Source organism: Zalophus californianus, chromosome 14, assembly GCF_009762305.2.
Source record: "Zalophus californianus isolate mZalCal1 chromosome 14, mZalCal1.pri.v2, whole genome shotgun sequence".
NCBI classification, from domain to species: domain Eukaryota; kingdom Metazoa; phylum Chordata; class Mammalia; order Carnivora; family Otariidae; genus Zalophus; species Zalophus californianus.
In genome coordinates, this window is record NC_045608.1 from 17,427,502 (window position 1) to 17,538,274 (window position 110,773).

The window sequence follows — 110,773 nt, forward strand, 5'->3', positions numbered from 1 at the left end:
CATTTTGCAGATGAGACAACTGAGGCACACAGAGCAGCAGGCACTCAGCGGCCAAGGTCACCCAGTAGGGTGCTGAGCACAGGAGCTCCACAGCCACCGTGCCCCGGACCGGACTCAGGTCTTGGCACCCACTGTTCTTCAGCATTGCTTGGGCACATACCTTGACCTCCCTGAGCCTCTGGTTCGTCCTCTTTAAAAGTGGGGCCCATCAGGCCATCCCAGCGGACCTCCAGCGTGGTGTGAGGTCAACAGGTGGTGTGAAAGCCCCGTGGTAGACAACACAACTGCCCACCGGCAGCACTGCACGCGGAATGTTTAGAGGACGGCTTGAGCGTCTGTTCCTGTAGCTGCAAAGGCCCAGGGTGGGTTCCTCATTCCTGGTAACCCTCAGACCCAAGGGCCACAGGCCGCTCAGGAAGGGAGGGCAGACACCCAGGATTCTAGGCAACCCTGATCCTATTACAGATACATTATGAACCTTAGGGGATCGCACGAAGCACCACCCTCCCCACGGAGCTTTTCCAACCCCGTTGCTGGCCCATCCCCAGCTTCCCAGAAGTCTGGTGAACAACTCGACATCAGCGAGGAGAAACAGGGCGTGCAACTGGGCACAGGAGCTGCTCACAGCCGTGCCGACGCCCCGCCGGGCTGCCACGGCACAGCCTTCGAGGTGCAAAGAGAAGCCCTCTGAAGTCAAAGGTGGCTTCCACGCCCGTCTCCACCGCAGGTCCCAGCCGGGTCACCCTAGGCGGGTGACTCACCTCCTCCCCATCTGCAAAGCATGGAATCCTCATCAGTAACCACTGAAGGGTTGTTAATCCTCATCGTAATAGTATCATTCTGACTTTCTCATTCCAATTTCTAAGCCCCAAAGCCTGTTGGGAACAGCAGAAGGTGTCGAGGAGTAATGGTAATGGGTGGCTTTTCTGGAAATTACGAAGAAGCTGTTCTTGTTAGTGTTCTTGATGAGCCCGTGTGCAGGGAAGGAGGTCAGGCTCTGTTACAGAAGAGGGAGGGTGGGGGGAAGGAGGATGCTCTGCGCTGGGGGGCTATGAGGGGTTGGGCCGCAAGGCTATGGACTCAAGTCAGGCCACTGTCTTGAGGGAGGATTTTCCAATTTCCTTTATTCTCCTTCTCCGACACACAAAAGCCGTGCCTAGAAGCCCAGCTCCCGGATTCTGCCCGGGCAAGCAGCAGACCCCCTTCCCTGTACAACTCTGAGGCTGACCACTGGATGATGGGAACACAGAGCGCAGGCAGAGGAGAAGAAAAGCTGCTTCTTTCCCAGAACCAGGATTTGTAGAAGGGGAGAGGGATTCTGGAGAGAGGATTGGCCAGGCATTTGCTTGGTACACGAAGGATGTACCTGGTACACGAAGGATGCTCATCCCCATCCCAGCTGGGAGGACGGCAGAGCCCTGGGGCATCAGGGCTGGGGCGTTTGCATGGGGTGGGGGGGTGGAGGGGAGCAAAGGGGAAACTAGTCAGCCACGCCCAGGGCCAGATCCTCTTTCCATGAGTTTCCACCTGCACGTGCAGGACACCTCTCTGCACCAGAAGGCAGAGGACCCTGGGGACCTCCATGCTCTGCCAGGCTCCAGAGACATCAGAGCAAACCCTGCCCGCCACGTGCCGCAACAAGCCCAGGAGAAAGGCAGGGGAGGGCAGCGCCTGGGAGAGAATGAGTATGTTTATCCAAGGGAGACTTAGCTCAGGAACCTCAGGAACCTGTAAAGAACCTCAAGAAGCTCAGGAACCTGTAAAATTAACATTTGAACGAAAATGCTAGAACTGGCTATTTCAGTTTGCTAGGGCTGCTATCACAAAGCACCACAGAGCGGAGGGCTTAAACAACAGGAACGTAAGGTCTCACAGTTCTGGAGGCTGGGAGTCCAAGGTCAAGGTGCTGGCAGTGTTGGCTCCTTCTGAGGCTCCTCTCCTTGGCTTGTCGATGGCCTTCTTCTGCCAGTATCTCTTCATATCACCTCCCTGTACGTGTCTGCACTCAAATATCCCCCTTTTCTAAGGACACCCGTCATACAGGACCCACTCTAATGATCCGATTTTAACTCGATGACGTCCGTAAAGGGTCTCTCCAAAGCAGGTCACATTCTGAGGTGCTGGGAGTGAGGACGTCAACACATGAATTTCAGGGGGGCCCAATTTGACCCATAACATGGGTGAAGCCTAATTTTTTGTTTTCTGGTTTTTGTTTTGTTTTCTGCCAATGTGGGGTCGGGGGTGGGAGGGGTTGGGAGAGACGTCATAAGTCAGACCACGAGGGCTACAAAGAAATTACATTTTTTTTCACACAGCCAAATAGTAGCAAGCATTCAATGTGCAACCCCAATATATAATTTAGGCAGATTTGCACAGTCTCCTGAATCACTGGCCTGGATTAGGCCTGGCCCCCAGAGATAACAAAACAAATGCAGTCTTGTAGCCCTGGTAAGAGGGAAAACTGGAATCGAACATTACAAAAGCAAGCTCTAGCAACTTTTTAAGCACCTAATGTTTTTCAGGTGCCGTGATAAGCTCTTTACATGGATTATTTTATTGAATCCTCCTGCAGCCCTACAAGGCTTTTTCTATTACACTCCCGATCTCACAGATGGGTAAACTGGGACTCAGAAAGCGACAGTTATTTGCCCCGATCAACCTGGCCCGAGTCCAGAGCCTGTATGTGAGGTCACGGCCCACCCCGCCGACCCCTCTTTCCTGAGCCGGCTGACATCTTAAAGCCTCAAGAACTCTTCCCTCCACTCTGAGGGGAGATGAGAGTGCAGGGACCCCAGAGGCTGGGCTGGTGGGCAGAAAGCTCAGCGATAAAGAAAAACAGACTAGACTGTAGATGCTAGTAATGATGATAACTGGGTGATCTCTGGGATCGTAAGTGATTTTCCTTTGATTTTTCTTTTCTTTTTGCTCGTTCATATATTTTAAGTTTTTTTGCCAAAGATTATGTTTTACTTAATATAAAGAACAGGAAGGAATCATTAGTCTCAAGGGATAAAGCATGCTGTTTCCTAAGAAATAAGTTCTTAATTTCTAAGGGCTGGCCCCCCCGACCCCCACGCCCCTCTGTAGTTTTAAAACGCTCCCATCTGAGAATTTCTGTTTCCCCAGGACAAGAAGGCAAATCTGCAGGCTGAGCAATTTAGAACTCCTGCCTCCTCTGTAGCAGACACCGCTGGACGCCTGTCCCTAAACCCCTCCCCTTCTTCGGGGTAGAGCCCTGATTGTGTTCCAATGTCCACTCCCCTCGCCTGTGGTTCCTGGGTGGATCCTGATTGGTCTAAGCCATCTCCTTTGCCTGCCAGTGATTGGTTCAGGAGTAGCATGTGACCCAATTCTGGCCAATGAGATGAGGGGGGAGCTTGCTGGGGGCTCTTGCAACATTCTGAAACCATCTCTCCCTTCTGCTTGATGTCACATACGTGGAAACTGTCTTATGACCCCGGGGGCATGCCATCCCGGGGACAAACCCTAACCTCTGAAGATCACAGAGCAGAGAGAAGAGAACACTCTGGGCCCTTGACATCATCACCCAGCTGCTGAATTCCCAACCTACAGGCATTCTTATCGGGTGAAAGAATGTGCTTTCCTTGTTGCGTCAGACGCTTTGAGTTGCAGTTTCTGTTACTTGCAGCCAAATGCATCCTGATTGCTGTAATCTTATGTCTTTCAGGCTTCACCTGGTTTATTTCACATGGTGAGTCCAAAGATGAATGCCAACCGGCACGGATTATTAGGACTCTTACTTGTGTTATTTATATTGCCGGCCTTGGAAGATACACTGATTGTCTGTTTCTCTGCTTCTCAAGTTTACACGGATTGATGTGTCCGAACCAGAATGTGACAAAAGACCGAGCCGTTGAAGGGCGCCAATGATCACATGCAAGAGCTGGGAACAAGATCACTGGGCATGGGGACCTCTGGATTCCTGTCCTGGCTCACCTCTGATGGATTGTGGGACTAACCTTCCTCCCCTGGACAGGGCTTTGACTGGACTGACCATAAGGACCTGGTCATCTGACATTAAGATTGAACAAGCCATTTCCATCGATCTATCCGCATCCTTGACGATGCTGCGGCCAGGAGATCAGGACGAGGCTTCCAATCCGGGATCTAGAAAAGGTGACATTTCAGATGAAAACCCTATTGATCCTATAGTGAGCCTGGGAGGGGACCGTGGAAGCCATTCCATTCCCAATTTCATGTTCTGTCAGTCTGCCCCAGTTCCTGCAAGTCCAGCTGGAGCATGCCATTCTCTTGGGTTAAGTGGTGCTCTCTCCCTGCTGGTCTTTCAAAGGAGGGAAAGAGCTGGGGGATCAATCACTGTCCTATTTTGAGGAGTCAGGGAGGGAAGAGCAGTTGCTGACAGTGGCTTCCTGGTTCCCAGAATCGATCTCAGTTCCCAGCCAAGATGTGAGTTTTCTCTCTCTAACTCCCGAGAGGTTTCAGGCGTTGCAACAGAAAGCTTTTCTCTCCACTCCGTACTGATTCCTCTGTACCTAGGTTCTGCAACTCAAGAAACAGCATGCCTAGTGGAGGAGTAGAAGAAGCCACAAAGCTACCCAGACGTGGGTTCAAATCCCAGCTTTTGTACATACTAACATGTCGTGAGATTCATGAACGTTAGGGCAGTGCCTGCTCAGGTGTCCCCAGAGCCCAGCACAGTCTGGGGCACATAATAGGTGCTCAACAAAAAATCAATGGGTGGCTATCGGTGTGGTTCTGGGAAACGTCCTTGACCCCTTTGAACTTCAGCGTCTTCACCTCTGAAGGGAAGGTGGTTTTTTGCCAGCAGGTTTTTAATGAGGATGAGACGAGATGATGGATGTGGCATTGCCTCTGGTTGCTTGTCATGGTGCCTGAAATGCCATCAAGAGTCAGCTCTTCCCAGTCAAGCACTAGGGTCTCAGCCGTGGCCTGGGCATCATATTAGCTGCCTTCCATCAACCAGGGGCTCACCAGCTATTACCACCCACCAGCCACAGTGGAGAGCCCCCTTTTCCACCTCCCCGTGTGTGTGTGTGTGTGTGTGTGTGTGTGTGTGTGTGTGTGTGTGTGTGTGTGTCTGTCCTTCCTCCACAGCTCCAACGTCTGGGCGCCAACCAGAAACTCATTCAATCATCCCGATATTTGCTGCACGGGCGCCAAACAGCTGCATGGTGGAAACCAGGGAAAAGAAGATCCTGGGGTCCACCTCTGGGCTCCAAGGGTCCTTGAGCATCAGGTGTCTAGCTGGACTTTCTGCCGTAGCTTCGCCCAGTGCCCACCACAGACCTGGCACCCAGCTGATTGCTTCATCCATGATTTCTAAAGGGAAGGATAAACACAGGAAGTTTGTGGTCACGGTTGTACCAGCCAAATCCTTAACAGAGTCCTGGTCCGGAAAAGAACTACAAAACAATGCAAGGGGTGGGGGGTGTGGTGGGTGGGAGGGGAGGCATCTGGTTCCTTTATTTTCAGGCTGCAATTAATCAGACAAAGGGGAAAGGAAAAGGCCAGGGGAGATAAAAGCACTGAATGGAAACCTCCTTGGTTTGGGAGCACTCCTGATGGTACCGGGGCAAGACCTCCATGCTGGCTTCTCCACTTCTGAACCAAGCGACCCCGGGTTGGGGCAGGGAGGGCTCAGTATCCACGTCTGTGAAATGGGCGATAGTCCCCTCCCGCAACTTTCCTTGGGATAGGAAAAGAAAAAAGTGAAAACACTTTGGAAATAGCGTATTGTAATTGTGATCATCTTGAAACTCGATGATGGTGATGATTTGATCAAAGGAACGTCCGCTTATGGTTATTTCCCCACTTATACAGCAAAGGATCGTGAGCACGTTTCCTGGGCTGAGCTCCGCTCTGGGTGCCGAGGCTACAGAGGCGCATCAGACAGACAAGGGCTCCTCCGCCCAGCAGAGGGACAGACTGAAGGCAGCTAAACACAAATATATAAACTTCCAGATGGCAGGAAGTAGCGTCAGGGATGGAAAACAGAGGATCTGATAGTGAATAGGGATGGGGCTGCTTTACCCGCGGGGAGGGGTCAGAGGGGTCAGGAAGGGCCTCGCTCAGGAGAGGCTGGGGCAGGAAGGAGGAGGGGGGCCCAGTCATGCCATCAGTGGTCTGGGAACAGCAAATACAAAGGCAGGGAGGGACGCCTGGATGGGGAGCAGCACGAGCTGAAGATGGAGGAGGTAGCGTCAATCCTCTAGGACTTCGCAAGCCCCTGTAAGGGGTTTGGATTGCTGGGCTCCATGATGGAAGCTCACTCCCACTGCTTCATGGAGGGTGGATTGTGGGGGGCAAGGCCGGGAGCACGGAGACCAGGGAGGAGGCTGACGTGCTTCCAGATGAAAGTGGGTGGCGTATGCAAGCCCGGCACCTGCTAAGTGCTTCTGTGTGACATCTTGAATCCTCACGGCAACCCCGTGAGCTGCAGATTCTTCTTGTACCCATTTTACAGATGAGAAAACTGAAGCTTTGGAGATGTTGAGCTGCTTGTCCAAGTCATAGAGCCTTAACCGAAGCCCTAACCCTAGCCGATGTCAATGGTGGAACTGGGATTCAAGCCTGAGCATTCTGACACCTGAGCCCACATGACCCTGTTGTAGCCCTCAAAGGCTATGGGGACAGGGCTGGGGTGACCCCTGGGAAGGCTCAGTCCTTCCTGAGATGCTGCCTCCCTGGATGGACCCTGCTGAGACTACATAGTCTCCCCCTGACTTGCTCTCTTGAATCTGATTCTGTTCAGAGTGCCAAAGGGAGTGGGGAGTCCCTCCTGAAGGCACCATGAATTAGTTCATAAATTTTACATTTTAAAATTTACTTTTCAAAATACTTTTATTGAGGCCTAACTTACTACAGTAAAGTGCAATAATCATATATGTATAGACAAATGACGGATGGTTTGATGAAGATAGCCACGTACCTACCACCTAGATCCAGATAGAGCGCATCGTCACCCCTATGCAGGACACCTGTGAGGGATAACAAACATGGCCTGTCTCTGCCCTGTACCAGGGTTTCCCAAGGTCCCCTGCTTTCCCTTTATAGGATTCCGCTGGAAATGCCCCAATGACGCCCCCCCCCCCCGCCCAGATCCCGAGCAGGGGTCCTTCGGGGCAGCTCAGCACCAAAAGCCCTGACTGACAAACTGGCAGCTCGGTGAACGCCCAGGTCTGTTCTAGAACAGCGGTGCTCAGAAAAGTGGCTCACGTGGGCATTTTCCCACGCAGCTCATGTCCCAACAGTCAGGGAGGTGGGAGGTCCCATTCTGATCTGCAAAGAACCTCAGTTTCACTGTCTGTAAAAGGAGGGGGGGATGGGAAGGGATGTGGTTTTTAAGATTCCTAGGGCTGTGAGGAAATGACAAGCCCATCCAGACACCATTTCCTTCCTCCGAGAGGAAAAAGCAATCCGTCAGATCCCCCCCACCCCTGGTTTCCACCTCCTTAAAATCTGACACTGGACAGAGAGCGTATGCTTGCCTACCTCTCTCCAGGGAGGAGTCTTGTTAGAGGACAGTCTGTGTTTCCAAGTTGCTTTCGAGTCAAACACACTTGGGTTGGAATCCTAGCTCTGTCACTTATTAGCTGTGTGACGCTGGGCAAGACACTGCACCTCTCTGAACCTTCATTTCCTCACAGCGAATGGGGCTAGGAATGGCTGCTACCACAAAGTTTGTCGTAAGGATTCAATGAGATAATGAGACCAAAGCACTTGGAGGATACCCAAACCCCGGGCATGCTCAATTAATATGACCTACTATTATTATTAGGGGTCGTGCTTTCTTGAAGCTTTGGGCACAAGATAAGCGTCCAATGCACCTGTGCTTCCTGCACCCTTGACTACCTGTCTCCTTGCCTGCACCTGCCCATTGACCAGGCCTTTGGGCAGTTAACTGGCTGCCCCCCCGGGGGGAGAGACTTCCGGAAGCTCCCCGGGACAGAGCTCGGGTGACCTCCAAAGTCAAACCCTAGTGCAAGCACTTAGCGTCTTGTCTGCCTAAATTCACCCCAGCCGCCGCCCACAAGTGCACATTAATATGCCTCTGTTCCTCTTAGGTTAATATATGTATTATTTATAGGGCTTTATTATGTGCTCAGAGGGCTCCCCTGAGAAATGTAATTGTGCACTGGGAGGTAAATTTGAATAATATTTACAATTAATTTCCATCAATAAAGCAATGCTCCGAGGTCTCTGTGCAGCTGAAATGGGCCCTGGGTTGGCTTCCCGCTAACGGCTCCCCTGAGAAAGCTTGGGTAGCTTTTAGGTATCTCTTGAATAGTCCACTTCTCTGGAGCTCTACCTCTGCTCCCATCCTCCCGGCTTCCCCTTCGGCCCTTCCCATCCTGCCCTGCCCAGAGCAGCCCCGGGCATTGGGCATCATGGCAAGATGCAGATCGGAGCGTGGCCTGCCCTGCCCACGGGCTCCCCTGCTCTCTTCTCCATCCTATCTGCTCTGGGCTCATTCTACTCCCTCGGCGGCAGCCCCCATCCCCTTCAGTCCCTCGCCATCACTCTCTCCTCCCGTGCTGTTCCGGCCACCTGGAGCACCCTCTCCCACGTCCCCCCCCTCCTCCTGCCACCGAATCAGCACCTACCCATCCTACACGTCTCAACTCAAGCGTCTCTTCCCCGAGGAGGTTTCCCTGGTCTTTGGACAGGCTCAGATCTCTCTCTAATAGGTGTGTAGCGCTTAGCGTGGCAGTTTTCTATTAAGGGTGCGGTTTTTAAAAAACTATTGGCTGTCTCTCCCACTAACCAATGGAGGAGCTCCTGAGGACAGAGGCTGTGTATGCCCTGCTCACCCTTGCATTCCCGGTGCCTACCACAGCAGTGGCAAAGAGAAGGTAGTAAATAGATTTTTAGGGCATGGATGAATGGGTGGGTATAGAAATGGTTATGTAAATGGCTGGCTGGGTGGGTAGGTAGATGGATGTTGCGGTGGATGGGTGGGGGCTATCTGGAGTCAGTTACTAACAACCTACTGTCCTTGGCTGCTAAGAAATTGAAATAAGTGGAGGGAATGCTTTTCAAAATGCAGATTCTTTGAAGTCCTAAATTTGGGGACTGGTAGGGAGGTTCAGGCTTCCTCCTGCTGCTGCCTCCCAGCACTGCTATGTGACTTTGGACCGCACGCTGCACTTCTCTGAGCCTGGCCTGCTGTTCTGACGTGAAGGAGGAAGGCAAAGGGGCTTGGGGGGCAGGAACGTCCAGCTCAGCGCCCCACTCTCACCTCAGTCTCTTTATTCAAAAGCAACTTTGTCCTTAACAAGGACAAGATGCAGGAGGATGTCATGGTTGCATTTCAGGATTTAATGAGAAACTCCTGGTGGGGCAGCCAGGCAGAGGCCTGACCCTAAGGAGGAAACAGCTGGTTTGAATTTTACTCCTGTTCATCAGCTTTTCCAAGGACAAAATGATTTCCTGGCTCCCTGGCCCGGCCCGGCCAGCATGCAGCCCAGGAGGACCGAGGGCCCCAGCCCGAGCAAGCAGCAGCTGGGGTTCAGAGCCTGGGTGGTTGAGGACCGTCTCTGGGGCCTGACGTCCCATGCAGTCTCGTGCCTTAGCCACTTCACCTGTGCCGCTGCGGTGGGAGGTGACCAGAAGCACTGGGCAATCTTTCAAGCTCCGTTTTTTGCTCTCCGATGGCCCAAGTTTAGATTTCTTGAAGCCACTGGACGCCCAGACTTGGGGTCAACTCCGAGCTGCCTCATCATAAGCACAATGACCCACGGAGGGAAGGAACAGTCTGTCTCTTAATGAGGTGTGATTTCCAAACAGCCCATGGCCTCGGGAACCTGCCCAGCGCTGTGCAGACATTACATCTGTTCATTGCATCTTGTCAGGGAACTGGCTTCACAATGACAACACGTGGAAGACAAGAGAATGTGGACACTGGCAGGCCAGAGACTGCCTCGGGCCCAGCTTTTGTACCCCCACCGCCTTCCCTGCAGGTCTCGGGGGTGCAGCAGATGGGAAACATGGTGGGCACGAGCGGACGGGCATCGGGGACTGGAGGCCGAGCGTACTTTCTTTGCCATGTTGGGTCACTGTGGAAAACTATTTGCAAGGCTGGCTTAGGGGTTATTAAGAGGTTTATATTAATCTGCCGAGGAATCAATATTTATGGTCAAAACCCCAAGTCTCTCTCCAAACCCTGATTCTGCAGCTTTCTTTGAGCCAGGCCGACCTAGTTTCAAATCCAGGTTCTGGCAGAGACCTGCTGGATGCCCTCAGGGAAGTTACTTAACCTCTCTGAGCTTCAGCTATCCCTCATATGTAGAAGGGCAGTACTAACGTGTACCGAACTCAGGCCTGCCAGGGGGAATACACGAGATAATACACGGACAGTGTTTAGGGTAAAGGGTGCTAATAAATGCAGGCTATCATGAGAGTCTAGAATATTCTCAATGGATACAATGGTCATTAAAAAAAAACCAGAGGATCTGGAGCCAGACAGAGCTGGGTTCACATCTTAACTCTGCTTCTGGCTAGCTGCGCGTCGCTGGGTGAGTTACTCCCCGCCCCACCCCCACGGAGCCTCGGCTTTGTCATCTCTAAGTGGGACGATGACACTGTAGCACAGGAAGGTGTCAGTCCTCGTTGAGAAAAGGCAACAGGGCTGCATGTGGAGGGGTTCCACGCCTGTGGCGTCCCCATGGCCTGCATCTCAGAGGCACACGACAAGGGCCCAGGCTGCAGGCTCTGCTGAGTTCAGTGACTGAGCCCTTGGACCTTCTCTTCAACCTGCAGGATGCTCCCAGGTTGCTTCCTGAAGCTGATTTTGGCAAGGCTTTGAGGAAGCTGAGGAGGACAGGCCCTCCTTCCCTGGCCCCCTGACCTGGTGTGCTTAATTCTGAGCACCGGCAGTCAGAGCCAGTGGACCAGGGAAGGAAGGGACAGTCCCCGGGGACGGGGTGGAAGCTGTGGGTGGCGCTGCCCGCCATGGCCCGGACCTCCGGCAACAAAGGCGAGGGGCTGGCACCACCCTCATCCCCCAAATAGCTCTGGCCCCCAAAGCACCATCACCCTGGGAAGTTCGAGGGTGAGCACCTTCAGGCTGCCTCCTTTGAGGGCCTTAGCTCTTCTCCCTCCCCCGCTTCCCCCAGGCCCCAGGTCCTCACAGAGAGAGTCCAAGGTTGAGAGGACACGGCATGCCCTGTCCACCGGGCCACTCAAAGAAAGGAGTTCCAGGCCCTGGACTCCCAGCTCAAAACACAGGTCAGCACCGTGCAGACTACAGCGGGCATCAGTGAGTCCTGAAGAGGTTTCTGCCATGGTCTTGAGAAGGCAGAGCTCGGGGCCTCCAAGGCCGGAGTGTCTGTCCATCGGGCCTTCCCAGATGAGCCTCAAAGCATGCTGGTCTCCCTCTCGTTCATCGACGACATCTTGGTAAAGCTCCTGTGGCTGGGGTAGGAGGAGTGGCCCGTGTCCTCACTCAGAGCGTTGACCAGGCGGGAAAAGAGGGCCACCTTGAACTTTCTGAAGTCCTGGCCCATGAAGACGTACAGAATGGGGTTCATGCAGCTGTTGGCGATGGCGATGGCCGTGGCCAGGGGCAGACCCAGGCTGAAGACGGAGCCGGGCACGGCGGCGTGGTGGAGCTCCAGCAGGTAGAGCGTGTGGTAGGGACACCAACAGAGGAAGAAAGTGATGATGATGGTCACGATGATCTTGAAGGGCTTCTTGGTCTTGGCCAGGCGGTTGCGCCGCAGCTTGCAGACGATGGTGAAGTAGCAGGCCGTGATGATGAGCACGGGGACCAGGAATCCACAGAGGAAGCGGGTGACGGTCACCACCATGTGCCGGCCGAAGCCCACGGGGTCCAGGCGGGTGTGAGTGGGCCACGGGGCAGAGCCGGCCGCGGACAGGCTGAAGTTGTTAAAGCAGGATATTTTCCCATGCACGTGGGCCGTGTCCCGGAAGACCAGGGACGGAGAGCTCAGGAAGAAAGCCAGCACCCAGATGACCATGCAGGCCACGTAGGCCAGCCGCACGCTGCGGTGGTTCTGCGACCAGACGGGGAAGAGCACAGAGATGCAGCGGTCGAAGCTGATGACGGTCAGCAGGAAGACGCTGGTGTACATGTTGTGGATGAGCAGGAAGTTGCTGATCTTGCACATGGCCGTCCCGAAGACCCAGTGGTAGTCCATGGCGGCGTAGGCGATGTGGATCGGGAGGAAGATGTTGAACAGGAAGTCCGCCACGGCCAGGTTGAGGAACCAGACGGTGTTCACCGTCTTCTTCAACTTGAAGGTGGCGATGATGATCACCAGCCCGTTGCCCAGGATCCCGAGGAAGCAGACGATGCTGTAGACCACCACCAGGAAGATCCTGGCCACCTTGCCTTCCAGGGGAGAAGACTCCTCCAAGACCATAATGGGGTCAAAATCATCCGAGTAGTCATCATAGGCGAGGGAGGTGTTGTAATCCTCGTCACCCATTCTCTGCGAAGGGAGACAGGGGTCAGTAGGGGACGCGTGAGGGGACTGGCTCTAAGAGCTTGGCCAACTCCAGCAAGGCCGACAGGGTTCTGCCTGACTCTGAGCCAGGCCAGTTTGGTATCTTGACGGCTCAAGTACTTACTTAACTACAACCCCCATTTTACAGACAGGGAAGCTGAGGTGGAGATAGCCTGAGTCACTTGCCCGAGGTTATACAACGGAGAAGAGGCGGAGCCGGGAGCCACAGCCCTCCTTCAGAGTCTGTTCTCGCGACAACCCTGTTTTGCTGCCTCTCTGGGACCCTCCCCTTCCCCTTACAGTCTAGTGAAGGAAACGAACATTCATCAGATTCCTCAATTCATGGTAAAATCGCAATGATGGTGCAATGAAGGAGGGGTGCGGTAGTGCTGGGACCTTGGCTCCAGCCACGTTTCCCAAACCCCGTGCTGGCATTCTCCAAGTGCTTCCGCCTTGTCACGGGTCCCCCACCAGTGCCCTTTGGAGACATTTGTTCAGACCACAGAAGACCCTCACCGTTCACTGTTGGGGTGTCCAAGGCTCTCTGACGGGGGTCCTTGGCCAGTCAGTCCCTGGGCACAGCCAGAAACACCTGCAGGAAAAGGACAGAGAGGTAGCGGTTCGATCCAGGGATAGAGCCAGAGATCGGATCTGTTGTCACCGCTCCCAGTTTACAGAGGAGGAAGCAGAGGCTCAGAAAGGCTAAGTGATACTGGGTATTTACCCCAAAGATACAAATGTAGGGACCCGAAGGGGTACGTGCACCCCAATGTTTATAGTAGCAATGTCCACAATAGCCAAACTGTGGAAAGAGCCAAGATGCCCATCGACAGATGAATGGATAAAGAAGATGGGGTATATATACACAATGGAATATTATGCAGCCATCAAAAGGAATGAGATCTTGCCATTTGCAACGACGTGGATGGAACTGGAGGGTGTTATGCTGAGTGAAATAAGTCAATCAGAGAAAGACATGTATCATATGATCTCACTGATATGAGGAATTCTTAATCTCAGGAACAAACTGAGGGTTGCTGGAGTGGTGGGGGCTGGGAGGGATGGGGTGGCTGGGTGATAGACATTGGGGAGGGTGTGTGCTACGGTGAGCGCTGTGAATTGTGCAAGACTGTTGAATCACAGATCTGTACTTCTGAAACAAATAACGCAACATATTTTAAGAAAAAAGAAAAAGAAGAAGATAGCAGGAGAGGAAGAATGAAGGGGAGTAAGTCAGAGGGGGAGACGAACCATGAGAGACGATGGACTCTGAGAAACAAACTGAGGGTTCTAGAGGGGAGGGGGGTGGGGGGATGGGTTAGCCTGGTGATGGGTATTAAAGAGGGCACGTTCTGCGTGGAGCACTGGGTGTTATGCACAAACAATGAATCATGGAACACTGCATCAAAAACTAATGATGTAATGTATGGTGATTAACATAACAATAAAAAATTAAAAAAAAAAAGAAAGGCTAAGTGATGCCCAAGGGCGGAGGCTGGGGAGTGGTGGAGCCCCTCAAACCCAGATGAACTGCCGGCGCCTTCACCCCAACCGCTGCCCCACCCAAGCACATCCACAGAGGAGGGCCTGCACCAGGGGCAGGGGTAGGGGAAGGCGCGGGGGGAAGGGGGTGTGGGGCGGGGCGGGAGCATGCGGAGAGCTCCAGGCAAGTCTGCTGCCAGGACAGCCCCAGAAAGCACCATTCCAGTCACTGGGAAGACAGAAGAGGAATGGCCCTGAACACCCACTACTCCCCTCGTCTTGTCTTCCCAGGGCCTCTTTGAGGCAGGTGTGGTGACTCCCGTTTCGGATCTGGGGAACCGAGGCCCAGAGAGAGAAGCCTCCTTCCCCCTGGGTGTTGCCCGGGCCCTGTGGGGGCTGTGGATCACATGCAGACCCGCCGACGCGACAGCCTGGGGAGGAGACGGACACGAATACATTCACCGAGCACCTACCATGTGCCAGGCAACTTAAGTGGTACTTGGGCCAATTCCCAGAGCAACCTTGTTGGGGATTTTCCCAATCTAAGGAGGGATGCACTGAGATTGCGGGGAGTTGGCAAGCTTGGGAGGTCTTGGAGGCGCGCCTGCGGGCATGGTTCAAACCCAACCTCAACCACCTGCCAGCTATGTGGCTTTGGATCCATGACTCCTCTCTGAGCCTTTGCTTCCTCATCAGTAAAATGGGGATACTCACTCCTTTGCAGAATGGATGTAAAAATCGCAGGCCCCGGGAATATGGCGCATCAGTTCGGTGCTGGCGCACAATAAACCCTCAAAAAATATTAGTGATTCCGTTAGGGCCCGGGTTGGGGAGGGGGGCGGAAACCACTGAATTCCAAGATGGGATTTGAACACGGGGCTCTGACAGCCCCACGCCCAGGCACCTCCCACCACCCAAGCTCTTCCCATCCTGACACATGGCCTCCAAACCAGATGTTCAGCTCCCGAGACTGCTGATCGATGCTTCATTATAAATAACTCAACTTCCACTGTGGAAATGCCCTGCTGGTCCTTAATGGCCTTGAGGTTGTATTTTATGGCAGAAAAGTCATCTTTTGCTTTTATTAAATAAAAGCCACTTGGACAAGCCCCTTGAGCATCATTCTGGGCTCAAGGGACTCAGAATTCAAGTGTCACCCCACTTGGGTATCATCCTACTTCTGCAGGCTGGGAAGATAGTCCAGATGTGCCCAGTGAAGGGTCCCCCGGGGCTTCCTGTGACCCCTGGAATGCAGAGAGCAGATGGGAACAAGAATGCCTCCCTCGTGTTGTTGGGAAGGGTCAGGTAAAGCGACAACGAACCCTTGGCCGACTGTAAATTAAAAAGAAGTATAAAGTTCTAGTTATTTGTGTTCCTTAAACAAGGAAACAGGAAGCTCCTGAAGAAAGTATAACGGTAGATCCATTCTACGTGTATATACACATAGCCAACATTTATTTGAGTGCTCAGTATATGCCCGGCACTGCTCCGCCAGGCTCCATGCAATGCTCCCGACAGCCCTGAAGGGGTAACTTTAACTTGCAGGTGCAAAAAATGGAGGTTCAGAGAGGTGAAGCAACTTGCCCAAGGCCAAACAGGTGGGAAGTTTGGACCTCCAAGGACCCCAGGTGAGCAGTGTCTTGGGGTCCCCCTGCTTCCCTGAGGGATTAAGCGGTCCCCAGTCCCGCCACTCACCCCTTGGAGCTCTTTAAGCCTTAGCTTTGAAGCCGGAGAGCTCAGACCTTCGTCACATTCTTGATCCTCCTACAGAGCTGCCTTCCCTGAGCCATCCTGCCAGGTTCCCCTTCATCTTTCCTTCAAGATGCCTAGACTCGGCTCCACGTGAAAATCATACCTGCGATGCCGTGTGTATCCCGGCCCATGAGCCACGGCCCACCCACTGCCTCTCTCCGGTGCCCTTTGTGAAGCCCCCTGCTCAGTGAGAAACGCCCAGGAGAATTCAGGGTAAAGAACAACATTGCTTCCCCTGAGGCACTGGGCTGTTTCCTCATTCTTAATAATTCAAGTTCAACAACTGATCACATTTCCCTTTTTGACGTGGCCACAAGGAAGCTCAGAGTCACATTTGCAGGTCAAAGGCAGCAATGGAGTCCACCCTGCTGCCCTCCCCCCCACCCCGCCAGCCTTCTGCACTGGTTCCGGCTGCTTCTTAGGTCTGCAGCGAGTTATACTTTCCAATGGTTTTAATTCCGGGTGATAAATAATAATTGATTGGGTGCACACAAGAGCCCAAACGCTATATAAATACTTTCACTGCATTAGCTCACACGTTCCCAGGAAGCCCCAGGAGTGGTGCTGCTGTGACCCCTCCCCCCCATGTGAAGGCGAGGGAGTGAGGCTATCGTCGAGGCTGGTGACCAATTCACACCCAGGATCATCAGACCTTGAGCCCTGCTCTTAACCACTGTGCTTTCCAGAAGGCAGAGCACCTGTTGCTACATCTGTTCTCAGGCCTCCTCATGCACTAGGGCGTCCAGCTCCATCTTCCCGGGCACCTACTCATTGCTCTCCTTTTCCTAGCCCCTCAAGGAGTCCACCTTCCCCGGTTCTCAGGACCAGTGAACCCTGAACTTACACCCATTTGGAACGGGGCCTTGAGCTGGGCTGCTCTGAGGCCGCTAGGACAGACTGCCCAGGCCACGGAGACAGCACCCTGCCTCGGCGCCCCCTCCTCCCTGGCATCCCCTCCCGGAGACCTACAGGAAGCGCATGAAGGAAAGGATGGCTTTCTATTCCTTTATGGCCTCAGCTCACCCTCCCAGCTGCCCTGAGCGGCAGGCAGGACAAGTGTTCTTATCATCCCCATTTGGCAGGTCCCGAAACGGAGGCCCAGAGAGGAGAAGCAACTTGTTCAGGTGGGGTCTTGGACCTCGCAGCCTCCAGAACTGTGAGAATGAAGGTTTGTTGCTTCAGCCCCACAGTCTCGGGCATCCTGCTACAGCAGCCTGGACGGGGGCTGAGCCCTCTCGGGGGCTCCACTGCGATCCCAGCGCAGCGGGGCGGATCCCGAGGACTAACCCCCAGGCTGCTGCAAGGCTCGAGTAGGTGGGGTGTGTTTTGGGGCACTTGGGCGCTGCCTGGGGCACGAAAGCTCAGCACTGTAACTAACAGAGCACCTCCCGCGTGCTGGACAGTGGGCCACACGCTTCACACCCCCCCTTACGACAGCCCTCCGGGGCCGGGACATGAGCGTACCCATTTACAGATGGGGATACGGAGGCACAGGGAGGCAAAGTAAGGTCTGTGAAGCACTGTACACACACCCTGTAGAGCCTAAGGCCGCTGTTGTCTTTGTCACTGTTGCTGGTGTTTGTGGGGTGGGAGTGGGGGCGGCCAGAATCAGCATCCTCTAGAGTTTTCTACTGGTACCCATTTCTGACCCCACCGGTCCCTTCATCTCCACTCTGGCCAGCGCCCAGTCCTCTCCTTGCGATGCTGCCCACGTCCTACCCACTGCCCCCCAGCACCCCGAAAAGGCCCGCCGGACGGCAGACGCTCATTCTTCACCAGTCCCCAGCTCCGTGCCTGGCACAGCGCAAGTGCTTAAGAGGTACGTGTGGTATTCATTACCGGCTTCGTCATTTACCGGACACTTCTGTGTGGCAGGGGCCAAGCCCATTAGAATTGCTGTCCCGGGCAACAGTCCTGCAAGGAGGCAGGTGCCCTTCCCCCCGAGGCTTTGGGAACGTGGCGCGTCATGCCTACTGTAGCAGTCGGCTCGGGCTGCTGTAACGAAGGACCCCAGGCTGGACGGTTCAAACAACAGCTGTTCATCTCCTTACAGTTCTGGGGGCTCTCAGTCCAGGATCGAGGTGTTGGCAGGATTGGTTTCCCCAAGGGTCCCTCTCCCTGGCTCATACACAGCTACCTCCTCCCTGCGTCCTATATGGTCTTTGCTCTGTATGGGTCTGCATCCCGATCTCTTCTTATAAGGAGCCCAGTCAGGAGGGATTGGGGTCCACCCTAATGACCTCATTTTACCCTACAACCACCTCTTTAGAGGCCCTGTCTCCAAATACAGTCACATGCTGAGATATTGGAGGTTAGGACGTCAAGATAGGAATTTGGTGGGGGGGGATACAATTCAATCTATAACACCTACATGTTGGCATTATCATTATAACCTAGCATTGCTATTTGTGGTTCCTCCAGATGGCTCACACTGAGTGTGGGGGATCTTATCCCCAGCTCTCTGCCTCATGGCCTCACCCATGCTGGGGCCCAAGTCCCATCCTTACAATGGGTTATACACACACATACACACACACACACACACACACACACACACACAGGCCCTGCCTCCAGGGCTGCCTGCCTCCCTGGTATTTATAATTTCCAAACCCATCAAGGGATTGTCATCTACAATGTATAAGAAACTCCTTCCTTCAAATCCAAAAAGAGAGCAATCCCAACAGAACAAAGGTCAAATGATATGAACAGGTAATTTACCAGAGGGAAACTTCCAAATGTCAGCATATGACAAATTCATGCCTGAAGACATGCAAATGAGAACCACAGCCAGATAACACTTTGTGCCCACTGGACTATGGCACGAATACAAAGCTGGCATGTCTACCCCTCAGGCTGGCAGGGTGGGGGCGCACAGGCTCTCATGCCACACGGTGGGTACCCGTGAACCCCTGTGCACCTTCCAGCCCCGGGAGGCACCCACCACCAGGACCCTCATGTGCAGTGTTGCGGGGGTCGGGGGGGGGTGCGGCACATGACTTAGCTTCGGCTCTCCAGAAGCAAACCTCAAGTGAGGATCCCTGCAAAAGTGATTTATCAAGGAAATGTTCCAGGAAAAATCAGTAAGGGAGTGGAGAAATAAGATCTGGAAGGGGAGGAGGCTGGGCAAGGGTGCAGAAGGTGCCCTTGGCTTTTGCTTGTGCTCAGGGAACAATGGGGGTCATGGTCCAGGAGGCTGAGGATTTGTATCCCTCTGCCCTGCCCATGTGCATTCCCAGGCACTCCCAGCCCCTGAGGTCAATCCTCCAACAAAGAGCGAAGGTCTGGCTGTCAGGGGCAAGAGACCACGGGGAGACCATGTGCACAAAAACAATCAAGATTCCGGGGGGGGGGGCTGGGAGGGGGCAAGCACACAGAGGCGTCCACTGATGGCTGGAAGCTGGAGGCCCCTGCATGTCCATTGTGGGAGAGGGGACCAGTGAATGCTGTGCAGCTGGTAAAAGCAACAGATCATCCAGTGTATACACAGCAGCGGTATTCGGGGCATCTTAAAACCACCTAACCGTAACAGCACTTAAGTGCACTGAAAACACACACGCAAAAGCAGCGATGCACACAAAACAGTAACAAACATTTTGCAAGAACACCGCCAAATAACAAGAGGCACACTGAACAGATTATGATGGCCCCGTGGGAGCAGCGGTGGGAGGGAGATGGATAGAAAATGGGGCTAGGAGGAAATGAACGCCGTGAAGAAAGAGAGGTCAAGTGCGGGGGCTTCCGGAGGCCGGCGATGTGAATGAGGATGGATGCAGGGGTGTCATTGTGTCAGCCCTCTCTCGTCTCCTGAGGTCCAGGAAAACCCAGAGCAAACAAACAGACACCCTAAATCCTTGGCTGGCGTTCATGTTCGGGCAGTGCCCAGCCCACGCCTGCATCCCTGAATCCCCGATGAAGCCACGCTTGGCCAGCTGAGGACTAAGTGAGCAGCCTTGGCCCTGCCCAGGGCCCTTCGGTGCCCTACCCTGAAGCCTCCTCTCAGACTGGGAATGAACTCGGATGCGCCACGGGATGCCCTGGCCCAGTGTAAGCCGGCTCTGTGGCACCCAAGGCCTCGTACCTCCTTGGCAAGCCCAGCTCCTGCCCAGGACGGATGCGGGCTCGAGTTCACATCTGATTCCTTCTGCCACAGAGAGCAAAAACCTCAGGTGGATGTTACTGGCTTCGTTTTTATTAAGCAAACATGTATTTAGCCCTCACTACATTCTAGGCACCGTCCTAGGCACTATGACGAAGAGGAAACTGAGGCCCAGAGAGGGTGAGTAATGTATCCAAGGTCACACAGATCGCTCAGGTAAGCAAGGTAGGTCAAATGAGGCATTGTGGATGGAGGAGGAAGCTTCAGGCAGGTAGGTGTCGTGTTGGGCTTCAAACTCAGCCTGCCGAACTGCCAAACCCACTCTCTTTCCTTGTCTACCACCTCGCCTGCCCAGAACATTCTGGAATTCTCTGGTCTTTGCTCCAGTGGAACCGCCTAAGAGCCCCCACAAGGGTCAGTTTGGCAGGGTTCATGGTGTGCATTTTATAGATGGCGCAAAACGAGGTTCCAGGTTCCCCGCGAGTTTTCTGCTGGGCCCCTCTGCCTCTAGTGAATGGTCTGAACGGGAATGTGTCATGATCCCAGGTGCTGCAGGAAAAGTCTTTTGGAGATGTGGGTGCATTCGTGCATCCATCCTGCAGGTATGTGTGGAGGCTGCTGCCCCTGGCCCGGGCTTGGAGGCTGGGATGCCCCACTGAGGCCTTTCCCCACCTGGACCTCCCCCTAACACTGCAAGGGTGGCTGTCACCAATCCTGCTTTCTCAAGGGGACGGCTGAGGCCAGAGGGGGTGGGGGTGGGGTTGCCTGCCTGAAGTCACACATCTGGCGAGCGGCAGCGCAGGGATTTGAATCTGGTCCGTCTGAGTCCAAGGCCCCACCTTCTCCAGCTACTGCCTGCTGGCCTGTGTCCCCACGGGCTCAGGGGACAGCAGAGCCGGGAGGCATCTGGGCAGCAGCCGTGTGCCTTCAGCTTCCCCTCTGTGTCTTTGTTCATGCCCCTCGGCTAAACGGGCGCCCTAAGCCTGCAAAGGACTCAGCTCCCTTTCCGTCTGTGTCCGTCGGTCGGGGTCTCCCCCTGCTTGCTCGTCCTTCAGCCCTTCTCTCTCTTTCTCCTCAGCTGTGCGTGTGTGTCTCCGTGTCTCTCTCTCCTCCGTGTAGTCTCCCTGTCTTCTGTCTACCCCCGCCGGCCCCCGTCCCTCCCCCGTGAGAGGCTCAGCCGGCCCCCACTCACCTCTGCGCCGACCCGGCCCCCCACTAACCAGCGGCCCCTCGCTCTCCCACCCCACTGCCTCTCCAGCCACAGCCGGCCTGCCACTAACCTCCTGGCCACGGGCCCAAGGCAGGAAGCGCTTCCCTTGGAGGGGAAGGTCTGGCCTGGCTGACGTCCTCCTCTGCCACCTCCCCCACGGCCCACCCTGACGGGCCAGACGGGCAGCCCTGGAGGCCTCTCCTCCAGCTCCCTGCAACCTTGGGAAGGGGGATGCCTCTCCCTCAGCGGGCACCCCGTTTCGTGGCTGGAGAAACTGGGGTCCAGACCGAGCAAGTGACCCTCCCTAAGCCACAGGGAAGAAGAGGGGCTCAGTCTGTCCTGTGTGTAGCGTGTCCCCGGAGCCCAGAACTCTGCCTGGCCCATCACAAGCCCCTCATGCCTCACCCCTCTGGAGCCTCCCTGCAGAGATCTGCAAACGGAGGCTCACTCAGAGAGGTGAAGTGGCCGAGCCGGGCTCCCGTGGCCTTTAAGCCTCAGCCTAGGATTTGAACCAAGGATGCTCTGACCCCCAAATCTTTGCTATTTCTCCTTGCCCAAGATCACAGCCTTGGCCCGCAGCTGAAGTGTAATGAGGCCTTCCACGCACCACTCCTTCACAAAAGGCCCTCCTCAGCTGCATCCTCGCCTCCCATCGGCTCCGACAGCCTCTGTAGGTTCTGACGTCTGTCTGCTGCAGAGTTCCCTGGCTGCACCCGCCCCGCCCGCCGCCAGTTGCCCACCTCCCAACAGATCGGTCTCCAAGAGACACCTTAGGGGTTACAGCTCAGAGGGACTCAGGAACCTCGAAACCACACCGCACTGCAGATATTCCCACCGCAGGCTGGCCCGCCAGCCCCGGGACAGAATTAGCTCTGTGTCGGGAGAGAATTTCCTCCCTGGTCCCACGCCCACACTTAGGAGCTCACGCTGAGTCACTGCAGTGAAGCTAGAAAGTGCTGGCTGCCTAACAGCCTGTCCCATTTTCTTTTGGTTTGGATGGGGCCCTGTTTGAGCTTAGGACCCTGTAGGGGCGGGCCACAGCGTGGAGCTTACAGCCCTGGACCTGGATGAGCCCCTTGCTCAGAGACCAGAGGCCCCAGGAAACCTCCAACAGTGATGAGGGCCCAGAAGCAGGAGACCCCCAAAATATCCACCCCACTGCCTGGTATCCCCCCCATTGGAGTGCCCCCTTTCTTCCCCAGTGTGCTCTGTCTGTCCCCAGATCCACTCCCCCCACCCCCCCGCTCTGTGTCCTAGGGTCCCCCATGACATCACAAGGCTCTTTGCCCTCGGACCTCTAGTTGAGTTTGAGCCACAAGAGACCCAGTTGAGGGAAGAGGGAAGAGGGGGTCAGCCTCCCTCCCTGCAGTGTCTCCTGAGTCAGCCACAGTTATACAACCTGGATGGAAGTACAGATCCCTCCTCTGACCCCCGGCCTGGGGCAACGAGGTCCCCTGGCAGGGCTGCACCTTGGTCTGCTGCATGTCCCTTATACTGTCCCCCCACGCACCCCCCGCGCCCTCCCTGCCCAGGCTGTCCTCAGTCTTCCCTGTTTGAGCTGGTCATCCGTTTCCTGCTACGACCCTAACCAGACTCTCCCGGCCTGCCTCCCACGTCTGTCAGATCCTACCCATTTTGCTCCCGAACAGCTCCCGAATCTGCCCATGACTTCTGCCCACCAGACGCTGCCCTGGCCGGATGATGAAGCGTGGCCACTGCCTAACCAGCCTCTTGTTTCAACTGTGATTTCGTTTTCTACCTGGTGGCCAGGGAGAGCTCTTCAAAACTCAAACCATGTCGCAACACTCTGCTTAAAAGCCCGCCTTAAAAGCAGCACCAAGTACTTCCCGGAAGTCCCCCAGGCCCCTGCCTACCCTAGGACTGAGCCTGGGCTGGATCCCCAGCCCCAGATGAGAGCCTGACTTGGTTATCAGGTTCTGGGGCCCAGGGAGAGCACGGACACTTCCTTGCAAACCCGGTCTCCACTCTTGGATGGCAGACCCAGCAGCGGTGCCTGGCCGCAGAAGGCCCCTAGTGACAGTGTTTGGATGGACGTCCCTCCTTCCAAGCTCAGAAGCCACTCTGGCCCCATTAGTGGGTTCGATGCACAAACACTGCATGTCCTCCCAAGCACTCAGCTCGTGTCCAAAGCCCCCAGGCAGATAGCCTGCGCCTCTTCCCATAAATACTGCTCCAGCCCCTGGAGGTGGCCTGTAAACAAATTCCCCCCTGCCTAGGTCCCCCGAGACTACGAGGCCCAGCACCCGACCCACCTAATCCCTGACTTTAGAGTCAGGCTTGAGTCCGCTCACGCAAGCAATCCCCGAGCTATGTACATAGCTTATCCGGAAGGCCTCAGGCTCTGGGGGCGTTGACAGGAGCTGCTCAGGATGTGGTCTGAGAGGGCTGCCAACGGTGGTAGCCATCTCCCCAGGCCAGGCGCCGGCCGGTGACATATGCTCAGGGTCGTCCTGCTCACAGCGTGGGCTTGGAGCCTAGACTCCCAGGGGCTCTTGGGTGCTCCTCAAGAAGTCATCATCTCAGCCCCTGCCCCTCACCCCCTGCCCCTCGTCCAGGCCAGCACAGCTCAGCTTCAGCCCCGAGAGCCAGACTGCATCAGCCCCAAGCGTAGCTTCTCCCCCGCCTCCTTGAGACCCCTGGGAGCTGGCAGCCAAAGGAACTTTCTCCATCAGCAGGGCCCCAACCTGCTGTGGGAGAGAAGAAAAAGCAAGATGAGCCCCAGGCTCCTGCCTCTGGAGCCCTTGTTTTCAACCCCCAGGCTCTGGTCCCTCCTTCCTTCTTTAGAGCTCCATTGGATGCATGAGAACTGGACCTTACCAGGCCCCTGAAACTCACACCAGGGCCCCAGGCTGGGTATCTGAGACCAAGCAGACCATCCCGGTAAGGAGCTCTGGAGCCCAGAACATCAGGGCTATTATTAAATAGTATTAATAATCATCAAAATAACAATATTTTATTGAGCACCTACTATGTGTGCCAGGATGCTGAGAGGCACTTACGTACATCCCCTCACACAAACCCCATGGGATGGCAGGCATTATTATGGCCATTTTAAAGTTGAAGAAGCAGAGGCCCAGCGAGGCTGAGTCTTACCCAAGGTCACAGGGCTACTGAGAGGCAGAGGTCTTTATACTTTCACAGGCTCTGCGTGGCACATGTCCTTGGATAAATCCCGGACACTTTGGGGGCCTTAGTTTCCCCATCTGTAAAACAAGGAGGCTGGAGTTGATGGGGTCAAAGCCTCCCTTCCAACTTTAAAAAAAAAAATGCCATAGTTGAATGGGCCATGTGTCTGTCTATTGCCAATCCTGTACCGGCAAAAAGACAGTGTGGCTCAGCTCCATGCTGTGTGACCCTGAGCAAATCGCTTTACCTCTCTGAGGAGCCGTGCTTGAGGTGCCTATGAAATGGCAATACTAAAACCTTCCCTTCAGGGGTGCCTGAGTGGTGCAGTCGGTTAAGTGTCTGACTTCGCTTCGGTTCAGGTCCTGATCTCAGGGTTGTGGGACTGAGCCCCGTGTCTGGCTCTGCGCTCAGCATGGAGTCTGCTTAAGACTCTCTCTCTCTCTCCCTCTGCCCCTCCCCACCACATTGTCTCGCTCAAATAAATAAATCTTAAAAACAAAAATAAAATAAAACCTACCCTTCAGAAAATCAGGGCGTCTGGATAAAGTGATCTCTTGGGACCCCTTGCAGTTCTCAGATTTCTGGCCCAGGGATTGAAGGCCTCTCACCCCACAACCCGTGAGCAAGTCTGGGGTCCTTCTTCACTGTGACAAGGTGGTCTCCCGAGCTACCCAGTGGCTAAGCCACCAGGTTCAAAGGCCCTTCCTAGTTAAGCAACCAGGAACAAATTCTCTCTTTTCCAAGGCTCAGTGTTCCCATCTGTAAAATGGGGCTGATATTACGACCTCCCTCCTACGGTTCTCATGAGCGAGTCACGAAGCAATGACGTGGGCGGGCACAGTGCCCCCCGCACAGTAGGTGCTCAGCAAACGTTGATGGTGACTTATCTGGGAGAACCAGCAGCATCCCTGTCCCCGGGTGAGGAGAAAGCTGGGGGGCATCCAGCTAGCAGATTCTGAACCAAAGCAAAGAAACCAACGGAACTCGAAGACGAGCCTGGAATGTGTCTGGGGGCAGAGGAGGGATGGAAGCCAGGCCGCAGCCAGGGGTTCCTCTGAGCCTCCTCCCCCCAGACCAGACGCTGCCCTGGCCACGGCCATCCCCGCCCTCAGCTTGGCCCCACCTCCCTTCCCGCATCCCCACGTCCTCTGCAGGAGCCTTTGCAAAGCAGTTTTCCACTTAGTGAAATCCCTCAGCTGAACTCAGGCTGTGGCCCCGCCTCCATCCACACAGAGCCGCACGGTGTCACCAGGAGGTGGCCCCGGCTGTCAGGGCTTGGACCCACTCCCCACATCTCTGGCCCTCCATTTTTGCTTCTGGGATGTGGGGATCGCCCAGCGGGCTATGAAGATCAAGAAGGACCGACTGGATGCGCCTAGCAAAACGGCCAGCCTCTCAAAGGGTCTCACGCGATGCCAATTCCCCCTTATTCCCACTTGACAGATGGGGAAACTGAAATTCAAACCAGTTTCATGATCTTTCCCCAGGTTACCCCCACCAGTGAGCCAAGGATAGAATTCGCCTTCTCTTCTGATTTTTCCCGGAACGCGGTTCCCTACCACTTAGAGCTAGGATTGAATCCCAGCTTTGCAGGCTGCGGGACCTGGTACGGGTTACTTCACCTCTCTGAGCCTCAGGCTCCTCATCCCTAGCATCTGCCTCCCCGGGCTGTGAGCGTTCAGTGCAACACGGTTGACGCAGCCCTGGGCAGAGTGCCTGTCACAACCACGAGGACTTACGGATATTACCGTCAAGGGGGAGAACCTGGGAAATGCATTCCCACTGCTCCTTCGGCAGAGCTACTATTTGAGGGTCCACGGAGTTGGCAGGGCGCGGGCCTTCTCTGGAACCCCTCAGTACAGGGTCAGATGACGGGGAGTGTGGCCACATTGGAGACACCGGCAGGCCACAGCGTCAGAAGCCGGGCCCCTCTCCGGCCTTCTCCTCATGTCCTGTCTGCTTGTCCCCCTGAGCCGCGCTGAGGCTCTCAGCACATCTGGCTGAGGACAACCCTGCCCGGCCCCTCCCTGGCCGCCCAACAGCCCCGTTCTCTCCAGGCCACCTTGTTTCCGAGACTTCCTGCCTCCGGCCTGGAACGTTCTCCCCCGTGGTCTCGTCACAGGAGGAAGTGTGCTCAGCATGGGCCTGGGGTTCCAGGAGTACGGTTTGGCACCTTTGCCTGGGAGAGGTCAGAAAACAGAGGCCCTATTGGAGGGTGAGGGAGGGCGAGGGAGGGTGAGAGAGGCTGGGCCGGGGCCTCTCCCAGACAGGCTGACTCAAACCCTCAGGGAGGCTGAGAAACTTCCGGCAAGATGGCCTTGACATTGGGCTAACGGAAAGCTCTGAAGGCCAGGGATTCCCTCCAGTTCTCTGATCCTCCCGTCTCCTTTGCTCTACCCTTCCAAGAAATATTTATTAAACATCTATTAGGCCCCAGGTCTGGATCTGGGAACTGAGGGGGCTGGCATTCTCCAGGGGTGGGGGAAGATAGGAACAAACAGATAAAGAAAGGCGTAAAGAAAGGCGAGAGGAATAAGGCCATCACCCCTGGAGCCAGACAGCCTGGGTTTGAGTCCCTGCGCTGCCACTCACCAGACGTGTGACCTCAGGCAAGTCACCACACCTCTTTGTGCTTCAGCTTCCTCATCTGAAAAATAGCAGGGACAGTAGCTCCTCCCTCACAGGGCGGTTTGAAGGATCAAATGAGTTCACATTGCTGATGTTTTAGAAGCATGCCTGGTTCATTGGAAGCACTATGTAAATGCTGGGAAAATAAAATGATTACAGTGGCAGGTGGTGGGATGTGCCACAGGTAAAATATAAAGAGGAACGGGGCATAGAGATGGGGGAGGGGGTCTTATTTTAGGTTGAGTGCCCAGAGAAGGCCTCTCTGAGAAGGTGACCTTTCAGCAGGCAAGAGGGAGACACGTGACTATCTGACTGAAGGCAGTACGGAGAGCAAGTGCAAAGGCCCTGTGGCAGGAGCACGTTTGACAGGTTCAGGGAACAGCACAGACCTGTGCCTTCAAACATCTATTCAGAATGCCACTAGCAAACACCTTCTAAGTGCCACACTCCCTGCTAGAAGCTGTGGGTGTGAGATGGCCCAGGCTCTGCCCTTATGTAGGGGAGGCGGGTGCTGGGGCATGGTCGATGCTCCTCAGAGCACCTGAAGTCCAGACTTCCAGCGAACCAGCCATATGGGCCTGCCTTACAAACAGGATGGGGTTATCTGCCGTCTCCACCTCTCCCTAATAGTCCCCGGACTGTGCGGCCATGAGTCAGGGGCAGTTCACCACAGAGCGTGCCCTGGGTCCTGCTGGTGTAGAAATCAGAGCGATCTGGTGAGAAAGATGGGCCAAGTCATTCTCACTTTTAGCTGTAACGAGAGAGTGCAGATCTCTTTGCAGAAGTGACGACACAGTCCCTACATTACTCACTGTGTCCCCTTCCTGGCCACTGGCAGCCGAGTTTGTGACCCTGGCTCTGTACAAAGCAAAGAGAAGCTGGTTGGAGAAATCAGGGGCATCTTCTTGGTGGAGGTGACATTTGGGCTGAGCCTTGGAGGGTGCAAAGCCTTTGCTAAGTGGAGCCATGGAAGGAGGAGGCATCCATGCAGAGAGAACTGTGTGCCAAGGCACAGAGGCTTGATCAAGTGTGGTGAAAGTGTGTGTGGAATGGGATGGCAGGAGACAGGGCTGTAAGAAGAAGACTCCCGCAAGGCACTGACTTTCCTCTGGGGGCAATAGGGAGCCATGGGTGGGTTTTGAGCAGAGGGGTGTCCATCTTTCTGAAATGACCCCAGTTCTAACTCATACGGCTGATATGGGGGCTGTGTTGGAGGAGAGACTGAAGGCAGGAGACGGGCAAGGGGCCGTGTGAGCTGGGTGAGGATCCATCTGCCGGTTCCAGGTCCATTCAGAAGCAGCAGTCTTTGGAGGCTCCAGGAATTGGGGCCCCCTCAGCAAGCTGGGGAATCTGGCAATCTCCCCATTTTCTTGAGGAATTTTTCCGCAGCCCAAGTGGGCCATTTTGCCTCAAGAGCTGTTTCTATGGCAACTGCCAATGCTCTAAGAGAGGTCTCAGATGGGCAGACAAGTGGGGACCAGAGATACCCAGATGAGGCTTCATGGGAGAAGCCAGGTCACGGAGAGGGGCCATACTGGCCAGTGCCAGGGACTGAGACTCATCTACTGCTCCCAGAGCCCCTGAAGCCACAGATGAAGTCTGGTTGCCATGACAATGCTGATTCCTCATCTCTGGGTCTCACTGACCTGGGGCCTTTCAGCATGGCGGGCAGGGGGGGGGAGAGAGAGAGAGAGAGAGAGAGAGAGAGAGGCAAGGCCAAGGGGCAACCAGAACCAGCAACTTATAGAATATGCACATCCTAGGACAGGTGTGCAAGGCAGGTAAGTCTGAAGACCCCCAGGAGATGAGCAGGGATGCAGCTAAAGGAGCCGCCTCTGGGTCTGATTTTTGGATTCCAGAAAGGCATCCTCTAACCTCCCCAAACTGATGCCTGGTAAACCCTGCTGCTATGCCTTGAATTCCACCGTAAGAGTTCTACTTTCTATCCCCTTCCCCCAATTAATTGCCGTAAAAGTAGTAATGATAACGAGTGGCGTGAACTGTGTCCCCCCCTCAAATTCCTATGTTGGAGCCTCATTCCTGATGTGAATGTATGAGAAAGCGGGGCCTTCGGGAAGTGATTAGGTCTTGAGGGTGGAGCCCCAGGAATGGGATGAGTGCTTTCATAAGAGACCCCACAGAGAGATCCCCAGCTCCACCGTCTGCAGACACATGACGAGAAGACAGCCATCGATGAACCAGGCAGCAGGCCCTCACCAGCCACCACATCTGCCAGCACCCTGATCTTGGACTTCCCAGCCTCCAGAACTGCGAGAAGTCAACTTCTGTTGTTTACAAGCCACCAGTTTATATTTTTGTTATAGCCACCAAGACAGACTGAAACAATGACTACCATTCACTGGAAGTTTACAATGCACCAGATGTTGTTCTAAATACTTCAACCCGTTAGCTCATATAATCTAGACCGTAACAGCGCAGTGGGTATTACTGCTCCCATTTTAAGATGAAGAAGCTGAGGCACAGAGAGGTCAAGCAAGCTGCCTGAGGCCACGTAGTTAGGAAGGGGCGGAACGGGATTGGGATGTGGGCATCCACTCTCTTCCTCCTTGCTTACCTCTCGGAATTTCCTTCCAAAACCCATGCTTGCTTCCGGCGTCATGAAGCACACAGAGCTTAGCCCAGCGTGTGGCACAGAATAGGGGCCCAGCAACGTCTGTTCCCTTCTTCCTTCCTGGTGTATGATCCCAGAAAGGAATCCAAATATAAATCACTCCCTTAACAACAGAAATGCTGGCCTTCTCTCCAGAAGCACCCCTTCCTGGTAGCCTTCCGCAAACCCCAAGCTTTCCATGAGCAGCCCCTGGAATCCAGAGACACCCTCTGGACTTCCACTTGCTCCCAGGTGGGGTGCATTCATGTGTCCCTCCGGGGAGTGGCCTGAACATCTCTTCTTTGTGGAAAGCCAACCCTCCCCACCCTCGTCAGGCTGCGGGGCTTAGAAGGAGATGACCTCGCCCCTGCTCTGAGCCTGGCCAATGAAAATACCCCATCCCCCTGGCCACCGATGACCGCTTCAGGAATTGGGCACAGGGGCCTGAAGTGGGCCAATGAGAGCCTTCCCTGAGACTCCTGCCACCACTTGGGCAGATTCTAACAGAGAATGAGACCAACAGGAAGGAAGCAGACCTCAGAGATGGAGCGAGACCAGCCATGCCTGAAGCCCTTGCTGGACAGATGAGTTCCCCCCAGCCAATGAATTTCCTTTCCTGCTTTAGCCAGTTTGAGTAGGGATCATGTCCCCTGCAACTGAGGGAACCCTGCCTCACACGGAGCTGTTCCAGCTCTGATATCCCAACGTTGAGGAGGGACCTCACTGCAACAGTGCTCGGGGCCGTCCAAAATGGCAGCAGCTTGGGAGAGAGAGAGGGAGGCTGAGGCCCCCAGACTTGCTTGCCTGACCTTACAAGGTCCACTGCTGAAGGAAGGGGCTCCCTCAGGTGCAATAAACTCTGCAGGGAAATCAGGACCGCCAAGGGAATCCCCAAATCGGAGAGCTGCCCTTCCCTTCACCAGCAAGAGTTGGCTGAGTTGAACCTGAGTTGGCTGTCTGACGCGTAGATGAATTAGACACCATCCCCATCCTTGCGGGGAGGCGGGAAAAGCAGTCATGCCAATAGATCCCTAAATCAGAGCTGACATTTACTGAGGGCGGAGGCTGTGGCCTGTTCTGGTCACTGCTGCACCCCAACCCCTTGAATCGTGTGCGACAAACGGTGGGCGCTCCATAAAAAATTTGTTCAATAAATGTGAAAGCTTCTTATGTGTGTGGCGTTTACCTGTTATTAGCTCAGTCTCCACGTCAGTCTCGGGAGGTTAGAACTATTATTAGCCCCATTTACAGATGAAGAAGGAGAAGCTCAGTGAGGTTAAGTGACTTGCCCGAGGCTGCCCAGCCAGGAAGCTGCAGAAAGGGGATTAGAATGAGGGCAGTTTGGACCTTACAGGGCTTGCGGCAGACATCTGTATGGAGCACTTCCAGCTGAGGGGGAAATCGCAGAGGGCATTCCAGGGGACAGCAGGAGGGAAGGCAGGGAGGCGGGACCCAGGGAGATGTGGGAGCTCCGCAGGCAGGGAGTGCTGACCTGACAAAGCTCCGGGGAGGGGGCGCCGAGGGGGGCCAGGCAGCACAGAACAGGAGACCAGGTGCAGAAAAGCCACAAAGAGAGGAAGAGGGGGTCCCTGAATGTGCGACCGGTATCTGTTCCCCTTGGCCAGCCTGGGCAATGTCAGCAACCGAGGGCCACTGACCCAGGACAGGGCTGCAGGGCCCAGGGTCAAGGAGGGCCACCGGGAGAGTGGGGAGGGATCGCGGGCGGAGCCCAGGTCCTTCCAAACCCACCTGCTCCCTTGTGCACTGGGAGCCCAGTGCCCCCTGGCATGGTGTCCAAGGCCTCTGGGGCCCTTACCCAGGTGGATCCCTCTGCCTGGGGTGGCCCTGTCTCGTTCCTGCTGCTCCTCCCAGCCCCACTGGGCACTGTGTAGGAATCCGGGAAGAACAGCCAGCAGTGATAAGGAGAAGAAAGAGAACACTCATGCTGGGACGGCCAGGCGTCTGGCTGGGCCTGGCCTTCCTTATCTCCCTGTCTCCAGACAAGGCCCCCAGAGGGGCGGGGGGACTACTATCCCCACTTAACAGGTGTTGAAACGGGGACTCTGGAAGGAACCGGATCGGGATCACCAGCTGCGCCTGAAACTCAGGTCTGTTCTAGCGGACCCCAGCCGCAATCCACAAGGCTGGCTAACATGTCCCTCTGTCCTGTCACAGCACGTCCAAGCATGCGGAGGGGCAGACGGCCCTTCCACTGCAGGGCTGTGACAAGCCCTTCCTGTCCGTCCGACTTGCCTCGCGTCTCACTAGCAAGCTTCTCCGCGGGGACTCAGAAGCCCTCTCCTGTCTCCGGGGCTCGGGGCACAGCCCTGGGCCAAGAGTAACAGAAACCGAGAGGCTGGCGTGACACCATTAACTCCCACGTCTCAGGTGCCAACTGGGTACCCAGTGCCTCCACTCAGAACAACCCGTCCGGGTGGGCTTTTTCATTCCCATCTTGCAGATATGAAAAACTGAGGCACAAAGAAGCAAGACCAAGATCCCGTAGCGAGGAAGGGACAGAGATGGGGTTTGAACTTGGGCTGCCCTGACACGAGGCTCACATTTCGGGTCCCTGTGACTGTCCCTGCTGTTCTGTGACTTGCCTGTTGGAGACTCCTCTGGGCACAGAGCCCTGTGTTCTTATGCCTGCTGACCTGCATCCGGGCCCGGGGCTGGCAGGGTCACCGCATCTCACACGTCCCCAACCCCACCTCCAAGAGCCCTCGGTGACAGTACTCACCCACCTCTGGACAACAGTCGCCACTCACCAGGTTCCTGGGCAGGCAGGGGCTGGAGAGGCCCATCCAGCTGACTGGCGCCCTCTGAGATCCCGGAGCCCTGAGCCACCCAGCGGCACTCTGCCCAGGCTGCCAGCCCCGGACACAGGGGCCCTGGGGCATCTAGGCAGGTTCTGGCCCCTTGGAATTCCCTGGCTCCAGCCCAGGCGGCTGACCAAAGAGCCGGGCGCCGCTGCCGGCAGCCAGGACGGTGGAGTATGAGATCCCACCCTGTTCCCAGGCGTGGGGGGAGGAGGAATGGGCTGCCCTCCCCCTCGACCCCGTCACTGTGCTGTCACCTTTCCCAAGGCAAAACTCAAGCCTTGCCCTAAGGAAGGGTCTTGCTGGGAAAACTGCCCCTCCACCCTCAACGGAAAAAACAGCTGGTTGAAGCCCAGAGGAAATTCCAGGCTCTCCAAAGCCGTTGCTGGAGAGGCTTTAGGATGGAGGGGTCTGCCACCCTCAGGTTACAGCTTAAGCCCCACCGGGGGGGGGGGGAAGGGGGCAGCAAAGCCAGATGCCCAGGCCAGCCTGGCCCCGCGCCCACCCTGCAACCTCCGGCCACGGAGCCATCTCCTCCTCTGCAAGGTCTGTCGATGCAAAAACTACGTGGGATCCCCAGTGCAGGGTGTAGAGGGGCCCAGTCATCCAGTTTGGGGGTGTCCTGTGAGGCGGGACTTCCAAAACATTCCAGGCAAATCGGGATGGGTCGGTCTGCCTCCGTAGGTAAAGATCCTGGCTCCAACACACGTGCCCCTGGGCTGTTCTGTTTACAGAGAGCTACTTCTGGAGGCAGATAATACTGAGTTGGAATTCTAGCCCCACCACCAGAAGCTGTTTTCTTCATTCGATTACTGTGACAAATCTCTGCGGTGTGCCGGGCGCCGGGCTAGGTGTGGGAATGCCACAGAGAGCATGGGGCGCAAAGACTCGTGTCTGGCAGAGCTCACCTTGTGGGGGTACGAGAGGGGCAGAAGGAACCAGCGCACAGGCAATGTCGTGCAGGAGTGCCCTGCGGCTGGTCACGTTGCCTGAGTCTTAGCGTTGACCTTCCCTCGGGCGTTCCCTGGGCCCTCAGGTCCACGCTCAGGAATAAGAGAATCAGAAATAAACCCGCCCTGGGTTCTGCCATGTTCCAGAGCGGGTCACTCCTCTCTCTCCTCCCCACCCCCACCCCCTGGCAGACCTTCTAGAAAAACCCATCGAGTCATTAGAAAATTGCCTTTTTTGACTAAACTGAACTCTGAACAATCTGCCATATTCACCTCAAGCCTGGTTCAGCCCCCCAGGGTCACACAGGATAAGCGGCCACCTCCTTCCCACCCCCCCCCCCAACAAGGGCCACTTCCTCACTTCTAATGTGGGCCAGTACTTCCTCTGCATCGTTCTTAACCCCTTGCCTTCTGGCCCCCACCAGCTGGGACTGTTCTCTCTCCAGGCAGAAGGAAGAGTGCTACAGGATGTTTTTGCTCGCAGGTTTGTCTGTTCATTTGCTTATATTTTGACTTGGTCCAGAAGGGAGGGAAAAAAAAAAAAATCTCAAAAGACTCACGTATACAGGGGAACATAAATTAAAAAGTGAGAGTGTAAGGAGGAAGGGAACGTGGGTGGAGACAGAAAGCAGAGCCAGGGCTGAGGGGAAAAATGCAGACGATAAGTAATGTCCTACATGCTGAGCTTGGGTGGGCCGTACCACGGACTCCCAGACTTACAGTCTCGGAAAGGAAAACTGGTCCCAGCGGTCACGTGCCCCTGGCTAAAAACAAACCCCCTCCAGGGGATGGCAAGCCTTCCTGTGGCCAGGGGGCAGAAGGACTTTCTCCAGAGGTACCTGCAGACAGGACAAGGTGTGATGTGGTGATCACTGTCCTCATGGACGCCCTGACTGTGGACACAGCCTCGAGGTTCTGTGCATTTTAGGACAGGCATCCAAATGCTTATGGCCTGAATACGGCGCCCTTCCCTCTAAGCTGGTGGCCTTGCCCCAAAGTGCAGTTCGGTAAGAGCCCCTTTCCCCGGCCGGGCCTGGGAAGGAGCGTCTAGACATCCAGGTTTATGCATTGCTGGCTTCCTCTGAAGACATTTCTAGAATATTTGGGAGCGGGCCTGAACTGGGTGGCCTTCAGAGCATCCTCTCTGATCCTGCTTCTCCCAGGGAGAAAATGCTAGACCCCAACCATGCTCCCTACCAGCTGGAGGCAGGCCCGGGGTGTGACTCTGCTCACTCTCCGCTGCTTGCTTGCCTGTGACCATGCCCAGGATGCTGACAAGGACACTCGCGAAGCCTACGTAGTGTCCCTACATCCTGGCTTGTGCCTCTTACCTCAACAGGCTTATGAAGAGTGCTGCTTTTACTCTCAAAGTGCCCCAGTTTGGACAACGTGGATTTCCTACTCACAAATCACCCCCCCCCCCCGACCCCTGCCCCAGAGGGAGGAGGACCAGAAGCTTCTGAGGGCTGACCTTGCCTGCCCACCTGTGCTGGGCCCTGTGCACTTACCTGGGTCCTCACAGTCCCATGACCCCCACTTGGCAGACAAGAAAACAGAGGTTCGGAGAGGCTGGGGCTACCATGTAAAAAGGTACGTGCCAGGCGCCTGTACCCAGAATATTCCGGGGTTTAAGGTACCCGTTGGCTCTGCACAGGGATGGCTACTCTCACCACCTCCACAGACGTAGAGACTGAGGCTTGGCTCAGAGACAGAAGGGGGCCTGCCGGGGGCCCTGCAGTCTCAGCCTGAAAGCCTGGATTTGAGAGGCCGCTCTCTTTAGTCCAGGCTCGCAAGCTGTGGGCCCTGGGGCAAGGGACTTGGCCTCTCTGAGCCCTGGCTTATCTCCTCTGCAAAATGGGAAGGAATCTGGCAACTACCTTCTGTTGTTGCAGGACAACCGCTTGGAGGGAGCGCCCTGGAAGCTGGGGGCACGTCCGGGTGTGGTTACTGGCGGGCGGATGAGGAGCAGTGGCTCGCCCAGAAACTGGACCCTCCCAGGAAGGCCACGCCCCTCAGCCCAGGCCACGTACCTTGCGGGGCCCTGTGCGAAGTGAGCACGCAGGCCCCTTATTCAGAAAGGACTAAGGATTTTAAGATGGCAACTTCGGGGTGTTAAACCAAGCTCAGGCCCTTCTGAGGCCCGTGTGGCTGCCCTGGTGGCCCACCCATGAAGCTGGCCCTGCCCTGCTGCTCTGGGGGGCAGGAGTGCGAGAAGAGTCCTCTCCACTGCAGGCCCAGCAGGGCGGGGGTTTTGTGCCCAACCCCCCCCCCCCCCCCCCCCCCCGGCGATCTCAGTGGGGAGGAGGGAGCAGGGGATGATACCGTGGTGGACACAGGAGATGGGAGGGGGGCAGGGCAGCCAAGTAAACCCAGAGGGAAGAAGACACAGGTGAACAGGGGGAAGAGGGACAGGGAGAGACAGGAATGGGGAGACAGAGTCGGCAGAGAGGGCAATGGAAGCCGCTAAAAGGTGAGAGCAGGGAGAAAGACTAAGGGCAAATACAGAGATTCAGAGTCAGACAAAAGGGGAAAAGGCTGAAAGCCACCTCTCTGCCCAACTCCTGAGAAGGTCCAGGAAGGCCCTACAGACCCCCCCCCCGCCCCCCGCCCAGAGTGGGCTGAGGAGGGGCCCCACGAACAGCCATCCTTCTGGGGGGTGGTCCAAAGCAGCTCGGAGAGTAGAGGGCACGCGGGCGTATTCTGTTGTATTTAGGCACATGCTTAAGAGTATAATAAGGCAGCCTTGGGCTATTTCCAAAATTCCCAAAGATCAGAGAGCTAGGAGCAAGGTGTGAGGCCCATAGAAACGTGAGGGGCCTCTGCTGTGGGACGGAAAGCTGGAGCCACTTGGCAACCAGGGACCACGTGCTGATCAGAATATGCAATGGGAGCTCGTCCGTGTCTTCGGCTAATTTTACCAGGAAACAGCAAGTACCATTTAACACACAGGCTGTTTGGTGGTGGGGTGGGAGCGGTGTTTGGGGAGGTCCTGGCAGAGACTGGCTAAAAGCCCTATCAGGTTGTTTTCTCAACTGAGTATAGGGGTTTTCAGTCATTATCTTCTCTAGAGAGTCTCTCTGTCCATTGGATATTAGCATCAGGGAGGGCCCACAAGGACACATTTTTTTTTCTATAAACATTTCACCAAGGGTTTAAGAGTTCAAGGGTTCTCTTGGAATGAGACAAGCAAGTCTCCTGACTCGACCACCCACGGCCACAGGGGGCCACCAAGATGACGTGGACGTTAGAGGGAAGGGTGGGCCCTGCATAAAACCCAAATAGGACCCTCTCAGGCTAGGTTCAAAGTGAGCCAGAAGAACCCTCTCCTTGGGACACTGAGGAAGCTGGAGTCAGGTAAAGCTAGGTTTAAAACCCCAAATGTGTTCATATGATGGTCAAGGGGGTAATGGTGGTAAAAAGTCACCAGCATTACAGTTTCAATAATACTTCATAATAACTCTTATTATTAGTCTAACGGGCATTTGTGCACGATTCTCACTTGGCTTCTGTAACTCGAATTTTTGACTTGGCAACACAACTCCCATCTAATTGGTGCCGTTCAAAACCCTCTGAAATTATTAAAAAGTTAGGATGCACATCCTTGCTCCCACCCTGCCCGGTCCCCTCTGTACCTATCAGCTTTACTTTTGTTTCTCCTATCCCCTTCCACGGTTTCTTTGGGTCAATACGAAGGTATATTCTAATTTCTCTCCCGTTTCGCGTGAAAGGTAGTATACTACACACGCTACTTTGCAATTTGTCTTTCTTACCCGACAATACACCTTGGAGATAATTTCACATCAGTACGTAGAAAAAGTACCTATCCTTTTTTGATGGCTGCATAGTATTCCATTTGGGGATTTACCGTTATTTACTGATTCAGTCTCCCAGGCTTGAGCATTTGACTTGTTTCTAGTCTCCTACTACTATAGTTCATTATTGTATGTGTGTTGCAATATTGTAATCAATCATGTTGGGTGTGTATCGTTTCCTACTCGTTCCTAATACTGTCTGGGGCTCTCCAGCCCTTGTCTTTTATGATGAGCAAACCAGACTTCAGCCCTCCCTTTGCACTGGCTGGGCTGTGTTTTAATCCGTCCAGAAGATGCTTCAGAGCCACTCAGCCTGTCAGTCCGCAGAGAGCCCAAGCCATGTCTGGGGTAGGAGGTGTCACAGGACGTCGGAGAGTCTCCGTTTTTATCCCAACCGTCCCAGCTGTTCGAGCTTCTGGTCCTCAGTTTCCAGATTTATCAGAGGGAGAGAGCAGTCATGCACAGGGCCATCGTGGGGGTCAGGGATGGGGAACGGGTCGGCAGCTGTATGAAACCCTCTACGGTATGAAAGAGACAGATATGTGCCCAAAGCCCCCTTGCCAGCTCCAGAGGGTCGATCTGGACCCTGTGGGTTCCCAGAGAAGGAGCCAGTCAGGCTGGAGGAGGCAGGTTCCCCAGAGAACCGGGCAGTGACGGGCCCAACTGGCACTTTTTCCAGAGCTGTCTCCATCTCAGAGGCTGGCGCCTGAGCTCCTGAGGAGTCATGTTCTGGACCTGGCTGGGCAGCCATGAGCAGCCCCAAGCCACGATCTACTGAAAGTTGTTTTCTGTTTTTATTCCATTTTGAAATAAATCAGTGATCACCTTCCCGGGGTGCAGAGAAACCTCTCCCCTCCGTGGACTGGTCCTAGCCTTCCTGTCCCCTCAGGAGAGAATCCAGGGTGATTTTCCACCCATTGCTCATGAACAACAAACAAATCCTGGCAGGCAACATGGTACCCGTCCCACTTCCAGGCTGGAGTCCTTATCTCCCTCTGTGGAGCTCTCACTTCTTCCCAACTCACCTCCCAGAGGGAGGGCCCCAAGTGGCTGACAGAGGGGTCTTGGTCTCCCCGCTCCTTGCTTCCTCACCCGTCGACCAAGAACCCTGGCAATGTCTCCACCGGTGCCGGTTTCCAAGGGCCCCCGCAGGGCGTAGCTACAAGCAAGCCGTGGGAACCACCAGTCAGCCCTCAGGATCCTTCCCATCCTTTACTTTGTTCCAGCCTTCCAACGGCCCTGATTCCCACCCCCATCTCACAGCTGAGGGAACAGAAGCTCAGAGGGGCCAAGCAACTCGCCTAAGGTCACGCAGCTACAATATGGAGGAGCCAGGACTTGAACCCAAACCCATGCTCCACACACCACGGGGAAGGGAGCGGGCTCTGCAGCCAGAACACCTGAGTTCAAATTCCAGCTCTGCCACTCACCACATGAGACCTCTTCGTGGCTTAAATGGCCCGTGCCTCACTTTTCCTATCTGTAAAATGGAGCAGTAACAGTGCATACCTCATAGTGGTGGTATGAGGATTAAATAAGAGGAGTATGTTATTGAATAGGATTATGATCTTATGATTACGTGACATATGATTATACTGCCCCAGATCTGAACGTGGTGTAGTCATAAGGGAGTCTGATGATAACAAAACAAAACAAAACAAAACTCCTCCCAGAGCTTCTTTCACGCTAAGGTATAAATATCTGAGGACAGACGACACATTTCTCTTTTATACATTCAACAAACCTTACTGAGCACGCTTGATCCGCCAGGCACCAGGCAAAGAGCTCGGGATACAAAGATACAGTTTCCACTCCTCAGAAACCCCGAGAAGCCAGGCAGGGGAGGCACACAGTGAGGGAAGCACGAGGCAGAGAGCCCCGCGTGCTGGCAGAACACGCGGGCATGTCTCCCACTGCAGCTGCCAAGTCAGGCAAGGCTACCTGGGAGAAGAGAAACTGGAAGGACGAGTGAGGTTGGCCGAAGCAGAGCAGATGTCAAGGCTCAGCGGGACAAGAGTTCTGCACGTCCAAGGAACACAGCTGGAGTAGGCGGGTACAGATTGAGTTCAGATTTAAAACTTTGACGGTGTACACGCAGGCACTGTGTGCAGCAGAAGCCGAATTTGAGCAAGAACATATGGACCCTGGTGTCACCTTAAAAATCCCAAAGGGAAGGTGTGGTCAGGGAGCCAACCCCGTGCCTCTCCCCCCAAGGCCTGGGATGCATGTCACACTTGGTTGGTGGCACTTTCTCCTGAGTTCCACCAAGAAGCCCAGCTGTCTCCAGGGCCCTGGGACTCAGGACTAAATATCCCAGGCCTGGAGAGCCTACCATTCCTTCAGCTTTCCAGTTCAGGAAGAGCCAGGCCACCTCCCAGGACCCTCACTACATGCCTGCCTCCCCGGGGGCAAAGCCCTCTCCTTCCTCCTTTCTTCTTCCTCCTCCCTCTGCTTTTCCTTCCTTAGCCAGAATCACAGACACTTAACCCGCTTGGGCTTTCCCGTCCCCTGCTCCCCCCCTCCCAGGAAAGGAGCCAGCATCTGAGATGGGCCATGCCCACATCCACACCAGCTCCACCCACCTTCCCGTCCCCAACCCAGGATGCCCTTCCCGCTCCAGAGCATTCACACATTCATCCAGTCTGTAACAGGAATAGAACTGGGTCCTGGAAGCTTCAGCATACTCATAGCCAAAGAAACACAGTCCAACAGCCAAAAGCACTTATAAATGATTCAATTTTTTTTTTTTTTACTGCCATCCCTCAAAGAAAAACAGACTATTGTGGTAGATGTTGGTGCCCGGCTCAGATCCCCTTTCCTGGCTGAGGGCACCCGTCCCACAGCTACAAACAATACCAGATGCTCACAGCTGGTCCTTTCTGAGAACTGCCCAGAGCTAAGCAGGGGCTGCCTCTCCCCAGCTGACATGGAGTACAATTCAGGCTCCAGAGCCCCCCATGGGACCAGGCTGAAACTAGTCTCCACCTGAGACCACCTCCTTGCTGAGTTCCTCCCCTGCTCTGTCCTTGAACGCAAATTTCAGATTGTGCTCCCAAATTCACTAATCAAAATAAATAATATTTTAGTTCCATATTCTTAAAATTTGTTTATTTTAGAGGGAGAGAGAGAAGGCATGCGAGTGGCGGGGTCGGGGGGTGGGGTGGGGGCGGGCAGAGGGAGAGGAGAGAGAAAATCCCAAGCAGGCTCCACGCCCAGCTCAGCTCAGAGCTGGAAGCAGGGCTCCATCTCAAAATCCCGTGATCGTGACCTGAGCCAAAACCAAAGGTCAGACGCTTAACCGACTGAGCCACCCAGGTGTGCCTAGTTCCGTATTTTTTTAAAAATCGAAACTAATGCATAAAATGCACGATGAACAAAATATCACAGTTTTAAACAAAGATGGACCCCAACTTTGAACTTGCATGACTCTGTCTCACTCACCTCCCCCTAATCTCAACCCTGCCTGAGAGAACTTACTCAGTACCTCACATTTACCTAAATCCTTGCCTCAGGCTCTGCTTTGGGGAAACAGATATCCAACTCAGAACCCAGTCTTCTCTCTCCCCGCCCACTGCCCTGACTCTGAGTTGTTGTGTGCTGAACGATCATGGGCAACTACAATGTGCCAGGTGCATTCGCTGCTCTGCAGTCCCACTCTGGCTCTAGCTGCTGCAACCTTCCCCTCCATGCCCAGGGCCCAGTCTTTTCCAATCGTGTGGCCTCCTCAGCCACACCTGTGCTTACCTCTCTCTCTCAAATAAATCTTTAAAAACAAAAACAAAAATTTTGACCACGTACAGGTTCCAGTGGGCTAGGGTCGTCAGTCTCTCTGTTTGACATCAGGGGAAACTGAGACCTTTCAAAGAGCCGCTCTGTCTTTCCCGTCCAAACCCTGAGCCTTGAATGTTGCCTTGGGGAAACTGAGGAATGAACAAGGTGCTGTGGGAGGTAGGCGACATGGCTTCCAGACCCACTCTGCTCCTAATTTTCTTAGAACCTACACAAATCTCTTTCCTTCTCCGAGCCACGAGCGTGTGGATCTTCCAGGCGACCCTGAGCTAGAAGGCACCCTCTGGTCCAGCAGGGAAGACTCAGCCCAAGCTGGGTTCAGGGCATAGGCCCTGCCTGTGCAAATGAGCCAACACGGCTGGAGAAACAGGACCAGACACCAGGCTTCTTTCTCTGACACCATGTTTGGGCCTCAGTTTCCTCTTCTGGAAATGAGTTCTCAGATCCTTGCCAACTCACAGTTGGCTCACAGAGAGTGGCACCGGAGCCAAGGGCTAGACACTTGGCAAAAGCCAAACCACCTGGAGAGAGAGGCTGGCCAAGTGCCTCAGACGAAAGGCACACAGGCTATTTCCTCTAGAGGGACCCAGCCCAGACCAGAGGTCCAGGACTCCAGCTGGGGAATCCTAAAGTTTGCATCTTTGTGCAAAACCTTCCCTGTGCCCGGTGGGAGGGTCCTCGCGGCCCAGGTGCTAGCTGGGTTCTTAGTGGTTCTTCCGTCTGGGAGCTGACTGTGACCAGAGGCGATGCCCTGGAAGGAAGTGGGTCTCAGTTGTCCAGGAAACTGCTCCAGCTGCCCAGCCCCAGCTAGGCAGCAGGGTAGAGGGGAACAGGACTCACCCAAGTGGCATCTTTGCAAGTGTTGCGGTTAAAGCTGTCTGGCTTCTGGCTTCAAACTCCAGCTCTGCTGCTTACCAGCTGTGTGACTCTGAGCAGGTCACTTAACCTCTCTGTGCCTATTTCTTCAATACACAGTGGAGAGATGGGGGGCTAGGGAAGAAGACTCAATTGTCAGTGTCCCCCTCAAACCTGACAATCCATGCATTTCCTATCCCAAATTTCTCTGAATGAGCCACAGAGACAGAAAGCCAGAACACAGATGAAGGTCCCCTCCGCGGAGCTGACCCAAAGATTTCTGAGGGCCGCAATTTCTGTCTTTAAATGCAGGGGAATATTATGGCGCTGAATGCAAAATTCCCATGCTTTTTTTCTTTTTTAAACAAAGCGTACGCCCTCAAAATAATTTTACGTTTTAAAAATAGGCACACAACCTCAAAATAACGTCAGTGAGGATTTGGTTTTCCCGAAGGGAAGGAAGGGATCTTCAGGAGATGCTCCAGATCCTGGTCTCCAGAGTGTGTGGGCGTGCCCCTCTGCTGTTGGGGCTCACCTGGGCATCCCCTCACTAAGAGCTGTGGGTTGCCCACGATGTGCAGGGCGCAAGGTTGTGGGGTGCCCGGGGCAGGTTTCCTGGACAACTGAGGCCCACACCTTTTTATCATGGCATCTTATCTCAGCCAACTCCCAGAGAGAAGAAGCCACCGAGAGAGCCCAGCCAGCACCTGGAGCCTCGGGGACCCTCTCTCACCTCGAGGTAAGTGCTTGCTTTTGCTCAAAGAGGCTCCACTCAACCTCTGGAAGACTTAGAACACTGGCTACAGAAGAAAGGAGAGAGAGGGGAGGAGGGAGAGTGGGAAGGGCTATACACTGAGAAGACAGGGGCCAGCCAGACTTGCCCCAGCTCCTCACAGTGGCCTGGCTCTGCACCCCACGTCTGGGGACAGAGCCCAGAACCCCACGAGTTTCAGAGCCCCCTCAGGAACTGGAATGTCCCGAGATGCCTGCAGCATTTCCATATGACACCGAGGAGAGAAACTAGCCAGCCCCCACCACCCCTGGAGGAGCCAGATGATCCCCAGAGCGATGGTTTCAGATGGTTCCAGAAGCATATCGCTGCCCTGGAGCCAGGAGCTCTTTCGACTTCACCCCTGCACCCTCTCAACGCCCCTTGCAATGCACCCCGAGTTTTTGAGAACATGGCTTTCAACGAGGTGAAGCAACTTGCCCAAAGCCCCTCCGCAAGAAAACAGAACGGGGCAGAGCTTCCTACCAAAGCCCCCCATCACTAGGGACACAGACTGGACCGGGCCAGCCTGCTAGTGGCAAAACTGCAAACACTTGTGCATGTATTGAGCACCAGGCCCCAGATCTGTGTGCACCCAGTGTGTGGACGCCCCATTCCGGATTCTTGCCTTTAAACAGCTGCCTGTGGCAAATACCAAAAAAAAAAAAAAAAAAAGATAAAACACAAAAGTGTCCTCCCCTACATCCATCTCCCCACCCCAAAAACCCTATGAGGCAGTGTCATCCTCGCCCCCATTTTACAGATAAGGAAATCAAGGCCGCATAGCTAGGAAGTCAAGGAATGTGAAATCAGGCAGTGGGATTCCAGAAATGCCACCGGCCAGGCCCCTCTGCCTCTCCAGACACATCTGGACCACACGGGCTTCGCCCCACCCTGGCCCAGCCGGCACCGCCCGGCCTCTCCCCGCTCCCTGCTCCCCGCCAATGCCCGCACAGGGGAAGACAGTTTTCCTAGTTCAGTGAAGGGTGACAGGGACACCAGACTCCTCATCCAGGAGCCAGGACACGGCCATGGCAAGCACCTCTGCCCCCAGGCTCTGGTAGATATGGGGTGTGCCAAGATTGCGACGCTTGTCCCCACGGCCTCCCAGGCCAGCCCTGTTTCTCCAAGCTATGCTAAAGTGCAGCTTCGTCACATTAAGAAAAAAAAAAAAAAAAAGCAACTCAATTCCAACCCCTCCATCTACAAGAAAAAGAAGAACAGAGAAGCCCTCTCTGGTGGAGGTGTGAGGAAGTTAGAAATACACACTTCTATGGAATTGACTCTAACCGCCTGTCCTCGGGTCTCTGGAGCAGGACGGGCCTGCCGCTGGCTTGCCTCTGGGAAGATCCCTGGCCGAGAAGCTCCCCTCACCTTGTGTCCACAGCGCCTGGATGTCCACCAGCACAGACATTCTCTGCTGATTTAAGCCATTGTGCTCACAAAGCCCTGCTCCCGCGAGCTGTCATCAGCTGCAAATACCTCAGTGTGAAAGAGTTGATTGCTTTGGTTTTCAACTGGACATTTGGACGAAAACCGGCTTCTGATGGAACGGGGCATTTGATTAAAAAAGAAAAAAAAGGAAGAAGAGATAAGAGATAGACCTAATTGGAATAGGGAGGGTCTGAGGCAGAGGTAAGGCAGAAAGGCCTAGAAATCACAAAGGAGGAGGGTATGTAGACTCTGGACAAAGGGGCCAGGAAAATAGGAAGAGCCATGCGGGGTGCAGTCACGGGCGCAGGCAGGTAGAGGAGTTGGTGTCAGGGGCCCGTCTCCCTTGGCTAGCAGCTGTGTGACCTTGGGCAGCCGACCAACCTCTCTGAGCCTCACCCTGGACAGGAAAGTATGGCTGCAAACAGGCTGGGGTTTGCCTACTGGCCCCAGAAGACAATCTGAAAGACAGGAAGTGGGACAGGGCAGAAGCCGAGCAGGGACTCAGCCAGTGGAAGCCACCTGTCCCCCAGGGCAGGGGACACAGCCCAAGAAACTCTTAGAAGGAGGAACTTTGCGTGATGTTGGCTTCCCGGCAAACGCGAGATGCCAGCTCTGGGAGAGGGCTGAGAACGTGGAGCGAACAGAGAGCATGGAGCTGGGGCCAGCCGGGCTGGATGGGGAGGAGGCCGGGGGCCCCAGCCGGTGCAGCGGCCTCACCGTCAGGCCCGCCAGGAATCGGTGAGGGCGAGGTGAGAAGCATCGCCCAGCCAGGCTCCGGGCAGCCGCCCTGCCCTTCCCCAGAGCCCTGTTCCTGATTTCCTTCATGGCTGAGGTTTTTCACGGGTGGTGGTGGTGCGGGGGTACCAGAAAAAGAAAGGCCCATTGAGGCCAGACAGGCCCCGCATCCCCCAGGAGAAGAGAGGCTGACGATTCAAGGTCCCCATCCAGTCCTGCCATGTTTTCGGGCCAAGGCAGAAAGTGGAGGGGAAAGCGTGGGGCAAAGCATGACCCTGGCATGGTCCACACTTGGCACTTCCCAGCCCCTCCTGGCTCGGGACTTCTGGTCCCCCCACCCCCCACCATTCTGCGCCACTGGAGCCAAGCCCCCTCATGCAGAGGCCACAGTGCTTTTCAGCCCCACCTCTGGGCCACACATGATCTCACGTAAGCCGTGTAACACCCTGGTGAGCCCCACTTTACAGTGGGGGAAACTGAGGCACAGAGCAGTTACGTGATCTTTTCTGGGTTTCACAGCCAGTGAGCAGCAGAAATGGGTTTCAAAACAGGTCTGTGAGCGGGCAGAGTTTCTGCTTCTACCCATCAGGTGGCCGTCCCATTCTGACTCAAGGGACGCCCTTTTTCTTCGTGACCCAAATCCCTGACAGTTGGAGAAGCCCCCTGTGAGTCAATTCTGCCATAAAAGAGGCTGCAAATTGCCGGCACTCCCCGAAGACTCTCTCTTGACGCCAGTCAGCTCGACCTCCCCTGCTGCTGGGAGGCCTGTGGACTCCTCAGTGCCCAGCCCGGCTCAGTCTGGCTCCAACGGGGCATTGGCAAAGTCTCCCTGCAGTAAACAAGTCCCAGGCTGACCACAGGTGCCAGCCTAAATCAACTTTCTTCAGCCCTGGAGGAAACACCTCGTTCTCCCCAAGCTCTGCGCCTAACATCGGTCAGCAAGTCCTAGGCACGGGAGGAGAGGGTATCCGTCATTCAGTCCCAAAAGCCACCAGTGCAAAGAAATACTCTCTTCTCCGAGCTGGTTTCTGGACCAGACAACCCAGGAGATTAGAGCCACAAACCGACAGGCCCTCTGCCAAGCTGGAATCTCAAACTCAATTAGCTTGGGATTGTCTGGAATCTTCAATTGTTCTAATGTTCGAGCTTAAAGCAACTGGGTTTGGAGAGAGTGAGCCTCAGGACAACAGGATGCTGCTCTGGTAAAACAGGGCAGCCTTGGACCACCCAGAAAATTGGGTGGGATCTTCAAGACCCTGCAGAGCGTCCAGACTCCCTCCGGCCACTCCCCGCTTCCGCCCACCACACCAGACACCCCTGGCTCATCAAGCCTCCAAATCTCTGCTCATGCTGCTCTCGCCACCTGAAATATCTTTTATTTCTGGCCAACTTCTGCTCCAGCCAACTAGAGGCCTTGTCCAAAGCTAACTCATCCTTGGAGCCAGCTCAAATCCGCACTTTCTTCTCGAGGTGCTATTTCCGGACTTCCCCAGCAAAGCTCTTTACCCCTGTAGTACTTTGCACACTGAATGTATTTAACGATACACTTTCAGGGCGCCTGGGTGGCTCAGTTGGTCGAGTGCTCAACTCTTGGTATCGGTTCAGGTTGTGGGATTGAGCCCCAAGTCAGGCTCCGTGCTCAGCGCAGAGTCTGCTTGTCCCTCTCTCTCTGTTCCTCTCCCCATTAGTGCTCTCTCTCAAAAAGATAAATAAATAAAATTTGTAAAAACACACAAAAAAACAAAAAAAACCCCGACAATATGCTTTCAATCAAACGGCCAGGGTTCACCTACTGTAACGAACGGATGATGGAGGAAAATGTCTTGAGTGATCATGACCCAGAAGCAATTGGGCCTGTGTGCCCGGCCATTAAAGCCAACTTTCCAGCTAGAGGGACCCCCACTCTGTTGACACACTTGTCTTCCCACGTGACTGGGAGCCCCCTGAGGGCAGGGCTGGTCTCTCCCTGGATCCCACACTCCTGGCACACAGTAGGTGCTCAGTAATTCCTGGTCGGGGGGGCACGGAGGCTCTGTCTTGATTCTCTCACTACCTTCATGGGCTCCTTTAGACAAGTCCCTCTCCCTTTCTCAAGCTTGTTTCTCCATCTGAGAAGTGAAAGGGTGGACTAACCCATACTCAGGGCTATGGTCTGAATGTTTGTGCCCCCCCTGCACCCCAATTCATATGTTGATGTCCTAATTCCCAATGTGACAGTGTTGGGAGGGGGGGTCTTTGGGAGGTGAGGTCATGAGGGTGGAGCCTTCACGAGTGGAATTAGTGCTCTTATAAAAGAGACCCAAGGGCGCCTGGGTGGCTCGTCGTTAAGCGTCTGCCTTCGGCTCAGGTCATGATCCCAGGGTCCTGGGATCGAGCCCCGCATCAGGCTCCCTGCTCCGCGGGAAGCCTGATTCTCCCTCTCTCACTCCCCCTGCTTGTGTTCCTGCTCTCGCTGTCTCTCTCTGTCAAATAAATAAATAACACCTTTAAAAAATAAATAAATAAATAAATAATAGAAGAGACCCAAGAGAGCTCCCTAACCCCTTCCACTGTTGTGAAGACACAGCGAGAGGTCAGCCATCTGCAGCCCAGAAGAACCTGAACATGTCTGCACCCTGACCCTGGACTTCCAGCCTCCAGAACTATGAATGAGGAGTTTCTGCCATTTACAAGCCACCCAGTCTCTGGTAGTTTGTGAGAGCAGCCCCAACAGACTAAGACACTCGGGAATGACACATGATTATCTCAGATGACCATTGTCATCCATTGAATTTTAAGGTCAAATGTGGTCGATAGCTTGTCATCACTGATGGGCCCTAATATCACCTCCTTCCCACAGATGCACGTCACTCCCCCCATCAAGAGGTGGACTCTCTTGCTTTTTCCTTTGAGTCTGGGCTGGGCTGGTGACATGCTGTGACCAACGGAATGTGGCAGAAGTGATGCTTGCTAACCCCAGGCCTAGATCTCAAGAGGCCTGGTCACTCTCCCAGAGCCCTGGGCCTCCAGGGAGAGAAGTCCAGGGAGTGCTGCCACGTGGGGAGAGGCAGCATGCGTTCCAGCAAGACATGAGGCCATCTTAACTGGCCCCGCCCTGGTCAAGCTCCTTGCTGAATGCAGCCCATGAGTGATCTGACGGATACCACGTGGAACAAACATGGACCATCTCTGCAGAACTCTGCCCGGCTACAGAAATGTGAACAAAGAAGTCATTTCAAGCCACCACATTTTGGAGTGGTTTGAACCACAGAGATAAATATTTGAAACAGATTCCTGTCTGCCGTGGCTTGTGAGTGAGGAGTGTTGGATCTCCATCCCTGGACTAGACAATGTCAAGTTCAATGTCAATTCGATTCAATGTCAATTCAAGATTTTTCTTGGGTCTACTGGATAGGAAGGTACCAGACTGAGAGGGGATTAATCTATCAGAAGAAAGCAGAACCCCACTGGGACTAAATGAATCCAGTGGGCCCACTTGGGCTGTTTCAAAAGACAACTCAGAGAGGGTGGAGCAATCAGGAGCAGAGCTAGAAACAGAAACTCAGAAGGAGACAGAATTGGAGGAAGCAGCCCCATGGGTAGAACAGCAGAACAGGGAGCTGCAGGGTCTTGCAGCAAGGGGATGAGATAGACCCTCCCTGGAGACATCTCAGAGCCTGAGAACCTTCTAGTTGAACACAAGCCTGGCTGGGCATCTGGTACCACCCTCCCACAACTCAAGTGTGAGTTGGCACACACATTCCCAACAATGAACCCCCTTTCTTTGAGGGTACCCACAGCCCATGAGCCGGGCTAGCACTTCTCCCCAGCACGGGGCAGAAACAGAAGGGTTCTCCTGTCTAAAAATCACCAGGGCCTGATGTAGAGGCCCAACCACCAGGAGGATCACTAGTTCATGTTGAGTCCTTTACCAGGTTCTAGACACCATGCTCTACACTCAACTTGGGCACCTTCATTTCTTCCTAACCACCACCCTTATCAAAGGCAGATTGCCATCCCATTTCACAGATGAGAAGACTCACTTGCTCAGAGCCACAGGGTTTGTGGGTAGTGGAGCAGGAATTTGAATGCAGCCTGAATGACGCCAAAGCCCAGAGACTCGGTCAGGCTTGATGGTCACCCATACACCCCAGGACAGCCTCGTGGGCGGCTCACACTCACATTGGTTCTGACTGGTCAATGCCCTGCTGAGCCAGCTGTCACTACGATGGCAGCCATCTGAACTCTCAATTTCCAAACTCAGGAAACAGACACAGATCAGTGTTCGAGATGTCTCCTACTGTGGTAGGCAGAATAATGCCTGCCCATGTCCTAACCCCCAGAACCTGAGAATACGTTACCTGACATGGCAAAACGGACTCTGCAGCTGGGATTGAGTCAAGGGTCTTGAGATGGGGGATATTATCCCAGATTATCCAGGTGGGCCCGGCATCCTCACATGGGTCCTTGTCAATGAAAGAGGAAACCAGGAAAGTCAGAGCGATCCCATGTGAGAAGGACTCATCCCACTGCTGCTGGCTTTGGAGATGGAGAAAGGGACCATGGATCCAGCAGTGTGAACAGTCTTTTTTTTTTTTTTTTCCCAGATTTTATTTATTTATTTGACAGAGAGAGACACAGCAAGAGAGGGAACACAAGCAGGGGGAGTGGGAGAGGGAGAAGTAGGTTTCCCGTTGAGCAGGGAGCCCGATGAGGGGCTCGATCCCAGGACCCTGGGATTATGATCTGAGCCGAAGGCAGACGCTTAACGACTAAGCCACCCAGGTGCCCCTGAACAGCCTTTTGAAGCTGGAAAAGGCGAGGGGGTGGGTTCTCCCCTGGAGCCTCTGAAAGGAGGCTCATACTCAAGAATTCGTAGATTCTGACAACCGTTCAAACAAATCCGGACAACAAGGGATGGGTGTGTGCTGAACGTTCCCCTGCCCTTCATCGTCACCCCTGATCATTTCCTGAGTGCTGCAGATGGGCTCTCCACAACGCTGAGACAGGGAGCAACTGAGGCTCGAGAGGTATGGGCTGACCTGAGCTCACCCAGGTGGCTGGCGCCAAACCCAGCTCTCTTGTCTTCCGGCCCCAGGCTCCCAGAGGGAAAACCTGAACATGCTAGCCATGGTCTCTTGCCCCATTTGCCCTACCCAACCATCTCCTTGCATAAGATCCGTCCTCAGGGCTGGGATCAGAGGACCCGAGTCATGAACCTTAAGAAAGCAGAACTGATTCTGACATGCTGCCTGCGTAGCCACTAACCCCCCTGCTGAGTCAGCTGCTGGTACTTCCATGCTTGCAGAGTGGCCACGAGGGATGGGACAAGGCCTGAGCCTCCCCCACCACCCCCAGCCCAGGACTCTCCACGGGGCGAAGCATGAAGCCAAGAGACGCGCCAAAATGACTTTTTCCCGCCTGGGGACCCAAAATCATGGGGTGCCAGACTGCCGTAGGGACCCAGATGCGCAAAGGCAGACTTCCATGCCTGCTTTCCTAAGAATAAAATTAGAAATGTCTTCACTGGGCTGACCATGTGCCGTGCCATGCTTTATGTATATTAACTCACGTTATTCCCTAATGATGCCAGGAAGGAGGCATTAAGAGCGCACCCACCTTACAGAGGAGGACATGAGGTGACAGGAGATTCGGGGGCAGAGATGGGCTCCAAACGCTAGAGCAAGCGGCTGTGGAGTCTGTGACCACGTATATCTTTCCTTCTTGGATAGCACTGGGTAGAATTACCACCTCTCCATTCCACCCAGCAGGGCAAGAAATTCTACTTTCTCGATCCTGTTGTGCCCATCACTGCAAAACTCCAGAAGTTCCAAAAGAGAAGCAAATTAACGGGTTTCCTAATTTTACCGGAAACCAGCCTGTCCCAATGTCCACAGGCAGCACAAAGTGACAGCCAACTCAGCGGGCGCCCTCCCTGCCTCCCAGACCTGGTCCAGGGGAACAAAGATGAGTTCTGGAATGAGACCTAGGAGCCCAGGTCCTTACCCCCCCTTCCCTTTCTTCTGGTCAGTGGCTGTCATACTTGGATATACTGAGCTCCCCCAGGCTAGGACAACCACCCAACTGCCTTATGACCGGCAAGCTCGGCCCACGCTAAGGGTATGGACACTGATTCCTGCACCTCTACCTTCCTCATGCCCAGCCCTGGGGGAATACCGCCCAAGGAAACCCCCTACCCTAACCACACACATGCGTGCGCACGCACGCACGCATGCACACACATGCACGTATATGGGCTTACACACACACATCCAACGTGCGATGCCACCCTAAGACAGGACTAGGATTTTCTGAGTTCAAATCCCAGCTCTTTTGCTTATGAGATATGTGACCTTGGGCAAGTCCCTTTACCTCTCTGATCCTCATTCTCTTCATCTATGAAATGGGGATGATAATCATGGAGCCTTTCTAGGTAGGGCTGTAGGGCGATACTGGATATGAAAGCCTTGGGCTCAGGAAGTGTGCTGTGCTCAATAAAACTGTTATGCTTGTTCCAGGAGGGAAAGAGAATGGCAGTTGCCTAAGTTCCAGGGAAACCCATGGTGATGGGTCTGGAGCATGGGCATTTACTCAGTATATCTGATGGGGATTATCTTGAGGTGAGGAAAGTATTTGTGGATCCAACATCACCTTGTTAACACCATGTTAATGAGAATTTAGACTTAAAATCATGAGAAAGGGAGACCCAAGAGGATACCAAATTTGTGGCAGAGACAACTAGCTGTCCACAAAAATCCATTCTCCCCTTCCGCAGCATATAGCAGACATTGGGAGAGAGCCAGCCGGCCAAGAACTCCATTTCTCAGCCTCCTTTGCGACTAGACTGGCCACAGGACTAGTTCTCCCATGTGGCAGAAGGCAGTGAAGAAGCAAACGTGCCACACTTCCATGCTTTCTTTCATTAGGAGCGATGTCCAAGGGGACAGTAGGGACACACATGGAAGAGCACCTCCCCCCATGCAGAAACACCTGCCTTCTCCTAAACGAGTGTTTTGTTTGAGCCATTATACATGTTTGGGGCTATTTGTTACTGCAGCTACTACCCTGACTAATACAACCTTCAACCTCCTTGTTCACAAATGAGATGTTTATGGCCACAGAGTGAGAACACCTTGCCTAAGCTCACGTAGCAAATTCCACAAAGCTCCAAAAGTTTGGTCTCTTATCAGTCTGGAGTAGATCTGCCATTTTCAACTTGCCCCACCGAGCTCTAAGAGTGAGGTTCTGTGAGCGGCGGCCCAGAGTCCTCCACCTCTGTTTCAACTAGAACAACATGCCTTGTATCCATTTTCCAGTCGCCATCCTCCCTATATTTTCATCGGACAAAAGAGTTCTGCTTCTTAAAATAATTCCAAAGCCCACACACTGGGTGACAGCTAGCACACTCTGAATTTCTGTGGCGCTACAAGATAAAGTTTCACTTCTGCACCAGGCCTCCTGGCCTCAACTGCTGACACAGGACATGCAGACTCACAGAAGTACATAGATATTTGCTTAGAAAGGAAAAAAATCAACCTCTGTGTGCAATAAGCAACCCAGAAACCTGGACAAAAGGCAAACAGAAAAGATGTTCACATCCTCTAGCTCAGCGGCCCTCAAGTTTTGGGGTGCATCCGAACCATCTGGGGAGCTGGCGCCACATGCAGACTCGCACGCCTCGCCCTCGGGGATTCTGATGGCACAAACTGAAGCCTTAGGAAATACTCATGATTATTCGGCATGAATGATATTATTCATGATGGTTCCGATGCCAGCATTCCCACGATAGCACTTTGAGAAGCCCCGAGTCTACTCTGCAGCCTTGAAACTGGCAGGGATTACTGGCAGGAATAACCACGCTCATGCAGTGTAGCTCAAAGCGAGTGAGACAGGCATTGAGGGGTTTTTTTGTACCCTGCTGGGAACCTGAGCGTTAATAACCCACTGGTAAAGAAATCAATAATAATTTCTATTTGGCTCGGATGGGTGTCAAAGGTATAGATGGCAGGTGGTATAGAAACGATCAGAGAATCACAGCTAATGTTTCTGGAGCTCCTTACGACATGACAGGCCCTCTGCTAAGTGTTCCACGTGCGTGATCTCATTTAGTCTTTATGATATTCCCATTTTACAGGTGAGGAAACTGGAGCATACAGATACCTTGTTCCATGTCACTCAACTGGCAGGGGGCAGACCAGGTTCAAACTTACCCAAACGAACTCACTCTGCAGCCACGATGGTCTAGTGCCTCTCGTGGACGTCTAACTTCGGAACCCCTCCCCAGGCCTCAGTCTCCTCATCTGTAAAATGGGCATGTTAATAATATCTCTATCATGCAGCCATGGTGAGGATTCAAGAAAATCATGGCAGTAAAGTGGTTTGCCAACTGAGAGGAGTTAATTAAGGAAACATCTAAGGGATGAGACTTTGTCCGACTCACCCATCCCATTTTACAGATGGCAAAACCAAGGCCTGATTATTTATTCAGTGAACATTTACCAAGCACCCACTGAGGATACAGAGAGGAGAGTAAGTACCCCAAGTCCGGCCTCAAGGAGCTCCCAGGCCAGCAGGAGAGACAGATGTGACTGGGAACGGAGACAGGGACCTCTCAGAAGGGGTCAAGCCAGAGAGGGGCGTGACTTGCCCGAAGTCAACTTTACCTATTCCCTGAAGTTTTGGCAGAGTCCAGAGAAGGTCCCTGGGTACCAAGAAAGAACTCCTCCCGTGGGCTTCTCAGTGCCTGACACCCCACCGCCTGAGCATCCCTGGTTTAAGTTAAGCCTTCTTTCTTGAGAAAATGCCAAGTAACCCTCCTCCCGCCACTGGAGTTTGGAGGAAGGAAGAGAGACAGCAAGAACCACAGGGAAGATCACTCTTCGAAAGGAAGCAGGGGCTGCCAATAGGGAGGCTGGGGATCAGGCCTCTTACTGGAAAAAGAAGACAGACCCCAAACCTGGCCACCTCCTCACTGGCCTATCTGAACCACAAGCTGGTCTGAGTGATCACACTTATCTAAAGCAGCAGTTACTGGATTATGATGTGCTGTGTATAACTGCGCTCAAGGCTAGCCTTTACGGTGTACTCATTTAAACGGTAGGACAGTGCCCAGGTGCTAGCCGGAAGCAGAAGGGAGTGCGGGGTATGTTCAACAGCTAGCACTGCCAAAGGGCTCCCATCCTTCCTATATAAAGAACTCTTAAAAATCAACAAAAGATAAACATACCAACAGAAAAAAACGTGGGAGTGGATTTGAACAGTAGAATCATAAAAGAAAAATGAACAACGAGTTTGCAAGGGATGATCAGCATTAATAAAGAAATGTAGAGGGAAACAGCCAGACGCCTCACAAACCTTAAGAACAGGCACACTTTTGACTCCGCGATTTGGCCTTTGGAAAAGTATCCATAGGTCAGACATGCAAAGATACTGTGTAAGAGCGGTTCGTCACAGCACATTTGTAATCATGGGGGGAAAAAAAAGGAAGAAGAAGAAGAAGAAGGTGGCAACCACAATGAGGAATGGTTACATAAATCCCAAGATAGCCTTTCCATGCAGCTATTAAAACGTATCCAGGAGGAACAGAGATGGGAGTCCACAGTCTGCAGCGCAAGACAAGGGAGGCTGCCAAACAAGATGTTGGAAGCGTGAGTCCACACCTACATACTTAGATGTGTCTTCTCCATCTGTAGGCACTCAAGAAACATCAGAGATAAACTGGTGGGCGAGCAAGTGTGGGGGCGACGGAGAGAGCGCCCCAAAAGGCCACCTCTGGGTGAGGACCTCCCCCTGAGTCTCTGTACAGAGATACAGCCCAGGGGCCAAAGCAGTGGGCTGTGGGCTTCGTTCCAATCTCAACCTCCCCTCACCGCCACCCCCCACACCCCCCGGCTTACTGTCTCTGCAGCTCCGAGCTATTGCCTTGCCCTCTCTGAGCCCTGGTTCACTCCCCTGTAAAACGAGGACACCTGGGAGAGGGAAACAACCTGCCTCATAGCTGTGAGCGTGGGTGGAGTCATGAAGGAAAACACGGAGCTCGCTGCTTTTAAAAATAGGGTGACCCTGCTGTTTTTTACAATTACCATGCATTACTTCGGAAATCTGAAAAATCATGTTTTCATTTTGACCAACATTAAATGTTACACGGAAGCACAGGCCTCCTCTCTCTACGAGTATCCCCCTTTCCTGGCCCCTCCAGACGATGTCAAAGCCAAGCGCAATACCTTGTGGCTGGTCTCTGCCTGGGTCTTCCCAAGGGTTCCCCTGGACTTCTGGGGAGTCCTTCAGTCCTTCAGGCCACTGGAGGCTGTGCAGGGGACCCGTGTGGCCCCACTTCTTTCTCTCGGCCACACTGTGCTCTGGCTGTGGCTGTGTGCCCAGAAGGCAGTCCGTCCATTCATTCAAGATGCTCCGGAACCCGTCGGATTGCAGCCTCCCCCCCAAGAACAGCCTCAGCCCTCAGGAGGCTGTTCGGGAGACCTCGGGCTGTCCTGAGCTCCTCACTCGCTGGGGCTGCTGTCCTGAATGGGACAGAACTCTGCCAGAGAAACAGCTGGAGGGAGGAGAGAGCATGAGGGAGGAGAGAGAGAGGGAGAGAGAGAGGGCGGGGGGGGGGGGGGGGGGGGGGGGAGGGGGGAAGGGGGGAAGGGAGGGGCAGGAAACTGGGCTGGCCAAGGGCGGGGGCGGCCAGCTGCGTGGAGCGGGGGCCGCCAGAGGAGGCTACCCCTGCCTGCCAGCCAGGGACCCAGCTTGTGGGTGGTGGCTGGTGGCAAGGCCCGCTGGGGACGACCCACCCCTCTGGCGGCCGGAGCCCAGCTGGGAGTGGTGCCCACCCCCACTGAGCGCAAACCAGGAGCACGTGCGAGCCCCAGGCAGCTGTGGCAAAGGTGGCCGCTCCCTGCAAGGGCCTCAGGAGCTGCTGGGTATCCCACCAGCCTGGGCCACCTCTCTCCACCGGGGTGCCCGTCCTGGCCCCCTAGTTGTGCTCCCTTTTCCTGATTTTATTTTTTTGCAAATTAAAACAGCAATGAGATTTTTTAATAAAGTATCAAATGAACAAAGATGAAAATGTTTCATAATGTTTGGTTTTAGTAAATGTCACCGGGAAGCAAAAATCTTCTGCATAATTGGAATATACATTGATAGACCATTTCTGGAGAGCTGACAAAATACATCAAAACCTTTAACTACATTCAGGCCCTGTGTTGCTTAAATATAAATCCTGCTTTCATCCCAAACCCTGCTCCCCAGAGAGAAATATCATTAACACTTTGGTATGAACATACACACATATATTCTATAGCTAAATGGAAAATGGCTCAGTCATACTCCACATCCCATCCTGTAACCTGCTTTCTCCTTCAGTGATGGGGGTGTGTGCGTGTGTGTGTGTACACACACCTTACCCTGTTTTAACAGCTGCTCATTATTTCATTGAATTGATGCACTGGTTTGTTTATTTATTTATTTAATTATTTATTGAACTTCTGTTTCCCTAATGGATGCAGTTTATTACTTACGTAGGCACCAAGGACTGGTTTATTGAATCGACACTTTCTGGGTGACTGGTTAAGTTCTTTTCAACTTTTTGACTATAATAAACACCCCATTTCACGCTCATCCAATTACTTTCTTATACAAAATTCCTATGAACATATGTTTTATTATTCAGAGGATCGCCTGCTCCCTTTTCAAGTCTCAGCTTGGGGACCACCTCCCCAGAAGCCTTCCCCACCCCCTGCCGCTGGAGGGGGGGCCCTGCTCTCGGTTCCCCACCGGGGTTCCCCTACCATCACAGCGGCAGGGGTGCCCCTTCCTGTTAGAGTCTCTCTCACTCCCTTACCCTGGAAACTCAGCTGGGGAAGGGACTGTACTCTGTGCCCTGCTCTGGCCCCGGGGCGAAGCACGGTGCCAGGCTCGCTGTCCATGCGATTGCATCACCGGCAGAATAAACACAAGAGCGGACACCCAGACAGGGTGCCGGCCGGCCACTTGCTCCTTCATCCTCAGGAGGTACTATTTCTGCAAAGCCAGTACTATTTCTGCCCTCATTGTACCAATGAGGAAATTGGGACCCAGAAAGGTCAGGTCACTTGCCGTGGGCCACACAGCCCATAGGCAGGAGGGCTGGGATTCCACCCAGACTATCGGGCTCCAGAGCCTGGCCCTCGGCCTCCAGACTGAAGAACTAACCGAAGGGCCCACTGTGTGCATCGCCCCGTGCCAGGGGTGGGGGGCTTCCCACGGAATGAGTCACGTGACCCTCCCCCACATCAGAGGAGGTGTCCTTCACCTGTTCTACAGATGAGGGGAGACGTTCTTTTGCCAAGGGCACCCAGATGGGGCCGACAGAGGCCCGACTGAACCCAGGTCTGGCTCATTCCAAAGCTAAGGCTGCCCACACTAGCTTGTGTAGAAAGGAAGGGGGGGGTGGTGAAGAAGGTGAGGGCGAAGGAGAGAGAGAGAGAGAGAGAGAGAAGGGGAGAGAGGAGGGTGGGCGAAGGGAGAAGAGAAAATGGAGGGGGGATGGGGGGAGGGTCACTTGCTCTTCTTTAGACCTAAGGGCTTGGGTGGGTGTGGGAACATGTCCTTCACCATCTGACCAGCCTTAGAACCTCTCCTTCTTTTCCCCACCATCCTCAACTGTTAGTCCAGTGAGATGGACACTTAGAAACTATCATCTCTTTCATTTCCTAGATACTAACTGGAAGCACAGAGAGGTTAAGTCACTGTCCGAGGTCACACGGCTCCCTAGAGTCAGAAGTCATACCCAGCCTGACTCTAAAGCCCTCTCCTCCCCACTCTGCCAGGCTTGCCCAGGGGACCAAGAGCATCTCATCCATGCCCTTACTGTACAGATGGGAACACTGGACCCAGAGAAGGCAAGGGACATCCCAGGGCACCGTTAGCAGCCGGACAGCAGCCCCAGAGCATCCTGGTCCAAAGGTGAGGATATTTCCACAATGCGATAGAAACCCTGTGCATCATGAACATCACCATCTAAATGTCTGTCATTAACTGAGACCAGTGGTTCTCAAAGTGCAGGTTCTGGACCAGCCGCTGACACCTTGCTGGGGAGCTTCTTAGAAATTCAAGCTCTTAAGCCAGGTCCGTCTACAGACCTTGGGAACCAGACCTCTGGAGGCGGGGCCCGGTGAGCTGTGTGTTCAAAAGTCGCCAGGGCATTCTGATGCTCGCTCAAGTTTGAAAGCCACAGATACAGACATTTCCATTAGGAATAAATCCTGGATCCTGGAACAAATTGCCTTGTCAGTCCACGGAATAGTGGTCAAGAGCTGGGGGCTCTGACATGAGACAGAGTCGATTTGACCGAATCCCTGTCTCCGCTACTGTGAGCTGTGTGACTGAGGCAAGTCCTCCCGCCTCACTGAGCCAGTTTCCTTGTCTGCCAGGGACTGAGGGGGACTGTAGTGGGGGAGGGGGAGAGAAGAGGGAGGGAGGAGGGGGGAGGGGAGGAGGGGGAAGGAAGAGGAGGGGAGGAGGGACGGGAGACAGAGAGGTAAGCTCTGAGGAAGGTCTTGCACACTCGGGATATCCCGGAAGGGGAGACTAGCGAGGTAAATCCAGCGTCTAGATGGACTTACGGAGATTTCCTCTTCCTCCTTCATTGGATGTTGGATACCATTAATGCAGGTCTCCTGGAGGCCCCCCACCCCACTCCCAGCCTCCAAAGCCAACCCAAGACTGTAATGAGGTTTGGGTTTTATCAGCTAGGAGATCTGACAGAGTGAGGACTCCAGGCCCCAGGCCAGCAGGGCCCCTGGATTGCCCAAGGTCGAGGTCAGAGCACACAGCCCCACCTGGGCCCCCAGTGAGGAAGAGCAAGAATCCAGCTGCCCCGGCCAATCAAAAGCCAGAGGTCTTTGGTCACCATTCTGAACATGGCTGAGAAGTTTGGCTTTTTCTTCCTTGGAATAAAAGGCTTGCAGGTGGGGTGGGGAAGTTGTTTGTTGTTGTTTTCAAATAGGATTCTGAAACCTGAGGCCAAACACTGGAGTACGGGGACCTGCAAGAGAGGTGGTGGCAGAGAAGACTCTGTTTATTCCCTCGAGAATGCTATGTAGTTCCAAGATGGCGAATCAAGCTTTCTCTTATACCCAAATCTAGCTGGTTGGCTCTGGAACCCTGGAGCTCTGTGTTGAAGGAAATCTGAGGCCGCATCCAGGTCGGGCTGGAAAGAGCACAGCGACCCCTGAGCAATGCCTGCCTTGGACCTAAAGGAGGAGCCTTGCCTCTCTCATTCCACTCTGTCCTCCAACAAAAGTCCAACCCATTGGCCTAGGAGGCTGGGGGGCCGGTGCCAGCTCTGCTTCATCCTGTACCATGGATTGGCCAACCCTAGTGTACATAAACTTATATCTTAACTCCCACACCCCTTGGTATATGTCTGGATATATATGGTGTATCAGTGTTTACGGATCCCCAACACTCTAGTTAAAGCAAATGGTTCCCTCATTCTCCCTGATTATCAGTTGCGAAACTAGGTTCACCAGAGAGGCTCTTAAACCACAGGAAGCCTGGGAAGAGACTTTCTGTGACATGAAGGATTCCCTATAAATCCAAACTGTGCCCACTTCGGACTTGGTTTAAGATGTGGACAGACTGCACTGGAATGAGAGCTTCATTTCAGCCGCTGACCGGCTGTGCGGCCTTGGGCAAGTCATTTCTCATCTCTGGTTCATTCGATGGTCATGTGATTAAGTTATGGATGTGATGAAATTGTGCCTCTTGAGATGGGGAAATTATCCCGGATTATCCAGGTGAGCCCAGGATAACCCAAGGGTCCTCAGAAGGGGAAGGCAAGGACTTGGGGGCGGTGGGGGCAGAAGGCAGTAGGATGAGGAAGGAAGCAGACATTTGTGATGTGGCCATAAGTGAAGGAAGACAAACAGCCTCCACCCTTGGAAGGTGCAAGGAATGGATTCTCCCTGAAGCCTCCAGCAGGAACCAGCCTTGCCGACGACGTCCTGATGTTAGCCCCTTCAGACTCATTTTGGACTTCTCAGCTCCAGAACTGTAGGACTGTAAATATGTATTGTTTTAAGCCACAATATTTGTGATTTGTAGAGCAGAAGTAGGAAATTAACACAAGGGCTGTTCTAGAGACCAGAACACTGACCTTGGTGGCAGACAGATCTGGGTTTGAGTCCCTGCTCCACCTGCTAGCTGTGTAACCTTGCAGAATTTCCTAACCTCTCTGAGTCTCAGAGAGGGAGACTTTCTTTCTCCTCTGCGCACAACAGTAACAGAAGACCTACCTCAAACCATTGTTGGAAAGATGAAAGAAGTTGACAACCACAACGTGCTCGGAACAGAGTCTGGCACACTGCACTCAATGAACGTTGGATCACTTTCCTGTCCTGTGGGGCATTAAAAGGTTGGCATTCCCCAATGCAGGCCCTCTAACCATCCCTGGGGCACTACTAGAGGCACCTTCCTGATGTTCCATTGTGTTCAAGGTGACACCACTGCTCAACAACATTCCATGGCTCCCTAGTACATAACCTCATCTGCCAGGAAGGAAAAAATTAAAGGGATGGCAAAGCTGAAAGAGGGGCTGGAGGACCCAAACCTTCCCAGGTTGATTGAAATGTTACTTTCTTTGCACTCCCAAGCTAGGTCAGTGCCCCTATCATTCATCCCCGTGGCACCCCTTCCTGCGCTATAGCACTGACCTCATTTGTAATGCAATGATCATTCGTATTGTGAATATACCATCCATCGCCGTATCCACACATAAAGCTCCCCGGGGGTCGGGATTGCTGCTAGGCCCATAGTACCTGTTCCATAAATATTTGTTAAATGGATGAACAGATGGATGACCAACCTCCTTGGACCAGCTGGGCCATGTTCCCAAAGACTTCTTCCTGACGGCCAAGTTCTCACTCTTCGCCACGGAGAGGCCTGCAGGGTTACCAAGATGGGAGAATGGAACACTGTGCCAAGCGTCATCAGACACTTGTAACTCCTGCAGCCAAAAATGTTATTGGAAACATGATGTGTGTCTGTGAGGTATGTGTTCAGGTAGCGGTGAGACTTAATTCCCCCCACCCTCCCAGCACCGTCCTGTAGACCAGGCTCAGGGAGGGAGGGGAAGGGGGATTCTGAGGTGGAGGGAAGGAGTACAGAGGTGAGAAGTCGACTTTTGAGGACTGAGAAGGAGGAGGGAGGAGGTAGGAGGGTGCTGACAGCCCAGTCGATTTTGTCTGCTTGGCAAGAATCCAGGCCCCTGGGCTCTGGTCCCGGCTGGGAAGGGTTAACAGCACTGAGAGGGAGGGTTGGGAGGGCGAGACCGACGGGACTTCCTGGTGGGGGTGGATGAGGCGCATTGCTCCCCCACCCCCCCCCACGCCCCCGTGAGCAGAACCCTGCCCATCCAGCCCAGCTCCTCCCACTGGAACAGAGAGATTTGCAGGGGTAGGGGGAGACCACCCTGGATGCCTGAGAGGAGTGGGGGTACCAGCAGGGTTGCTCCGGCCTATTGTTCCAGGATGGGGATGGGAGGAGCTTGGAGCATGTTTGAGACCCCTTCTCAAACCCAAGCTGGCTGTTCCTGGGTCTGGGAAAGCTTCCATGGTCCAGAACAGAGGCCCAGAGAGCGTTAGCAGCTGCTCAAAGCCACACAGCAAGTCCTAAGCCGTTGCATTTTAGGGCAGTGTAGTCTAATGGTCAAGAACACAGTCCTAATTTCATTTTTTAAAAATATTTTATTTATTTATTTATTTGAGAGAGAGAATGAGATAGAGAGAGAGAGCATGAGAGGGGGGAGGGTCAGAGGGAGAAGCAGACTCCCCGCTCAGCAGGGAGCCCGATGTGGGACGCGATCCTGGGACTCCAGGATCATGACCTGAGCCGGAGGCAGTCGCTTAACCAACTGAGCCACCCAGGCACCCTGGAGATGCTAATTTCAACCTTGCAGAGCTGCTTTGCAGAATTCTCTGAGATGATGCATGTAGGGTGTATGACACAAGGCTCAGAGTAAGTGCTTAATATACGGTGTTGCCCTAACTCTGTGGGTCATTTCTGAAAGCCCATGGCTCCCCACCCTGCCTCCTGGCTCTGGCCGTGCATCATTCACCGATGTCCCTGTTCTGGCTGCGTTGTTAACATGAAGTAAGTTAAGCCCCAGGTGCCCAGATGGGCATCCCAGCTCTGCCACTGCGCTGGCTGTGTGACCTCTGAGAAAGCGACTTCACTTCTCTGAGTTTCCGTTTCTTCCTCTGTAGCAAGCAGATAGCAACAGTACCTGCCCAGCAGGGTATCATAGAATTAGCGTTTGTGCTTGTAAAGCTCCGAGGGCAGCAGGGGGCAAATGCTGAGTGCTGGCTTGCAAGGCGCTCATCGGAAGACTCCAATTCGCCATCTGGGACACTTCTTCCTCCACCCTCTTTCTCCTCCCACTGCCCACCTCCCGCTCCTGCCCCACCCACCAGTTTACAACCAAGGACTTGGCCTCTTTTGCCTTCGCTGTTAGAAAAACCCAAGGCCTCCAAGATCAATGGACTTGGGAGTCTTTAGATTCCATGGCCACATGTCTTTAGCTTCCTTTTTAGAAGACCCATTTCTTCCAGCAGGATCTGTAGGGATCCCCAAAATATAAAGGCATATGAAAAAACATCCTCTCTGCTCATCTAGAGAGGATGAGGGAACACGATGCCACACCCCTTAAGCCCCTGGTGCACCTGCTGCCCTCCCAGGCTCTGCAAACTTCCCATTAATCCACTGACCCCTCACCCACCACCACCACCACCTTAGATGGAGGGAGAACGTTTTCTTTTTTCATTTTGATATCATTTTAAACTCACAGAAAGGTAGCAACCATAGGACAAGGAACTTCTTAAACTGTCACCCAAAGTCACTGATTATTGCTATTTTGTCCCATTTGCTCTATCATCCTTTCCTCTCCGCCCCTCCCCTTTCTGCATGCTTCTTCCTAAACGGCTCCCATTTTGCATACAGGAAAACTGAGGCCCAGAACCTGTAGTCCACAAGCTCGTCAAAGGCCCCCGGAGATATTTGGAACCTGAAATCGCAAGCAAACCGACCCCAGAACACGGAAAGGCAGCTGAAAACTCAAAATAAATAAGTGTCTGATGAACTGTCTACAGTACACTGGTGAGTCAGCTGCTAGTCCACAGTGCTCGTGTGTTTAGAAATAGAAAAGCCCAAATCACAAGAACACGCTGAATAATTTATTCTTAAAAAAAAAAAAACAAAAAAACCCTGGTTGTATGGATTCTTTTAAAACCTTTTCAGATATTTTTATAAGAAATGCATATGTGTAATGGGATCTGTAGGGACATTTTGAGGTTTGCAACGATGTGGGTGGGGTCCCCCAAATGTCAGAGATCCCGGAGCCTTCAAAGGCTTTACGACGAGCTCTCTTGGCCCCAAAGTCCCTTGAATCTCACTCAGATCAGGCATAAGATGGAGATTTTTCCATGTATTTTTATAAGGAGGCTGTATGTACCTTTTTATGTGGGTCATAAAAAAAATGTAAAAAATTTCAAAAACACGGAGCAACACAAGAAATTCGTCATAGCAACAGAGCTGCCTCTCCTATTTTTGAAAAGTGAGCTGCTCTCTCTTAGTACAGAAAGTTTATTTTCCTGCTGGGGCCTCTGACTCAGAGGCGAGCCCAGAACTCAGTCAGCCGCCCCTGAAGAGAGACGGGAGGCGTGGGGGTCATGGCCGCAGGCGAGGGCGGGTGACGCACAAGGGTCCCAAGCTTCTGATCCCCCTCAACTGAAATGTCCTCCAGGCACCCTGGTGCCCCTGGCGTTTCTGGTCACCACACGGGCCACCCACTCTGTGCTCACCCACATATTCCCACCCGACATGCCTCTTCAGAACAGCCCCACCTTACAGGGGCCTAGCTGGGGCACTCAGACCAGCCCTGTAAATATCTAACCAGCTGGTAAACCCCAACTAAACAAGACTCTCTCCTAGGACCATGCCATGATCCAGGGGCTAACGGGGTAACAACCGACAAGTAGGGGACCCAGGAGTCTGATTCAGGACTGTTTCCTAATCAGGGACGTCCTGTCAGACGATAAAGGCGATATTACCGCAGCCCATGGGCTTCAACATAGCAACTGGAGGTGGCTGTGGTGGGGGTGGTTTTGAGAGCACAGTGTGGGTTCGAATCCTGCCCCACCACTTACCAGCTGTGTGACCTAAGGCAAGCGCCTTAACCTTTCTGTGCCTCAGCTCCCTATCATAAGTATTATTAGTAACCATGAGTTGTGGTGGGCATGACTAGTGTTAACCCATATGAGGCACTTCTCATAGTCCCTGGCCCAGAGCAGAATCTCAATAAAGGTTTATCATCATCTCCTATCCCCAGTCCTTCGTAACACTTTTGGTGACCATCTTATGTGATCAAAACAATGAAATCGGAATCCAGGTTCCATCAATTACCAGCTGAGTAACCTTGGGCAAGTCACAAAACGTCCCTAATGCTGATTTCTCATCTGTAAAATGAGGATAATAATACAGACACATAGCTCAGCTCTGGGCTCGTGGTAAGTGTTCCTAAACACTGACTGTTATTATTACCAGGGGTAGGAAAACGATAGCCCATGAGCCAAATCTGGCCCACTGCTTGTTTTTGTACATAAAGTTTTATTGGAACACAGCCATGCCCATTCATTTACGTATTGGCTGTGACTGCTTTCTTGCTACAGCGGCAGGGCTGAGGAGTTTTGATGAGTCACTGTGCGGCTCACAAAGCCTAAAATATTGACTATCTGGCCGTTTAAGAGAAAGTTTGCCTGGTTTTTATCATTTTGACCTTTTAATGGCAATAATTGCAGTACAGAGACATTTCATCTCCCTCAGGAGGCCACACAAGTTAAGATTTGCTTTCCAGGAAGCCCTAGCAACCCACAGTTGAGCTCCAATGGTCCCAAAGCTTCCTCAAATGATTCATGATAATAGTGTGCAGAGAGGGGGTCTGTAGCCTTCCTTGGCTTCCCAGAGGCACCCGGGACCCATGAGAAGTCCACAAGCGCAGGAACATAAACCCTGGAGGAGCAGGCCTACACCCAAATCAGTGCCCTCCGCCGTTTTCCTGGGCTTGCTGGTTCTCTCAGACAGTCCCACTCCAGGGCCCCCAGACACCGAGGGGTCATTGATGAGCTTTCTCTCCATGCTGCTTTAGCACCCAGGCCTAGCAGCTGGCTGCCTCCCGGTGCGGGACGCTTCACATTCTTTTTGTGTGATGTTGGGGAGAGAGAAAGGCCATGGGGGTAGGGGTGTGCCCAAGAGCTTATCGGGAATTCAGCAAGGGAAACGTGTGAATTACTCACCCCAGAAAGATGTCTTCCCATCTGGTCCTCTCCCTCCTTTGGCAGGAGAATCTGCGCTGGCTTATTGGCCTAATGGGATTTGGGTTGTGGGGACACAACACAACACAGAAAGGTATTTGTGGACCTCCCAGATCCTAAGGATCCTGGTGGCCACGCTCCTTGGCTTTGTCCCATGGTTTCCACTATTCCCGGAGTATTGGTTCCCAAAACCCAAATTGGGCCTTGACGTCCCCTAAAAGACCAGGCTGGACTCAGCCACCCACAGTCCCTGTCTTGACTGGTGATGTCCAGGGACCCTAATATCACCATCGCCTGCCCTGTCTCTTCAGTTCGTTCACTCTTGTTTCTTCCCGACATGCCGTCAGGGAGATCCAGGCCGGATCAGGTGAGGACAGGAGTTCCTCCCTGGATTGCAAGCTCCATGAGGGCTGAGACCAGGACTGTCAGGCTCTCTGCTGAACCTGCAAATCTCCAAACAGCCCACACATAGGAAGTGATGCGCAAACGTCAAAGTCTACAAATGCAGCTGTGGGAGGAAGGAAATCCTGTTAGGAGTCGAGCTCCAAGGTGTTATGAAATTGTAATGACGCGAACATGAGGATGGCATCTTTCATTTGTTAGCATATGCAATGATTCTGAGCCCCCCGCCCCCAGGAAATCCACTGATGGTCTGTGAGCAAGCTATAAACACAGGACATTATACATGTGAGTGCACAAGGTTTTCTGGGGAGGGGGTCCAACATTTTCATCAGATTTCCAAACGACCTCCAGAACCTCAAATGGTTTCTAAACATGAGACCGCAAATCTGATCCCTATCTGCGTCCCCAGTGCCTAGTACAATGGTGGGTACGTGAGAGGTTCTCAAGAAAGGTTTGCTGGATGAATCGGTCACTGAATTTGAAGCTACAAACCGCCAAGCTGCCTGATGATCAGCTTTCCTGGACGGCTGAAACGCACTCATCTGGAATTTGGGGATAATGTGAATGGATTCTTTTTTTTTTCTGTCAGCAGGAAGGGAGTGGTACATGAATGGTACAAACAAGAATGAGCGGCCACCAGCCGTGGAGGGTATCCACGATGGCCAGCAGTGGCCTTTCCTGCTGTGGGCACCGAAGCAGCCTCCCCAAGGAACCGCACGGAGGAGAGGTTTTCTTCTCCCATTCCGCTGTTGTCTGGACCCAAAAGGACTGAAACTGCTTTTCCTGGAAGATATTCTGGGATTCCTTCTACCTGGACTTCCTGCTCACAGACCTTAAAATGCTCTCCCCAGACAAGCAGAGCAGAGCCCAGACCAGCTAGAAAACACACACATCTCACAATTCAGTGACATTCGGTGACTTCAATAAAGGAGTTTTCCTTCGTAAATAACAGCACCAGAGGACACCGTGAACAGGCACTTAAATGCACTTTGGGGAGGGTGGTGGGGAGAGGAGGGCACAAGGGGGGGCAGGAGTTTTTGGAAAGCAAACTGCCCAAGAGTCATAAAAGCACTCACTTGTGCAGAGTAGTTACACTTCTAGAAGTCTGTCCTAAGGAGACCACAAGAATTGTGCACAAAGATTTATTCCTACAGATATATAGCTTCACATGATGGATAGTAGCAAAGAAGCTGAAAACAATTCGAGGGTTCAACAACAGGTATTAGGTAAGAAACTCATGGCACACCCATATGAAACATTAAATCATACCATAAAATCATTCCTTGCAGATAGTCTTGAAACTTCATAAACATTTTAAAAAGTTTGTGCTTCAAAGGGTATCGTCAAGAAAGTGAAAAGACAACCCACAGAATGGGAGAAAAGATTTGCAAGTCACATCTCTGATGAGGGGCTTGTATCTAGAATATAAAAAGAACTTGTGTAACTCAATATAAAAAAAGCAATTCAATAACTCATTTAAAAGTAGGCAAATGACAAAAAAAAAAAAAAAAAAAAGGTGGGCAAATGAGGGGCACCGCGGTGGCTCAGTTGGTTAAGCATCTGACTCTAGATTTTGGCTCAGGTCATGATCTCAGGGTCCTGGGATCGAGCCCCATGCTGGGCTCCGTGCTCCATGGGGAGTCTGCTTGAGTATTCTCTCTCCCTCTCCCTCCGCCCCTCCCCCTGCTCATGGTCTCTTTCTCTCTCTCTCAAATAAATAAATAAATCTTTTAAAAAAAATTTAAAGCAGGCAAATGATCTAAACAGACATTTCTCCAAAGAAGATATACACATGGCCAGTAAGCACATGAAAAGATGCTCAACATCATTTGTCATTAGGGAAATGCAAATCAAAACCACAGTGAAATACACTTCACACCCACTAGGACGGCTGTAATAGCAAGTGTCAGAGAGGATGTGGAGCAATAAGAGCCCTTACACACTGCTGGCAGGAATGTAAAATGACGCAGCCACTCTGGAAAAACAGTCTGGCAGTTCCTCAAAAGAAGCAAACAGAGTTACCATACGACCCAGCATTCCACTCTGAGTACACACCCGAGAGAAATGAAAATACATGTCCACGCAAAAACGTATACGCCAATGTTCACAGCACCATTACTCAGAGTGGCCGAGAAGTAGAATAAACAAAATTTGGTACAGTCATGTAACAGATTATCTGGCTATAGAAAAGAAAAGAAGGGCGCCTGGGTGGCTCAGTCAGTTAAGCATTTGCCTTCGGCTCAGGTCATGATCTCGGGGTCGTGGAATCGAGCTCCGCATCAGGCTCCCTGCTCAGTGGGAAGCCTGCTTCTCCCTCTCCCTCTGCCCCTCCCCCAGCTTGTGCGCTCTCTCTCTCTCTCTCTCTCTCTCTCGCTCTCTCTCACTCTCTCTCAAATAAATATATAAAATCTTAAAAAAAAAAAAGAAAAGAAGTATTGACACAAACTCCAACGAGGGTGAACCTTGAAAACACGATGCTGAGAGAAGCCAGACACAAAAGACCACATATTGTATAATTCCATTTATATGGAAGATCAAGAAGCAGCAAATCTAGAGAGACAGAAAAATAGATTCGTGGTTGTCCGGGATTGGAAGGAAACGAAGAGTGGCTGCTGATGCGTACGGGATTTATTTTTGAGGCAAAGAAAATGCTCTAAAATTGGTTGTGCTGATAGTTGCACACTTTTGAGGACATATTAAAAGCCAGGGAAATGTACACTTTAAATAGGTGAATTGTTGGGTGTAAATTATATGTCAAAAAGCTATTATATATATTATTATAGAACAAATGTTATATAAGTATATTATATATAAATACATAATATATGTATATATTAAGTATAAATATGTGTAACATGTTACATATATTGTGCATATATACTGTCATATATGTTATATATAATAGATCTATATAATAAATGATGCCCAATGAGTATTATATTTTAAAAATCTCTCAGAACAGACTAATACTTCTCATACCTACCCACTAAATGGTAAAGAATGAATGCGTAACTCTGAGGGTCTGGGATGGAGACTAAATCATGAGTGACATTTTTCTCTGAAGCTTCATGCTTTAGTTACAAAACTCGGGCACATTTTGCCTTCCATTTCAAAATAGGGCCATGTTAATTTTAATATAAAAAGGTTTATTTCTCCAAATCCATGAATTAAATTGATGCTCTAAGAAAAAAGAAGAAAAAAGAAAAAAAATATTTACTAACTTGGGGAAATGGCCATAACATAATAGTAAGTGGATATAACATAATGATAAGCAGGTATAAAGCTCTGTTTGCAGGATGTGAGTCTACCAGGGGGTGGGGGCAAGGAAAGGAAATAACATATATGCGCAGAGCAAAAAGACTAAAGGGTTATATGCCAAGAGATTATCAGTGGTTATCTTTAGGTTGTGGGATTGTGATTTTTTAACTTCTCGATGCTTTTTTTCCTTTTCCATATTTTTAAAGAATGTTGCATAATATTAAAGAATAAACATTTTTTGGTCCAACAGAGGAGAGCCAGGAGGGAAGACATTGGGCAGTGTTTTTCTGGAGATGACTTAGCGCGGCCTTCCCTGTGGTGTGAGCATGCTCACGTCCCTGGGATCACAGCTGGGCCCTAAGTGGAAGGCCATGTGCGCACACGGAGGCTCCCAGCATCCCTTGCTTTCTGTGGGTGCTGGTGGAGAATGTAGATTTATCCCCAGAGGGGTGATGAGGCCAGAGGCTTGGCAAAGTTGCAGGAAGAAAGACAAGCGGATCATCACTATATGACAACAGCGAATAAGAACTGGATATGACATGGGGGATAGGGCTCTGGACTGGGTGGACATCAGGAGACGTGGGCTCAAGCCTCTGCTTTGCTCCCAAGCCAGCAGGATGACCTTAGTCAAATCACACCCTTTCTCAGGCCTTAGCTTCCCCCTCCGAAATGAGGGCACCCAGTCCTTCTATTTCTGATGGTTTTTGATTCTGTGATCTCACATCTGCTGCCTTTGTTTCCACCATCCATGTAACAGTTTGTAGCTCTTCATACTGACCGCCAACACAGCCATTCTGCCCAAAAGTAATGTCGAAATTGACATGCGACACTTTCCGACCCACCTAATCAGAGAAGACTTTCTGAAGAAGGCAGTGTGAGCAAACAGCATTCCCAACCTCTGCACTCCTGAACCTGGTCAAGCGTGAGAATATTTACTGAGCACTGACCAGGGACCAGCCACTCATATCGTGGTACAAGTAATACACTGTCCTGCTTTCTCGGAGCTTACAGGATCAACAATAACTACTAATACAGTCCACCTGCCCTGTTTGACAGGGGAATTCACATACACTACTTTTTTTAAAAAAAGATTTTGTTTATTTATTTCAGAGAGAGCGAGAGAGCACGCACGAGTGGGGTATGTGGCAGAGGGAGAGGGAGAAGCAGTCTTCCCGCCTGACACGGGGCTTGATCCCAGGACCGCGGGATCATGACCTGAGCCGAAGGCAGTCGCTTAACCAACTGAGCCACCCAGGCGCCCCCCTACACTACTTTTTTATAAGCCACACATCAGTACTTTAAGGCTGATGCCATTATTCACATTTTACAGCTGAGAAATTGTAGACTAAGAGAAGTAGCTACCCAAGGTCACAGAGCAAACAAGTGGTAAAATCGGGATTCCAGCCCCCATCAGTGACTCTTCCAAGTCACCTGTGATTTGTCAGTGGTTCTTAACTTTACAGTTTAGACACAACAAAAGACCTCAAGATCCACCCAATTTCTACCCTTTTTGATTTGTCTGTAAGAAAGAACTGTAGAAAAACAAAATTCAGTTGTTGTAAACTTGATACTGAAACATCAGACTTGACATTGACTTTATAAGAGCAAGCCCCATATCGGGCTCAGTGCTCAGTCTGCTTCTCCTTCTCACTCTCCCTCTATGCTCCCTCTCTCTCTCAAATAAAAAAAATAAAATCTTAAAAAAAAAAAAGAAATGTACATGACGAGCCAACTTGTTTTGCAAGGAAGTTGATGAGCTCATACAAATGAATTTATATAAAATAATACCCTTTAATATGGACAAGACACTGTATATGTAATGAGTCACAACATGAGAAAATTATTCTCTTTTCAATTTTTTTCCCAATCCTTCTAATTTCACCCAAGAAAAGGTCTTGATTTGGTGCTAACAGATCTTTACCACGTTCTCCAATACTTGCAGATCTTCCTTTATAACAAAGAAAGAGCAAGCATCAGGCTCAGAGCCTCAGTATTTAGCTAACAGCATGTGGCTAATATTTAATAAATTGTTTATTTTCATTGCTTATTGGGAGTGGCGTTTGGTGGGTATATTCTATTTGAGGAAAGTGAAAACTGATTTCCTATTTACTGTGGTCATGTAAATTTTCCTTTTGAGCTACATTTACTGATATTTAAGGAGTACATTTACTGACATTTTTAATGAGTAGATTTCAAGAAAAATGTTAAATTCATGACACCATAGAGGTGGTATATAAGCAGGGCAAAAAAAAAAAAAAAAAAGTGGCGCTGGAATGACCAAGCCTTGAGAAATGCTGCCCGATGAAATTAAAAATAACCCAGCCATGTAATTATATTGTTCTGGAAGTATATTGCAAGTTACCTAAATAGCACACATTCACAGTCGACCATCACTATTAAAGCGCATTTTTGAGGGTTTACGTATGCAGTTACTTTAGCAACAGAGATATAACTGAATCATATTTGAACCACAAGACATACGTGCCTGAAGGTCTAATTATTGGAAAATTACAAACCTAAGAAATACAGCTATGCCTCAGTGCACACTACAGGGCTGACAGAACACCTCACGGTAATGGGATTTAAACCACATCTACACAGAAGATGTGTGGACAGGAAGAACCTTTCCCCACCTGTGGCACCCTCAACCACATGTGAATGCAGAATTGCATATATTCATCCGTTCACACATTCAATCATTCCGATGTTTATTTTACGGAGCACGGTCACCCACGTGCACTGGAAATACAATGGACTCCGGCGGCCACCAGTCCAGAAGGGGGCGCCAGACATCATGCCCAACCTCATGGCCAATTGCCTGCCAACTGGGCTCTGGGAAAAGCACCATTCTTTGAAAACTCCTAACAAAGCAACCTGCCTACCTGGGGGTGGTCAGAGAAAGCTTCCCGGAGGAAGTGACCATCAAGTTTGAGAGCTAAATTAATAAAAGGAATTAAGCAGAGGAGGTAAAAAGGCAGGGACATCCACCTAGGTAGATGGGCTCTCACGTCTCGTGCACCTCTCATAAAGTGAGCCACCCTGGTGCCACCACCCAAGTGTGATCTTTGCGTTCAAAACTACATATTTCATATGTCTTGGTCCCTAAATGCAAGCCGGCACGGGTATCCATTTTTCAATGGATATACAGCTATCCAGTCCCAACACTGAGGGAAAACAGATGGTGGGTGAGTCTCCAACATCAGCCTCCCGTGGGATTTGAAAGACTGATTTTGACCATTAGCTTTTGTCATAGGCACCAACATAGAGGTCCTCAGCCAGGGACCACACTTAGGACTCTGGGGAGCTTTCGAGCCTCAATGTCCAGGCTGCACCAAGACCACAACCAACCATCAAGTTAGGCTCTCTGGAGGTGGGGCTGGTGACTAGTCATGTTTAAAGCTCCTCAGAGGAGTGCAATGTATGGCCAAGGCTGGGAACTACATAAGGAGTCTAACCCTGGTGGAATATTCAAGTCTACAAAAACTTACTGAGCACCTACTCTGCGCCAGGCAGCAGGCTGGGGGCAGGTGTGGTGAGCCTAAGACCCCACCATCATTTAAGAATCACTACAGAAGGCTGCACCCGCTCTCAATGAATGTATTGGAGCCCAGGTAAAGATGAAAAGTGCTATGGTCCCGTGAATTGCCTGGGGGATCTCAGCAGGTCTGGATGGATGCTCAAGAGTCTGCATTTCTAATGAGCTCTCAGTGTCAGTGCAGGGCCAAGATTTGCATGTGGATGGCAAAGTACTGCAGGAAGCCTCTCAGACCAGGGCTTCTCCTTCCCACCGTTTCCCCACCCCTCTGACAGTCTCGAGCATCGCCTGCAGGTGATAACAAAGTGTAAGGAGAGAACAAAATGCACCCTGGCAGCCAGCCAGGTGTGCACCTGTGTTTCCCCCAGGCTCCAAAGCCCCAGGGCAGGGCCCCCTGTTCCCACCCTACACACACCGATAGAGCATGGAGCAGATCTCAGGAAGAAAGCGAAGGGGCTGGGATGGAAGATGGGGTGCTGGGTAGGTGGTTGTCATAAATAGCAAACCATCTGCACGTCCCCGCTGCCTAAGGAGTCCCCCATCTGGGGCCAGAACAAAGGCAGCAAAATTCAAGAGGCATCAGAGATCAAAAAGGCCTCTGAGGCCCTCCTGCAGCGAGTCTTCACTTCTAATTAATCACGCGTCCTTAGCAAATCAATTACACCTGTGTTAAAATCTATGCTCCAAGGGCAAGGGAGAGGGTGGCAGTTGGAGGCAAGAAAGTCTTTGGAGCTGACGCTCAGGGCGGTGAATTCTTGGGGAGGGGACACTAAGGCCAGCCCTGACCTGTTCACCAGGGCCAGGAAGAGAACAGATCAGGAGACACAAATGCTTGCAGAGGCCAGGCTGCTCACAGGAACTGATGAGCGGGCTCGGGGTTAGCAGAGGAAGCCTGGGGGACTGGGACCAAATGGAGACTGTGTGCTCTGACCCCATAGGGTGGCGACTCCTCACTCCTACTCCCTCACTGTCCAGCAGAAATGCAGACCTGTTTCTGCATTTCTGGAAGATTTGCCAGATCTTCCCTTTTGTTTTGCCTGAAAAGGGGGTGCCTCGATGGCACAGTTGGTTGGGCATCCAAATCTTGGTTTCGGCTCAGGTGGTGATCTTGGGATAGTGACCTCAGGGTGGTGAGATTGAGCTCTATGCTCAGCAGAGAGTCCGCTTGAGATTCTCTCCCCATCTCCCTCTGCCCCTCCAACTCGTGCTCCAAACAAACAAAGCTTGGAAATGCCTGAAGATATGATTTCTTTAAATATGACATCTCCTGGCTTACAGAAGTCAGCTCAAATTGTTTTGAAACACCATGCCATCCATTAAAATCTGTCTGAGAACCACGTATGCAGTGCAGGCTGCCAATCTGTGAGGTCTGAAATAGAGACTGGACTGGAGGAATGACCTGGAAAATTAAATGGCCTGTGGGCAGGGACTTCCTCAGGGGCCTAGAGGAGGAGAACATGGGTAGACAACTTCCTAAACACAAGGGAGGTGTCCCTGAAGCCCTCCGGAAATCCCAAGGGAAGATATTAAAAGGGGAGTAGGTTCTACAAGTAGAGGCTGACAGTGTGTGTGTCCCTGAAGCCCCATGTATATAATGCCAGAGGCATTCACTCCAATTACATCTTAATAGCCCTTATTGAGCATGTACTATATGCTGGTACGGTGCTAAGTACTTTATGTGTATTAACTCATTTAATCCTTGCAACAACCCTGTGGGGTGTTACTATTACCCTATGACCCCCGTTTTACAGATGAGGAAACTGACCTGGGCAGTCTGGCTCCAGAACCCATTCTCTTCATTGCATACAGCCCTGCCTCTCTTAATTCCCACAATGCCTTTCACAGAGCTCGGCACAGAGCAGGTGCTCCAGAAATGTCTGCTATGTTGAAACAAAGCCTCTGTGAATTAGATCCACTAGAATCTGATGCTATGATTTCAACCGATTTGGGGTGTTCTTTCAAGAACTGGCTCATGGTTTCTGCTGGGGCTGCATCCTCACCCAGGTAACGTCCTCATCATCGTGTTCAACGCTAAATCACCCAGGCACTGTCTGCAAAGAGAAGGAGCCCCCAGCCCCTGCTCCCCTTCCTCCCGGGACTCTGCAGCTTCCAGCTTTTGTCTGTCTGGTTGCCTTCTGTCCTTGCCCAGCTCTCCGGCTCATGCGTCCCTCCTGGGACCTATTTCAGAACCTGTCTTAGTGTTACAGCCCTCAGAGGACCGTCTCCTGCAATGCGGTGCACCTGGAAGGGGAGGACGGGGTTATCCCCCCAAAGCTAAGCCCTGTGGGGGACTGTTTAACCTTTCCCCGTCCTGGGACTTGTAAAGCCCCTAGAAGAAAATTCCCACTGTCTGGAAGGCAGAACTCATTACCCTGTGGGAATTCCAGTTCCCACCAGCTCCTTGTTACCCTGTGGGAAGCTCACGAAACGGGACAGGCTCAGCAGCCAGTTTTGCTAACAGCGGAAACTGGCGGCTGAGCCAAATGCCGGCTTGAAGTCACCTGGTTTGAGCTCCAGATCTGCTGATAAACATTCATTCATTCATTCGACAAATATGTATTGCATGTGTTACGTTCTCAACACTGACATGGGTGCCAGAGAATCAGCACAAAGCTGAGGGGTCCCTGTGAAATCCCTGTGGGACCGTCAGGAGGTCAGGTGTCCTCTCTGAACCTCAACCTCTTTCTCTTGTATGAAGATGCAAGATCCCCTGCGAAGTCCTAATCCCCACCTCTAGCTGAAAGGCATCCTGGATGGGGCTCCTGGGTGGCTCAGTCGGTTAAGCGTCTGCCTGCAGCTCAGGTCTTGATCCCAGGGTCCTGAGATAGAGCCCCGCGTCGGGCTCCCTGCTCAGTGGAGAGTCTGCTTCTCCCTCTCCCTCTGCTCCTCCCCCACTTTGTGCTCTCTCCCCCAGCCCCACTCTCTCTCTCAAATACATAAATAAAATCTTTAAAAAAAATGAGAGAGAAAGAAAGGCATCCTGGAGCCACAAAATGAGCACTGGAAAGAGAGTCAGGATGTGGCCTTGGGCTGAGTGCCCCTGATGAGGTCATTTCTCTGGGCCTAATTTCTTGGTCGGGAGGTTGAGAGGGCTGCTCTGTAGGATTTCAAGAACCTGTCTAAACTCTGTGACTCTCCAGTTCACATATTCTATTCTATGATTCCAGCATGAGAATAGCCTGTGACTCCAGGAATGGACATCCTCCCGTTCTGGGGGCAAATCTCCTCCTTCTGGGATGCTTTCCATGGCACAAAGCAGCAGAGAGGAGCTCGCTTCTTGCCAGGTGAGCATGGAAGGCTATGGGGCGCCTCCCGGGAGCTGCTCCCCCAGGATTTCCAGAATCACTCCATTTACCCTCCCCATCATGCTCTTAATCTCTGCAAATTTAGTGGCATGACCAGAAGCTGCCTAGAGAACATAGCTGACCCATCACCAATAAATCGGAAGCTCTCGGTGATGCCTCTGAATAAACGGTGGTCCCTCAGATCGGTTGGCAGGCGGGCTGAGGATGTTGAAGTTGTCTTGGGAGAGGTTTAAACCCGCATCGTGCTTGGGTGGGGAGACACTGCAGAGAGGACAGGGAGCGTGGTGAGATCAAGAAGGCCCCAGAGTCACCCCTGGGTGTTTGGGCAGAACCAGACCTTAGCCTTTCCAGTGAGGGCTGGCTCTGACTTGCCTGAAAGGAAAACATTCTCCAGAGGGAGGGAAGAAAAGATGTCCCAGGGTTAAAGAAAGAGATGCCAAACCTCAATTAGAATCCCTGTTCTTTTAGGGGCGCCTGGGTGGCTCAGTGGTTAAGCGTCTGCCTTTGGCTAATGTCATGATCCCGGGGTCCTGGGATCGAGCCCCACATCGGGCTCTCTGTGGGCTCTCTGCTTGGCAGGAAGCCTGCTTCTCCCTCTGTTTGTGTTCTCTCTCTTGCTGCCTCTCTCTCTCTGTGTCAAGTAGAAAAAAAATCTTTAAAAAAGAATCCCTGCTCTTTTGAAAATCCCCTGCTTGGCCAGTTTTCCCATCTATAAAATGGGGATCCCAGTAAATCGGGACATGCCCTACTCCCTTTTTTTTTAAAGTAAGCTCTATGTCCAGCGTGGAGCTCAGTAATGCAGGGCTTGAACTCATGACCCTGGGATCAAGACCTGAGCCGAGGTCAGAGTCAGATGCTTAACCAGCTGGGCCAGCCAGGTGCCCCCACATGTCCGACTCTTGACCTTGCACTTTTTGGACCCTACTTCCTTTTCTGGCCCCATTTCATACAGAAAAGGAAATAGGCTCAAAACAGTGAAGTGACTTGCCTGAGAGGTCTTGTAGAGAATAGGGGTTCAGTCCAAGGCCTCATCCCCCAACTCTGGGCCTTCTTCCCTGTAGTGGGAACCCTGGGTCCTATCTGGCTGCCTTTCCACTTTGGGGAGCTGAAACCCACAAGGAGAGCCCCGCTGCACCCCACATCCGGGTGCCTCTGAGAGCCAGTGGCAGTGGGACGGTGTGAGGCCCGTGGTCTTCCTACACACCCCCAGGCTCTGCACTCCATCCCCTTTGGCAACTCTGAGAAACAGGCAGGTGGTCAGCCCCAGGCCAGGCTGAAGATCCTTTGGAGTCAGTTTCTAGTGGGTACCATGTCCAAGGACAACCCACACCCTGCCAGGAGCTGTTGGGAAATTCTAGCCCACCCTGGGTCATGGGAAGCAGGCTCTGCTTGGACAGAGGTGAGGAATTGCAGTTAGGGATTACTCATACTGGGCCTTTCACTGACGTGGGGTCTCTGAGAGCTTCTAAGCCTATTAGGCTCCCGACCGCTCTGCCTCAGAAGTCAGGGGTCCCATGTCCTAGGAGACACAGATGGCCACCTCTGAGCTTTCACAACACTCTGCCCAGAGCCCAGGGTCTCCTTCATGCCTCCCATAAGGGCAAAATCATTGGTCCTTAGAGCTAAAAAGATGACCCAGTGTGATGGATTTTCAATATTTAAAAATGGTTTTTAAGACATCAAAGCCTTTCTTCAAACAAAATCTTACTCAAATTCCCAATTATGCAGAATAGATAAAGGGAGAACACAGTTGATGACGATCCCAGTCCATATCCACCTGTCTGCCTCCTGCCTCCCAAGGCAGCCCCAGGGCCTGCCACAGAACCCTGGGCCCCAAGGAACCCAGTTGGCAAACCACTGCTTAGTCAGATGGGGAAATGGGCCCAGAAGGGAAAATGCATGGCCAGGGTTACACAAGGACATAGTGCAAGGGTGAGGCCCTTCCAGGAAGGCTGCTGAAAGCCCAAACAGGAGGCAGACACAGCCCTTTCCCTCAGCCAAGTCAGAATCTGCTTCTGTGGACTTGCTCCAAACCAGTATATTTCGGTTGCTTTGTTAATTAGTGGTTATTTGATTGGTTAGTTGGTCTGTGTTTTGGCTGGGTGATTTATTAGTTGCTCACTGAATGGTTGAGTAGTTAGTTGGCTGGTCGATTGGGTAGTAGATGAGCTGGCTAGTTGGGATTATTAGTTGGTTAGTCGGTTGGTTCATGGTTAGTTGGTATTCAGTTACTTGACTGAGTGGTTAGTTGGCTAGTTGGACGGCCAGTTCACTGACTGGCTTGCTAGTCAATTACATGGTTCATTGTTTCTTAACACGCTGGTTGAACAAATGAGTGAGTGGTTGCATTAGTCATTGCCTACAGTAGTGCTTTGGAGAAGGCTCTGAGACATGAGGCACACATCTGATGGAAAAGGCACCAAGCAGATGGCAAGACATGGAGGGAAGAGCGAGATGCACTCACAGACCTCTGTAAAAGTAGCAAAGTTGCTGTCTCCAGAGCTGGTTCGTCCACTTCTTGACCTGGGAGGTGAGCGGCTGAGCCAATGAATATGAGTGTCCTATATAAACTATAAAGCCCAGTACACAGGTCAGCGGGCCCCTTCCACTCTCTCAGGGCTCCCAGTGCCCCCTGGTTTCCTCCACCCCCTCCACAGCTTTACCCCCAAGCAACCCTGCTCTTCAATCCTTTACTACCCTGCGGTGTCGGTGATGGGTAACAGCTCAGTGTGTTTGAATATATATATTTTTGAGAGAAGGAGCATTCATGAGAGTATTTCAGCCATCCTACAGCAGATGGCATTGGGATTGGAAGGAAAGATTCTTCTAGGACTCGGTGGTCACATCTCATGAACAGCACTTACTCAAACGAAAGATAATGCTATAGGTCATGTAACCTTCATGGTAAACTTCCATCCTAAGCATCACTATAATCTCCATTTCAAAGATGAAGAACCTGAGACTCAGAGAGGGGCAGTGACCTAAGTTCCAACAGGTGGAGAGTGGGGGGCCCAGACTTGAACCCTGCCCAAGGACAAGCACCACACTCTTTTACAGCTCCAAGATCGCTCAGGTATTGGAACCATAATGGGTCCTCCGCAGCCTGCCCTTCTCCAGCCCCACAGCTCCTTCTCTCTCCCCTTGGGGTTCCGGATGCCCATCCAGGTGCCAGTGGGGAGCCCCGAGCATCCCCCATCATCAGGCCAGGCGCAGCAGGCTACGCGTGCCACAAGATGACCACCACCACAAAACCAGCACAGTGGGTCCACGGCTCCCAGCCCTGCCTAATGAGCTCTCAATTCAGTTCTGAGGCCTCCATCAGTTAAGAGGAAAACTCCCAGCTGGGGCCACTCTGTGTATTTATTTGTAAGATTAATGGCAAATACAAAATTGCTTCTTCACCTTGGGACAGTCAGGGAAATCTGGAGACACCTGTGTGACAGTCCTATAAATATTCCTCGAGGTCACTCCTGCCTTGTGCTACACCTTTTGTGATCAGAATGCAGTATTTTCCTGCCCGTGCTTTGCAAGGCCAAGGGGAACAGGCCAGTGGATAGGCCCGATTGTAGAGTTAAGAGGAATTTCAGTCTCCTCCCTCCCCCCCTCTCCATTTGTCCTTCCCAGGGATGTGGGAAGAGAAGATACTTCAGGGGGGCCACAGGTCAATTTCTTCAGAGACCAGCTTTAAAGATTTAATAAATTAATAATAATAATAATACCTTAAGTCACCTATATTGGGGGCTCCCTAAGAGCCAAACCCTTCACTCATCTCACTTCATCTTGGCATCAGCCCTAGGAGCATGGAACGGTTATTATCCCCATTTTGCAGATGAGAAAGCTGAGGCACGAGATCCCATAGCAATTTAGAGAAGCCTGGACTTGAACCAGCACTGTCTGACACCAGAGCCTGAACTCTTCACCACAGTCCCCATAATAGGTGCTCCACGAACCTGACTGCCCCTTCCTTAGGGGAGGTACAAGATGGTCCGTGGTCGACTCTAAATGAGGAAAGTAGGCCTTGGGAGTCTCCAGGGCCTGAACCCTTTGAAACATTCGCTGCCTTTGGGGCTCCCCATTCCCATTCGAGCCCCTGTCTCAGCTGCCCGGTGGTGGAGAGCTCAAACTCCGGGTCAGGCAGGAGGTTTCAGCTTCAGGCCCCCCCAGTTTCCAGCACTATGACCTTGGACCTTCTCTAAGCCTGTTTCTCCTCTATAAAAATGTCAAGCAAGGTTGTGCTTGTTTTCGTGTTCTGCTAAGTCATAAATGCTCATGATTTAAAAAAAAAGAAAAGTTCCAAACACACAGAAGAGGAAAGCCTTTCTCAAAGCCCTGTCCTCACCATCTTCCACATTCTCCTCCCCAGATGTAACCACTCTTACCAGTTCCTTATGCATCCCTCTCCAGCAGCCCAAATGGAACTTTCCAATGATGGAGACATTTCACACCTGTGATCTCCAAAACCCTGGCTACGGAGCACTTGAAATGTGGTTAATGGGATGAAGAACTAAATTCTGGGTTTTGCTGGATTTGAGTTCATTTACATTCACATAGTGGCACATGGCTAGTTGGCTGCCATATTGGAGATCACAAGTCTAAAAACCCTGATAACTAACATTCATGGAGCAATGACTAGGTGGCAGGCCCTATCCTAACCACATCCATGTATTGTTAACTCCTAGTTTTGTGTAAGAACTCCACGAGGAGGTATTATATCAACTTTTTTCTCTCTGGAGACACTGAGGCACAACGAGATTAAGTTCTCAAGAGGTCACTCTCCCAGGACTTGGAAGAGCTAGGATCTGAGCCCAGGCTGTCTGACTCCAGAGCCGAGGATCTTAGCTACTGTAACTCGGGAGCCGTTATAACCACATAAGCAGCTTAAATGAGACTGTGTGCAATGAGCTTACCACGTTGCCAGGCACAGAACAGGTCTTAGGAACCTACGCCAGCCTACCCTAAATCAGGTTTATTTTCTCCCTGCTCTCTGTTTAGGCCCGACTCACCCCCACCCGTGGGCCCTCGCTCGTGCTGAGCCCCCTTTCTAGAATGCTCCCTTCAATCTTTCCACTTAGCCAAATCCCACCCAGTGATCAGGCACCGAGGTTGGGATATAGAGAATCAGAGGCATGAATTGGCCTGGGCAAGACCTGAAGAAGCCAGGGGTGTGGGGGAACTGGTCACAGACCTCAGAGTGGACTGTGGAACAGGCCGAGCCACCACCCAGCAGAACAACAAGCAGACAGACATCAGTAGGGTGTAAGCTGCATCTTGGAGAGCGGTGGGAAAGGAGATTAGGTGAGCAGGGCTGGGACAGGATGTAAGAGTTTTGACTACCATATTAGATCTGATTTAAGAAGTGGTAAGAGGCTGATGTTGATACAGTCATGCGTTTAACAAACATTTATTAAGTACCTACTTAACTGGTCAATAATCACTGGGGTCCACCCATGGGACTGTCCTAAAGACAAACTGGACTTTCTGGTCCACCTCCTCAGTGTCGCCTTTTCTGAGCAGGAGAAGACACAAGGGGCAAATCTTTAAGTTTTTTACCTTTGTCCTGTTAACAGATTCTTTGTACATGAATCTACTCAACACCCCATAAAAAAAAGTTAAAAACAGTATCAGAATCCCATTTCACAGATGGCCAAGCAGAGGCTGGGGACGTGGAGACAATTTGTCCAAGGTCACTTGACCTGTTAGTGGATGCGCTGGAATGAGCACGCAGGCCCCAGTCTGGATCTCTTTACCCTGTGTTAACTATTCCCTTGCAGGGCACACAGGTCTGTAAATTCCATCTGCCGGGAGGAGGCTTGCCAGCCAGAGACATCTGGCATCTCTGGCACCAGCTCAAAGGGCTGCCTCCCCGCTATGGTGGGAAGGAATCCTTTTGCTTGGCATTCCACCTGCCATTTTCCACCTGGGTGGGTTTTAATCTTGCAGACAACAGATATCTAAGCATCCCACCACCCTGGGGAAAACAAAAGCTCAAAGTGGCCCAGGAAGAAGGGGCTGAGGGCTATGCTCTGTGCCTGGGCACAAAGGGGCTGTCATGCTCAGGATCCAAGTGACCGAGAGACACAGCATCCCGCACAGAGCCTCTGGGGGGTGGGGAGCAGCAGAAGCAGAGAGGACAGTTCCTGGATCCCGTCTGTTTGCCCACTGGAGAAGGAGGGTGGGTCATCCCTAGGCACCTGGGAAGAACCTCCTGCTGTCTTGCTTCCCACTGGGCCTGTCTGTCCTCCTAACGGTGCCTCTTCCTTCCCTGCCTCAGCTCTGCGTCTCAGGGGTTATGTTTCTCAGGCTTCTGGGTCAGCTGGATTCTGTCTGGATGCCACCAATGAGAGCTTGGGCAGGAGATTTGCAGATGTGGGGCAAAGGGAGGAGCCAGGGCATTTCTCCCCTGTCCCCTGATTTGGGTGTGAGTCTGACAGTGCTGGACTCCTTGATGGCATCAGTTTGTCCTGAATAAACCCACTTAATTCCAACTCCTGCCAGATGCCCCCACGCCTCGGGTGCTCATAACACCACACCCTCCCTTGTTTCTCCAGCTCCAGGGGAGATAGCAGCTTCCTGCTCTTGCTAATCTCTGGGGTATCTCCTGTCTTTGTTTGGGTTACCCTCAAGGCAGATCCTGAAACAAAGACTGAGGTGTACGCAGTTTATTTGGGAGGTGGTCCCAGAAAACAAGTAGGGGAGGGAGTGGGGAAGAGAGATGGGGAAGGGATACAAGCTAAGAAAGGGTGTGTGAATGACCTTGACGGGCAGCTGGGCTCAGTACCACTGGAGCTTCTCTGAGAATCCTTGGGAAACTTACCTCAGAGTGAACGCACTGGAGGAACGAATAAGAAGCTATGTCATTTATCTACTTGATTCCATCTCCCTTGTTTGAGGGGTGTCCCTGGGGTATTAACTCTCTCACACCTCCAGACTGCACCTGCCAGCTCCCAAGTCTGGGAGGAAGATCTCCCTCAGAGGAGCAGAGTTGCGTGGGCTGCAGGTGGAATGGAAAAGATACCACAAAAGAGAATGGACAAAGGGCCAACGAACACGTGAAAGATGCTCAACAGCATTAGCCGCACACCAATAAAACCACAATGAAAGAACGTGGCCTACCCGCCAGAATGGCTAAAGCGGAGCAGGCTGACAATGCCAAGTGTTAGTGAGGACGTGCGATGACTGGAACTCTTATCCACTCCTGCTGGGAGTTGTGAGAATGGTACAACCACTTTGCGAAAATATTGGTCTGTTTCTTATCAAACTAATCAAGCACTTCCTCTAAGGTGCAGCCGTCGCTCTCTTCGGTATATACTCAAGAAATAGAAAAACACGTCCACATGAAGACTGGTACGCAAACGTTTGTAGCGGCTCTGTTTATACCAGACAGAGACTGAAGACATCCCAGATGTCCTTCAGCAGGGGAATGGATAAAGAAATGGTGGCATATTCATATTCAACGGGACACTACTCAACCATAAAAATGAACAAATGATTAATACATGCGACAACGCAGATGAATCTCAAAAAACGAAGAATGCTCCTGGAAGAAGCCAGACACCAACTGGATGATTCCATCTATGGGAAACTCTGGGGAAGACACAACTAATCCATGACGCTGGAGGTCAGGATAGGCATTGACTGGGAGCAGAGATGGTACTGGCTGGAAAGGGAAATGAAGGGGAAAACTTCCAGATTAGGAACGTTTCATATCTTGATCTGAGTGATTGGTCACACCATGCTCACAAAGGTAAAAATTCATACACTTAAGATTTTGTGCCTTTTATGTAAAGTACACACCTTCTAAAAATATAAAATAATATGAATGAGGAGCTCGATTCTTAAAAGCTCTGCTTCAAGCCCTGAGCTGGCCGCCAAGGATGACTCTGCAGCTGGGGTCTCCGGCCTCATTAGGGGAAGGGGCGGGAAGGCCCAGGCCGGGCTGAGCCTCTGGAGTGCCAGTGCAGAAAAAAACACTCGCTCCCGTCAGTGACTTATGATTAAGAATTTTCCTCCTGGCCTCTGAGTGTTTTACTGGCTCATCCATCAATCTGTCAGGGCGGCCGTCAAGGCAAGAACAGCAGAAAACTAACAGCTCACACCCAAACAGCCTGAATAATTCAATGCCCGCCACAGCCTCTGGACACTGGGAGCGTGAAGCTAAATTTTTTTATTTCTCAGGCTCTGCAGTTTATTTTCATGCCCCTGGAGGCTCCGAGAGTGGGCATGGGACTTCCGTGGATCAAGAGAGGAGGGGCCAAAGCCACAGAGCTGGGGTATCCCACCCTGATGTCTGGGGCAGGACAATAGACCCAAAGCAGGGGTGAGGCCAAGTGGGGGGCCTCTAAACAGTGGGGAGAAAGAGTGGGCACTGGAGTCGCAAGGCTTAAGATCTGGGTGAGCCACTTCTCTGCTGGGTGGTCCTGAGCAAGTCATTCACATCTGTAAGCCTCAGTTTCCCCGGCTACAAGATGTCATGCGGATAGGACACTTACATGGTACTTACTTTGTGCCCAGTCCTGTTCTGATCACTTACATATTTTAAGTCATTTAATACTCAAACACCCCTATGTAGTACGACATCGCCCCCATCATACAGATGAAAGAACTGAGGCCCAGAGCTTTTCCCAAGGAATCAAAGCACCTGTCTCATAGGACCAGGATTTGAGGAGATAGATCTCACAGATCCCTGGCATGCAGGAGGTGCTCAGGAAAACATAGCTTCTGCTATTGTTATTATTAAAATATCTCTCAGGGTCATTATCTGGTTTGAGTAAGACAACAAACACATGGGGTTGATGGCACTGTGTAATCATAGTTGAGGAGACTGAGGCAGAGACAGGTAAAGTGGCTTGGCCAAGGCCATACACATTTACCTGAAAGACACTGCTCAGGGGGCGTCTGGATGGCTCAGTCGGTTCAACACCTGACTCTGAGTTCAGGTCATGATCTTAAGGTCATGAGATCGAGCCCCACATTGGGCTCTGTGCTCAACAGGGAGTCTGTTTAAGATTCTCTCTCCCTCTGCCCCTCCCCACCCCGCTCTCTCTCTTTTTCAAATAAATTAATTCATTAATATCTTTAAAAAAAAAAAAAAGACACCGGGGCGCCTGGGTGGCTCAGTTGGTTAATCGTCTGTCTTTCACTCAGGTCATGATCCCAGGGTCCTGAGGTCGAGCCCCCTGCTACTCTTTCTCCCTCCGTCCCTGCTCATGCTCTCTCTCACTCTCTCTCTCTCTCAAATAAATAAATAAAATATTTAAAATAAATAAATAAAAATAATACATTTTAAAAAATAGAAAGGAGATTAAAAAAAAAAAATGACACTGCTCTGTCCTCAGACCCACCTCAGCTCCCTTTATGAAGCTGTTGAGACTGAGTCCCATACCCTATGGGCCAAACAGACCCCCCCAAACACAGACTTTCCTTTCGAAAGAATGACCTGGATTCAAATCCCCTCTCTGCCACTCCCCAGTTGTGTGATTGGAACAGGGTCCTTCACCTCAGCTTCCTTGGCTGTGAAATAGGATGAAATGATCAATTACATGGGGATCAAGAGCAAACTTGGGTGACAGAGTGACCCTAGACTGCCACTTACCAGCTGCAGAACCTTGGACATGCTGACTTACCTGAGCCTCAGTTTCCCCATCTGTAAAATGGGGGACTCATAGTCCCAACCTCATAGGGTGGTGCTGAGGATCCCGTGAGGTAATATAGGAAAGGGCCTGAGCCCAGGGCCAGGCACCTGAATAAGGGCTGCCATTAGCATCAGTCCCAGAAGTTCCTGTCTGCCACCATCATGTTTGCAAAGGATCTTGGAAGATGAAGAGCTGGCCTGAGAAATAGGGAGGTCTGCCCAGCTCCCTTCTCCCCAACCTAGGCAAGATTTGTGACCTCCAGGAAGGGGTGAGCTGCCACCATCAACCCTCTGGGCTCTTTGGAGGTGGAAAACAGTGGGAAACTCCTTGATTTATGCAACACTGAAAGGGCCTGAGGGATGCTCACCCAGTCCTGGCAATGTGTCACATGAGTGGATGATGCACTGGGTGGCACTTTCAGGATTTCTGAGTCAGAAGCCATTCTGATAGGGGACAAATATCCTTGTGGTTGTAGCCCCCTGAGCTCCCTGGGCTGGTCTATTCCCCCTGTATCCATTAGCTACTTATTGAACATTGAGGGTGAGCCAGACCCAGGACAAGTCAGACAAGGAAGTTCCCAGCCACCACGGGCTCAGGCATGGGCTTCTTTTGTTCAGAAGCTAATCACTTTGGGGCTCCTGAGTGGCTCAGAAGGTTAAGTGTCCGACTCTTGATTTTGGCTCAGGTCATGATCCATGATCTCAGGGTTCTGGGATTGAGCCCCGCATTGGGCTCTGCACGCAGCGAGGAGTCTGCTTGTTCCTCTTCTGCTCCTCCCCACCCCCTGCTCATGCTCTCTCTCTAAAATAAATAAAGTAAATCTTTAAAAAAAGAAGAAGCTAATCACTTTGGGGAAACCAAGGCAGCTCAGTGGCTCTAAGGCTTCTGTCTCAGGACAACGTGGAGAAAGCTAAGACTCCCAGTGATGTCCTGGGAAGAAAGGGTCCAGAATGATCAAACCCTCCCGCCTCGGGAAATACCAGATAATTCCTCATCACTAGCGCCTCATCTCCCTGGCAGAAAGTTCTGGTGAGGAGTTAGAGGAAGGAAGCTCTAGATCAATGGTTCTCAAACCTGAATAAACATCAGAATCGCATGGAGGGCTTTGTAAAACACAGATTGCCCGGTCCACCTCAGAGTTTCTGATTCAATAAGTGTGGGGAAGCACCTGAAAATGTGCATTTCCAACAAGTTCCTAGTGATGTTGCTGCTCTGGTGACCCCACTTTGAGAACAACAAATGTGGATGAAAGACAAGAAAAACAGGTTAAAATTATAGCCTTGCCATTTCCTGGCAGCGTGACCTTACAAGATCTCCTGGGCCTCTCTGAGACCCAGTTTCTTCATTTTAAAATGGGGTAAATAATGTCCACTTGGCAGAGTTAAGATCAGGGGCAATAAACACTGATACTTAGTAGGTCCTCAATAGAAGGACACCCCAGGTGACAGTTTCCTCAAGATAGATTTTTTTTAGAGAGAGCACAAACCGGGGTTGGGTGGAGGGGTAGAGGGAGAGAGAGAATCTTAAGCAGATTTCACACTCCAGCGTGGACACGGGGCTCAATCTCACAACCCTGAGAGCATGACCCACGCTGAAATCAAGAGTTGGACGTTCAGTCGACTGAGCCACCCAGGCGCCCCCTCCAAGATAGATTAAAATTTTTTCATTGAAAAATGAAGACCACCACCAACAAAACAGCCTCCTGGAATTCATTTTTCTGAACCAATGGTTTCACAGAGCAGTGTTCCATGAAGTCAGAAGTGAGAGCCAGGGACTGCAGAACTCACAGGAAACTCTCCGACATCACACTTAGCAGAATGGATGCCCAAATTTGTCTATGCACACAAAACAGTGTTAACCTAAAGAGTCAATTAACTCCCTGGCAAACAGGCCGTCTAACCCCAGGGCACCCAGCGAGGGCCTGCCTACCCCAACTGCCCTGAGCGCTGTGGGAGCAAATCTTCTAAGTCCTTTTCTCTCTAATGCCGGCGTGATTAAGGACAAGATGTGTCACAGAGCTTCTCAATCAGGGGGTAACTCCATTAACAATCCTCAGATGGCAAAACATCATTGGCCATGTTTTCCTGGGCAGGGAGGGCCCCAGGTAAATAACACCTGCACTTCATAAGCCGCAGGTAAATGATGTTCTGTTGCAAGGTCATCTTTTATTACAATGGCAAACCCGAGCTCTGGGCCTCAGTTTGATCTTCCCACGCTGATGTTGTATAATGCTAATTACAACAGTCTGAGGCGAAATCAGGAACAGGGCTCAAAATGGGATCAAGAAAGGCTGGGATTTGGACAAGCTGTAGGGACCGAGCTAGGAGGGCCGGTCCACTTCAGCACCACAGACAGCGCCAAGCAGCCCTGCTTCTTTGGGGGAAAATTACTTGAATCTGTGTGAGGACCAAGGTATATATTAATAGTAACATTCACACTGTAGTCTAAGTCAGGCTTCCCCAACCTTGGCACTATTGACATTTTGGGCCAGATAATTGTGGAGGGCCGTCCTGCACAATGTAGGGTGTTTAGAAGCATCCCTGGGCTCTACCCACTCCACCCCCAAGTTGTGACAATAAAAAATATCACCAGCCATTGCCCGATGTCCACAAGGGGGACAAACTCATCCCTCTTGAGAACCACTGATCTAAGTGAACAGCACTCCCTGGAGTTGTACAGTGTACATCCATGTACCTCTGAGACATAGTCCCAATCCTCAAACTGCCTCAAACAGGACTTAAAGAGCCCTCTTCTCTCTTCTGGTAGGAAGTGGTAAGTGGGTTAAAAAACAGGTAAGCAAGTAAAATAAGTAAATAAAATAAAGACTGTAATAAGTGCCATGAAAAAAAAAACAGGGGGTGTAATCAAAAGATAATGAGAGAACATGTGCATTAGACAAGGGAAGCCTCTTACACTGTCGGTGGGAAAGCAACCTGGTGCAGCCACTGTGGCAAACAGTCTGGAGGTTCCTCAAAAAAAATTAAAAAGAGCTACCATATGACCCAGCAATTCCACTCCTGGATATTTATCCGAAGAAAGTGAAAACACTAACTTGAAAAGATATACACACCCCCATGTTCACTGCAGCATTATTTACAAGAGCCAAGACATGGAAGTAACCTAGGGGTCCATCAATGGATGCATAGATAATAAAATGTGGATAAGAAAATTTTATATGTATAAATAAAATAAATTATTATTCAGCCATTAAAAAGAGTGAAATCTTGTCATTTGCGACTGCATGATGGACCTTGGGGGTATAATACTAAGTGAGGGTATAATACTAAGAGACACCGAATGACAAACATTGTATGGTCTCACTTATATATGGAGTGTAAAAACAAAACAAAAAATAAGTTCATGGATACAGAGAATAGATGGGTGATTGCCAGAGATGGGGGGTGGAAGGTGGTAGAAGAAATGAGTGAATACAGGGGGTCAAAATGTACAAACTCCCAGTCGTGAAATAAAGTCATGGGGATGTGATATACAGCATCGTGACTATAGTTAATAAAACTGTATTGTGTGTTCAAAAGTTGCTAAGAGAGTAGATCCTTAAAGTTATCATGAGAAAGAAAAAGATAATGGGAGAACATGTATCACTTTAAATAAGGTGGTTGGGAGGGGCTTCTCTGAGGAAGTGACACCTGAACTGACATCTGAAGGATGAGAAGGAACCACCTGTAGGACTACGTGGAGAAGTGCATTCCAGGCAGAGGAAACAGAAAAACCAACAGCTCAGATGTTGGAAAGAGCCTGTCATGTTTGGGAAATTGTAAGGAAGCCAGTGTGGTTGGAGCAGTGTGAGGAGTGTGAGGTGAGGGGAACAGGAGGTAATGAGGCATGAGCAGGAGACAAGGATCTGACCATTCAGAGTCTTGGCAAGCAGGTTGTATTTTCAACTAAATCCTTGGGGGAAAAAAACTAAGTTTCTAATGAAAGTCTCCCCCACCTGCCCCTGTGTCCTAAAACTCATGGACATAAACCTCAGGCTTTCTCCACTGTGGACAGCTGCAAGAGCCATAGGCCCAGCCCACATTTGCAGCTGAAGGTGAGGCCAGTATCTGTTGGACTGCTCTTCAGGCTTTTATTCCCCCTCTTCTTTTCCGAAAACTAGCAGTGTTTCTTTTTTTTTTTCTTTTAAAAGATTTTATTTATTTATTTGACACACACACACACAGAGAGAGAGAGAGAGAGAGAGAGCACAAGCAGGGGGAGCAGGAAAGGGAAAAGCAGGCTCCCCATCAAGCAGGGAGCCCGACATGGAGCTCGATCCCAGGACCCTGAGATCATGACCTGAGCCGAAAGCAGACTCTTAATTGGCTGAGCCACCCAGATGCCCCACTAGTAGTGTTTCTACCACTTATGAAAGGTCCCCATATTTCTAGATCAAGGAGATGCAGCACATTCCACAACATCCAGGCAACAAGGTTTGCCCACCCTTAAGCATATATCTTGCCGTAGATTCTAAGTTGCTAGTAAGCTTTTGAGAGCATCTTGTAACTTAGTAAGATGGTAGGGTGTGGGGAAGGAGAGATAAAATAATAATTTCCTGAGAATAAATCCTAACATAATCTAGTTTTCCTGCCTGGATCTTTGTCTCTTCCCCCAGTGGCAAACTGTGCTAGCCACTCTCCAAGATGGCTCTTGTGTCATCCTCTCCTATGCTGAATAGGGCTGGCCTGTGTAACCACCAGGATACTGCAGAAATGACAATGTGCGAGTTCTAAGGTTAGGCCATCTAAAAAAATGCAGTTTCCACCTTGCTCTCTCCTAGATCACTCTTGGGGGAAGGCAATCTATTCTGTGGCAAGGGTCCTGAGGGGATCCTGTGGAGAAGTCCCGACGGCAAGGAGCTGAGGTCTTCTGCCAACTGCCAACACCAACTTGCCAGGGACATGAATGAGCCATTTTGGAACTAAACCCTCCTGCCCCAGTCAAGCCTTCAGATGACTACCAGCCCCAGCTAACATCATGACTGCAACCTCATGAGAGACCCCAATCCAGAACCACCCAGCTAAACTGCTCCTAAATTTCCAACCCACAAAAGCTGCAAGAGAATAAATGTTTATCATCATTTTTTAAAAGATTTTATTTATTTTTTTGAGCAGGAGAGCATGAGTGGGGGAGGGGCAGAGGGAGAGGGAAACAAGCAGACTCCCCACTGAGCAGGGAGTCCAACATGGGGCTCAATCTCAGGACCCTGAGACCATGACCTGAGCCAAAGTCAGACACTTAACTGATGGAGCCACCCAGGTGCCCCAATGTTTATCATTATTTTAAGGCTAAGTTTTGGGATAATTTATGGAATGGCAATAGAGAACTAATACAAATTTCCCAAAGCATGTAACCCATTTCTTGGAACAAACTGAGGCTTAATAAAATAAATACCTGATGTTATTATTACTAGAAAGGAGCTTTGCCCTTGAACAATACAAGACGAATCATCCTCCTCTTGCACATTACTATAAGCATCAAGAAGAAATAGGTGTCATCTGCAACATTCTGCCTGGAAATCTCCTTATCTAGATCACCCAGTAGATTACATGCATTATCCAATTTCCATGTTACCCCAGGGGAAAACATCATACTAAACTCTCTGCTACTGTAAGAAGCACCCCCTTCCCTCTGACTTATCATTTATTCATGCATGCACTCACTCATCAAATCATTAACACTGTTCCTGGCAGAGGGAACAGCACATGCAAAAACCTTGAGGTGACAGTGGGCAAAGCTTAGTGAAAGTGAAGACACTCTGCCTGAATCAGAGAGCATAAGGGGCTGCACAGAGGCGGAGAGAGGAGGAGCCAGATCCTGAAGAGCCTCGTAGACCTTTAGTAGAAGTCTGGGCTTTATCCGGGGCAGTGGGGAGCCATAGAAGAGACTAAACAGAGGAGAGATAGATGCGCATCTTAGGAAGACCACACTGGCGGCAGTGTGGAGCACAGTTGGGGGCGGGGAGGAACAGTACAGACCCAGCATGATCACGTAAATGTGGTCAGCTTGGAAGGGTGAATGGCTGGAACAGTATGGCAAGGTGGACAGAGGTTCCTGCCTTCAACAGCCATGGAGAATCAATTAAATTCTTGGCTGTAATTGTTTTTATAAATGAAGGCATAAGCAAAGGGGAGGATGGAACTGGGGACTTTGGCCTTATGTCGATTTTCTTGTGTTCCCCCTCCTCCCAGGGCTCTGCCTGGAGAGGCCCAGGGGACAGGCTGGCCTGGGTCACCCAACTCCCTCCAGCCACATGGCCAGGAAATAATTGCATTCACCTGCTTCCCAAGGCAGCCGACCCAGATGAGGAAGACCCAGAGGCGGGGCAGCCCCAGTGGCTAGAGGTGCTCCTGAGTTAATTGAGAGCACACGGGATGAGCCACTGCTCTGTTTTCATCTCGATGGATCTAATTAGACAAGCAGCAATCATGCTAAATGGACTGGCCCGGCAGACCGAGGCCACAGCTGGATGCCTGGGGACCCAAGCACGAGGCAGATCAATCTCTGCCAAGATAATTGTCTTTCTTGAAAGAGACCGGGGCAGGGGTAGGGTGGCTGGGGCTCGTTGGGCACATGCAACCGGGAGAAATCGGATTTCCACGGACTCAGTTACAAAGTCATACCATAGTTCACCAAGATCTACGGAGTCTTTCCAGAGCTCCCACTGGGGGCCAGGCACTATGCCTGGTGCTGGGGACACAGCCTATAAGACAGACATGTCCCTGCCCTCCTGGAGATCACATTCTAGCAGAGTGACAGACGTCACAGCCAAAGGATCACACATGAGATGAAATAATCATGGCCAAGCGGCGAGGGAGATTTCCCAGGGCCGTGAGGAGGAGACCAACTGCCTAGTATGCACACATTTTAACTTATTCAATCATTACAACAACCCCATGTGGCAGGTTTTATTATTGGCAGTTCCATTTTGCAGATGAGGAAACTGAGGCCCAGAGAAAGGAAGTGACTTCTTCAAGGTCACCCAGCAGGGAAGTGGCAGAGCAGGGATTTAAAGCCGATGCTCTGGCTCTAGTATCCAGATGCCTAGCCACCGCCTGGCAGAGGGCTGTACAAAGGCCCTGCGGTGGGAAGGAAGGTGAGTGGTAGAAGAACTGCCAGGAGACAGGGGACTGGAGGGCAGAGATGGGGGGAGGGGCAGGATACAAGCTGATGCTAGGAGGAGAGCTGGTGGAAGTTGGGGCCAGACCACTCAGGCTCTGTGGGTTGTGTCAGGGACATATGTCTTTATTTTGAGGGCAATAGGGAGCCACAGAAGGGTTTTCAGCAAGGGAGGGATGTAACCAACTTTGATTCTTACCCAACCCAGCAGAAACAGAAGGTCCAGAGCAGGACACACATTTGACAGATGAGGAACCTGAGGCCAAAGAGATAGGCTGACTCAGGATGGGAGGATTTGGAGGGACCACACCAACTGGGTGACCTTGGGCAAGCTCCTTGACCCCTCTGGGCCTCCACTTCCCTATCTGTAAAATCGGGACATAGGGTGATCATCAAAGACCATTTTAGCTCTGACGTGCTAAAATCACTTGGCTTCTTTCTTTCTCTTTGCGTTCTTCCTTCTATCTAATGGCATACAAAATCCCCACTAAGCGCTAGGCACTGTGCCGATTCCAGCCCCATCACTGACCATCACCTGCTTCTTTCATGTCCCTGCATTGTGCCCCGAATACAGGGGGTACCCTGCACCTGCCAAACTCACCCAGGACTCCCACCTAATGCCAGCCCCGTGCCACCCGCTCCAACAGCTGTGGCCACAGCAGGCCTTCCGTCTCCACTCTGGGATCATTTTTCCCTCTGATGAAAACAGATGGAGAGACTGGAAGGAAACATAGCCCAGACCCCACCTTGGGATGGGAGGAGAGCCAGAGCTAATTCCAACACCAGCTGCCTCATTTGGGCTCCAGGTTCTAAGGCCAGCTCCCCGGAGACTTTTCCTGCCTCTCCGCAGGCCATGGGAGCTCAGATTTCATTTCCTTGAGCTCTGATTGCTCCAAGCCCGGCTCCTCCTTTTGCTGGCACAGCACCATCTCCCTGGCAGGTGCACGGAGAAGCCTCGACTCAGCTCTTTCTCTAAGGACTTCAAGATATGGACAAGGCCCAGCTGCCCTCCCCTCCCGCAGACCTCCATCCGCCCCAAGATCCAGGAACCACGGCCTCCACTTCCTCTGCAGACCCAGTTCAGAACTAACGCTGCTCAGAGGACAATTTGGGACAGGAATTGAGAAACAATTATAAACAGTTTAGAAATGTACAAGCTCCTCATCCCAGGAACATCTTTTCCAGAAATGTCTCTCACAGAAATATTTGCCCTTGTATAATCATGTATCTGTAACTCAAAAATCCAAGAGGCTTTGAAAACTGAACATGTTTCCGTAAGTTTGGAGCCAACACTTGGCTTGACAGCAAAACAGGCCCTGAACTAACGGGAGGCTATCTACAGTGCTCACTGTATCCCACTTAGTGGGGATATTTATGGGTTTCACTGAAGAATTTATTAGTGTGTTTGATTCTAAGGTGCCGCCCCAAGCCCTGCTAGTGGTATCACGTAGTGTGTGTGCTATACGTACCCTGTAATTTGTCTGAAATCCAAAACTCCTGAGTCCCAAAGCACAGGTAGCCCCGGACGGTTTGGATAAGGGATTTGGACCTGCATTGGCAAAGAGTGGAGACAATCTAGAAATCCACCCACGGGGCACAAACAAACACCTGGGTGTCTGGACAGTGGAATAGCAGTAACAACAGCAAGATCACAGCAAAACTTTCAGACAGGACCTGTCATTACCCCCATTTTGCAGATGAGAATACCGAGGCTCAGTGAGGATAGGTCACTTTCTCAAGGAAAAGGACTCTGCTGTGGAAAGAACAAGGTGGTGCTGGCGTGGAAAGAATGCGGAGATACGGCCAAACCGCCTTGTTGATTTTTTTTTTTTTTTTTACGAAGGCAGGTTGTCTGACAATACAGTAAATCCATTACATATGTGTGCGCACATAATCCTATACATATACAATATTGTGATATACGAGAGCAGTTTTCTGGGTCAGTTTGGCCAGGCTACACTACCTCGTTATTCAAAACCAAACCTGGCAGTGGTCTAGGTGCTCTTGTGAAGGCATTCGCTTGTTTTATTTTTCTCCTTACTCTATTTATCCATAACAAAATAAGGGCTCTGAGAATAATTATTTTTTCTTTTAGCAGCAGAACTCTTTTTCATTTGTTTGTTGCTCCACATTTAATCTTATGTGGAATGCCGTGTCGGCCTTTGTTTTTCAAAATGGTTCTCCCCATTTTAGATCCTGTGGGGAGCGTGTCAATCAAGAGACCTTCCCCTCCCTAGGCTCCAGGGTGGCAGGTGTCCCAAGCTCAGTCTGTTGCTAGGAAGGTATTTTGTAGATGTCACTGAAGTTCATAGTCAGTTGATTTTAAGTAAAGGGGATTAGCCTACATAGTCTAGATGGGCCTGATTCAATGAACTGAAAGGTTTTCAGAGGAGAACTGAGGTTTCCCAGAAGAAGAAATTCTACCCATGGATGGCAGCTTCAGCTCTTTCTGGAGGGTTCCAGCCTGCTCTTCCCAATGGCCTGCTCTATGGAGTTCAGACTCACCTAGCCAGTCCCCACAATCACATGACCAATTCGTTGCAATAAAGCCCTTGTCGGAGATCTCCCACTGGCTCTGTTTCTCTGGTTGAACCCTGACAGATACTCTGTGTGACTGAACATTTGCCTCTGTGTCTCAACTCCTCCCACCCGTGGAGTATATCCGGCCCCTTGGAAAATACTTGAGAGGGTGCGCCCCCATCTGAATGTTATAAGTGGGCAGTCTGTGCAGGGCCCTGTGCCAAGGGTTGTCTCAGTCCCTTCTGACTACCACCCTGTGAGGTGGGTACTATGATTAGTCCCACTTTACAGAGGAGGAAGCTGAGTCTCAGAGATGAGAGGCAATTGCCCCAAGCACACACAGAGACACCTATGACTCTATTCTGCCTGACTTCAACACATGTGCTCTTTAAGTGCCAATTCACCAGCTCAGAAACATCTCCCTAGACAAAACAGGGAGGGCAGAGGCGGGGTTTTGACTGCCCCCCTCCAACTAGGTGATTTGTAGACAAGCTGAGAACAAGGCAGATGACCAGGGCTTGTATTTCAAGGTGGGGGCAGTAGCTACATTCATCAACTAGCTTTGTCTCCTGCCTGCCCTGTCCCTCAGCCTCCAAAGAGGGCCATGCTAGTGGCCATGTGTCCAGAATCCTGAAACTGACCCCTCTCCCCAGACAGCCAGCAGCAATGACAACACAAATGAATTGGCAATGCTCCATACAGCACCAGCCTCCGATGGATTAGTGAAGGGTCAGGAGCCCTTGCATGGGAGAAAGAAAGCTGGACGAGGACCCAGGACACCTAGCTTCTAGCCTGATTCCACCCCAAAAGAGTTGTGTGACCTTGGTCATGTCACCGGACCTCTCAGAGGCCAAGACTGGGAGAAAGCAAGAAGCAAGCACTTTTATACTACTGAATCTTAAGACTCTACCATCTCTGTCTCACAAATGAAGAATTGGGCTGGGAGGTCCCATGACTTGTTCTCCTCACACAGCCAGTAATTGGCAAAGCTGAAATGCTAACCTCAAGTCACTGACTCCAGAGCCCAAGGTTACAGGGCCCCTGTGCAATTCCATGGGCCCCAGAGGAACTTCAAGGCAGCAGGAATTCTGGGCATATGTGAGTCAGCTTGGCTCATTTCCCTCTGAGTGGAGGGTTTATTGATCTCATTGCAGCTACAGAATGGTCCACAGTTGGAGAATTACTAAACAAGAAAGCACAGCAGCTTCTGATTTATGAGATGCATGGAACCATACCAGGCAAGCCAATCAACTGGCAGACATTTGCATATTAATAAAACCTCATAAATAATGCAGAAGATGACAAGCAGGGTTGATGCTTGCCACCAGGCAGCAAGCAAGTTCTGGCCCTTGGAGCAGGGGTTCTCAAACTTGAGTGTGGGAATCGCCTGTAGAACTTCTTATGATGACACCTTCAGGGTGTCCATTCAGGAAGTCTGGGGTAACACTCAAAAAGTCACATTTCTAACCAGTTCCCAGGTGGTATTGATGCTGCTGCTGGTCCAGGAACCACATTTTGGGAACCACTATTCTAACGTACTGCTGCTGACCCCTCCTTCCCTCCCTATCAGGAAGGGACTGACCCCCACCCCCAAACCCTGCGATGCCAGGTGGAATCCTAGATCTGCTGCCCACAAGCTGAGTGACTCCAGGCAAGTTCTTGAAGTCTTTGGTCCTTAGTCTCTTTGTCTGTGAAATGGGACAATAGTGCCCACTCCAAGGAGCTTCTGTGAGAACAGAAGGAGAAGAGGTACAGAAAGTGCTAGCCCAGGGCCTGGAATGTAATAAGAATAAAAAAACAAAAAATGACAGCTTTTACAAAGGAAATGTCCAGCTATGACTCACAGTTTTTTGACTATTATATTACTGTTTTAAGTTTAGAAAAATAATAATTCCAGACATACAGAACAATTGCAAAAATAGCACCTAGCACTTTTGTGTACTTGGCAGACACCAAGTGCTCAACATTAATTTAGGGACAAGTCAGCATCATGTATGTCCTGATATGATGTACTGAGAAGGATACAATGTCATTCTATGATATTTTCCCCCCAAAACGTACAACAACTTGAGTCTAATCACAAGGGAACAACAGACAAATCCACCCAGAGGGACATTTTGCAAAGTAACTGGCCTGAAATCTTCCAAAATGTCAAGGTCATGAAAGACTGAGAAACTGCACCAGACTGAAGGAGCCCAAAGAAGCATCAGGAAAGTAATATTGTACATAGGGGCGCCTGCGTGGCTCACTTGGTTCAGTGTCTGACTCTTGATCTCAGCTCAGGTCTTGATCTCAGGGTCATGAGTTCAGGCCCTGTGTTGGGGCCTTTAAAAAAAAAAAAGTAAAGTAATACTGTACATATGTGTATATTTACATATACATGTACACCTTTAGAGAGAGAGTGACAAAGCTAGTATGGGAAAATATTAACATTTGGGAAGAGCATGGGGAATTTGTCACAAAACACAGTGATGACAAGTTGCCATGGACCTGGAGTTACTATAGAATGAATCCCGAGGTCAAGCAAAGCCAGATGCATGGGAGCCCATGGGTAATGCTCGGCGCTGCTGTCTTTACGGTTCTTTTTAAATTTTTTTTTTAAGACTGATTGATTGATTTTAGAGAGAGCAGGGAGTAGGGGCAGAGGGAGAGGGAGAGAGACAATTCAAGGGGACTCCCTGCTGAGCACGGAGCCCTACGCGGCGCTTGATCTCATAACCTTGAGATCATGACCTGAGCGGAAATCAAGAGTCAGATGCTTCACCCACCCAGCCACCCAGGCACCCCTCACGTCTTTACAGTTCTTATACGTGGGCTATTGCCTCCTCGTATTGTCAGCTCAAACACGGCCGTGACAGCATCTATGCATCTAACACAGCCCCAGGTAGGCAGCAAATACTCACTGAAGTCAATTCAATTAAACTGGTATTTATGGAGCAGGTGCGGGCCTGGGTGGTGGGTGAACAATGGTGATGAGGACAGACACTGCACCTCTGTGCACAGCCCATGAGCTAGAGGGGAGCGTCTTCAGCTGATAACCTACCTCTGATCTGGTTAGACTGTGCTCACTCCAGTAACCGGCAAGTTGGAGGGTGGAGTATGTCACTGTTTTCTAAGATTTAAAGGTTCTTTGGGGCGCCTGGGTGGCTCAGTTGGTTAAGCGACTGCCTTCGGCTCAGGTCATGATCCTGGAGTCCCGGGATCGAGTCCCACATCGGGCTCCCTGCTCAGCGGGGAGTCTGCTTCTCCCTCTGACCCTCTTCCCTCTCATGCTCTCTATCTCTCATTCTCTCTCTCTCTCAAATAAATAAATAAATAAATAAATAATCTTAAAAAAAAAAAATAAAAATAACGGTTCTTTGGATGGGGGTGGAGGTGTGGGGCACAACACACTGACAGTCGGAGAGATGAAAGGCAGAAGTCTTTGTTACTACGTCTCCAAATGGGGAGAAGCTGTCACACACGGCTACGTGGGGAGTTGCACCCAGAGGCAGGGTAACAGTAGGCTGGAGCTATAGGAGCTTATGTGTAGCAAGGAGGGTTGAAGGTAGCTAGTTTCCAGGCTCCCTGTGGGTTGTCTGATTTGAATAATTTTGTGGGCTCTGGGGCATAGAAGTGGTCCCTAGTTGTCTGGTACCTGGCCCTGGCATGATCAGTGCAGGTGCATGGTGACCCCAGGGCATGAAGCCCAATAAGGGAACTGGTCGGAATGTGAACTTAATTATCTGCTCACAAGGTGAGCTGTTACTCTGAGAGTATCACAGGGCCTGAAGGAACAGCCATGCCCTATCTCTAACCCTTCCTCACCATGGAGCATTTGCTCTGTGAGTGGATTTCAATTTCTTTCTTTCTTTCTCTGTCTCTATGTCTGTCTCCCTCTCTCCCTCCCTTCCTCTCTCCCTCTTCACCCCAATCCACACGTAATGAACATGTGCCATCCAGGCGTCTAGGCACTATTCCTGTTTGAGGAAACACCAAGAAGGGGTGGCTGAGCCACACCCCCACTATAAAAACTTACAGATGGAGGACAGTTCCCTTCCCACCAGCACACACCTAGAGAATGGTCTCAGGACTAGAGCATGGCCTCGAGACTTGACTTGACGGATCATCTGGCCTTGCCTCGGCTTTGAATCTTGGAAGAGAGGCGCAACTGTTCCCAAGAGGCAGTTGGGTCAAGAGCCCATTGGTTGGCATCGTGTATCCATGGTATTTGTGCCACGTGTGGCCCCCACAAACAGGTCATCTCAGTAGCTGATCTTTGGCTGTCCACTATCTCTCTTCTCATCTGGACCTGCAACCTTCCCACCAATTCAGGGAGCAGCCCAATGCCCTTCCAATAAATTTATTTTCTGTTTAAGGTAACAAACGTCAACTTCTGTCTCTTGTAATCAAGATGCCTAGCCTGTCCATACGAAGAGTTGAATTTCTGGAGGTTAAATATATGGAGTGACTCCAGTAAAAGTCCTGGAGGAACCCCTCCCTCAAGGTGTTGGGCAGTCTGGGGTGAGGTTTTCTCCACTTTGCCATTTCTCTTCCCATGGAGATACTCGTTCATGAGCCCCATGAGCCGACTACTTTCCAGCTGTTAATAATTATGAGAAACCTTTATTGAGTACTTAATTATGCCAAGCACTGTCATAGTGGATCCTCATTATTCATAGATTCTGTATTTGAGAATTTGCCTACTTGCTAAAATGTATTTGTAGCCCTAAAATCAATATTTGCAGTGCTTCTGTGGTCATGCAGAGTAGCAAAAAATTTGAGTCACCCAACATGCATGCATGTCCCCAGCTGAGTTGAACGAGGCGACACTCTGCCTTCTTGTTTCAGGTCTCGTGTTGCAAACAAGTATCCTTTTCACAGTCTGTTTACTGTGACGTTTTTGCATTGTGCTTTTTGTCGGTGATTTTGCTGTTCCGAATGGCCCTCAAGTGTAGTGTTGAAGTGCTGGGCAGGGTGCCTCAGCGCAAGAAGGTGTGATGTGCCCCAGGAAGAAAACACACATGTTAGACAAGCTTCACTCGGGTGTGAGTTATAGTGTTGTTGGTCATGAGTTCAATGTGAATGAATTAACAACATATATTAAATGAGGTATCATTAAACAGAAATACACATAAGAGAAGGTTATGTACTAACTGATTAATGAAAATTTTGTAACCAGGGGCTTGCAGGAACCTAATCCTGTATTTCCTCCAGGAGCAATTGTTCAGTGTCTGAGTGTTCGTAATGATTTACAGAACATAACTACTGTGAATAATGGGAAGTAAGTTCATGAGAGCATATGTTTGAGAAAACCTGAAATGCACAATTCTGACCTCTGGAAGAGATTGAGAAATCTGCACACAATTTAGCGCTTTGCAAGACACCAAGGGAAATAAGTGAGGAGGAAGCCCCAGACTATAGACCACCACCCTCAATAAGGAGACTAGGAAGAACTAAGACCCCTTGAGTCCATGGGGGTATCTGAGTCCCCAAGGAAAGCTCCATCCAGAGGATACATTTGCCACACACATGAACACAAGGAGCTACTGACATTAGGGGTCTGTTTTAACAGCAGCCTCCAGACCAAATGTCCATCTGTGCTCTGTGGTCCGAATGATCCCTAGCACTATCCATACGGCCAGGTCTGTATCCTGGAGCCCTCTAGGGGGAAGATCATTTCTATGTTTCTCCAGATGCTCCTGACTTTTCTCTCAGCTGCTGGAATACCACTCAGATGCCCATTTCCTACCCCTTGCTAGGTCATTTGCTCTAAAACCCGTAGCAATGGAGTCTTACTGCCAACAGCAAGAATTAGTTCTGACCCTCACCCAAACCACCACATCTTCTTCTAAGCCCTGGTTCATCCAATTTATGTTGGTTGGATCAGGACCTGGGTTGAACATCTGGCTCTACCCATCAATAGCTGTGTGATCTGAATGAAGACATTTACCTTCTCTTGGCCTCCATGCCTCATCTACAAATTGAGATGGGGTTGGAACAGATACTTTCTAAAGTCATTGCCAGGCGAGTTCTACAACTTGTCTTTTTCCATAAATTCTAGAAGTTACTTAAATACCAATGCAGATGGCCAGTAAATATTGCCCTTCTGTTGAGGAAAGAAACTTCGAGTAGGGCTGGAGAAAAGAGATAACATGGCTGCTGACATATATTTCATGCCCTCTAAACATTCTTTGGCTGATGGATTGGCCCACTACACAGAAAACTGCAAAACAAGCCCTCTTTATGGCTGACAGTCAGGATGTGGAATGCAAAAGAAGAGGGGGATCATCTAGAATACAAATGTCCTCTTAGATTAGAAGGCAGGAGTCATGTTAGAGTTTCTTGAAATGATGATGAGAATGCAGCTTAATTCAGTTCAATTAGTGCTTAATGTTCTATTTTGTGAGCGAGTCACTTGCATCAACTAATAAATGAAGTAGATCTCTAACTCAAGGTTTTCAAGATCCCAGGACTGATATTGCCTTATGCCAGATTTTGTGACTCAAAAATACCAAATCCCAATAATCCAGGACCAAGCAAAGACTGATGAGTGAATGAGATCAGTCTCATTCCAATTTTGCGATGGGTCATCTGTCTCCCAGTGCATGACCAGAGACAGTAACTTATGGCTTCCTTGTTGCCTCTTTGATCTCTCAATTCCCACCACACTTCAAAGTAGTATGAAGCCCACCTGTATCCAGGGAGGAGAAGGTTTACAACATTGTGGGTAAGCTCTGGAGTCAGACTCCTGATGGGTTTGAGTCCCATCTCTCCTCACTCACTCTGTGGCCTTAGCCATTTTAAGGAACTTTCTTTTTTTTTTTTTTTTTAGATTTATTTATTTATTTTGAGAGAGTGAGAATGAGAGAGAGAGAGAGTACATGAGAGGGGGGAGGGTTAGATGGGGGAGGGTTAGAGGGAGAAGCAGGCTCCTCGCTGAGCAGGGAGCCCGATGCGGGACTCAATCCCGGGACTCCAGGATCATGACCCGAGCCGAAGGCAGTCGCTTAACCAACTGAGCCACCCAGGCACCCCTTAAGGAACTTTCTTAAGCCTCAGTTTCCTCATCCATAAAACAAGAATAAGAGAGGGAAGCACCTTCCTCTCCGGGAGTGGAGAGTGGTATTTCTCAACTGCACCTGAATCATTTGAGGACCTTGTGAAGTGAAGATTCTAATTCAATAAAGCCCAGAGCTCTCTTTCCGGTGTAGCAGAGCTAGATCTAACCATGCCACAAACAACAACTATAAACTCTGAACCAAATACAAAAGGGCAATTACCTTAGGTCTCTGGAGAGTAGGAGGAAAACAGGGAGATTTCAGAGGGAAGTCCAATCCTGGGAAAAAAAGGGACTAGCATTGGATGAGTTTCTCATTTTTGCTGTTTTTGTCTGAAGGCAGGGCCACAGCTGTGGTCCAGCGCAGGGCAGCTAAAACTCCCATAGAAATCTTGCCAACTTTCTGACCTGAGGGACTGGCAGATGCAGGACAAAGCAGCCAGGGTCATAATGAGGGACAATCCTAGAAAGGAGAGAGCAGAGAAGGGGGACCCCAAGTTCTGAGTATAGGCTCAGTCCGAATCTCTAGCGGACCCCCAGATTCTGCAAGCACAAGAGAGACTGATATCAGCTTATAACCGCTTCTAACGGATCAGCCCTATAGCTGATTTTAACTGCTGTCCACACAGGTGAGATAGTCTGCAGTGTAACACACTTAATTATACCTGCTAAAACAAAAACAGCAGCACTCTTTGGAGCAATATAACAGAATCCATAATCTCACAACAAAATATTCACAACATGCAGGGTAAAATCCAAAATGATTCGACGTGCAGAGAACCAAGAAGATGTGACCCATTTTCAAGGAAGGAGATAATCAATAAAAACCAGCCCTGAGATGACCCAAATATTGGAATGATGTGACAAGGAGGTAAAGCAATTATTATAACTAAGTACTCTCATGTAAAGAAAAACATGCTCATAATGAATGAAAAGTTGGGGGATCTCAGTGGAGAAGTAGGAAATATGAAAAATAACCAAAAGGAAATGTAAAAACTGGAATACACAAAAAAGAGGCAGTGAATCTGAAGATAGATAAACAGAAATTATCTATTCTTAAGAAGAGGGAAAAAAGATAGAAAGAAAATGAACAGCCCTCAGGGACCAGTGGAACAAAATGAAAAGATTTAAAATAAGGGTAATTGGAATCCCAGAAGGAAAAGAAAAAGAAATTAAGACAAGAAAAAAAAAAATATATATATATATGACAGAATCTCAGCTCTTTCTATAGCTCTACCGAATCACCCATTTGGGAAGAAGAATGGGTGATTCAGTAGAGCTATAGAAAGAGCTGAAATTCTGTCTTTCTAACAGAAAATATCTCCTAGTTGATAGTGATGGTCTGTCCACACTTTGAGTGGACGGGGTCTAAACCTGCACTGTCCAACAGAATGTTCTGCGTTGGTAAGAACATGCTATTTCTTCACTGTCCAATATGGTAGCCACTAGCCACACAGAGCTATTGAAAACTTGAAATGTGACTAGAGTAACTGCAGTACTTAATTTTAATTTTAGTTAATATAATCCTAAGTTTAAAGAGCCACATGTGGCTAATGGCTGCCATATTGAAAGGTACAGGTCTAGAGAATGCAATAGGATGGTACTCATAAAGAACTCACATGATGCCCAGCAACCTCCTCATCATCAAGATCCATCTACTTCACTGCCCAGCTCAGGATCATGTGCTTTCCTCCTAACAGCAGGGGACAGGGCACTGGTCCTCATGGCCCCCAACTCCTTCTACCACCTGGCATAGGTTTGTTTTCGTTTTTGTTTTTGGTTTGGGGTTTTTGTTTCATTTTGTTTTGTTTTTGTCTCTTCCACTGTTTTCATCTGGTAGGGGTTCTGCTTATAAGGTTAGCCCCCTTTGAAGGAGCTGGGACCACTCACTATACATACTCCTTGTACTTTAAAGGACTCTTTAGCCCTTCTGCTGAAATGGCCTGAGGTTGTTATTCTTTGCTTGAAGATCGGTGGAGACATGACTGCACCCGGGCTTTGGGGAGCACTTCTGTTCCATCTCCGCTGCGATCTTGTCAGCTCGCACACCCACTCAGCCTGCACGCTTGCGAGGATCAAGCCTGGATGTGAATGTCTATTAGCTTTATGGGGAGGAGAGAGGATCATCATAATCAAGCCATTTCTGTACAATACTGGAGCAGAACTGCTGGGAGTGCCTCTAATTGGCATGTTCCCACTCCAGCTGGAAAGAGTGCAGAAGGAAGGGGGGAATGCAGAGTAGCAACATTCCCCTTCCCCTAGAGTGGGAAGAGGGGATTATCTGGAGGTTACTTCCTGGATAATATTCCCGATAACATCGACCACAACTAACATTTATTGGAGGCTTATTCTGTACCAGGCATCATGCCAAGCGCTTCATAATCCCTAGCTGCTTTAATCTTAATGGCACCCTCATAAGGGAGGTTCTATTATGAACCTGACTTTATAGACAAAGAAGCTACACCTCAAGGAGTTTAAGACATTTGCCCAAAGGCACACAGCTAGTGAGAGGAAGATCCGAGATTTGAACCCCAAGCTGTCTCCGAGCTCTATATGCATACCCCACTGTGAAAGTCTTCCAAAGGCCCATGATAAGGCTTCTCTCCTGGAATCTTCCATTTCAGTATGTGGAGGGGGAATCCAGCAGCCTCAAGTGCTAACCCATAACCTGTCCGGGGTTTTCATTCCTGGCTGCACGTTAGAATTACTTGAGGGGACTTTTAAAACATATCAATGCCCCAAGCCGACCACAGACCAATTAAATTGGAATCTCTGGGGGAGGGACCCCAGATCTCAGTATTTTAAGCTCCCCAAAGCATTTCCCATTTGCAGCCGAGGAAGAGCATCGTTGGCTTACAACCTGGGCTCTGACTGCTCACGGAGAAGGTACAAAAGGCCAAAGGACCCAGCAGAGAGGCAGCCAACACGAGAGAGGTGTAATGTGTAACTACCAAATGGTAGTTGCCAGCCCAGGCTGACTCCAGAAGCCCCTCTCCCGGGCTCATCAACATCATCATTGTATAATCCCGACGTCTCTTTATTATCCGTGCATAATGGAGCCTGACAAGGATTAAGATGGGGATGTAATAATGGAGGTTAATTGGGAAGAGGATTTCTCTGGGCGTATAATTACAGTCACTAAATGCCCAAGGTTAAAGATCCTCTTCCTGCATCTCATCAAGATGTTTAGGAAACAAAGGGAGAGGGGAAGTCCTAGGTGACAGCTGTAGCCACATTTCCCAGGACTGCCTCTGGCAGAAGTCTAGAAAACCAGCACTCCTCTGTGGGGTGTGGAGCATTCCGTGAAGGAGCCAGAGGGCCTTAGTGGCAAGAGTGGGGGATGGGACAGAGTCTATGTACTCTAACATGGTCATTCTGCAGATGGAGACAATCAGCAATCACTTCCCAAGCTCCTAAAACAGCTGCCCCAGACCCCCAGGGCATCCTGTGCATCCTAGGAAGGCCTCTATGGTGGACTTCTGCTGGGTGTTGCCCAGGTGGCACCTTTCCTCTTCATCTACTACCAGCATCTTCATTTTTTAAAAAGATTTTATTTATTTATTTATTTTGAGGGAGAGTGAGAGAGTATGTGGCATGGGGGGCGGGGAGGGGCAGAGGAAGAGAGAGAATCTCAAGCAGACTCCACAGCAAGCGCGGAGCCTGATGTGGTGCTTGATCTCATGACCCTGAGATCATGACCTGAACTGAAATCAAGAGCTGGACGCTTAACCAAATGAGCCACCCAGGTGCCCCTGAATCTTTATTTTTATACCGGGATCTCTCCCTGCCCCATTCCCAGTGAATGCAGTTCTTTGGGAGCTGTAGATTAAAGTGCCATATCTTCTCTTGGCTGAGCGGCAGGCATGTGACCCAATCTGGACCAGTCAGCCCTCTCGTAGGTATCTGAATCTGAAGCAGAGTGAAGGCACATTGGAAGAAGGTAGAGCTGATACCTAATTACCACCAAGCCCTGTATTGGTTTCTGCTGCTGCCTGGATCCCCTGGGTGCCAAAGCTTTTTTTTTTTAATATATTTTTTAAAGATTTATTTATTTTTATTTGAGAGAGAGAACGTGCACGCGAGTGGGGACAGGGGTCAACGGAGTGGGAGAGAAACAGACTCCCCGCTGAGCACAGAGCCCAAAGTGGGGTTCAATCTCTTGAGCCTGAGATCACAACCAGAGCTGAAACCAAGTCAGACGCTCAAACGACTGAGCCACCCAGGCGCCCCCTCAAAGCTCTTTTCATTCCTGGAAACTGTTGCTCACCTATTGCTTGGTTCTATGAGTTCTTCCTATCAATCAGTTTTTGCCCAAGCTAGCCAGGAGCTCGATTATATGGTGTCTAGTATTTCATAAGCCAGAGCCTTCTAACAAAGCAGTAGAGTAGCCAAAAAGGCTTTCTTTCCATTGTCCCATGGCTTTGAACTCATAGCATGTGAGAAGGAGAGGGGGTTTTACTGACCAGCTCCCTCCCTGCTAGATTAATCCTGTAGTACCTGCCAAGTCATCGTCCAGCCTTCTAGTGGCAAGTCCTCGGCCTCCTGATGAAATCTGCTTTAATGGGTTTTGACCAGCTCTGCTGCTTACCAGCTGTGTGATTTTGGACAAACCACTTAACTCCTCTGAGCCTCAGTTTGTGTGCGTTATACTGTGGTGTGTTCTAAATGAGATAATGTATTTACAATGCTTTGCACGTGGTGAGCACACAATTACACACAGTTACCATAACTTGTATGGAAATGAAATCTACCTAGTCCCAGAGCCACCACTTACGGCCTAGAATCAACAGTCTTTGACAAGGGAGACACTTCTGGCTCTGTATGTAGCTAAGAAGACAGACCCAGAGAGCCTCAAGAAATACCCCCAGATCACACAGCAAACAACTATGGTGCACAGCTTACCTTTCATGGTCTCTTGCTAGCTGGCTGGTCTATGAGCCACACCTCCAATGTTGTCTCTAGGGACCAAAGGAAGCGCCAAAACCACCAAGACAGTCAACAGTCAACAAACAGAAAATTGTTTCTTGTGGCAGGAGAAAGAAAAGAGGAAATTATTTGGTCCAGTGCTCCAGATCCCATCTTGAATGTGTCCATCACCCATCACCTCGCTGGGTAATTGCACACACAAGTTACTAAGTTACAGCTCAAATTAGATGCTGTGCCCTACATTTGGGAAACAAAATAATTCACTCTGCTAAATCTGGCATTGGGATTCTGCATTTATAAATCCAGCCCAGCGTAGGATCCAGAACAAATAAAACTCTATTCCCTGGACAGGTTCAGATGAGGCATCCATTCTTAATAGCAACCCAATTAAAGCTCCCTACCATCACAAGACTTGTGAAGGGGCAGCGAGGCATGTCAGAGATCTCAAACTCAAATGCCAGCAGAGGCCAGGCAAGTAAGAGCATTGAATGAAGACTTCCAGGCGGTACTATAGCAAACCAAAGGGCCCATGCGTCCTCTAGAGGAGGTCACTACTAATCAGCCAATAATTGCCACTTGGGGAGGGGGGGCACGTTCTGGGCCCGGGGCTGTCAGTCTCAGCTCCGTCCCTTCCCAGCTGTGTGACCTAAGTCTAGTCACCTAACCTCTCTGTGACTCAACTTTCTCTTCCACAAAATGGAGATGATTGTAATAATGCCTACCTCTTCGGGTGATTATAACAACTAAATGAGTCAATCCATCAAGTACTTAGCACACTACCTATCCCATAGTAAGAACTCAATAAGGTTGGCTGCTAAGATGAAGTCGATGGTTTTAAACAAGAGATTCTTGGGGCGAACAGTGGGAGCAAGAGTATTCAAGCTATTCTCAACATAGAGAGGCTAATGGCACGGAATTAAGAGCAGGTTGACGAATGACTTTCTTGTTTTGGCTGGAATGCTGGCAACCCCAAAGAGTCACATTGGCACTTGCTGTCTGATCATAACCTTATTCGACTCTTGCTTATGGCCTTAATTTACTACAATTTGGGCAACTAATTAAATCTTATTGTACACAGTGGATTTACTGAGCAAAATATTTGGGGATGGAGTAGCAGGATTCCTAGTGACAGGAAATTTGGATGCCAGTGTTCTAAGACCAGAATGTAGATCTAGCTGTGATATCAAATAGGCCTAAATCCTGGACTTTGTAACGATATTCAAAAGGAAACTCACTGGTTATGGATGGAAAATGCTGGTGAACAAACTATCCATTGTGGAAACAGAAGATCAGGAGAAAGAAATAAGCATCTATCCTGCTTCTCCTAAAAGAACCGCACCTCACGCTAGCCAAATAACAGATGATACTCCATAGATATATTCCAGATGACAAATGGGCACAGAATTACAGAATTAGAATATCACCCTTTTGCAACCCCTACAGAATTAATATATCTAGGTACTGAGCATCAATAACTACTATACTCTCTCTCTATCTCACACACACACACATAACTGCTATGAAGTAGGCTTACAAAAAGAAATGAACATAAATCTGATAAAACCTCTAGATCCAACCACCCAATGCACGGAGAAAACAGAGAGCAGAAGGATACTTTAAAGAACCATAAAAGTACAGTAAAATCAAGACAGGGAGGACCCCGTAGGAAAAAGAACTGAGTTTCTTCAATAATAAACTGCAAGGATAAAAAAAAAAAGTTACAGCAGAGAGATCTATGGATTTAAAAACAACTTAAGAGATGTATCAACCAACCACAATATGCGGACTTTATTCGGACCCTGCAGTGGCAGAATCATGGCCTCCAAAGATGTCCATTTCCTGATCCCTGTGTCCTGTAAATATGTTACCTCATACAGAAAAAGAGGCTCCATAGACGTGATTAAGGCTAAAGCCTTTGAGATGGTGAGAGTAGTCCGGCTTATACAGGTGGGTCCACTCTAATTATGAGTCTTTGAAAGGGGAGTCTTTTCGGGCTATAGTCAGAATGAGATGTGACAACAGGAGAAAGGTCATAGAAATAGGCAAGGAAACCGATTCACCCCTAGAGCTTCAGAAAGGAATACAGTTCTGCCAAGGCCTTGATTTTAGACCTGTGAGATCCGTGTCCGACTTCTGACCTCTGGAACTATGAGATAATTAATTTATACTGTTAAACCACCAACTTTACAGTGATTTGTTACAGAAGCAATAAAAAAAAAACTAATACAGGTTGTTCTGGAGCATGAATTATGTTATAGAAATGGTCCCGCCTAGAGGCAAGGATCCTGGATTTTATTCCCCTGTGTCAGTCTATCATTAGCTATCAACTGTTCCCAGGTGCCAAAGAGGTTCCTATTGGCTGGAGTCAGTTCAACAGAGAATGAGGCGGCCATGAACCAGGCAGCCAGCAATCACAGCACCTGGAAGATGGGTTCACCAGCCCATTAAAAGGACCTGAGACGGACAGCAACCCTGCCTATTGCAGTCCACCCCTTTGAACTGTTCTGATTCATTGTGTGTCACATTAAGCTCATTCCATGTAGGCACAGCCTCTACAGAACTCTGGTTGGTCACAATTTGGGAGAACTTTTAACAAGGGTGAGGTTAGCAGGATGAACTAGAGCCCCCACTACCGAAGCTGGTCTCGACACCAAGCTAATACTCACTGTCTCTCTTCTCCACCCCTCATTCTAGGTTGCCCTCCCCTGTTAGCACTTCTGCTGGGCCGAGTGGCCAACCTAATGGGGTGACACAGACCTTCATCCTGAAGAGTCTGAACCCCTGGTTACCAAGCCCTTAGCAGGCAGTGGCTGCTTACTGCCCATTTTCAATTACAGTTAGGCATGAGGGCATCAAGAGATGCCCCTGGTGATCCAGCCGAGCAACAAGAATATGCTTCACTATGTAGCTCTAGCCCTACCTCCCCATGGTGATCAGGTCAAGTACTTCTGCTGGGATGGTGATTTTGCCTTCTGGTTTGCCCAAAATGCCCAGGTGGCAGACGTTGTTTTATGTTTATTGAGACTCTTACTGTGTCCCCTGATGGAAGCTGACCCCCTCTGGAAACTAGGACCTCTAGAGTCACAGCACCTGGGGACAAATGCACAAATCCTCCAAGTAGATCACTGGGAGTTATGGAGGGTAAGGCAATTCCTATTTTTACCTCTTGATTCTAGACCCATATATTCTACCTCTTAGTGACACAGCAACATATAATGGCCATTGATTTAAGGAATATTCTGCATCCTAAGGATAGTGTGACAACCTCGCCAGGTATCATCTCCACACCGACATATCAGCTATGCCTTCCAGAGCCATTCCACTGCTCTAACAGATACAACCACTGCCGGGTCATGTACAGGATGGTAAGACCAGTGGATTCTGCGCCCACTGCTGCATCATTTTACCCAAAGTTGTATTTTGGAGTATCATATGATGGTACATATATATGAATCCTTAAACAGTGCTGCTGGCTGAGGTCCTGAGAGCAGGGAAGGCAAACACATACCTAGAATATATGTCAATTCCAACCATGATGTCCATGATGTAATGGTCTGATATAATCACTTCGTTACAAAGTGATGTGGTTTATGTCCTGAAGGGATGATACTATACTGGGGACATAGCATCATTCTCTGTTGTGGGCAGGTCCTTGGCAAGAGGAATCTATGCTATTTGGTCTGTGTGCAATCCCTATCTCTGCCACCATGCCTATTCCACTGTGCAAGCATCAGGCAGGCCAGGGATTGAGGAGAGCTGACATCTACTGACTGAGTCACCCTGTCCGTATGATTTTTTAGTGTCTCTTTTGCAACAGTTAACGTCAACATACAATATAAGAACCCTCAATGCCTGGTGCCTGCTCTCATACCTCTATCTACATGCCTTATTCATAAAACTCTTTACCCCATTTTCCAAAATTTCTCCTCCTGGGCCCTTGACCACTCAACCAAACTGTTTGTCATTTTCTACGATCCCGTGTATATTCTCCACTTGGGCCAATTCTGTCTTCACCCAGAGTGAATGGCATGGTATATGCCTGAAGATTGCCCACTGGGAGGAGTTCCTCTCACCGGCCTTTTAGAACCAACCCTGAAAATGGTGGTAATGCTGCCAACTGTCCGTTTTTGGCTTGCACACACAGACTAGGTGAA

The 110,773-nt window shown here is 51.0% G+C and overlaps 1 protein-coding gene across 10 annotated transcripts; it reads right to left on the reverse strand.

Annotated features, from left to right (window-relative positions):
- Positions 1–208: 208 nt before the first annotated feature.
- On the reverse strand, positions 209–64,981 carry CMKLR1 (chemerin chemokine-like receptor 1). Of its 10 annotated transcripts, none has more exons than XR_003517024.2 (4): positions 54,762–55,071; positions 12,987–13,062; positions 5,541–12,455; positions 209–5,322 (listed from the first exon to the last, which is right to left on the reverse strand). XR_003517024.2 is itself a non-coding variant. In XM_027576707.2 (4 exons), the coding sequence occupies exon 4, from the start codon at positions 12,450–12,452 to the stop codon at positions 11,358–11,360; it is 1,095 nt and encodes a 364-aa protein (XP_027432508.2). In that variant the 5' UTR covers positions 12,453–12,455; positions 12,987–13,062; positions 48,900–49,004; positions 54,762–55,071; the 3' UTR covers positions 209–11,357. The 10 variants fall into 10 exon arrangements, 9 of the variants coding, with proteins under 9 accessions (XP_027432508.2, XP_027432509.2, XP_027432510.2 ...); XM_027576707.2 differs by adding an exon at positions 48,900–49,004 and having other exon boundaries at positions 209–12,455; XM_027576708.2 differs by adding an exon at positions 52,749–52,838 and having other exon boundaries at positions 209–12,455.
- Between the last annotated feature and the right edge of the window lie 45,792 nt (positions 64,982–110,773).

Coding starts and splice junctions, on each gene's coding strand:
- CMKLR1 (XM_027576712.2), bottom strand. CDS start 12,452: ATGGGTGACGAGGATTACAACACCTCCCTCGCCTATGATGACTACTCG.